Source organism: Porites lutea, chromosome 6, assembly GCF_958299795.1.
Source record: "Porites lutea chromosome 6, jaPorLute2.1, whole genome shotgun sequence".
In the NCBI taxonomy this organism is placed as follows: Eukaryota; Metazoa; Cnidaria; class Anthozoa; order Scleractinia; family Poritidae; genus Porites; species Porites lutea.
Window position 1 is genome coordinate 31,535,239 of NC_133206.1, and position 143,710 is coordinate 31,678,948.

General features: G+C 38.6%; 11 protein-coding genes and 1 pseudogene across 11 annotated transcripts in view; 9 read left to right on the forward strand and 3 right to left on the reverse strand.

Annotated features, from left to right (window-relative positions):
• LOC140942179 (katanin-interacting protein-like) overlaps positions 1-20,374 on the forward strand; it is a 55,567-nt gene extending 35,193 nt beyond the window's left edge. The window contains exons 38-53 of the mRNA XM_073391144.1: positions 997-1,091; positions 7,702-7,741; positions 8,114-8,260; positions 9,105-9,192; positions 9,684-9,725; positions 10,805-10,920; positions 11,901-11,962; positions 12,522-12,687; positions 13,602-13,671; positions 14,520-14,622; positions 15,889-15,956; positions 16,514-16,764; positions 17,179-17,280; positions 18,471-18,631; positions 19,046-19,143; positions 19,725-20,374. Coding sequence (XP_073247245.1) covers positions 997-1,091; positions 7,702-7,741; positions 8,114-8,260; positions 9,105-9,192; positions 9,684-9,725; positions 10,805-10,920; positions 11,901-11,962; positions 12,522-12,687; positions 13,602-13,671; positions 14,520-14,622; positions 15,889-15,956; positions 16,514-16,764; positions 17,179-17,280; positions 18,471-18,631; positions 19,046-19,143; positions 19,725-19,771 — 1,656 coding nt within the window. The 3' untranslated portion in view covers positions 19,772-20,374. The remainder of the gene's footprint in view (positions 1-996; positions 1,092-7,701; positions 7,742-8,113; positions 8,261-9,104; positions 9,193-9,683; positions 9,726-10,804; positions 10,921-11,900; positions 11,963-12,521; positions 12,688-13,601; positions 13,672-14,519; positions 14,623-15,888; positions 15,957-16,513; positions 16,765-17,178; positions 17,281-18,470; positions 18,632-19,045; positions 19,144-19,724) is intronic.
• Positions 20,375-58,191: 37,817 nt separating this feature from the next.
• Positions 58,192-68,783, reverse strand: LOC140940684 (glutamate receptor ionotropic, NMDA 1-like). Its single transcript, XM_073389663.1, has 7 exons — positions 68,348-68,783; positions 65,072-65,664; positions 63,888-64,528; positions 63,125-63,292; positions 61,765-61,967; positions 60,726-60,904; positions 58,192-59,438 (listed from the first exon to the last, which is right to left on the reverse strand). Exons 1-7 carry the CDS (start codon positions 68,756-68,758, stop codon positions 58,754-58,756), a joined length of 2,880 nt encoding a protein of 959 aa, XP_073245764.1. The 5' UTR covers positions 68,759-68,783; the 3' UTR covers positions 58,192-58,753.
• A 1,008-nt stretch (positions 68,784-69,791) lies between these two features.
• Positions 69,792-72,764, reverse strand: LOC140940685 (PR domain zinc finger protein 14-like). Its single transcript, XM_073389664.1, has 4 exons — positions 72,581-72,764; positions 71,962-72,161; positions 71,242-71,485; positions 69,792-70,344 (listed from the first exon to the last, which is right to left on the reverse strand). The coding sequence occupies exons 1-4, from the start codon at positions 72,681-72,683 to the stop codon at positions 69,902-69,904; spliced, it is 990 nt and encodes a 329-aa protein (XP_073245765.1). The 5' UTR covers positions 72,684-72,764; the 3' UTR covers positions 69,792-69,901.
• A 2,450-nt stretch (positions 72,765-75,214) lies between these two features.
• LOC140940620 (microfibril-associated glycoprotein 4-like) lies at positions 75,215-77,235 on the forward strand (annotated as a pseudogene).
• On the reverse strand, positions 77,211-78,916 carry LOC140940619 (kelch domain-containing protein 9-like). The gene has a single exon (XM_073389611.1). The coding sequence runs from the start codon at positions 78,809-78,811 to the stop codon at positions 77,789-77,791; it is 1,023 nt and encodes a 340-aa protein (XP_073245712.1). The 5' UTR covers positions 78,812-78,916; the 3' UTR covers positions 77,211-77,788.
• A 4-nt stretch (positions 78,917-78,920) lies between these two features.
• On the forward strand, positions 78,921-91,478 carry LOC140940617 (protein FAM227A-like). Its single transcript, XM_073389610.1, has 18 exons — positions 78,921-79,049; positions 79,859-80,095; positions 80,552-80,605; positions 80,731-80,816; positions 81,383-81,421; positions 81,791-81,904; positions 82,530-82,592; positions 82,954-82,989; positions 83,110-83,214; positions 84,092-84,218; positions 84,905-85,006; positions 86,014-86,165; positions 86,777-87,013; positions 88,007-88,163; positions 88,597-88,675; positions 89,194-89,268; positions 90,217-90,289; positions 91,160-91,478. Exons 1-18 carry the CDS (start codon positions 79,013-79,015, stop codon positions 91,244-91,246), a joined length of 1,860 nt encoding a protein of 619 aa, XP_073245711.1. The 5' UTR covers positions 78,921-79,012; the 3' UTR covers positions 91,247-91,478.
• Positions 91,479-96,098: 4,620 nt separating this feature from the next.
• LOC140940075 (melanocortin receptor 5-like) lies at positions 96,099-97,075 on the forward strand. The gene has a single exon (XM_073388958.1). It carries the CDS (start codon positions 96,134-96,136, stop codon positions 97,073-97,075), a length of 942 nt encoding a protein of 313 aa, XP_073245059.1. The 5' UTR covers positions 96,099-96,133.
• Positions 97,076-99,168: 2,093 nt separating this feature from the next.
• Positions 99,169-100,433, forward strand: LOC140941747 (melanocortin receptor 5-like). The gene has a single exon (XM_073390759.1). The coding sequence runs from the start codon at positions 99,185-99,187 to the stop codon at positions 100,121-100,123; it is 939 nt and encodes a 312-aa protein (XP_073246860.1). The 5' UTR covers positions 99,169-99,184; the 3' UTR covers positions 100,124-100,433.
• A 6,231-nt stretch (positions 100,434-106,664) lies between these two features.
• Positions 106,665-107,669, forward strand: LOC140942181 (melanocyte-stimulating hormone receptor-like). The gene has a single exon (XM_073391145.1). The coding sequence runs from the start codon at positions 106,665-106,667 to the stop codon at positions 107,667-107,669; it is 1,005 nt and encodes a 334-aa protein (XP_073247246.1).
• A 3,199-nt stretch (positions 107,670-110,868) lies between these two features.
• Positions 110,869-111,918, forward strand: LOC140942182 (beta-2 adrenergic receptor-like). The gene has a single exon (XM_073391146.1). It carries the CDS (start codon positions 110,869-110,871, stop codon positions 111,916-111,918), a length of 1,050 nt encoding a protein of 349 aa, XP_073247247.1.
• Positions 111,919-120,213: 8,295 nt separating this feature from the next.
• On the forward strand, positions 120,214-123,932 carry LOC140941678 (major facilitator superfamily domain-containing protein 6-like protein B). The gene has a single exon (XM_073390694.1). The coding sequence runs from the start codon at positions 120,416-120,418 to the stop codon at positions 122,237-122,239; it is 1,824 nt and encodes a 607-aa protein (XP_073246795.1). The 5' UTR covers positions 120,214-120,415; the 3' UTR covers positions 122,240-123,932.
• Positions 123,933-125,413: 1,481 nt separating this feature from the next.
• The window catches only part of LOC140942183 (polycystin-1-like), a 50,665-nt gene continuing 32,368 nt past the window's right edge, over positions 125,414-143,710 (forward strand). The window contains exons 1-9 of the mRNA XM_073391147.1: positions 125,414-125,480; positions 130,776-131,062; positions 133,677-133,848; positions 134,546-134,977; positions 136,034-136,708; positions 137,493-137,633; positions 138,270-138,374; positions 138,965-139,140; positions 139,655-139,796. Coding sequence (XP_073247248.1) covers positions 125,414-125,480; positions 130,776-131,062; positions 133,677-133,848; positions 134,546-134,977; positions 136,034-136,708; positions 137,493-137,633; positions 138,270-138,374; positions 138,965-139,140; positions 139,655-139,796 — 2,197 coding nt within the window. The remainder of the gene's footprint in view (positions 125,481-130,775; positions 131,063-133,676; positions 133,849-134,545; positions 134,978-136,033; positions 136,709-137,492; positions 137,634-138,269; positions 138,375-138,964; positions 139,141-139,654; positions 139,797-143,710) is intronic.

The following is a 143,710-nucleotide window of genomic DNA, read 5'->3' on the forward strand; positions in this document are numbered from 1 at the left end:
TTGAACAGTATCTACCATTTTGGAGAAATTGTACTATGAATCCCTTTATTGTAATTAATTTTTTATTTCAGTTAATTTTTGTTTTTCCTTTGTCTAAAATTCATCAGCATACATTGCCATATCCAAAAACAATAGAAAAATAAAAATTAACTGAATTAAAAAATTAACTGCAACACCCTTTCATAACGTGTAAGAGGCCTAAGGCCTATGATTATCATTTTCATAATCATAATCATTATCATAATCATTATCATTATCATAATCATAATGTACAAATATTGGATGAGGTTTTTGTGATATCCGGAATAATCAAGGTCGAGGTAAGTGTCAAGGCGAACGCCGAGGCTGATAACACTTACGAGACCTTGATTATTTAGGATATCACAAAAACCGAATCTAATCATTATTTTATTATACATTGTGTAAAGGAAAATAACGACAAACACACCGTCGCAAGGAACTTGAATTGATGTTGTTATTAAAAATCATGCATTGCGCACGCAACCTACAGATTAGTCAGTTATCTGCCAGCAGATAACTGACTAATCTGTGGGTTCCGCTGATTTCCAAAATTAGCTGTAGGCTCTTAGCCAGTGAGAAGACAGATAGTGAGAACAATCTATAATAATCATTATTATTTGCATTATCATTATCATAATCATAATCTTTATCCTTTTCATTATCATTATCAGTGTCATTTTTATTAATGATAGTAATCAGTAAATTATTTTCATTGTCATTATTATTATTACCATTATCATCGATAAATTATTTTTGTGTTTTTTTAGTATTACTTTAAAAATTTTGCTTTTGCCACAAACTTTAAACTCGTCACAGTTAATCCTCCTATGTCGGTATTACAACTTCTAACCAATTGGAGTCACCAAGGCAACAACTTTGCATAAGTGTTATAGTGTTATAAATCGTTCATCAGCCTCCTGAACAGAAGCATATGCTTCTGTCCTGACACAACGATCACCAAATTTCTCTTGTTAGAATTACAACAAATCGAGAATCCATTCTTTTCGAGGAGTGCGGTGCGTTGATATCACCCTGGACGAGAGCCTGATATTCCACGGGGAGATTGCAAGGTACTGTATCGCTTATTGTTAAAGCTGCAAATATCTTTATCACCAATTACAAATATTCACAATGTCTTAAAAAAAACTGTGATGAGGAATTCTGGGCGCCAGTTTGTCGGCTAATTTTCAGGTTTTTGGTCGCCATCGTGGGAAATTTAGGCGCCATTTCATATACCCTGCAGCGAAGGAGGGCATGAAATGATGACACTGCCTTAGAGACTCCACTCTCCGTCTCGTAATTCATAAGATTAAAAAGTATTGGGCTCAGTCATAAGGGAAACGGTTAGTCTTGGCGTCTCGTCCTACAAAGTCTGCAGTTACTAATTACCAATCTTTATTTATGACTTGAACGCGCTCGTCACATTCCAACCGAAACGTTTGATCCGTCTTTTTAACCCCTTGATCAATTACCCAGTACCGCTTGCGAGTCTAGCGTCTTTCATATATTTCTTAATTTTTTTGTTGAATTTAATTCCTTTCGAAGATGCATCCTCGGGTTTTTTTAGATGACAATGCTCAAGTTCTGTTGCATTTTCAATAACGAAAGACTTTTTTAGTAAGGGTTACTGCATTCTATATATTTACACAGTTTCTATCATTGCACACATTACACATGTCCTTAAAATTGTTGTAACATTTTGTAATTATTGGAAGCTACGCATTTTGTAATCAGGATTGCTTTTTTTGCAATGATAGTTTTTCTACGTGACTTGTAAAAAACGGCCTGATGCAAATTGTAAAAAATTTGTTCACGAGTTAAAACGAGGTTAGCCTTCTTGAAAGAAAACAATTCTTTGGTAATATCACCATCAAATCGGTTAAAAAAATGGAACAAAGGATCTTGATAAAATTAAAATATAACATGACATTTTCATAAATACATGATCACGTTCTGTCTTATCATCAGTGAGTAGTAAACGTTTGCGTATTTCAGGAGTTACCGAAAACAAAAGTCATCTCAAGCCAGTAAACTGCTCCATATGTCTTAAGAACCCTACGAATTTTTAATGGATATATCTCATTTTAATTTCAGTTTGTTGTAATCGATAATAATAAACTAGGGGCATGTTATGACAAGCTGTGCGCAGGTGTAAAAATTGGCGGGAGCAGGTTAAAGGATAAAACGTGACAGTTGTGTGCAGTCGATGTTGTAAGGTTCAGCAAAGTTTGCCATGTCTGCCCACTCTTGCTCTAGACTGTTGGACCAGTTCGTAAGACTTCTTCGAGCTGATAAGGAATTTGCGTTAGGTCTCTGTGTTTTGCACTCGCTGTTTTCTCCACTGGCAGCTCTTGGAAATCTGTTAGTTATCTACGCATTGTGGAAAGCCTCATCGATACCCGCCAATGCAAAGAAAATGTTTTTGAGCCTCGCTGTCTCCGATATTGCTGTGGGAATGTTGTCCCAACCAGCGACTGCTGCTGTCATTGCAGTGATGTTAAAAATGTCATCGACTGATGACTTTCTCGGTTTCGACTCATTCTGTCCAACCATTTTACTTTCCTTGTATTTCGCAATCGCCCTCCCCGGTTTTGCGACATTCCTGAATATAACCGCCATTGCTGTGGACAGACTTCTTTCTATTTTCCTCCATCTTCGATACCAAGAACTTGTCACTTCAAAACGTGTCACTATGGCCCTGGTATCCCTATGGTTAACAAGCGCCGTATCTGCCTCTATATACATTTCAATCCCGGGAGGCAATGATGTAGCAACTGCAATATTGTTATTTGTTGGTCTTGTGTTGACGACTGCGGCATACGTGTATATTTTTAAAGTCGTACGGTATCACCGAAATCAAATACTACGCGAACATCAGATACAAAATGGCCAAGCTGAGGAGTTATTACGACAAAACAAGGTCGCTTATAATGCCTTTTTTGTGTTCGTTGTTTTCCTGGTTTGTTATCTTCCATATTGTACGTCTGAAATTGTGTTTATAACTAACGATAGTTTGCAAAATATTAAAGCTAAAGCGTCCTCGCTTTTCCTTGTTATGCTAAATTGTACTTTAAATCCTTTTATTTACTGTTGGCGATATCGAGAAATACGTCGAATTATTAAAAGTACTTTGAGGAAATTATTGTGCATGAACGGGGACGACTCATGAAGTGTGAAAAAAAAAAAACATCTGCCAATATGACTTTTGTAAGCCAAGAGACATTTTCTCATTTTAATAGACTTGTATGTCAGCTTTGGAAGTTATATAATTTATCCATTTTTCTAAGTGGTATAACTGCTTCTAGCCCTGCAATGTGTCTTCGTCTTTCAGAAGTACTTACAATTTGACTTACTTGGCGCAAAGAGGAACCTAGGTCTTGTTTTCTTGAGAGTATAAGCGAACTTCAGCAAGTAGTAGCTGCGCAGTAATACTTAAGGGTTAGAGACTGAGATAGAGAGAGTTTATCAGCAAATAAACACGCTCGCTGGACATAGAATGTATCGAACTCGTTTGTTTCATTCAGGCAGTTTAATGGATAGAGGTTTTCCAGCCTGCTTCGTAATTCGTATATCACAAATCAAGATCTGGACCGATAAGTTCAGTTCGTACGACAGTTACCTACGGTTGTGTCTTGCCCGCATGGCCACGTCAAGAACTAATATTGATATCATACGTTACCTGTTAGTCATCAACTAATTTAAACTTCGACCGGCCGTTTAATACGCCGTGTTTGGCGCTCAAAGTAAGACGTTAGAAAGTTCGAGTGAAAATGCTGTAAATCCTTCTTGATTTACCGTAGAGTTCCTAAAGTAACAGTAACCCCGAAAATAAGGGCTACCCGAAAAAGCAATTTTAAAGAGTGTTTAACGTAACATATGTCGTACAGGAACGAGAAAAAATGTCTCGTTTTTGTTATTTTTTAGTGAAAGTCAATTATCAGCCCGTACTATTCATAATAATGGATCAATTTAACAAGAACGTGTGAAAATCTTTGAACTCTAGTACTGTATATGCCAAACTGTCTCAACTAAACATCGTGAAGAGTCATTTGTGATTCTATCCCGAACTTATATGAATCCTTCTTTAAATTATGCGTGATTTAAAAGCTGAATTTTTCAAGAGTCAAATACACATACTAATGATATTTAGAACTGTGCATTCCCTTTAAACTGCTGTAAATGCACACTGTATTTAAAGTATGAATAAATCACTAAACCAGGAAGTTTTCTTGACTGTTTGACAGCCATGAAATGCGTCTGTTAGCCCTTTTATGTCCTATGACAGACCCCAATGACAGATTTCCTTATCCTTTTTTCGTAAAATCTAACTAGTGGTCTATTATCAATGCTATGTTCTGATTAGTTGGCTATATTTGTAGCCCCCTAATAGCGAAAAGCGCGGGATTTTTGGCGGCAAAAAAAGGATTAAAGTCTAGCTTTAACTACAGTAGCTAAAGTTGTTTTGTCTCTATATTTTTGACCAACTAGTTGGATTTTACTAAAACAATTATTCCTCTCGCCCTCATGGCCTCTGAGTCATGGCCTCATGGCCTCTGAGTCAATAGCCCATTCGGCCTTCAGCCTCATGGGCTATTGACTCAGAGCCCATTCGGGCTCGTGGAATAATTGGTAAATATACCTACCCTTTCATAAATTTGAAGCCTAAAAAAAGGTATTTCTTTAGGGCGGAGCTCCAATGTATTAAACACGTACTACGCCAAAGCGATTTTCTACGGGTAGTAGTTTTTCGCGAAAAATGTTAGTTGATGTCTGCCCGCCACGAAAATAAACACAACATGCATTCGACGGAACACAGCATGTTATTAAAATTTAAACTAAAGGTAAAGTAAGTTTTTAGACTTGATTTGAATCTATCGTGTTTTTTCCATCGTGTTTTTAAGACATTTTTTTATGTGACATGCCAATAGTTGTAAAGAGATTCAGATAAGAACACACGAGTGTTGTTCATTTTATTGCGTGGCTAAATACGACGGATATTTTGTTCTGTGTTAAAACATGATAAATAGCCTTCCTGTCGCGGAAAAGAATTCTGTAGTAATCTTCAATAACATGCTAATCATTGTCAAGGGATTTAAGAAAGAAAACCCGAGTGGTGATGCCTTCATTGCGTTGCTAAATACGGAGGAAATTTTAAACGGAGTTAAAACAAGAGTAGTAGCTTTTCTGTCGAAAAAGAATTCTGTGGTAATCTTTAACATAAAAATGTTTCATGGGTAAAATTCTTGACAAAACAATATGAACGTCTTCTGTCTTATCACCAGAGTACCTCAAAAAGCCCATGTATGGCTGCCCCCCATGTATAGGAAATGTTTGTCTGTGCAAGGAGTGACCATAAACAAAAGTCATCTGTAAAGATTAAACCAGGCAGCCTCGGACGACATATTAAAAACCCAGATAAACTGTTGATGGCAGGTATATCTCATTTAAATTTCCGTTCGTTAGAATAGCCAGTAAACTAGAACATGTTATGACATACAGCATCACTGAGAATCGAATATGTTGCCTTAAGGCGAGTAGCCAATAGATATTGTATTCTTTGTTGAGAAAAGTATTGTACATGAGGTGAGTAGACGCATGAAGCGTGAAAAGAACATCTGCCAAGTTCATAAGTTCTCGAAACCAAGACATATTTAGTATTTTTTTCCTTTAAATGACTTGTCTATGAATGTCTGAAATTAATTCATCGTACAACTTTGGTTTATTTTTTCATGTTTGAAAAAATAGGCATGTATGATTTATTATTGGCGATATCAAGAAATACGCCAGACTGTGAAAAGCACCTTGAGAAAAGTATTATGTATAAGCGAGGGAGGCGCATGAAGCTTGAAAGGAACATCTGCCAATTAGTTGAATATTTTAACCGAGACATTTTTATATTTTAAATGACTTGTATATTAGTTTTTGAAATTTAGAATTCATCCATTTTACTAAGTGGTATAAGTGCTTAATTCTAGCCTTCCCAGGTGTATTCGTCTTCGAGGGATACGTAATATTTGAGAAAATAAGATGTGTAGATTTGGGATTTACTTGGCGCTCAGAGGAAAGTACTACATGTTGAGTGGTCAAATATTAAAACTTCGACCCTGTTTTTTTTACGACCTGTTTGACGCTCAAAGCAAGATGTTTGTTAACATTCGAGTGAAATTTTTAAACTGATAAACTTTTGTCGATTTCAATGTTTGAGCCTGGGGGTAGTTGAAAAAATGTTAAACAATTTGTCTTGTCTTTTCGACAGCTCTGAATATAAAAAGGCCTCCTAGCTAACAAATTCAGCGAATCAAAGTAGGTCATGTTTTTTTTCATGACGAGGCCATGGTTAGATTTAAATGGCGCCATCTTTGTGTTCTATTGGTATAGCGTCTTTTAAAATTTAGTTTCTCCCAAAACGTTCATCGTTTTTGAAGTGTTGAAAAGCGATGTTTCGCACGTTTTACCATGCACGAATGAAGGTTTTTCACATAAAGGTTTTCAAGAAAAGATTATTTAATTGTACATTTAATGAATTTATACCACTACATGAGAAATTTCTGCAATTTGATTGGCTTAGAGCAGTGGTATTTCAGCTTAATTTGAAATACCTATATGTGCAAATTACAAACCTTTAGTGTGAAGTAGTATAAACAAATAATAGCAAGATTTGTACGTTATGTTTGGCGTAAATACCACTCGTGATATTTCAAAATTGTCTCAAATTTCACTCGCCTAACGGCTCGTGAAATTACGTTTAACAATTTTGAAATATCACTCGTGGTATTTATGCCAAATATCACTACAAATCATGCTATTACCTATACAAATTGCATAAGATTTTAAGATTTTCTTCATTTTATCATTAATAATAATAATAATAATACTAATATGATAAAAAAAATAATCTTAATAGAGGAGGCCACGAGTAAAACCATGCAGTCGTGTTGTTTACAGTAACTTCCTGGTGTATTTACATGGTTCGGAGAAATAACATTCGCGTTGAAGTCGCCCATGAAGACCAAGTCCTTTTGTACTTCATCACTCAGCCTTTCAAGAACTTCTTGTTCTAATCCAGATATGAATTTGTCTGGATTCCTACTGGGAGGCTTATACATTACAGCGCATATCGTATTTTTAGCCTTGTTGGGACAAATCTCCACGCACATCATTTCCAAAGACTCAGTTTTCAAATCGGTTCTTCGTTTGCTAGGACATTTGTTCTTAACAAATAGTGCACATCCACCACCGTTACGGTTTTCTGTTTTCATCAGGATATAGTGCTATCTAAACGCGATTTGATCACTCTAAGCAGGACTTTTTAATATTATATAGCTGTAAAGCAATGCAAGTAGTTAATTGTGTCTGATAAGCCCTACAAATGGAGACTCAATGAAAAGCCAAGTTACGCGTTTTACCATGCACGAATCAAAATTGTCTTGCTTCAAATCAGGTAGTTGAATGTTGCAAAAAGTTGTTGCAGAAAGTAGAGAGTAGATCTACTTTTTGTAACAACTTTACGCAACCTTCAACCTGATTTGAAGCAAGACAGATTTGATTTGTTCAGACATTTTGTAGGGCGTGGTTCTTGTACTGTAGGCGATAAAAGGCTCTTATACACTGATGTCAGCATTTATTGCACTGTCGTTCTCCTTTTGGTAACGCAATATCGCTTTTACTGTTTGTTTGCAGGGCTAGTGGTATCCTAGGCGCAGATGATCCCTTTGGTGATGTAAGAAATCCATATTTTCTTTTCCCTTTACATAATACGGACACATGTAGGCACAGGCTTTTGCAAGAGGCTTATTTGTGTCTCACTTTGTAAGGTAATCCAGATTCCACGGGAATCCGGGAAATTTTTGCTTGTGGATTCCGGAACAGGCCTGGGCTTGAAAATCAGGAATTGAGCTCAAGGAATCTGGAATCCTGGAATCCAGGACATGGAATTCAGAATCCAAGACTACCTTTGGTTTACCTCACATGGGCGATTTGTCCCAAGCACGCTGAAGCTATTGTATATGGGAAAACAAGTGGAGTGGTTTTTAATTTCTAAGAGGTCACTGATTTGTAATTTGTGATTTTGGTACATTATGATATTTTGCAGACCATTTTGTTCACCATGGATGAGGAAATTTTGGAAGCCATGGCTCAGTATGATCAAACATATGACGGAAATGAAGAAGACGAGGATGAACTGCTGCGCAGTTGCTACTTTGAACGACCATCAACTGCAGATCAAGATGAAGAAGGCGTGAGTATACAACTCTCTCACGGCAATCTTCCTCGTACTTCTAGGCACTTCTCTAAACGGGAAGACACTGGTTGGCTAATTCCAGCCAAATTTTACCTGTTTTTCTCTAAGGTAGTTTCCTCTCAGTTAGAAATGTCTCTAACATGAGCAAGAAAGAGTTGGTCTGTAGGGTGTCCGAAGAGGGCGTCCCTGTTGATTTTCATAGTCTTCTTTTTCGTCCGCTCTGTCATTACCCAAAGATTAAGAGAAAACTAAATTTAGCTGTGAAAATAATGAAAAACTAATTCATACCATGAAACCATGTGAAGGTACTGCCAATAACTATGAGTCAGGAATCTAAAGACTAACAATGACCAGACGTTAGGGACGGACGGAATGCTTTTGCTCCAGCGCCGTCCTTTGCGTAAGTTTCATGTGACAGAGGGTGATAGAGGTGATAGAGGGTACGAATGCGCGTGATCAGATTGCGTTCTATGCATTTCAGTTAGTAGAAGAAGTCCAAGCAAATGCTGGCTACAGACGTGCTGGCAATGCGTTACAGTAACATGGAGATTAGGATTGCGGTCTCTTCTAATCGCCTGCAATTACAGCTATTTTTACATGATGTGTGTGGAATAGTCCAAAAATTGTGCAGTATTTTGTCAATAATGATTTGTATTCTGCGGATCTTATTATAAGCAATTTGTAGCTCTGTTTTCTATATAGTAATTACCCACCACTATTTCTAATAAGGTAAGACCCCATCTCGGGTTAGGTGCAATACCCCACAATTCTTTAAGTACACAAAATTCACTAATCACATGAAATGTCAAATGCACTAACGTTTCTTTCTAACATTTTTCAGGGAAGTGGAGATCGACCATTTACATCTGCCAAACACGCCAGAAAAACGAAACCTGGTCAAGAACTTCTGAAGGCTGATGAGACAGAAGGTTGGTTACAGGAAACCCATTAAACGCTCACAGGCAACCCAAAGTATAAGATTATGGAGAAGCCCATTACTCCGAAGTGGCCATCGGCTCCTCGTGTATTTTCTATTTTTAGATGCCTTTTCTTTGAAATTCATTTTTTTCCAAATATCTGCACAGTCCCGAGATATCTTCTTTGTTCGGTCCAGATTTCATGGCTTCTGTTTCTGTATCACAGTTACTGGTAGTCCTACTGTACTCTGATTGGTGGAGAGTATTTTGGGGCGAAAATTGAATCTATAAAAAGCCTAAAACTATGAAACTGTGACGGCTTTCTCTGGGCGATAGGCGCCGGTTTTGGTCGAATCATGACCTTGATTGTCCGAAAACTCCCACTTTATTCACCGTTTCATTATCAATAGCAGAATATCAAACAGTTGTCACTTATTTCTCAAGGCGGTGAGGTTGATAAGGAAATGATTGGCCTAACTTTGTGTGGTTCTTTTTATCTGTAGAAGATGGTGTACCAAGCTCAAGCGGTTATCTTGAAGGCAGAGGTAGGTACTGTTGTTAGTCAGTTAGCCACTAACACGATGTGGTGTGAACCAAAAGTGGCACACGAGCCACTTGCGAGTGTCTCAATGATGTTTTGGCCACATTTTGAAGTCTTCTGTGAAATGTAACTGCAAACACACACGGCAAAATGGAATCTATTTGTTTTATGTTATTCAAAGAGAAAACATTGCCTTTTGGCACTCGACTGTTCGAAGATTTGTTCCAGTTAAGGTAGTTCAATAATGCTGTTCCTATGCTAACCGCTTGAGAAGCCTTCAAGCTGGAATAACCTCATAAACATTTTTAAAACTGTGCGTCATAGCAGACAAAACAGAGAAAGCAATTTCCTTGTGCCGTCATCAGTTTCTTTACTCTCCTAGATCGTAAGCAATGGCCAATAGAGGAGTCGTTACGTCACGTTGCCATGGTAGCAATTTTTCTGGATGACAACAAACGGAAAATATCACTTAAAAAGTGAATTCGCACTGTTTCCAACTTCGTCGTTCTTATTCAATTTCATTTTTTGTCTAATATTGGCGAACTTTTCTGGGGTCGGATCCAAAAGGACCGTATCTGTGTTTAGAAAAAGAAAATTTTTGTTTTTTGTTCACCTACTCCACTGAAGCGGGCGCGTGAAATTAGAAAGTTTCATGTGATTGCCGCAGTCGTGCCACGACGGCTAAGAAATGTTCAGAAGCGTGACGCACGTGCAGCGTTATTGTTTTGCTTGTAATAACCTATTGCTTTTTTGCCGTTCTCGTTGCCGTCGCTGTCGTCGTTGGTTAAGCTCCCAATTGTTGTGATCCAGAAATTTTGCTACCATGGTAACGTGACGTCTTACTTCTCCTCTCTATTGCAGCAAGCATAGCATTCGGTATAAAGACCTTTAACGCTTTTAAGACAGATCATACAAGAGCTACTAAAGATTCATCTTTTCGCCCCCTTTTGCATAATCTTTAAGGAGTCGAGAATTTTAACTAAAGTAGAGTACTCCCTAAATTTGGTTTTCCATAATCCTGGTCGCACGAAAAAATACCCGATATTTCTTTATAAATATAAAGTTGTTTTTGTTGTTTTTCAGTTCTTCAGCTGAATTTCTTGTCCACATGGGGTGATCCGTTTTATATGGGACTTACAGGAATGGAGCTTTTGGGACCCAACCAGGAAGTCATTCCTCTGTCCTATAGCATGCTTGAGGTGATTCCATAGTAAAAGAACCTAACATAGATTTTAGCTAAAACTTGGTACACTGATGTAACAAGTCAAGAAGATGATAAAAAAGTAATAAAAAGTGGGGGTCACCGTGCTCGTTTTGACGTCGCAATGCTGACAAATACGGCTATTTAGGACCCTTTTACAAAAACCGCGGGCAGCTCAAAACTAGACAAAAAGGAGAGATTTTTTCGATGATGCATGCGACATCACACAGAATTTGACTTTAATGTATTGTTTATCCACTTACGTACCAGAAAAATGCCTTTTAATGCCCTTGTTTTTACTTTACGCTCCAAAGTAGAATTAAATTGGACGCGCCCTTTTCGACCCGTGATGGCTCAATCCGTACAATTTAGTAAAATTGCCAAAAAACTGAACATAGATTTGTGCCAATTTTTTTCTCATCAAAAGGAAGCACTGTCCTTATTAAAATCATGAAATAAAAAATGGGGGTCACCGTACTCGTTTTTGCGGTAAAGCTGCAGAAAGTGCGCACCAAACGCATTTCTCTGATTTTTGAGAGAGGACTGGGGCGAGTTTCAAAATAGAATGTATGTGAAAGGGGAAGAAAGTATTAAAAAATCCGTTTTTACAGAATTTACATGGAGATATCACATTTAGGACACAATGTGATAAAGAAAGTGTTTAAATGAAAATCAAAGTGAGTAAGCACAAGTCAAACATCCACTATCGAGGTTCTCCAAGAGGAGGTCGAACTCAGCAACACGCGTACTGCTTACGTTATGCACAGTCAGTCAACTCCATTTTAATAATATTACTTCACATGCTCTTTTTTACGGCGGCCATCTTGTTATGCGCAGTAAGAGATGCGCAGTGCAAAACTAGGGAATCACCTTAAGGTAGGAGAAGCAAACCTGATCATTGTAAGCCTTTCACTGCTTCATTCATTTTTATTTTATTAATGCGTGTTACATTTGTGGTGTTCTCTTTCTTTTAACAAGGCTTGTCCAAGGGATCTTAATGATCTCCCAGAATACGAAGATGACGATAGGACACTTGATAAGTAAGTACCTGCTTACATTCGTTCGCTTCTTGCTGCTTTGAGTTCTTGCGAACTTTACAGTATCGCAAATGTTCCCCGACCGCAAACGGGGATCATTTGAAGGAAGCTACCCACAATTCCTCCTAGCCGACCAAGTCCTCTGGTCCTTGCCGGCAAATAGCAGCGCATCATGAAAAAAGGCGTTGTTCCTGCGTTTTTTAAGGTCTCTGTTGATCACCTATTTGATAACCTTGAGTCTGAAAAAAAAATATTGTTGGAAAAAAGGCTGGCCAAAGTCTTTTAAAATTTTGGACCCAAAAATCTGTACGAACACTGTATTAACCCTTTTGGTCCCAAAAGTGACCAACATCAATTTTGTCCTAACAACATCAGCAGATCATCAAGAGCAAAGGTTATGAGAATTACTAAATTGATTACCAAAGGGAGAACGCTTTGATCTTAAACCAAATTCTCTCAACTATTCTTAACAGAAATGTATGGAAATCAGTCTGGAGAATTTGTATGTGGATCTTGGGGCTCAGAGGGTTAAGTCATCTCCCGGCTCTTTTTATTCCAACAGAATCATAGATGGATCAAATCTGACCATGAGTGATGAACACATGTGGTTGGTACCATTCACTGATGGACAAGACCACCTTCTAACTGTGGACCTAGGACAGCCCACCCCCCTGATTGGGCTACGAGTCTGGAACTATAACAAGTCAATAGACGATACGTTTAGGGGGGTAAGAAACGCACTAGAAATGCATGCATCGCCCAACCTCGCGAAGTTCGAGAGAGGGTGGACCGAACAATGTTAGGAATGGGGTGGGGTGGGAAGAAGAGAAGTGAATTGTGTAATTTTGAAAAGGGGAGGAGGTGAACACTTTAGAGTGGTAAGAAACGTATTACATTGATAGGAAGTAATGTTCAAAGTAGCAGACGGGCGTTTACTGTTATCCGCTTAAAGGAGCTACATCGTGTGATGCGCACGTGAGAATGTCCTCAGTTTGGCGTTTTTTACCTCAGCCTCACATGGTTATATATTCTTTACATTTGTGTAGCTCTTCTTGGAGGTTCTGTGTGTAAACTCAACAACGGCATATTTCTGGCCAACGATTAGGAAGCAACAGTAGGAAAATCTTCGCCAGCAAAGCATAGAAACTCTAGGTTTGGTAGAAAACCCACAAGAGGATTTGGCTGGATGGAACAATTCTCCCTTCTTGGGTTTCTGCCAGGATCAAGTGCTGATATGCCTCAGTTTCGCGCATTTCGAGCTCTGTAGCACTTGATGGGTTAATACTACAATCCGTAAGCAGACACCCTTTGGAAACAAGATCGAGTGTTTGGGGACGCCCCGAGACACTGTGGGATCAGCAAAAGGGGTAGGGGGGTTCAGGAAACGTTTCTACCATGCGCGTCCCGCGTTAAATCAGTAGGCCATTTCCGAGTTTCAAAACTCTCACTTTCAAAACGAGGCTAAGTGCAAAACCTTTGTTGTGAAAATGAGGTTCCAATTACTTTCATATCGATGGTTTCGCAATTAGCCTCGCTTTGAAACAGAGACTTGAGGCAACTCGGAAGTGGCCTATTAATGCTTTTCTACTGAAGCACAAATTCTTACTGTAACTTACGGGGTGTTATTTCTACTTGTTTCCAGGCCAAACAAGTTCATGTTAAGCTTGATGAGAGGACCATTTCACCAGCAGAAGGGTTCCTTTTAAGAAAAGGTCTGCCAACAAAACTAGAAAAACAATAACGTAACCATATGTAGGTGGAGCACGATCGTTCAGGTGATTGTAGTCCAGAATAGGACTGTTGTTGACGGTGACCGACGGGATCGATTTAGGTTTTTGAGAAACTGCCCACCTACCCCTCCCCTAAATCATCATTTTGCCCTAAGTAAGAAGTAAGTGGTAATGTTAGCGTAGGGGAGGGGTAGGTGGGCAGTTACCCAGAAACCTAAATTGACCCGACTGACGTTTCGACAACCTGTGCGGTAGTCATCTTCAGAGTCAAAGGGAGTTGTACCACGTCACGTGATGGTATTAAATTCTGGTTATATCACCTGGATGATCATATTTCACCTACTCATGAAATGAGTCCTGGGTTTAAAACGTATCCATTGACTACCCTACGAGACTATTGAAACATGGCTCCATACGTACTCTCTCCATACGTATTCGTATTTTATTCTGAATTGTAAAGAAAAGCAACAACATCAACAACCGCAACCGAGACAAGGAAGGCTTCTGAGGGATGATGTCTTTTTTCTCTTTTTGCTATAAATAATCTCATGCAGCGTGCAAAGAAAGTAGTGTCCGATAGCCCGGGGCTAGTGGATTTTGCTATCGGGCTAGTGAATTCTGTTATTAACTTGCCCGACGGGCAAGTGAAATTTTTTGAGGAATTCAAATTACAGAAGAACTGTGAAATCAATCTGCTCATCAAAACGTTTTTTGGGCTAGTTGAAATGATATTTGGGCTAGTAAATGTTAGCTTCAGGTTGCCCAAATGGCAAGCTGTAAAAGTGACTTTCTTTGCACCCTGTCATGCCCAACCTTTTTGTCTATTTTAGGCCCAGGAAATGTTCATTTTGATTACGGTCAGGATATCTACTTCATCAAACCGGAAAAAGAATTTCCAGTACAAGGCGATAAAGCCAAGAGTGCAGAACGCAGGTTTGTTATTTGACTGCAAACAACAGCTACTTGCTAGGGTTTATTTTAAGAAATCAGTAAGGAAAACGTTCTTTACAGTTTCGAATAAATTGAGTCAATCAAATCTCCTGAAAGTCCACACCAATTGGTGAAAAGAAAAAGCAAACGTATTAACGTTGTCAGTGACTACAATGGCTGTTTCAGGGCGTTTTATCAGGCTGAATGTTTTGCGTTTAACACATCGTATTTTTCCGTTTTTTGCATGGGTTTCATCGAAATCTTTTTAGCGCCTAAGTGTTGTTAAAGTATGAGATAATGGTTTGTTTCGTCTTTTTTTTCAGAGGAAAGTTGTCATTCAGAAATGTTCATACAAGGGTATAAAATAATCTTACCCTGACCCGCTTACAACCTCGTCCCGGGGATTTGTCTCCCATTTCCTAAGGAGAAGCCCTGGGGATAGACTGTTCACAGTCCTCTATTTTCCCGTAAGATCGTCGAGATTGAGCCGCTTTGCGTTACGGGCAGCCATCTTGGACGAGTGTCAAATCTACCCTAAGTAGTTTTTTTTTTTTTTCGTCCAAGATGGCTGCATGAAACGCAAAGCGCTCGATCTAGGCGATCTTACGAAAAAATAGGGACCTTAAGCAACTACTACTACGACGACAACAGCAATGTCAAAAAACAATTGGTTTATGAGGAAAACAACAGCTCTGCGCGTGCATCACGCTTTTTAGTACATTTCTTTGACGTCCACTGCACGAGAACGACGTGAAACCTCCCAACTCGACGTTTTATGGAGGACGTGGACGTACGAAGACAAATTTTCCTTTCTATATTTCAACATGGATAAAGCCCTTAAGAATTCATCTCCAGGAAAAGTCGCTTACATTTGACGAATTGAACGGTTCCAAATAGACGCGATAAAGTTTGAAGGGACGCAAATTCATTTTTTTACTGATGTTTTTACTGCCATCGTCATCGTTGTTGCTTAAGCTAGTCTTCAGCTCCCTAACAGGGGACTGTGAATAGTCTACCCTTGGGAAGGTTGAAGCGTTTGGTACTTCAATATTGATGTCGTAGAACCACACCTGTTTTCTCCGGTTTAGGCTGCACATCTTTTACGTCTGTGTTATTTATTACTTTGTTATCAACGTCTTTTACATGTTTTCTCTCTTTTCCTCTGCTTATTTCTTAACGTTTTTTTAATTGTGCTGAAACACATTCTCAGTTCTTCGTTTCGGATTTACAGGTTATTTTTTAACTTACGTTCTTGTTTTGGATGTACAGGTCGGAAAGTAAGGTAAATTTGAAGAAGCTCATGCCTGACTACGAACCAACTCTAATGCCTTGTGGCTGTATCCTTCAAATAATTCATCTTATTATATAATTTCAAAACTTTCTTCGGTTTAATTTTATGGCTTTCTTTCAAATCGTGGTCTCAATTATTTAAAATCATTATACGTCTCTGGGAAACTGCCCACCTACTCCTCTCCTAAGCCAACATTTTGCCCTAAGTGAGAAATAAGTGTTAATGTTGGCTTAAGAACACTGACACGGTCCACAAAGTCGATTTCACTTGTTGAAGTATATGAAAAGGTAGAAAGATCTCTCTTTTCGGTCGATAAAAAAAGCCTTAAAAGGGCCAACAGATTCATTTTGTGGCTGAGAAAAAGTCGTGAAAGCGTTCTGGTTTCCTGATTTATTAATTTTTTAAAGATTGTATTTACAGCAGTTGAAAGGGATGCAAAGTTCCAAACTAGGTATGTTTAGGGGTAAAAAGGGGTACCATTTGTCAATAGAAGGTATACGAAAGGGGTACCTTCTTGTCAAAAGTGTTATATATATGAGTAAAAGGTCGGATCCGCGGGATTGAGATAAGGTTCGAGTTCACTTTTTCTTAACAGGTTTCCAGTTGTTTTTCAGTTCCAGCTATTCTCAACCTGGGGTGATCCGTATTACATTGGTCTTAATGGTCTGGAATTCTATGACGAGAATGGTTACAGAATACGTCTGACTGGAAATAACATCACTGCATATCCACACAGTGTGAATGAGTTGGAAGGAGTCAGTGATGATATCAGGACTCCAGACAAGTTGATTGACGGTTTTAATGACACATACGACGGAAGGCATATGTGGCTTGCACCTATCTTACCTGGAATTGTAAGCATTTCTTTCTTTATTTCTTTATTTCACTTTATGTCATTTCATTTCATCTCATTTCATCTCATTTTATCTCATCTCATCTCATCTCTTTTCATCTCGTCTTAATTAATTTAATTTCATCTCATCTCGTTTTATTTCATTTCATCTCATGTCATCTCATTCATCTAATTTTATTTCATTTTATTTTATTTTATTGGGAACCTTGGAAAACTCGGCCTTGTTTTCAAGATAGCTAGAGTCTTACTAGCTTTTTTTCTTTTCAATGATAACTCTGTAAAGCATAGAACCTGATAGGGACACTGTTCTGTGGATTTGATTCGAGTGGCGCACGCAAAATTTTACAAGATATTCTCACAATGCTCATGTAAACCTGACTGTGTTTCAAAATGCCATTTCATTTGTCCTTTCTAGATTAATTTAATATATGTGGTGTTTGACGAACCCGTGACTGTTTCCATGGTAAAAGTCTGGAATTACAGCAAGACACCCATAAGAGGAGTTCAGCAGTTTGGGGTAAGGCAAAGGCAAAAACGTGTACGTTCACTTACGTAATAAATATGCCCATAACAAGCAAATTTATCCTTGTTCTCCTCATTCTATGTTTTACAATTTCTGAGCAAATCCTCGCGCGCTGATTGGTTGAGAGCTATGGTCTATTAGAGATTAGACCATGAAAATGACGTAACATGTCACGCAATGCCGGTTGTTTTGTTTTTGGTTTTTCTTAAAAATATAAATGTTATTGTAAAAACCAAATCGACCCCAAGCTTCTATGGTCTACACTCTTATAGACCATAGAAATGACGCCATAAAATGTTCAAAACTTTGCAGTGAAACCACTCGCCTGCGGCTTGTGGTTCCACTTGAGTTCTGAACATTTTATGACGTCATTTCTATGGTCTATAAGAGTGTAGACCATGGAAAATTGTGGTTGATTAGTCAAATGTACCTATCTGTGAAATCATGCATAAAGGCACTCCTTAAAAGGGAAGCATTCGGTTAGCGGAGTATAAAGTCCCATCGTTAAAACCCATGGGCTCCCGTTTATTTAGGTGTCAGTTGTATGTGTTCTTAGTGGACACCATCAGCTGAGGAGACAGTTTATGATCAGAAGTGTCCCTTCCAACGTTCCTGCGATTTAGTAGTTGCTAAAACATGTATGTAAAGCTGAGAGTCTTGGCAAGATTGGAAAACTTTAGGAGTTAACTCGAAACGTCATTCGAGAGAAATGTACTTTTCCCGTGTACCTACTTGAGCGAAGGTTATGAAGTAATCTAATAAAGGAGCTAAAACAAAGGCGGTTTTGAGCGACGCATGTCAACCGGAAGTGGGAACGTTTCCATTTTAATAAGGGCCTGTTTACATGGAGGTGGGGGGCCCCAGATAGGTGAGGTAACATGTGGCGGGTCACCCCACCTATCATGTAAACGTGATCAAATTAAAATGAGAGATTACATGGACAGGCGGGTTACTCCACCTAAGCGAGTTACCTCACCTACATGGGGTCCCCCACCTCCATATAAACAGGCCCTAAATCTTGATGCTGCCAAATTTGAATAGCTAATTTTCTTAACTCTCATAGAGACGATTTGCCCGAAAAAATGTGGTCAAAATCACAGCGCAAGAATGCAAAAACAAAACACTTCCAGTCAACGTGCGTCTTTAAAAAACGTCGTTTCTTAAGCTCCCTTTGTGTTTTCCAGCTACTAGTTGATGACTTGCTCGTGTATCATGGAATCCTGCCACAAGTTCCGTCCGTCACAAGAGGAATTCTTCCCAACTTGGAAATACCCACACCGCACCACACGATACTGTTCACAGACGAGGAGCAAATAGCTCTGGCGGAGAGGAAAAATGTACTCAGGTACGTAAGTAATATTTGTAGCAGGGTATTAATTCCTTAACGCTTGGAATAATCATATTAATGGGAATAAAAAAAGTCACCAGGAAATAACTGCAAAGCTCTTGTTACTACTATCCCCATTATCACTGCCTAAACCACCCCCCTCCCTTCTCCCCGCGCGGTCATCTATCTTTCGCCTGATTTTTAGTGTCAGCATAAGAATCTGGAAAAGTGCCCACCTACCCCACCCCCAACCCAACGTTAATACTTACTTCTTACCTAGGGCAAAATAGTAGGCTAGGGGAGGGGTGGTTGGGCAGCTTCCCGGAATCTTATACTGATTTCGTAACCCCAGTGGCCCTTTGTTGACCAGTTTTGTTTACGGGAGATACCGCGCGCTCTTAAACTAAGATGTCCTTTTTCCCTTGATTGTAGTAACAAAGGAGGTGAACAAGATATTCAGTTGACAAACGACAAAAGAATCGTGGCGCATTACAATGATCCTAAATCCGCAGGAAAAACAGCAGATCCTGGTAAGTTTACCCCGTGGGTTACGATGTACAACAACCAACCCTATAGACGCCATTTTGAAAGCCTAATATACCCTAGGGACGAGGGAGAAAAGTCCTGAGTAACCATGGTAACTGCCATTTGATAGTCTCTGACTTCTAAGTCTGTGGAAGAAATTGTAAGAAATGTTTGACCATTCAAGTTGAAGCTACTTAGAAGTATTTTCCTTTGGTACCGTTTATTTGGTTATAATATGTGGTTGTAATTTTGACCTTATAGACAAAATGTTGGTATGTGTCCTCTGAAATGATGATTTCTTCCCAGAGGAAGTACTTAAACCTTTATACAAATTCCCCAGACTGATTTCCATTCACTTGCTTAAATAATGAGATGAGGGAATTTATTTGAGGATGAAGCATTTCTTCTAGACGATAATTTTATCTTACAGCAACCCCGTATAGTCTATTACAGGAAGTTTCCCCAGGGGTTCTCTTCCTTTGTCGTATACCCCCGTCACCTGCACAATTAGAGAAGAACGCGATGTGAAATGATAAAAGTTAGTTGTGGAATAACCGCTAATAGTAGTCTTAATCTTTTTTTGCAGCTCTAAGACCAAAAACCAGCGTACCCGCTTTTCAAAAGAAACGATGATGGACCAACCGCTGGCTGTTTAGCCAGGTATCAGAATCTAACAGACAATTTGAGGGGAACTCACGCCAGACTCTCGCCCAGTATTCTCCTGTCAGCCAAATAGTGGGAGTTGGTCGTTCCAACACACCATATAAGTTAGCTGCGTCAGTTTGCTTCCAAGACGTAATTTAACCTCGATAAGTAACGTCAAGCAAATTCCTAAGTAAAGGGGTTACGGTTGGAAGACAAAAGCAATAGAATGACCTACATGCTAAATTATTAAAGCAGTTTTCTTACTTATTTATAAGAGAAGGTAGGCGGACAAGAAAATAGTCGATTAACTTGCGTGCTAAGTTATTAAAGCAGTTTTCTTGCTAATTTGAAAGATTTGAAATGTAAAGAGATATACCGCGGAAAAAAGTAGAGGGCGAATCCTCTTGGGGAACGTTGAATAGATAATATAAATACAACATACGTCCATTGTTTACGTTTAAGTTATACCCTGTTATGCATACCTCGAGGCAAATACTATGTGAAAATAAATTGACAGATGTTCTGTAATATATAGTAAGTGGCTCATAAATACAAAATTAAAGGTGTCTTTCATTCTGCGCACATTTCCAATTTGTATTATTGGTTTTCTTTTTCTTGGCTCAGTTTCAGGCCTGTCGTTTTACCAGGATCTCCACTGGTGAAGGACGTCAAAAACCTCTGTCTCACCCCATTGCTTTCTTGTTGGATCAAAAAATGGACGCGTTGTTTGATGGGAAAGAGGAATGTCTATCTGTCCTCTCCCCTGCGTCGCTTAGATCGTTCCCCTCGTACTCTCGTCACCCCAATGCGCTCTTCGTGATTGGGGACCGTGTCAAAGAAAATTCATCCAATTTTACACAGTAATAGTCTTTATTTGCCTCTTTCTTTGATTTTCCTATCTTACATCATCAACTAAAGGCATTACCCTCCTTATAACCTGGTCATATTCATGCTCGCAGGCACTCAGCTTCAAGAATGCAAATAAGCAGTTAGTATGTGGAAAGATGATTGTAAGGGCTGAGCTTTGTTCATTATTACAAAATTTATCGCCGATGTACTTTTTATGTTTTTCTGATAACTTTACAAGGAGTTTGCTAATCGCAAGCTACAAATTGAATGCAACAGTGACTAAGAGATTGTAATCACGACGTGATCCCCGTACTCTGTTCTCCGAAGCATCTTAATAACCTGGAATTAGGCGGTCCTTCCTCCTTTCACCCCCCCCCCCCCCCCACACACACACAACACACACACACACATCCCCCTCCTTACTCCCTTAAAAAAGTAGGCGCGGTCACATATAAGCCTCTCATGTCCCAGTCCAGGAGAAATGTCCAGGACTGCAAACGAATGCACAACTTTACTCCGGTAACTAATAAATCAAATTAACGGTAGACCAGGGCTCTTTTGCTCCAGGATAAAAACGCAAATACGAGGCTTCGCTAGTTACTATTTCAACTCAAAATGTTCTATCTGGCAGTTAGACCAGCCTGATTAAAGCTTATACTGGGGTTCAAACGTCTCGGCCCAGATGGCTTGATGAGTGAGCTTATCATTCTGAACGCGTGAATTCTGGGGTCGAGAATGGTGAACTTGTAAAATGTGTAAAATGCGATTGCAAATAACGCATGCGCATCATTGACTTACCCCCTCCCCCCCCGCGCTTTTCCTTCCCTTTCCTCGCTATTTTTTCCCCAAACAGAGAGCCTGTTCACAGGCAAGTAGTTTCACGCCTCTTTTATTCATAAGAATTGTTATGGACTGTTCTTATCTGCTCTTTTTCTATATTGAGAAATTCTCAACGTGAATCTGACCTTTGCCGTTTTTTTTCTTTTTTTTTTGTCCAAAGTCGGGACGCTAAATCTCGCTATTAACCTGTTTTCATAAACTCACTCACTCAGTCACCTTTTAATCATTCATAAGTTCAACCATTCTAAAGCGACACCATTACCTAAGCGCTTTTATTTCTGATGGAAAAGAACCTTCCTCAATCAACACGAAAAACGCGGCTCCACGCGCGAAACTGACAAGCGTGTCCACTGTGCGCGGAAGTAGCGCGAACCCCTTGCGCGCATTTTGCAAGGGAATTGGGAACTAGCAAAAAATTCAAAGATGGCGGGCGACAAGCATGTTTTAGCTTTCTTCTGGTTTCAAAGGTTTGTAGCGTTTATTTGTATGTTAGAGCAAATTACTTCTTCTAACGGAAAGTAATCAACTGTATCTATTTTATTTTTACTCGATATGAAATACGTAGGAATGCTGTCAGTTGCTCTCTGTCTTGATCGAGGCTTGAGTCTCGTCATGTCTGCAGGAATATGACACTGCCAAGGCTTATGATTTCTAGTGTCTTACAACTATTTCCATCGATTTTTACATATATGGTTTATTTCGACTTCTTTCTACTTGAACCGATTGTTAGGTTCATCTACAGTTGTCTTTTTTGTTTTCTGTGACTTGGATTGGGGATGGGGGGGAGGGGGGTTACTGTCATATATATGGGCTCTATGGTTATGTGTTGCTATGGGGAATATAGATGGGGAAATGGATTCGGTGGGTAATGCATGTGTGCAAACTCTCCCAGATACCAATTCAGTGTCAGTGTTGCTTAATTATGGGATTATTTTTCCCTCTGTCCCTTATATTACTACCAGAGTGTGGAAGGGGTGGGGGGTCCCTGATCCTGCCTTCCTGCATCCCATACTTTTTTTCATCACTTTCTCTCTCCTTCGCACCCCCCTCCCCCACGGGTTTGGGGGCTGGGTAGACATATGACGTTTCAGACTAGGGTGATGTCTTTCATTTCCAAAGTACGGTACAGTCATTAAAACAAGACTAAAAATTGCGGCAAAAGTTAATAAATTTAAGATGTAGATTAATCCTTATCACTGATATTTTGTATTAACGAATTTCAGTTTAAGAAAATTGCAAAACTTAAGCAGCCTTTTTGATACCTCAGTATGTTGAAGCATCGGGGGGAAAGTGGAAGAAAGGAAGAGGGAGAGTGGAGAGGGTTTCTTCTCCCCCTCTCTCTGTATTTTTCTGCTCACTTTCTTAGCTCCCGAATTCCTGATAGACTGGCAAAAAACTCCCACATCCCATGCCCAAATAATATTTTTTGTAAATCCCACTTCTTGCTTAGCAGTCAAATTCTGTTTCTCTTCAAGATATTTTGCATTTTCCCATTCTCACCGTATTTTGGTCAAATCCCTGATTCCAAAAATACATGTACCCTTCCAGACCCTGTACCACATTATTTCTAGTGTTAATATTATTATTCATGGCATTATTTAAATAATTATTATTTCTTGAGTTATTGGTTAGGGACTATGTCAGAATCAAGTACAGGGTGATAATTTTTTTCTGTATTTTCTTTCCAGATCAGATGCCTAAAAACAGATCAAGACTTTTGCAAATGGGATTTAGAAGTTATCTTCAGTACTGTAAGTACTATACATTTTACTTTGTAATCCAGCTCTTTAGTGATCCAGATAGACTAGAGTTCAAGCTGAACCTGCTTGAACAAAGTATGATTGCTAAGTTTATCCTGGCAGGGTATGTGACAAATGTGTCAGGGTTTCACCTTGATTTTCCAGATGATTTTTTGGATCATTATACATTTCTGGAAAAATCCCCACCTACCCCACCCCTAAGCCAACATTTTGCCCTAAGTGAGAAGCAAGTGTTAATGTTGGTGTAGGGGAAGGGTACAGCTGTAGGTGGGGGGCAATATCCAGAAACGTATAAGGATCCAATTTTTCAGACATGGACAGGTTTAGTCCTTCAATCTTTTTGAAAATCAGAGTTAAATTCTTCAAGTTAACAATTCTTCATGATCTTGGATGAGCAGTGATTTGCTTTGTTCATGTGTGCTACAGTTTATTATCTATTCTGTGACTGTATAATTTAAGCCAAGTTCTGCTGAGTTTTCATGGGTTAACTCAGACATGTTATCTTGTAAGTAACAGTGGCTTCCTGAGAAATTATTCCAATCCAAAACTCTTTCATCACATTTATTTCAAAACTCAGATATGAGACAAACTCACTGTTTAACTACTGGTAGTTAAATGACTTACTTCGTGACTGAGTGGTGGAATATTGATCAGCTGAGATAGCCTGATCTCACCATAAACTGGCTAACAAGAAACAATTTTTTTATTTATAAAAAAACTGAGAGTGTGTAAAGAAACTATAGTGTAATTTATTGCTAAGAAAGGGCTTTAAATGTTCCACTCAAGAAAAAAGGACATAAGTTTTTCCAATCTGTCTCAAGCTGAAAAGAGATTAATGCGCTTTTCAAAAACAGGCGAACTCTGAAGTTCAAAAGCTGCCTTCACTATTGCATTTTTCGCTGTCATTAATCATAATTACAATCACAAGCAACAAACCTTGACACACAGAAACACACAAAACAGAAAAACAGATCAAAAATCACGAACCATGACCTTTTGAACTTGTTAAAGTAAACTACTGATTCCTAAGAGATCAGTTATGATGATTGAGGGCAGCGAAAAATGCAAATGTCAGTTTTGGCTTTTGAACTTCAGAATTTGTGTGATTTTGAAAAGCGTGGTAATGCATCGTCAATCCTTTGATATTGTTTTTTAAAATCAAATTATTAAAAAAAATGAAATGCAGTATTCCTTTTAAAGACATGCACAGTGACTTGACAACAGATTTACTAAGTGACTAAACAACTGATAGGGCTTACTCGTTCTTGACTGACTACATGTGTTAGTGAGACTGACTGAGTCAATGACTTAAGTAAACAACAACTGAACAACAACAGTCTTTATTAATTTTTTTCTTCACTCTTGCTCAACAATAAATTGAGATAATGAACAAAAACAGAGTGACCTACAGCTTACAGTTGGCTGACCAACCAACTGACTGACCTATTAATGGAGTGGCTGACTGTCAGCTGACTTGCTGACTGACTGGCTGGCTGGCTTTCTGAGTGACTGACTTGCTAACTGGCTGACTGGCTGACTTTCCAACTGACTGACCCGGTGACTGGCTAAATGGCTGACTTTTGACTGACTGTATGACTGACCTGCTAAATGCCTGCCTTAGTGACTAATTAAATATAACTGACTGGCTGACATACTGAGTGAGTGACTGATTGACTAACTAACTGAGTCTTTGGCTGGCTGAATGACCTATTGACTGACAGACTGGCAGACTTACATGTACTGACTGGCTCAATTACTTGATGACAGACTGTTATCAATTGATTGACTGATTGACAGGCTCATTCACTGACAGGCTGACATTCTGACTTGCTGATTGAGTGACTAATCGGCTGACTGACTTATTGACTGGCGGATGAATTGCTGACTGACTTACTGACTTCTCTACTTACCAACTTACTGACCAATATTATTGACTGACTGACTGGTTCAATTACTGACTGATTGTGTGACTGATAGACTTCTTGACTGACTGGCTAGCTCATTGATTAATTGACTTGAGTGGCTAACTGACGTACTGAGATTCATGCTAAGAAAAGGCATTCATTTTAATGCCTTCATGATGTGAATCAAGATTACTGCAATTGCTGATCCTAATGAAAGCAACTGATGTTTCATTTCAGATCAGATTTGTCTAGCAGATTTGTCAAGACTTCAACAGCCAGGAGTTTGAGCTTATCTTCAGTACTGTACATGTAAGTGCTGTATACATTGCTTTGCAATCTAGCTATTGAGTGAACCAGATTTAAATTGAACTCGTGCAGCTTTTTTAAAGTAAAATTGGCGTACAGTTTCATCAGCTTTTAGTGGTCATACCTGGCGTAATTTAACACAAATTCAAAACTGTAAGATAGTACATATCTAAATTTCGTATACCAAAAGAAAACACGACTTGAGTAACTTGACTTCTTCTTGATGTTAATATTTGGCAAGCTGTTTCTTGTTTACTACTGAGAAGATAGAGATTCAACAAAATTTTCAAACTCAAAGGAAGAATATTATAAAACAGTTATGTTAAAAATATTGCTCATTTTTTTTAAATGCATTTATTGAAATCAATTTGTTTTAATCAGTTTTCATGAGAGACAGCTAAAAGCTCTAGAACAGTTTGAGGCCAAAGTGTACAGTTCTTTCCAAAAAGTAGCCCATGTATAAGTCTAAGAGACTTAAATATATGTTCATTTTCATATTCATTTAGAAATTATTTTTTTATTGACTGATAGCATTTAAATGCTTAACCCGTAGTGCTTAAAACCACTTTGGTTTTTTCTCTTTCTAGCGCAATAGGTTTAAATAATTACATGAGCACAGTTAAAATCAAATCTTAAAATTACATTTTTTTTTGTGACAAATGGCAAGTCATACGTGATCTGCTTTGAACGATCTGTGCCACAATGTTGGTATATAATACCAAGCTCTTCTTTCAGTCATTTTGAAATAAATTTTGTATCATATTTGCCTGATAGCATTAAGCACTTTGAGTTTCTTCATTTGTCTTTCATGGTTTTAGGTTCAAATAATTACATACAATTAAAAACAAATCTTAAAACTGACAAAATTAATGGTGATTTGTCCTAATGTACGGTAGTAGACATCATCTGCCTTGAACAAGCTGTGCGACAATGGTAGTTAAATGCGAAGTTCTGCTTTTAATCATAAGTATTGTTTTGCAATCTTCATGATACCATTTGAGTGGGCTGATCAATTTATTGACTAATTGACTGTTTCTGTAAGCAGCGATCCTTAGTTGATTGACCAAAATGTCTGAAATTATTGTGTGACTAACTGACTAATTGGCTGACTGTCTGACTGATTCCCTGGCTGATTTCCTTTCTCTTTGAATGACTGTCTAACTGTCTGACCAACGGACTGTCTCATTATATTACTGACTATTACTGACTGATTAACTTCAGGACTGATTGACTAATGAACTGACTGACTTACTTGCTGACTGACTAACTTATTGACTGACTAAATAGCTGACTGACATTTTACTGTCTGGCTGACCAACTGACTTATTAGCTGACTTGCTGACTGAGTGGCTGACCATCTGACTGCCACAATGGATGACCTGCTTACTGACTTCCCTATTGGCTAAAATAGAGATAACAGTGACAACAGAGGGAACAGTGACAACACAGAACAGTGACCAGCGACACTAGGGATTATGTGTGTCCCGGGTAGGGGGCACATATCATTAGAAATAAGTGTTCCTGGGTAAGGGATGAGTGTTCCCCCCCCCCCCGAACACATAATTCTAGTGATATCTGTTCCCCTACTTGGGAAAGACATATCCCTATTGAAATGTGTTCCCCCTACCCAGGGGCTCGAAATTAACGCTCGCAAAATACGAGTGATTTTGATCATCTGTGAGTGAAAACTGGTATACTAGAATTTGGTCTGTTCTGAAAATTGTTGTTATTTTACATGTAGTAAATTAATGATGAGTAAATTAATGAGCTGAAGTACATTTTCATTTTTTTTCCAGATCAGATGCTCCAGATTGGATCAAGACTTTAGCAGCCTGGATTTAGTTAGAGATTGTCTTCAGTACTGTAAGTGTGGTACATTTTAAGTTTCTGATATTCATTACAGTTATATTGATCATCTTTGAAGGACAAACCTCCCTAATAAGCAAGCTTGAGATATGCCTTGAGCAAGGAAGGGGACACTTATTTTCCAGTAATTAGGGAGCTTTAGCAATGAAGATGATCACCACATTGAAAACATCAAAAAAGCAATAGGTTTTGATAAGTACACTGTTTTGATAAGTCATTGCATGACTGCGACGTGAAAATGCCTAATTTCATGTGTTATGGAGGAAATAAATAAGCAACAACAATTTTTTTCTTTCTGAGTACCATCTCCAAGAAATCAACTCCAGGGAAATTTACCCACATTCGACATTCTCATCAAAAGAAATAAATGCACCAAAGTTTGAAAAAATGCAAATTCATTTTCAGGGTTTGTACAGAGTCTTGAATTCTTGAAAACGTCTTGAAATTTGCCCAGCAATTTTCCAGACCTGGTAAAAGTCTGGTAAATGGAGATAAAATGAAATTTGTTTTTGTTTTTGTGCCCAAGTTTGAATCATGAGAAAAGCTTATTTGTTCCTGCTCTTTTTAAGGTCTCTATTGGTCACCTATTTTGATAACCTTGAGTCTGGAAAAAAAAACTGTTGTTTTGGGAAAAAAGTCTTGATTTTTGGATCCAAAAACCAGTTTACGAACCCTGATTTTAAAAGTGATGTTTTGGCTGCTGTTGCCATTGTCGATGTTAAAGCTCCCTCTTATGGCTGAACGGGAGTGTGCTCCATTAATCAGGTCAAGATTTCATATTCAAATGTGCCTGCCTATAAATTATTATACTGGAATGAGGTCTGTTCTGGAAATTAATAATCAGTACTGGTAAATTACTGAGCATAACATAATAATAATTATTATTATTTTCAACTTTTCTTTCCAGATCAGATGCCCCAGAATGTGTCAAGACTTCATGAGCAGCCCAAATTTAGTTACAGCTTATCTTCAGTACTGTAAGTGCTGTACAATTTACTTTGTAATCCAGCTCTTGAGTGAACCAGATAAGCTGAACTGTAACCTGTGTTTGGTCAAAGTATCATTAAGCTAATCCAGGGAAAGCTGTACCTAGTTTTTTCTTTTTACAATTTTATTATTTTACCTTCAAGTGTACCACCGCAACTGGAATTACATGTAGAAGTTCATCAATCTTTCTGTTTCCAATAAACCAGTCAAATTAATTCACTTTTTGCAAGCAAATCAAAATACAAAAAAGAGAATTCCATGCTAAACAATAGATCAAAAATAATAATTATTACAACTTGATTGCTCAACATTAATTTTGTACCACATTAATTTTTGATTTGACTTATTGTAATTCAAATTATTGAACCCAGGATTGGAGATCAATATACAAAAGTTCCCAAAGCAAAAAGTTTAAATTAAGATTATGATCATCATGTGTAATGTTTTCCGTAACAGTCAGGATACTATACTGTTAGCAATTCAACCAGCAATTCAGCAGGCAACTAGCATTTCAACAAAAGTCATTGATGATGATTAAAAATGATTTCTGATTAAATTTGGCACTTTCATCAAAATAAGTTTATTCTATCCTTCTTTCTGTTTCAACTAAATTTATAGACATAAACACAAAATTGCACTATCAGTGCACAAACACCCCTTTTTCTGCAGGGGAATAACGGTTATGACAGCAGCAGCAGAAACTCAAATTCTTTTATACCATCAACACCTTTATTTTACATTTATATTATGATTGCTAAATTCCAGGCGATGTACAATTGTTGGTGAAGTGACAGCTAATGCAAAAATCTTTGTTTTTGCCAGTAGTTTTCTCCTGGGATAGCATTAATCTACTTTGTTCAACTTTGTCACAGTTTTTTTATTTAATCAAAGCCAAGTTCTGCTGAAAATAATCATTAGGACCAAACTGGTACTAGTATTGATATGCAATCTACACTACATGCTACACTTTAAATTTGTCCTTGCCTAGTAAAACTGATTGGTTTTGAAATCAAGAAATTAATTATTGACTTTCTGACGGAATAAGTGATTTCACAGCAACCTTAAAAGTGGCCCCAGTTGATGGACCAATTAATAACTGAGTGTGCTCACTGATGGAAATGATATTGACCATTGTAAATGCAAATTATTATTATTATTTTTATTGGACTGATTCAGTGTTTCTCAATGGCTGGCTAACTGTCTCAGAAGCTGCTAATTGTCTGACTGACTTGGTGGAATGTTTTAGTGACTCAGTGATTGATTGACAACTTACATAGCAGCTGTCTGAATGACTTAAGTAGAAACTATCAAACTGATTGACGTTATTGGTAGATTGATAATTTGGTGTGCTCACTGATTGAAATTAAATTGACCATTTCAAAGAAAGAATTTTGTTGCTGGATTGACTGTGTTTCTCAATGGCTGGCTACATGTAACTGCCTCAGAAGTTGTTAGATGTCTGACTGACTTGGTGAAATGTAAAATTTGTTTTATTGACTCAGTTGTTGACTGACATCAACTGACCTAGCGACTGTGTGAATGACTCAGGAACTTTGGAACTGATGGCTATTATTGCTATACTCACTGCATGATTATTTGGCTCAGTGGTTATAATTATTTATTTTTGACGGACCTGCTGTGGGTTTTGATGGCTGGCTGAATGCTTCAGAAGCTGTTAATTGTCTGACTGACTTGGTGGAATCATTAATGACTCATTGATTGACTGACAACTGACTTGGTGACTATCTGAGTGATTCAGGAACTTTCAGAGTGATTGACCTTATGTGGCTCCGCGGTTAAAAGACAAAATCAGTAGCTGCTTCTGTCTTCGTCAGTAACACTGTGGTTGACTGACCATCTGACTAAGTGGCTACAGTTTATCTATTTAATACTGACTCAGTAAAACTCTGATAAAAATCTCACTGACATTTTGTTAGACGGACCCATTGGCTCAGTGGCACACTAAACTAATGGACTTGGTGAATTTTTGGCTGTATCTGACTGACATATTGCTAAAGACACTCTACAAATTACATGCAGTGACTGACTAACTTACTCAGTTGCTCTGTGCCTGACTGGTGTAATAGTTGACAAACTGACAGTGACTTATGAATGTATTGATTGACTGATTACCTCAGTAGTGGCTGTATGTCTGACTGATATAATACGGGCCTAACTGACAGTGGCTGAGGCCACACTTGGGGACTTAACCGAGTTATTTCCAATTAACTAATTACTATAAAGTTAACTCTTAAAATAACTGCCAGTGCAGCCAGTTTTTCTACAGTCTTAACCGAGTTCTAACCAGGTTATGTAGATCAAGCAAGAACAATAGATTTTCTTAACCAGGTTAGGATTTTTAAACCACGTCACAAGATAGTTTAACGTAGGTTAACCTTATCAATCAGTCAATCATCTCCGCCTACACATGAGAATGACTAGAATGGTCCAAATTTTGGGTTTACCTTGCACCCAAGCACAACAGTTTCGAAATAACTTGTTTCGCTCCAAGTTCAGCTTTTTTTTTTCTTTCTTAACACAACTGAGTTAAACTTTTAAGAAGTCAACCTCTTTTTATCAGTAATATGGGGTCACACCGTCAATCTTCCGCTTTGAAGGGTAGGCATTTCTGGTAAATAAATAAATAATAAATTTTGTCAGTCCCTCTTTGGCAAAGGTTATGAGCAACACAAGCAAGCAAAAAAAAAGACAACAACAGAAGACCGCATGACATTGAATGACTTTGTAAAAGTCTAAATTGAGTCCAGGCACTGATAAAAATTAACCTGGTCAAACTCTTTTAACCAGGTTATGTTCTGAAGAAATTTTTACAGAGTTTTTAAAACACTAACCCGGTTAACTTGCCAAGTGCGTCCGCAGGTAGTGACTTACATGTATTGATTGACTGATTACCTCTGTCGGCAGTACATGTGTTTGACTGATGTAATACTGGACTAACTGACAGTGACTTACATGTATTGATTGACTGATGTCTGACTGAAGTAATACTGGACTAACTGACAGTGACTTACATGTATTGATTGAATGGTTACCTCAGCAGTAGCTGTCAGTGTCTGACTGAAGTAATACTGGACTTACTGACAGTGACTTACATGTATTGATTGAATGGTTACCTCAGCAGTAGCTGTCAGTGTCTGACTGAAGTAATACTGGACTAACTGACAGTGACTTACATGTATTGATTGAATAGTTACCTCAGCAGTAGCTGTCAGTGTCTGACTGAAGTAATACTGGACTTACTGACAGTGACTTACATGTATTGATTGACTGATGTCTGACTGAAGTAATACTGGACTAATTGACAGTGACTTACATGTATTGATTGACTGATGTCTGACTGAAGTAATACTGGACTAACCGACAGTGACTTACATGTATTGATTGACTGATGTCTGACTGAAGTAATACTGGACTAACTGACAGTGACTTACATGTATTGATTGACTGATGTCTGACTGAAGTAATACTGGACTAACTGACAATGACTTTGATTGACTGATTACCTCCGCAGTAGCTGAGTGTCTGACTGATGTAATACTGGACTAATTGACTGTGACTTACATGTATTGATTGAATGATTACCTCAGCAGTAGCTGAGTGTCTGACTGAAGTAATACTTGACTTACTGACAGTGACTTTCATGTATTGATTGACTGATGTCTGACTGAAGTAATACTGGACTAACCGACAGTGACTTACATGTATTGATTGATTGATTCCCCCAGCAGTAGCTGAGTGTCTGACTGATGTAATACTGGACTAATTGACACTGACTTACATGTATTGATTGATTGATTACCTCAGCAGTAGCTGAGTGTTGGACTGATGTAATACTGGACTAACTGATAGTGACTTACGTCCATTGATTGTTCAGTTGGTTCACTAGCAGCTGACTATCTGGCAGTGAGTAAAGTAATACCAGACTGACAGTGACTTATATGTATTGATTGACTGATTGCCTCAGCAGTAGCTTTGTGTCTGATTGATGTAATACAGGACCAACTGACAGTGACTTACGTCCATTGATTGTTCAATTGGTTCAGTAGCTGTGTATCTGACTGATATAATACTTGTCTTGCTCGTAGATTTTGAGATTTTGTCTTGTGTTTACATTGGCTACGTGAAACGCTGTTTACATTTCTCTCTAAGTACATTCATGCTCATCACTTGTGCGCTTGCTGAGATCATGCAAAACCGATCGACGAAAAACAGCTTTTGAACATTTTTCTCAACTTTTTTTTGCTCTTTTTACTTAAAAGGCTTATCGGCTGCATGTTTTCTCATGATCAGTAAATGGATAAAGCAGTTCTAAAGAAACTGTGTTAAGCTACATAACTGACTCATTCAACAGCTGACATGAGTACAAATCCTTCTAATTTTGAGATACACAAATTAAAATATACAAGTTGGATAATTTTTACATGTTCTTTAATTGGGGGCCAATACAAAATCATTCTTTTAAAATGAATTTTTTTGTTTGGAGAAAGTTGATTACGTGACCTATTAATGCCAAAGCCCTATTTCTCCCATATTAAAACCAATTACAGAAATCAAGTTGTTGCCAACTTACTTGTTTAATGGTAGAGTGAGAATTTGTCTTACTGAATAGCGGACTGCCTCTAGGTTTTTATTCTGACTTAATATGCTGACTGAATATTTTCTGGCCAATTCACAGTTGCATTATTTTTGTTTGGTTTTTTAAACGGTGTAGTTAGTAGATTGCATATCTTTGCTGACTCATAGATTTGTCTTCTGTGAGCTTGTCGAGTGCATTTTTTCAATCTCTTTTGCTCATCCTCAACTCCCCTGAAAGGCGATTTCCCAGCATGCAATAATGTCTGAGGAATGACTGATTACATTTCATAATGATGATGCAGTGCTTCTTGCTGGCTGATAATTATTTCAAACATTATAATAATTATACAACGGATCAAATCATCAGCCTGATCTCTGCAGTACAGCATCTTCACTATGAAATTAAACAGTCCTTCCTTAGACTTTGTTTTATTGGGGGGTAGGGTGGTGGTGGGGAAGAGGAGCGTTTGTTCTTAGGTAAAACTGCAGTCGTGGCAAATTAATCTGTTGTTTTGTTTTAGAGCTTGTATATCTGACATTCATCACTGCAGCAAATTACCTTCCTATTCTTGATGGTGATTTTTCAGTTAACGTAAGGAAGAAAACAAAATTCTAAAATTCAATTTCAGTTTTCAGGTTTACTTTTAGCTGTGGTGTTGGTGTTCGTCAGGCTATTTTTTGTCTTTTAACTGAAAAGCTTCAGGTTAAACAGTTTCCGTGAATAAAAAGTTGCATTTGGCTTGGTTGAAGTGGATTTTTTTTTTGTACATTTGATTAACTGTGAATTTGAACCCTGGTCTTCTAAAACCTTAGAACAAAACAGTTAGTGCTTTGACCATGAATCGATGAAAGTGGTGTGTCATCGAAATGAAAAATAAATTAATAAATTTCATTTTGAAAAAGAATGCAAAATGGAAACCTTATTACACAAAAACAACCACAATTAAAACGAGCGTTGCCAAAATTTCTGCTTGCAGTGTTACTACCGTTTGACAGTGTTACAAGTTCTCAACAAGAATGTGCATGGAAAGTTGAGTAATCTGAGGATGCAACTTAGAGTGGGAGGGGTTCTGAAAACTTGCACTCGTCTTTTTCAGTTCCAGAGTGATCAACATGTTATTTCTCCTTACTTCTTTGAGTAAATTAGCAAGCAGGGAGGGTGTTGAAAATAAGCATAATTATGATGAGTGGGGAAGCTTTGTCTTGATCAACTGTCAAATTCTCAAAACTGGTGGTGAAGAAAATCCGCAGCAGTTAGTAAAGAAAATAACATGTTAAAACTTTGGACTGAAAGTTCACAGTAACCTAAAGGCCTTCAGATAAGCAGTTTGTTTTGCATTAACAATGCAATCCATAAATACATGTGCAAATTGAAATTCTGATTAACAGTAACTCGTATAAAACTCGGAGTCTTTTTTTCGGCCGTTATTTTGGCTCGTCACGCAAAGTCGTGAAGCCAAAAAACGACCGCGAAGAAGATCAAACGCCCGTTTGACATCCGATTAGAGAATAGTGAAACTTTTTTAGTAGGTTTTTTTCTCGGTGCATGTATTTGATGGGATGTCGTTTAATGAAAACCAAACCGCTTACTGAAAAGTCTGAACTTAATTCCCCAATGTTTTTCCAACTTTTGGAGCTCAAGCAATCACAATGAGGACGGCAGCAACAATGGCACCTAACAGAAGGCTTTCCCAGCAAGCTCGCTTTCATTTTTTTACACATTTATTCGCTTTTGTATACAAAACAACAAGAAGAGTAATAATCAGAAATTCAACGTTTTGAGACAGAACACAAACAATTAGCCATGAAATATCAAATTCAAAACGCGCGGGTACAAAGTTAAATTAATAGGGAAATTTAAAATGCTGAGAAAATTTAAACAACAAGAGAAGGCTATCCCAGCGCGCTGGCTTTCATTTTTTTGCACATTTATTCGCTTTTGTTTGCAAAATAACAAGAAAGGTAAGATTAAAAAATTCAAGGTTTTGAAAAACACAAACATTTTTAGCCATGAAATATCAAATTCAAAACGCGCGCGTACAAAGTTCAAATTAACAGGTAAATCTAAAATTCTGAGGAAATTTAAACAACAAATGATGTTCGCGTAACTGCTAATTATTTTCTCAAGTGCCGATCTTGCTGCCGTCGCTTTGTTGATTGCTTAAAGCTTTATAGTATGTAAAGCAGAACTTGGCTTATTATAAGGCTCGGACAAACAGTGAAACATTACGCGCAGTAACTTTGCACTGTCTTTCTACTCCTATAAAGAGTTATAATGTAAAATCACAACACAGTATTAATTTTTGCCTTTGAAAATTTCGGACAAGGTTTTTAGGGGTGGAAACACAGTGCAATTAAAAGGCTAGATTTTACTAGCGGCGTACCACAGGCTTAAGTTTAGTGAGGTCATCAACAACTGAAGTTTATTAAAATACAAAACTAAAGGTATGAGCACAAAGAATTGGTGAACATACGAACTTATTCTTGTTTTCTCGTCGTAAAGGATTAACACAACACGAGCTGAGCACATTAAAACAAACTTTGTTTTGGTTTATGTTGTGTTTATGTTGTGTTAATTCTTAGCGCGGAAGAATATAATAAACGCGTCGGGTTTCTTATGTATACATTTGTGCTTATGCTTTTGTTGTTGATGTTTTTACCAAACTGTCGCTTGTGTTCATGTCGTTAGAAAAAACCAGCCTTTACTGCGAGTAATGTTTCACAGTGACTGAGCCTTAAGGGGGTTTATCTGGTTCACTCAAGTGGTTGGATTACAAAGTAAACAGCACAGGTACTGAAGATAACAGTATTTTATTGAACAAATAAAGCTTGTCTCTCTTGTCCATTTATTTACAATAAAAAAATACAAAAAAAAAGTAATCTAGCCTCCCCCGTCCCTGCCGGGCTGCTTCCACTCTGCTCCAAGTCAGTGTTCATTCTTCTGTCCTCATTTGATATTCCAACTTTAAAATCCTGGTCTGTTTTATCTGATCCCTTCATTCAAGCTGGGGGCGGTTGGACACTTAGAAAATTTGGCCGTTTGTTCCCAAGTGGGAAGGGCAGGGTGAAGGAAAGTGAGAGTTTGCTCCTCGTGCCCTCAGGGTCTCATTCAACTTTGTCACAATACCACACCAAATTAATTTGGAATTAAAATCAGCCAAAATAGTTTGTAGTGAAAACTATAATTTTGTTTAGAGAGTGCGTGTCTGCAAAGTCAATATATCGTGAAAAATATCCAAAGTCGTGGACACGAAAAAAGAGGGCGCAAGACAGTGAAACTCAGTCTTCAGTGGGTCTCCGTCATCGATGCCCAGAAAACTGGACAAAGAATCGCGCTGGTCTGACCGACCTTCATCCCACAAACTTCACCAAAGAGCACAAGTCAATAATAATCTCTCCTCTGCGAAGCTACTGATATTGGATTTCTCTCGTCCTAGTTATTGTTTAGTGTTTAGTGTTCAGACCTACATTAAAGGAAATTTGGAAGTGAAAGTTGTTTTCGCATCGTTTATTGTTGTTGTTATTCCAAAAAAGACAAAATTATCCGAAGGTAATAAAGCGAAACATCAAGAGGCACAATTTACGTAGTACTCATATAGTACCGCGTAAATTGTGCTTTAGATATTTCGTTTTATATTTTAGAATTGGCTGTCCTTATACTATAATGTCCAATTCGTTTAAATCGGTGCCGCGTAGTTTTCCTTTCAAATTTCGCTAAAATGATTAAGGGATCTTGCAGATGATTTAAATTTTGGCTTGTTTTGCTTTCCGTATAAATAATTCGATTAATTCTCAAAAGGTTTATTTTTACCCTAAGAAATTAGTGCGAAAGAAATGAGAAGCTAGTAAACTTTAATGTTTCAGTTCCTAAAAAATTGGATTCGATAGCAAGTCCTTAAACCCTGTTCGTTTTTGCATAATAATTATTTAAATTGTCCTATCTTTTAAGTTCCCACGAGATTTGAAGCTTTAGTCACGATGATCACGCCAGCCGACTGTACCAGCATTGCGTGACGATCGTGACAATAGTCCAAATAGCATGGAAATACGGTCGTGACTGAAACGGATACTTCAAATCCGGATTTCAGATAAATGACTGGAACTAGCCAAATATATAATTTTTAATATAAAAAAATGAAAATGATCTTTAGTATATGGCTCCAGACCAATATCCAAAACCCTAATTTGAAGCATCAATTGAAGTCACCACCGAGAAATTGTCTTACAGCGTGAAAAGTTAAGACTTAGCAAAAATGTTTATTCTAGCTGTTTACATTTAAAGGCTATCCGAAATTTAGGTCAATTTAACCTGATTTTTCACACAGCCCAAGGAAATCTATTCTATGTCCTACTTAAAAATAAGGATATAGAGCAGATTACCACAGCTGTCTGATTAATCAAGTCTTTCCTTATTTCGAAAATGGTTTAGTATCTAAAGCTGATATTATTAGTCTAACATCAACAGCCATGTTTGTTTGCCTATTGTTTTTAGTTGACCAAAAAACAACAGGTAAAAAAAGCAGATGTTGGTGTCACCTAAACTTAGTTCTGATTAATTTGTTATAATCTGAAGTAGGAAAAAGATGAAAATGAAATAAATTTGGACCTATTTGTGATCGTTGTTTTGTTTTTATGGTTTTAGTTAAATTTTCAGCTAATCAGGTAGGAAAAAGATGGAAGTGAAATAAATTTTGACCTATTTATGAGCGTTGTTTTGTGTTTACGGTTTTCGTTAAATTTTAAGGCAGTGAAAAAATATCAGTACAAAATTTGGCAATTATGGAAATGATTTATATCCTATTTTTGTTTTTGTGCAATACTTTGGAAAGCTATTTATTGTTAGGAAATGAAAAGCTTTAGGTTTAGAAGAGAAATCCTTAACCAGTTGCCCCCCATTAGAGAGATTCTTAAAGACTATTAGCTCAATTTGATGTCATCTGCGAAAATCCACCCAAGCCAGACCAATGCGATTCAGTGCTCAGTTCTCTGCCCTCGAATCATCCGTCGACACACCTACTGCGTGAGCCGGGGAGCACGTTCTTGCACCCCCGTTTTTCACCCTCAACAGTGAAACATTCCCAGACATATTATTTTCAGACAAGCAACTTTCTTGATCGAAATGGTTATCTATTTATTTTTTGGGAAAAAGGTGTGGTATCATAACAAAATGAATGAAGCCCTAAGAACATGAGAAGCAAACTCTCACCTTCCTTCACGCTGTCCTCCCCACTTGGGAACAAACGGCCAAATCTTCCAAGTGTCCAACTGCCCCCAGCATGAATTACAGGATCACATAAAGTTTCCCAGGATTTCTCAGTAGGAATATCTCAGAGGACATCAGAATTCACACCTTCTCAGATGCAGAGCTTCCACAGCCCAGCAGGGACGAGGTTGGCTAGATTTAAATATGACCTTTCCCAAGTGATGGGCTCCTAATCTTGTGCATGTGCCACCTAAGGTCTGAAATTAAATAAGAACTTAGAAAAAGTATTTCAAAACTAATGCAAGCTCACTAGCACTTAAAAATAATATACCAGTACTTTTTGGTGTTACATACAAGTCTCAGAAGACAAAAAAAATACAGCTTTAGTAGAAAACTTATTTACTAGTTGTAGCCATATTGGCTAAGAAAAAAGCCAATATTTTGCAATACCCCCTCCGGTTCCCCTGTGAAATCACATCTCAGAAACGAGCACAAATCTCCCATATTGATGATGTGTCACTACCCGGATCTGGGTAGTGATTCTGATTGGTCGTGCTGCAAGGGAAACTTGCTTCAACCAATCAGAAGCACTACCCAGATCCGGGTGGTGACACATTATCAGTATGAATCTCTGCACTCATTCCTCAGATGCCATTTCACAGGGTCACCAACAGTGGCATCGCACATATTCTTAGGCTACCTAGCAAGGCGCAATCAAAAAGACCTAAAGTTCACCAAAAAAGGTTTTTGAAACTTTGTAACACCAAGAAATAAAGGCATACATAATTATATCTCAGGAGAATTAAACAGAATGTGATGGTAATCAATGGTCAAAAAAAAAAACTTGAATTATAATGTTGAAAGCCATTGCAAAATTTCCTATTGTATGATGGTAATCAATTGTCTGTAAAAACCTTGAGTTATTATGTTGAAACTATTCCAAAACTTTTTTGTGTCTCCCTTCAAAAAAAAATCAGCACTAGAATTTTTTCTAGATTTAAACTAAAATGAAAGTATTTGATAACAAGCAGACCAATGATCACCTTCAACAGTAATAATATTAATAATATTAATAATTATTTCTGTGATAAATCTAACCGAACAATAATAGTGAGATGAAATAAAATAATTTCTAGCTTGACCTAACAGAAAAATTTCCTATATTTTTGTTGGATTCCCTCTTGATGGTGAAATTTTAGCTAGCAGAAAGAGCACTGACAAAATTAACCAAAACCTGGAAGCATTCCTTTGTCTGTAGCCGGAAAAAGTTGGAATCAAATTGATTCAAAAAATGGCCAAATCAACGACAAGCAAATACTATCTAGTTTCCAGCAATAAATAGATTATGCTAATTGGGCTTAATTTATGCTAGTTGAGGCTTAATCAATTGCATTACTGCTGCTAATGAGCTTGCCATAATTATGTTACCTACATAGTACATGTAAACATAATAAGCTTTTTTCACTATGATGGCTTCACTTGACTACAATACTAGTACTATTTTACCTTCCTTATCTAAGCAGTAACCCCAGAGAGGGTTTTTTTTTTTCCTAAAAAAAAAAGTGGAAAACCAAGGAAGTCTGGTACATGCAGTTGTAGTCAAAAGACACACATTGTGAAAATGGCTAAGTCTGATAAATATAAGCAAAGAAAGCATTCAAATTTAAACATTGTTGTTTGCTAGTTTTTCCCATCCATTTTACTCCCACGTTCAATAATACTGCATAAAAATATAGTTTTAAATTTTGAGCTAAACTGTATGAAATCCTATGGTGCGTGCCTTAAAATGAAACCTCTCCACTTATTTTGTCTTTTTTACCTTTGGCCATAAAAAGGTCAAAACATTTTTGCTACACTCCAGTTTTTGACCACTTTCTTTGCTTATAAATTAGGAATAACACCACACTACCAAGATCGAGATGCTTTCTGAAAAAACCTCTCTGAATTAATTTGTGACCTGCATAAGAAGAACAAATTTCTCTACGACACGTCATACATATGTTATTGCCCCTTGTTCTCCAAAATCTTGGCAGCAAAGTGTTGATTTTCATGTACCAGAATAAACTCTAATAAATAAACAAATAAAATTAATACTGAACCTATCAGCTCCCAGCTTGTTATGCTAAGTAATGTTAAAGAAGATTCCACTGAGCAGTTTAACACACTAGGTTACCCCATCTTCAGCAGTAATTGAATTTATTTAATATGTCTCCAATTCAAATGAATGATGACTGAAGTGCTAAAATCCCTTAAACTTGCTTATAAACCAAGGCAAATCAAAAACCCATCTTTGAAAATAACTCATAAGCTGAAAAATATGGTAACCTTTGTGTATGAAAGTAAGGTAGTTATTAGAGATTATGAATAGATCTGACATCCTAAATTATGTTGAATGCCCTTGAAAATTTTTGGAAAATTTGTAACTTTTTAAGGTATGTCTTTCTGCAAAGTGTTGCTCAATAAAATTTAAGAGAGATTTCTTTGGGGGTTTCAGCTGCAGTGGCCATCATGTTGGCTATAGCTACACCCTCCCCTAGATATTTCCAGAATGAGGAAAAATATCTCAGAAAACATAATAACTAGTTAAGGTGGACTATGCTTGGGCACCTGTTGCATTTATAAAACTTAACAGTAAAAAATGAGCTTAGGAACTGTGCAGAAAAAAACTGGCCCTTTAGCTTTCAGATAAGCAGTGAGGTTGCCATGGCAACCAGTGAGCAAAAAAACCCAAGTGGTAGCCTAGGTAGCTGGCGGAATTGTAAATCCTTATGAGGGAGATTTTGTGGCAAAGCCACAAGAACTACACAAATTCGCAACCCTGCGTCGATATGCACTGATATGATGATAAAAGCTGATGTGACGATCCTGCTGCCAGCTATAAAGGCTAGCCAAGTGAGTGACTCCTTAAACAAATCACACTTATATAATTTATTTGGGCCAGCTACTGATGAGATTACCGGAAAAAAATTCATTGATGGCCGAAATGTCTAAAAGCATTGCCAAAGAAATCTTAACTGACAAAACTTTTGCAACAGCCACAAAAATTTGAACCTAATTTTAAAGGTAAAAAGAGGAGCAAAAAAAAGAAGCCTGATTTTTTGTGTTTGTGGTCCCCACAACCAGTTGGCTGGGAATTATTAGTTGCCAGGCCATAATACTGCATGAACTGTTCCTTATTTCATATTATAGTAATATAACACTTATCCAGGTGTAACCCACTCGCCTAAGCAGTTTTTAGTATGGCTGGGGATGCCTAAAAGATGCCAAAATGAAAAATAAGGGGGACTTGAGATGACACTAATCTAAAATTTCCCTAACTATTATAAGGTTGTTTGACTCGTACTATACTGTAACCAGGTTGTAAAGTAGCAAAACTAGCAGATGCAAAGTCTTTCTTTGTGTCTGTAGTTTTTGGGTATGGTAATGTATGATAATGATTTTGAAACAAAAGAAAAAATTTAAACCAATATAAATTTGAACCACAACATATGGGCTAAACCAAACATGTGTAAAACCTTAAGACGAAGTCCATTCAAACTTTCAGTATCAAAATTTAAAGAGCTTTAGATGAACACCAGGCTAATTCTGTATGGACAGGCAAAAATTACGATAAAAAATTAAGATTGGTTAAATAATAGATTCCTTATGTCTTAAGTAATATGCAGTGCAGTTGGCTGATTACTGATGATGATGTTGATAATGATGATGATGATGATGGTGATGATGATGTTAATGATACTGGTGATGATGATACTGATGATTATAATGATGTTGATGATGATGATGATGATGATGATGATGATGATGATGATGAAACCAATGATTACGATGATGATGGCAATAATGATGATGATGATGTTGATAAATCTGTGCCTGTACAGAAAAACCTTTCAAGACAAACTGAAACTAATTGCTGGACATTAACATTATTAAATATGCTTGTACTGAAGTTAAACAAATCCCCTGCTCAATGGAATCTTGTGATAAAAATTTTAAACCTTAAGTAGAGGTTGTACAAACAAATGTGGTCAAGGAATGATTCAGCAATCAAAAGCTAAAAATTCTTCTGGACTTGCATTTCCTGGTGCTTAAATAAAAAGGCTGCTAATTCACATTCCTCAATGACCTCTTGTTTGTACAATGGTGGCACACACACTGGAATATTTTAATTCTATTAATTCTAGGCAATCAATTAATAAAGCTGTACCTCCAATTGTCAAAGGTTGAAAATTTTTGACTGCACCTTAGGCTGGAGACCGCTAAAATGTTTTCCAACACCCAATTGTCTTGTGTAAAGAAGTATTAAGCAAAATGCCAAAACACTTAATGAATGGGGGTTGTGGAACAACAGCTGGGTGAAAAACCTCCCCGTACGTCCACTTGCTCCTAGGAGGAAAACCCCGGGCCAGCTGTACCCCGCATTCAGACCTCCCGGGCTGGGTCAAAGATTGAAAATCATTATTAAAGTGCTTCATGAAAAGAAAAATCTTTGGACAACTAATAACAATAATAGTAATAGACAGTAGATAAAATCTATCTTAATTATTATTAACGGCTGAATAATAACTTCATAACCTAATCTGATAATGATATTAATTATTTCTTAAAGGAAAAAGCCATCCCCCATATGTTTTACATGTGTTTTCGGAAAACAAGAGATAAAACACAAAAAATAGCGATTGTACAAATAAAGAGTAGATGAAAATGGAAATCTATTTTATTTTAGACTCCTGGAAACTCCTTTTTTTGCTGAAGCGAGGATAAGAAAACTTTTTATTATGGGATAAAAAAACTAAGTTTCCTTACTTAGTTGTCTGGAACACATGTTAAACAGCAGCATGACCATTTTCCAGGTTACTAAACTATCATTGTATTAATTTTACCTGCCATAAAGTAATATTATCAGTATCTCAATGCCATACGTACCATACCAAGGGTCTGATAGATGCCTGCATCCATTACCTTTTTAACTATTACCACAGTGCTCTGCTATCAGGTCCCATCAATCCACATTCAGTCTACCATAGTGGGAGCATGATGTTGCATCCATCACTTTGATGCTTATACTGAAGTCCTTTAGTCCAGCCTCTCCATGCTTGGTTTACCTCACCAAGTGCCATGCCATACCAAACCACAAAAGGAGAATCATTCCATTACCTTGTTTCTAATGATGATGTCTTCTACTGCTGCAGCCTGCCTGTGGTCATCTTTCTTTTCCAGGAGCCATACCATACCATGCCAAGAGCTTCAGTTGCTGTCCATCATCTTCTCATCAATGGCATTGCCCTCTAGTCTAGCTTCTCTACTTGAAACAATGCTCGTTTACTGTCCCGTTTATCCACTGCATAAAACAAAATTAATATTATAATTCATAAGTTTTCAAAACATTTTAATGACATCATCCAGGTTAAAAATAGTTTCAGAGTCAACAGACAAGAGATTTAGAACCAGAGTGGAAACCAGCTGTCAAAAATGCTTCAACATAACCGTTAACCAATCTCTCCTTCATTTATAATACATGACAGATGACTTTTCCAGGAACCATTTAATATTGAACAATTATTGGATGAGGTTTAGCAAAATATCGTGATTTGTTAGTGGCAAGCAGATCAATTTATTATTTGCCAAAAGTCAAAGGCTACGGCAAATAATTGATCTGTGAGACACTGAAAAATCACAATAGTTTATGATAACCAAGATCAATAATTTATCATTTGATCACCACATTTGTTCTTTAATTATCTGCAAAGCGATCTTCCAAATTCATGCAAGAGCGATCCACAGGAAGGAGGAAAGTGTGGTTTCATTCACGCATGAGCAGAATATTATTTGCAGCCAGACACAGGTAGAGGACATTGTGCATGAGCAGATCGTTATTATTAGGCGGTTATTGCAGGTCACATGGTTAGCTCTCGACCAATGAAAAGGAAGAAAAATTTGCATTGAATGATAATGTTTTTCTATCAGCAGTGTGAATGACTAAGATTGAATAGTATACTGTAAACTGTAGTTTATAAAGCTACCACCGGTTGCAGGCCCATCTACTTATAAACAAAAAATACATTTGATTATAAGCCTCCGGATATAAGACCCCCTCCAAATGTATTGAAATGAATCTGATTTATCATGACGTTTTGAGGTTTAATTAACCCTTTAAGCCCTAAGAGTGATCAGTATCAAATTTCTCCTTGTAATATCAATGCTTTGTAAAATAGAGTGGTCATCAGAATTACAGACATGATCACACAACATGAATTTGCTTGATATTTTATAAACTTCTCCCCACTCCTTCTGTAGGAAATGAATAGGGGTAACAAATGAGAATACAAATTTTGATCTTAAGGTTTAAAGGGTTAAATTCAGTAAATGCAAAACATATTTTCATCAACACTGCTATAGCTCCTTCAAAGGCACCTTTTCTTTTCCTGTTTTAAGCTCATTGGCTAAGCCCAGTGTTTTTATAAGAACATCCTAAAACCTCTTAAGAAGATGTTTTAGCCCAGGGATTACAAGCAGCAGTTTATAGTATACAGTACCATTCAAAAGTAAGTTGACACTCGATTCATGATCATTGCGAGAATTGAGAATCGAGACTCGATTCTCGCTTGTTGCGTCTCGATTCTCGATTCCTGCAAGACTCATCAAACCGGAACAGCCTTTGTTTACAAACGATTGTAAAGGGTTTTTGTTTCAAGTAATTTGCTCTCTACTTTCGGTACTCAATTGCTGCGAGAATCTACAATCTTTGTTCAAGTTTTGAGCAATCTTCTAACTTCTCTCACGTCAAAAAAAAAAATCTCTCTACTCTATAAAATAGCAAACTCTCCTCGGCGTTTGATTCTTGCGAGAAATTCCTGAACTATGCAAATTATACAGTAGCAGTTTACATTTGCATTCGCTCGCACAGCTAGGGTGACACTGCGTCGAAATCCTAAAAATGTTCGAACGGCATTTTGCATCATCTAAATGGCAGAAGTTGTCAGTAATGGTTGAACTTGAAAAGCGATCCATGATTTTCTCCGTGGGATGCCTGTGACACACAATGTAAAAATCCGGTTTTGTTTGTTTTTGATTGTGCGAACAATTGCAAAGCCCGCCAATAGGATTGCGGAAAATCTTTATCGATTATTTCTTCTTCCACGCTGACCATATGGGATTGTACAAAATCTTTATTGATTTTCAATCGATTTGCTTCCTCTGAACAGCGTTTCAGAACGTGCCAAATTTGTCGCTTGTCAGTTTCCCACTCGAAGGTAACCAGCGAAATCCTTCGGGATAATGGCAAATCACGGGAAGCGACCTAGCAGACCTGGGCCAAATTATTTCTTTTTATTTTGGGTTTTTCCCATTATGATTCTTTTTAGGTTAGGTCTAGCTTTTTCTTAAGGTTTTAGTAGTGTCTGGTTGTAGGGACGGCATTTCGCATAGATTTTTCTGGTCGGAGTTCGCCAGTTTTTTGCCGAGCATAGCTAGAGTTCAGTTTTTTTCTTTTCTTATCGAAAACACCTTGACGATGGGAGGTTAAATCGCGTAAATTTCAACTCGTGTCCTTGACGATTGGGATCATGTTTACTGTAGGTAGTGTCGACCGATCTGTCAGTCAATATAGCGGTCGATAGTCGGTCGAGACTCGGACGATAGTCGGTCGAGACTCGGAGATAGTCGGTAACACTTCCTACAGTGATTGGCTGTGAAATCGCGAAAAATGTTGCCCTCGTCGATCGACGACTCGCTTTCGACATGAATTCGAGTTTTGGATGGGACATGCATGGATCCGGACCTTAGTGAACTTATTATACCACGGAATCATGGATAAACGTTGGAACCTTTTTAACTTTGAGATCTTGGAAAGCCATTGCAATTTAATTTTTAACCGGATCAAGAGCTTCTTGGAATATTAAACTTTCATCTCGGATTAAAACATTGGAACTTTATCTTTCCCATTTCCTTTATTTGCCAAATTCAGATAGAACGCAATGATGCTTCCATAGACCAATGCATCCCGCGGGAACGACTTTACGCGTCTTGTTATCCGTAAAATCCAAAATACATGCAAAAGGATGCTTGTGTAAATAAATGTTAAATACGCGACGATGTGTAAACAAAGTCTCAAGGCCCTTCTCGTTGCTTTCGAATTTTACTCACCGATATTTTTTCGATTACCTGTTTGTGAATGTCTATCCGTATTATCGCAGTTGAATGTCTGATTATCGGTGTCTACAGTCTGAGGGTGTTTTTTTCACTGGCAACTTTACTTTGTAATTTGACCTCTTGACTAGAATTGCCTTTTTCGCGATATGCGATAGCATCTCCCTTACACATGTCGCCCTTTGTTTTTTATGAGACGTGATTGCGTACATAAAAGTTTCGAAAAGGTCAGAAACGTCCAGGAGCTTTGAGAACAATATTTTGTCTCGTGCAATACAATCCGCTTTTGATTTCATCACGGTAGTTGCAGTCACGTGCTAGGCAACAGAAAAAGTTCACGTGTGTCATGTTCCATCGCGGAAGAAACAAGAGAGACTTACGAAAGATTATCTCAAAGGCCTCAAACTTTCAAGAACGCGCTAAATTTCCTAGTAGAATTAAAACCATTGTTTCATGAAAGTTTTCAAGGATCACGAAAGCAATTTCAAGGCAAAACATTAGTCATGTTACGGAAGGACGTGTATGTTACAGCTGATCTCTATCAAGCCAAACGACAGGGTAAGCCCAGAATCGTTTGACGTTACAAAATAAACATGCCGTTGCTTGTACCCGAGGGGGGGGGGGAGAGCTCCCATATGAATGGAGCGGGAATGCTCGTCGTTTCGCTTAGGGGTGTAAATATCGGATTTTGGTCTCACTTAGGGTGTTCTGAGCAAAACGTCATTATGTTAAGCCGTAAAGGTCTCTTTTAGGGTTGCAAGCGAAGATGTATAGTTAATAGTCAGTTCGTTTTATTTACTCAATTCATGTAATCAAAGTTTTCTATAACATCAATAACTAACTTCAACTTTCAACAAAAGACCATTGTAACAAAATGGTCTCTTGTAGCAAAATGGTCTCTTTCAAGGGTCAAAAAAAGGTGGGCCCACGCCCAGGTTGGTCTCCTTTAGGGGTTTTTCAAAATTTCCGACGAGCATCCCCGCCCCTTTCACATGTGACACCCCCCGGGTAAAAAAAAATTACATATTGCGTGACATTGCGCTACATCTCTTGCAGCGTGACACGTCACAAAAAATAGCAAAAACCCTAACAGGGAGGCAGCTCTGGTGGCCATTTTTCCCATTTAACCTCTGGGACAGAGTTAACCGTTTAACCTCCGGCGCGAGGGTTCCCATTTAACCTCTGGGACCGAGTTAATAGTTCGAGCACCTCCCTGCACTTGCTGGGCCGGAGTTTGGTGACCGTCAGCCGGAGTTTGGTGACTCGACAGCCTCCCCCCGGTAAGTCGCATCCGCACGGATTAGTCAAGCAGGCTTCAGAGAGTTGGCCATCTCTCACCGCCCTATAACCCCACCGGAAATAATCAACCTAACTTTGCCTTAGAAAATTGACCTATATATTTAGATCGAAAACTCATTTCGCTCACTCATGGTACGGTCCTTCACAGACGCATGCGTTTTTGGCCCCCCAAAAATTGTTTGGAGTTTTCGTTGATTCATACACAACATCCCGATTCGAGTTATCGGGAGCTCGAAGAAAATAGCGGAGAGTAAGGTAAAAAACAATTTTTACTGCACAGTGAACATTTTAATCACATTTAATTGTAGAAATGTCAAGTGAAAATTAAAAGATACTTCTAGATTATAAATCAGAACGTAACGTAACAAAACATAGCCTAAATAGAGCATGCGTTTTAATGTTTTGAGAAGTAAAGCTGCTTCACGTTAGCCTGTGACCATCAACATTAGCCCCCACTAGTAAACTATACTCCTACAACACGTCAATAGGAAATCCAAAATTCTATGTTTCGGACGCCAGTAGACGGCTTTTTTCCCGACTTTTTAAGGGCTCAAAACATGGTTCGAGTGATCGAGGGTAAAATCATATAGAAAATCACCTGAAGGGAAACGAAAATTGGTTCGAGTTAAAGGGAGTTCGAGTTATCGTGGGGTTCGAGTTGCCGAGGGTAAAATTACAGTGAATGTATGACGGAAATCCAGGGGAAATCGATTTTGGTTCGAGTTAGCGCGAGGTTCGAGTTAGTGAGGGTTCGAATTATCGGCAGTGGTCTGTATAACCATGCCGCGTTGTGTTACAGCCGTACAAAATTATCGAGAAATCAGTCATGGGTGAATCTTGTTTTCTGTCCTCGATCCTCGACTCGATTCTCGATAGTTTGTTACCGATTCTCGATTCTCTATTCGCGCAGGAATCGAGTACTGTAGATTTGGTCAAGCCAAACTCCGATCAAACAACACAATACCTCTACCAACATTCGCAAATCAGGGCAAAATCAAAAACGCTACACCCTCTGCTGAAAATTAGACTTGTATAATATCAGATAGCATTTGCCTAATTTTATGCAAACTGAAAAATATGCCCATTTTAAAGCAGTCAGGGCTGTCCGGCATTAAGGTTCTAATAGGGAAAGTAGCTGGCATGGTCATTTATCTAACAAATCCTCCTATATTTGTTTTGTTTGACTCATTTTCAAAGTCTGAGTAAGCCGCTGATTTTACTGGACTAATGACAACCCTGAGCAGTGATAGAATAATTTGTCCCTCACTATGCCAATAACTGATATGGACATTTTATGGCCCCTATATAACCCACAGTTACCTTAAGATCCCATCTCGTAATAATATCATAAATTGTTGAAGGCAAGCAAGAAACTCAAAGAAGACTTTGAATTAAGATATTGTTACTATAAAAAACATGTATTAGCCTGGAAAGGTCAGACGATCAATTCCGTAGGTATTAATAAAGGTTTGGTCAATGTAAAAGGGTTTTATGCTTTGAGAAAAAAATGTGCGACAGGTGCAACATGGTTTTGAAAGGCAGAAAATTCAAATGTTGGTTTTAGATTCTGACAGTTATATTTGTGGTGGAGAAACAGGTGCAAAATAAAATGTTAAAGATAAGAGTTAAAGTTCAAGTTATAAGAAATCAGGGAAACATGTCAACTGGAAGTGAACTTTTTGCACTCTTGGGCAGCGGTTTTGCCCAAATTTTAGGGCAAATCATCTTTAAAAGGGTAAAGGCACTTAGAAATACGTGCAGGGGGTACGCACCCCCCCCCCCCCCCCCCAAGATGATCTGCGGTTTTCTAATACAACTGGTATTCTGCAAAAAAAAAACTATGTGGTTTATTGGTGTTGAAGTAGAGCAAGAGACGAGTGCACCCCCTCCTAAAAAAAAATCCTGGATCCGCCCCTGCAATAGTCACACCTGCACACCAGCAAATTAAGTCCACCACGTTTCAGGTCTTATTGAACTGCATAACAGAAAAATCAAGAGGTCCAAAATTGTCCACCAGCAGCAGGTACAAAACACAGGTCACAGGTCACAAGTCAGGTAAGAGTACATAACACCATGCTAAAGAAAATAAACAACACTTTAAGTGTCTCTTAGCCTAAATTTCAATCCAAAATAGAGTCAGTGGATATTTATCAATAGAGGAGTGACCTGGTGACCTGTGTTTTGTACCTGTCAGGCTTTTAGTCCTAATCACTACACAGAATTGCTATTTTAGACCAAGAGGAAGCTGTTTCACCAAGTAACTGTCCATAAAACAAAGACCTGTGCCTTGTGATGAGGGTCAGCAGAGGGAGCACAGGCAGACCACCCTCTGTTTGTGTGGCCATTGTTGATTGACATCTGAGCATTGATTTTTTGTTCTTTACAGAAGAAACAAAGATGAATATTACACTGGCTATAATTTGACCCAAAATACAGATGTCATTACAGAAATGCACCCATTGAAAAACGATCAAGAAAATGCAAGTAAGAGAAAAATGATGTAGAAAGGGTGTCAATCAAGAAATCCCCTGTGTATATCCCTTTCCTGGTTTACATTCCTGCTCAGACATCCACAACATTTGGGTATTCTTAGAAGAAGAATAGAACTTCACGAGACTAACAATAGCTCAGTCTATTTAAAAATTGTCTAAATTTAATCCAAATTAGAATGTGTCTATTTGCTTTCACACTATAAAACTGAAAAATCCTCTATCTTTGATGTTAATTTTGCCATAAATGTTTCAACGCACTGATTTCAAATGAATTTTTAATGTTCATAAACTTTATGGTATTCAAATCAATCGATGAAATTTGAATGCAACCAATGCATTGGTTTGTTTACATTTTTGTAGCCAGTTCAGATAATATTATAAACCTTAAAGTTTACGGCCAATTTCCCCAAAAAAGCAATCTCTCTTATGTTCTTTGTTTAAGATACTGATTTTAACAAAGTATAAGGCAAAATTAAGAGAGATATTAGTTTCCTTTAACAATGCTATAACAACGTATTTAATCACCAAACCAGAACAGAGGTCTAATCTGTCTGATGAAAATAACTACTGCTACCGCTTCTGGTGATGATAAACACTGCTAAATGTTTTTAGTATATACTAAAACAGTGGACAGTGTTTTCAACGCACTCCGATTGGCTATTCAAAGTCAGGATATCGAGTGCTATTCACTGATTCACCTCCTGCTTCTCCGAGCAAGCGATACCAAACTTGCATAAGTTAGGAGCAAAATCTTTTTTTTTTTTGTTAAGAAAGTGTTAACTCAGTCACGCATCATTTTTTGGCTGTCCCAAGCTATTTTAACTCCTATTTTGCGAGATGATTATTTGACCTTGGAGGTTGGAACTAAACATCTAGAAAAAATAGCCCAAAATAGTGCTTAAAACAGCTCAGAACGGCCAAAAAAAACATGACACATGACTCAGTTAACATTTCCTTCAAACTGTTATATTTAAAGATTTACAGTGTAACAGTAAATCACAGTTAATGGAGCGCAACACGCCAGAGCTCCCGGGGATTGTTATTATTATAAGCAGAGCAACTCATGCCATGCAACAAGCCATGAATGTACAATAGTATTATATCTTTGTTTCATTGTAGTACAATGGTACAGACAGGTACCGAGGTCAAAATGTTGTAACACTGTCTGGTACGTTTGTAACATTCATTCTGTTTGGTTAGATTCAATGCATACCTCTATTCATATCTTGTTGTACACACCATGTGTTTCCGCAACACTATTGTATGCCATTGTCTATAAGCTTAGCTTTAGATGCATGTCTAGCTATAAAAAGGTTATTTTAGGCAAAATCCTTCATTCACCTTGCTTACTGAACAGTTTACTTATAAATATTGTACTTTCTTTCCTTTCTTGTTCCATTAGGTTACATGATGCTTAACCATAGGTTTTCAGCTTAGGATGCTGTGGAGAGTAAGGCTTTTAGATTGTGTGAGGTTTTGGTCCTACTAGTCCAATCCAGCAAGGTACACTCCACTAGGGAGATAGGATGGGCTGTAGTCATGCTTTTGTGACATGGGGAAGTCGAATATCACACCGATAGTGAGCGGTGTTCCCCTTTTAACGTTAACATGGAGTGTTGGCTTTCTTTGCGTTTCAATTTAATATAGCATAGGAGCAGGACAGCGACATTAATGAAACATTTATCTCATGCCTCAGTCAATTCCAAGCATGCCAATTCCCCCCTACCCCTCCCCCCCCCGCTCCAACGGGCGTTTGTCAGGCATTTGTCATCTTGTCAGACCTAGCTGCAGGGAATTTGTCACAAAACCTCTGCCCAGGGTGGGGCATTTTTCAGTTCTTGTAGAAGTGCTTAATATAGTTCCTATAGCTACTTCAATATTTTACTAAAAAATATGCCTGACTGTTTAGATAAACAAGACAACACATTGCTAGTTTACTCTACTCTGGCCTCAGGATGATGTTTAACTCTGGCTGGATCACGTCCTCCAAGTCACACACAAGAACAGGAAAAGAGGACATGATCAACATCACAAAACATCATAGAGATGCGGTATAACGATTGTATAAACTGAGAGTCATCTTGTAATTATTATTGTACGTTAAAATTAGCAGAGAAGAATGCTAAGGTTTTAAGTAAAGGAGTAAATACCCACTCTCATAACTGATTCAACTGATGAACAACTAACGAAGAGATTGCTCAGTGATCATTCTCCAAAGACATCTCATATATAGCCAGTTTAATTTTTATCAAGAGTTTCCAAAGATAGATACATAAATAGATGACTTTATTTAGAAAAAAAAGTACTATTACTCAGGGTAATCCATTCAGGAGCTTACAAAGCATCCCTCCTATTAATAGCAGCCATGAGTTCACTAACTAGACAATAAAAAACATACAGGGGTCAGTGTAATAAAATATATATACAATGGTAATTTAACTGATGAACTAATAGAAAGATCTCCCAAAATTATGTACACTTACAACAATATTATTAAAAACCATACTTTCATGGTAATACATGTAAAAGAATCTCCAGGCCACTTCTGTTCTTATAGACAAAATAGTAGGCAATGCAAAAGATTGCTCTGGCAGGTTGAACAAGGACAAATGTCCTTGTTAAAAAAAATAGTTCTTAAAATACTGAGGGCACCAACAATCTATACATTTCCTCACAAGTTTATGGATATGTTCATCGCCCCTGGACCTTAGACTTGGCCACTTCAAAGCTTCCATCACAGTGTTACTCACTTCTGCAAAGCTTCTAGAATTTTACTGTTAACTTCCCCACAACAAGCCCAGACACCAGCACAATACTCTAATGTTGGTCTAATCATTGATATGAAAATGGCATTAGCACTATGTGAAGTGATATAATGGCACACGTCCTAACAGACTGACCTGCCTACCAGCTTTAGAAACAGTAGCTTTAACATGTTCATTCCAGCTGAGGTGTTCATAAAAAATGACATCCAAGTGATTAAACTCAGTAACACGCTTTACAGCAGACCCATTTACACTGATTGAAAACTGATCTACCTTAGAAAGCTTCTGCAATGTCCCAAAAAGCATTGCCTGAGTCTTAGTTACGTTAATAAAATTAATCAACTATTTGAGAGAATTGTTTAAAATTGATTCATTGTATATCTTAACGATTTACACTCAACTGTCACTGCTCTTTTGAAGGCCACTGACAATTGGGCTCTAAACATTGACCAAGGTGAGGTCAATGCTGTTGTTTTTCTTGATCTAAAAAAGGCATTTGACACAGTCAATCATGAAATACTTTTAAGAAAGCTTTGGCACTATGGGGTTAGGGATCTGATGCATGATTGGTTACTACAGTGGACGTTCAGAAAGATGGTTTGTGAATGTGGCATACCCCAGAGGACTATAGTCGGTCCATTACTGTTCTTGATATTTATCAGTGATCTTCCAAATTATCAATCATATTCAATCCCTAAAATGTATGCTGATGATACCAGTCTTACATTCACAAATGGTGACATGAATGAATTGAATAAATAAATACAATAAAAACTGACCTTAAATGTGTCAATACCTGGCTTAAACAAATTAACTCTTAACGTTAGTAAAACTGAGTACATGCTGATTACGTAAAAACACAAACGGAATCATTTACCCTATATCCCATCACCATCAATAAACGGAGCTCCTATTAAGAAAGTCCCTGATGAAAATCTCTCCCGGGATAACCATATTAACAAAGTTTCAAAAAAGATTGCTGCTCATATTGGTGCGATAAAAAGAATAAAGCCTTTTGTTCCACATTCAACCCTTTTAACAATCTTTAATTCATGAGTGAATTTTAGGAAGGATTTATGTGATAAACTGCAAAAACTTCAGCATCATGCAGCCCATTTTATCTTATCTACCTATCGGTAGTGGAATGCTACAAGACAGTGTTTGGTCTAAAATAACCTAGACTTTAATGATTATTTCGAGTTTTGTAGAAGTAAAAACACTACAGCCAACAAAATACAAAATAAATTAGCTAAAGTTAACCCCTTTAAGTACTCCTTCTTTGTGACAATCGTCAAAGACTGGAACAGTTTACCGAATCATCTCTTCACTGACAAATTAATGTTAATAAATTTTAAAAAGGCTTAAAAGGATGGATGAAGATTTATTGACACGGTAGTTCATATTTTAATTGCATATATATTTTCACTTTAAATATCATTCTTACTGTACCATTATTTTTGTACCTGCTCTAATGATTTTTATAAGCGCTTTTTATAATTTTTAAATATTTTTTTAAGTTCAGTTAGGGGACCCTTTATAGGGATAACCTTGCAGTCCACCTTTTCAAATTATATGTATCATGTTTCATGTTTGTAAATATGGATATATGTATTTGAATAAAGTATTATTATTATTATTATTATTATTATTATTATTACTCTAGTTCTGACAGTTTACGTGAAATACCCCAATGGAAGAATGTAAAACACCAGGCCCCGGTTGTTCAAACATAAGATAGTGGTATCCACCGGATAAATCAATATCCAGTGGATAAGTATTAGGAAAACTAATTGCGCTATCCAGTGAATAACGATTTATCTGCTGGATAGCGCTATCCTCCATTTGAACAACCATAGCCTGATTCTTCAACGTCCGAGGTCGTTCATGGTCCCTTTTGCTTCTCTCCCTCTGAGAATCAGGCTAGAACAACCAGGGCCGGCTGTTATTCGAACATGCAGAAACAGTTTTTAAGTCACTGTATAATCTGGCTCCAGAATATTTAAGTTCCAAGTTAATTTCCAGAAATGAGCTTGTGAACTATCCTTTATGAGATCTTGAGAATAACCTAACTGTTCCTCACCATGTACTCATTACTTTAAAGGAAGTTTTAGTAACAGCGATGCTCGATTATGGATCAGTCTTCCTCTTGATCTTCACAAAGCAGAAACCCTCAACTCATTTAAAGCAAAACTACACTGTTATGATTTCTCTAACTGTCTCACACACGGCATCCATGTAAAGCAGAGTTTTTATTTATTATTGTAATCAAGTAGTTTTCATTTAGCTTATAGAGCTTAGTTTTTATACTTTTTAGTATTCATAGTATTTATCAATAATTATTATCTACCAGTCATTTGTTTCTTTTTAAAACCTGATGAAATTACCGTGACAAAATAAAGTTTGATTGATTGATTGACCCTGGGGCATTTGCAGTTGTTCCAAAAACATGACAAATGCCTGGGGGGAAGTGGGGATGGGCATGCTTGTAATTGACTGGGCCATTAAAAATATTTTGGGTCAAATTATAGCCACCATAAGTTTCATCTGTATAATTCCTTCCACAAAGAACAAAAGATCAATGCTCAGAATTCGATCAACAACGGCCACACGAACACAGGGTGATCTGCCTGTGGAGGGACCTTCCTCAAGGTCCCATGAGTACTATATCCATGTTACAAAATATTTCTTACAATATTTTTTGCTGCTTATTAACAGGAGTTTTCCTTCGAAATTCGAAAGAGTTTCGTTTTGCATTACCCTTTAAATTATCCCATAACAACACATGATTCAAGCTTCATTAGACTGATTGATTCAAGACTGATATGTGAGCTAAAAAGTTAAATAAATTTATAATAATACTCACCAAAATCTCCACTTCTCAAATAACTTATTGATCCAGATGTTAAGAAATGTGTTGTGGGACTCTACTGGTCATCAACAAAAATACAAAACAATCCCATCTTAGCTCTGCTGACTATGTTTTCGTTCACATATTTTAACAAGAGAATATAGCCGCCATCTTGGCATCTTCTAGGCCCAGACTTCTCTCTGAGAGGAAGTATTGGCGGGAGAGTGGGGGTGTGGGGTGGTGGTGGGGGGGGGGGGTGGGTAGCTAGAGGATGATTGGGGAAAAAATACGGGGACGGAAAGAATTGCCAAACTCGCCGGTCACGAAACTGACGAAAGTCCAGGCAAGTGCAGATCATCGATCAATTCAACAGTTTCCCAGCTTTCGTAAGTCAGTGCTCTACATTTTTTCGCTTCTTTTTGCGTCACGTTGTGCGAGTTCAAAGACTTTATCGTAAATTGTAAGTCATAAGTATCACATTACTCTTTACCCCTGGGGGCTGTTCACCGGGGACTTAATCCCTCTCTCTTTACAAAAAGTGTGTGGGTTATTTAACGTCCCACATAACATTACATGAACAAGGGCTGTGAGACGGGGTCTGCAGTTTTACATCCTTATTCGAGAAGACTAGACACTCTTAGTATTTGCAGATGACAGTTCTAAGGGCAGCACTTCCTCCTCAGTTATTTAAAAACCCTGGCGTAAGTCCGGCCGGGATTTGAACGCGCGACCTCCCGCTCAGTATACCAGGGCTAATCCAACTAAGCAAACCGGGCGGCCGACAAGTGAAGCTTTCAAGGACAACTATTCTAAAAGCCGTTACTGTTTCAGCAATGTATTGAATTGCTTTAGGAGCCCATAACTCGGAGCAATTCCTATGCTTAACCCATGCAACAGTGCTTTCGAGCATTAGTTTATTAATTTATTAGTTTATTAGTTTATTTATCTCCTGAGGCGCGAGAAATTATTCTTCTAAACGCGACTTGCGCATGCGTTCTGAATTGCTTATAATAAAACCTTCTTGAGGAACTAAATTCAGAAATTTGAAATTCCCCATTCAAAAATTCTGATTATTGTTCATCATGGCTAGGTTAGGTGTATAAAGAGTTTAGTTTATCGTTTGTCTCACGATTATCACTTTGATATTGATTGCCTCCCAAGAGAGACGAGTTTGCGATTGGAAGAGACGGCTGAAACCAGGCTCCTTACTGAACACATTGATTTTCTCTGACTGATTGAAAAAGACGCATAAATGAGCTAGTCCAATTTGCCCTTTGCCCTAAGCCTGTATTCTAACGCATCATAGGTAATGAACAATCAATTAATAGAAGGAGCTGTGTCACGAAATTCAGCCGAAATAGGAAATTAGAAAATGCCCGTTAAATTAAGAGAAACATAAAAATAACCCCTTAAAACTTTAAGGGAAGGTTAAAATGACATAACAGAATCAACAGATGCCTCGGATGGGCAAAACTGAAGAAGATTGAAATGGATTGAAATAAGGGTTTTTGAAAACTGTTCAGCCTAACAGTTTTTCAAAGTTGACCCCTGCTGCTTGCAACTTCAAAAATAATGCTCAGGAGACATATTTGTTTGTCTCGGATCTCTGATTCTGTCATTTACCTGTAATTTCTTTGCTTACTTTAAGTTCCATAGCAATTGAGGGCGAGTAATTGGCAAAATTAAACAAAATGAATTGGACTGCCGTGACAACAAATATGGCGCAGTAATTAAAACGTTTATTAGATGATGTTCTAAAGGCACTAAATATAATTGTTTTCTTAGATTGTTAATTAACACTATTGAGATAGTACTAATAAGCATAAACGTTACAAAAAATGTATGATTTTAAAATGCGTCAATCTAGAACGTATATAAAAATATTTTTGTAATAGTGTCGTAACAAGGTGAGCTAATACTTTTGAGTAAGTTAAGAAGATGCAAGTTTCTAAGCACTAAATCTATGTGCCTTTGATCTGAAACTCGGTGTTTAGAGGTCCAGATGAAGCACTCATAAAACTCGACAATTTATAAAGCAAGAGAGAATAATCTAGATTATTCTCTCTTGATTTCAGCAATACAAAGTGTGGCTGTAATTTCTGTAATATATACATAATTGTGGGATATCTACTGTGAGAACAGTGGTATAATTTTTAATGAACATTGCTAAGCGATCTCGACGCGTAGGTTTTTCGGCAGCGTAATGTTTGGCAGTTGGACGACTGGGAACAAATCAGTCAGTAATTTATATTCTCCACTCAAGAGATTATAAGTAGAATGGGTACTATGTTTCGGCACGACATTTTCTGTGATCGCTTTGGTGGACAAGCGTTACTTATGATTGGTTAATTGTTGCCTAGACTACCATCGACCAATCATAACTAGCACTTATTTACCCAAACGACCCCAGAAATCACTGCATCCAAAGCTTGTCACCATTCTCTCTTGGAGTTTCTCAAGTGGGGAATTATAACACCAAGGTGGAGATGTGCGTCATTCTACGTTGGGCAGCCTAATTCCTGTCGGCATCCTTTTTCTGTTTTTCTTTTTACGTTTTTTCAGTACATGATGTAGCTTCTCAATACGTTCCCACATTATTTCCGTCACATCTAAAGGGTAGCTTTTAAGTGGTTTTCTGTATAAGACGGACAAAGGTTCTAAAGTGGAACATATAACAGCATTTGGAAGAATGCACAGTATACGTTTGATGTCAGCACAGTGAGATACGTCTGCATCAAATAACTGAATGACTTGTCCTCAATGAACTGCTCACATTGGATTCCTCAAGTTGACAACGTCAGAATCATTCCGGTGTAACAGTGACATGGGCATCCGCACGTTTTGGGCATCCCCATTCCCAAAACCTAAGTGATATGGGTATTCCCTTCTCATGTTACCTTAGCGATTTGGGTTTGGGTTAGGCTTAGGGTTACAGGGGATGCGCAGAACAATAGGGTTTTGTGAAAGGGGATGCCCAAAACGCGGGGGTGCCCATATCACTGTGACACCGGTATTACCTGACCTTTTGAAGGTCTGGCTACGACTCCTTAATTAACTTTACATGCCTATTAGCTATAAGGTTAAAATATCAACTTGGAAACAGCTTGTTAACACCATGTTTTTAAAATTGGAGAATTCAAGCTTCTTTCATGGTTTGAAATAACATCCTCCTTGTCACAAGGAGGCTGGCAGTCTAGCCTCGGCTGAAGATTATCCAAATCATTTGCTGCATTTACCGAATTGCATCGTGACTCAACTACAGACGTTGAATTCGACGAACAATTGTCTACTCTTACTATATCCATCTTAACACAGTTCCATTTTTTCATGGTCATTGAGGATTGCTTCAAAGCTATAAGGTGCTCTTCGCCTCTTTTGAGATTGAATAATAATCGCATGGAGAATTTTCCAACAACTCCAAGATGTTTTCTAAACCGTACCAAGACGACAATGGCGATTACTTCGGCTAGGAGTGCTAAAAAGCAAACCGCTATCGCTATAGCCACCGTCAGGAAAAGTCCACTAAAGTTGAGGATACTCAGGTCTTTAGCAGAAGTTCTACTGCACATCTTGTCAAAATACCTCTTTTCAATCATGCTAACACTTCCGTTTGTTTTCATCGCTATGACAACTCTATTGATATCATCGAGCCAAGGCGAGCCTTTAGGGACAGCAAACGCTACACCATGTGTGTAAAAGTTAGGACCAGCTAAGCAGTAGTTGTTGCAGCCTGGAATCTTGTTGGCGGCTCCACGCAGAGAAAGGTAATCACCCACCAGGCCTTGGATCTCACTGTAAAACAAGGGTAAAATCGAAATACTCTCGTACATAGTACATATCAAGTTAGCAACAAGTGTTTCGCGAGAAAACAGGGGGAAGGGGGGCAGACCAAAATGCCAAAGAAGAAACGTTACATTCGCTGATAGTGTAGCCCGAAAAAACCAAGTAAAGTAAAGTCGCCCAAGTAGTTTTTATTGGGGCAGCGCAATCATTTTACTGTGCTGTATTTCCTCTGTTCATTCCCCTAGTTGGGTGGGGGGGGGGGGGGGGGGTGTAATTTTCAGTGCTTATGGAATTGAGGCTTATTAGACCAAGCCGGGATTATTGGATATTTGGGTTTTAAGTTAGTTGTCAATTTTTGTCATTTTGTTGTTATCGTTGCTTATTTTTTTCTGAAATTTTTTCGTACCTTCGTTCATAGAGACATATTTTTTAATGGTTAATAATTGCAAAGTCAGATAGTTCAATCAAACGTATTTAAAACATGTAAAGATTGAATTGTGTAATCTCAAATATCTTGTCACCCCTATGGGCAAACGTTATTTAGGGTGGGAGCGTATTGAATTTTAGGCGACCCGGACAGGGCACCAACTAGAGGAAAGACGATGTACATAGAGGAGAACCGTTGTGATCTCTCATCCTTTTTGATACAACAGTCAAACCCGGTTAATACGGAAACCGAGGCGTCATAGAAAGTGTCCGTATTGACGGGGTGTCTGAATAGACCTTTTTACGGATACGGCGGCCATATTGAATTTATTAGATTTAAGGAGTATTATGGGATGCCCAGGGGGCACTTGCTCAGCATTTACGCGCGCTTTTCGGGCAAAAAGAGAACTTCAATGTATATTTCTCGGGAAATAGGCGATCGTTATTACATCCAAACACGGAACAACGATCTGTTTTTCTCATTGCAATCTTTTTGTAGGAAAACTTAAAGGAAATTATCCCGAAAAGCGCGCGTAAATATTGATGCGAGTATATGAGATCGTGCTCATGCCCCCTGGGCATCCCATAATATTCATTAAATCCAATTAATTCAATATGGTCGCCGTATCGGTAAAAAGGTCTATTAAGCGGGTTGAATTTAGAGAAAATTTAAGGGCTTTTTTCCCCCAGGGACAAAGCACACTGTCCGTAACTAATGAGGTGTCCGTATCAACTGGGTGTCCGTAAAGCGAGGATTGACTGTACTTAGTTTCTTTTAAAAAGTAACAAACAAAAAAATCACCAAAAGAGTGGTAAAGACTTTGGTGTATTTTTCTGGGAGTGCTTCATATATCTAGTAATAAAACTTACCCTTCCTCGAGTTTGTTTATCCCTTCACTCGATTGAGTCATCAGATTTACTTTTAAGTTGTCGTCGTATAGTTGACGCAGTTCATGGTCAATATTATTCTTGAAGTAACTTTCAGCAAAAGTGCCCTGTAGGACACCAAGTTTGAATCCATTTGGGGGGTGAAGAGAAGGATCTCTCAACTGTAAAGAAATTAAGACGACACATTGGTTTTTTTTTCCTCTTATTGTAATGTCGAAAAGCAAAAATTTTCAGCTTTATGAAATTAGGAAATAGTAAGCCTTTTTCCTCCCCAAAATCTCAGTTCACAGGGTTTGGAGGAAACCCAGCCGCCAAATTTTTTTGGTGAATAACGAAACCTCCTCTGAACCGCAAAGCAATTGAATCAAATACTCTACAGGGTTTTAGAGAAATTTCATCAGTGAGCAAGTGCATTCGCAAACGACAAGAAGAATGCAAAGCAGATTTAACAAAATCAGCGAAAAAAAACTTCCTCGATTGAAAAACTTCCTCGTGATTACTGATCCTTTTACTGTTTTAGCCCTTTAGAGAATGTTAAACCCGATGGACATCTGCCATTATCGTCAAATATGATGCATGGCCTGAGTTGTTCCGAGATTTAGTTAGTTTAACTCGCGAGGCGTGGACGACTTAGCTCGACTTAAAGCAACATTTTTGCTGCCGCAAAAGGTTAACATATAGGAAATTTTTGAAGCCAAATCACCTTATCGTGAGACTTTGGAAACGTAAAATGAAATAAAAACTAGATGTCTGAATCATTCATTTCTGTATAATGTTACCCGTTTAATCATACTAGTCACTTGACTTTTTTTTATGCGCGGAAGTCACATAAATAGTACCCTGCGAGCAGAGGATTCCTTCTTGCATGGCTTTTAGCGTTAACGAAGTAGTTCGCGTAGCTTGTCAGTCGCGCTGGTTTTCCATGAAAAAAAAAACACGCAAAAAATAGCCATGCAAGAGAGAAACTGCTCGGCGCAGGGTGCATAAATATGGGTATCAGTAAAACAAACCGACTAAATACCTTTGGGTCTTTAATCCCCTTGATAGGTAACACATAGTCTTCTTGCAATAGGTTGGCCATCAGGTTCGCAGAATACGTGTTTACAAGAATAAGGGCCATGAATGCGTACACGGTGGACACCCATCTCGCACTTAAACTGCGTGGCGTCTTTTCCGCTCCTATGTCTTTACCAAAGGCCACTCCCCATACATAGCTCATGGCATCTACCACACAAGGGAAACAAAGAACACAGCAATCATACAGAAGACGCATTAACATGAAAACGTTTTATAAATGCATATAAGGTGGACAACCATCTCGCACTCAAACTGCAAGGCGTTATTTTCGCCCCTATGTCTTTACCACAAATAGCTCATGGCGTCTACCACGCAAGAGAAATACGATATACAGCAATCTTGCAGAAAAAGTACTGACACGAAAACGTGCCATTAATACACTGTACTCTAACGGTAGCTCTAAGACAATAGAATCGGGCTTGCCTCGTACAGTAATAATATGATTCGTTTTGTTTTGTATTTGAGGCCCGTCCCTAAAAGTAAGCACCCAGGGTATTGTATACAGAGCGACTATATACGGAACCTTCCGCTATTCTCTCTGACGTTGCTCGATTTTATCCGTTTTTGAAACTGATATGAGCGGAATGATAATTCATTCCCGGCGTACTTTGGGATGTTGCGTTGAATTGCATATGGGACTGTTTTGGGAACAATTTTGACCCAGCTAATAAAAAAGGCTGGCGTCCCCATCCCATGGTGCAATTCAACACTGGCGCTATTCTCTTTAATGTCATTCGATTCTATCCGTCTTTAAAAACTGAGATCTAGCAGCAACATAGTCCATGTGTCGCAGACATATTCAAACTTCAGTTAGTAACGTATGCGAAGCAAAGCCGAGATCCTTGTTCTGGGCCCCTGCCGGACAAATTTCCCTTCAACCTGATTAGTAAACTGACTATGGCTTTTTGAACAGGCCAATTATGGCACGTACTCAAATCCTGGTATATAGACGCCTTTCTCGCGAGGGGTGATTTTTCACGCGCCCTCGCGTTACGCTCGCTCTACTATCCGGGAGGAAAAATGGGGACTACTCGTAGTCTAATCCTGGTAGACAGGTGGAGGCTAAAAACAAAGATTTCGGCGCTGGCTCGCAGACGGATTACCCAGAAATTTAGTTCCGTCTGGCACAGGCTTTGCCTAGTCCCTATTTTGGGCTGCCAATGCGTCTCGGGTCACGTGGTCCGAGCGAAGAAGTGAGTTCGCCTTGGATACTTCACCGAAGTGAATTCATGTGACCGAGAAGGCCTGGGAAAATGTCGTACGGAGACTAGGCAAGGGAAGGCTATAGTCCATAAGGCACTTACCTAACAGGGTAACTCCATCTTCGTCTCTCTCCCTGAGAATATAGTGATGTCCGGTTGGACTCTTTCTATCAAACCACCACACCACAACCAGGATAACGTTGCACGTCCCAAGAATAGCTAACCACAACCAAACATCAAACGGTTTCAACCACGAATACCACTGAACACCTAAATATTAGAGATAAATCAACAGAAAAAAAAACTTGCTTACAGCTAGGCTCGAGAAAGCCAACTACCCCTTACCTTGTGGCATTACAAATTAGAGACTTAGCGCTTTTGGAATAGTAGTCTTCGAATTTTGGCATCAGCGTTAGATTTAAGTAAACGTCTTATTTACGGATACCTCGAGTTTCCGAATTACTATCGCGATTAGTGGTACAGCCCAACCGTGAGCGGGGAAGATTAAGCGAATCCTGTGTTCTGATTGGCCACCCGAGCAGGCAAGATGGACCCATCTTGTACACTCAGGATTTCGCGCGTTGGTCCCGCAAGAAAAAGTTCTCCTTTTGGCCATATAATAAATTCTTTATTGACCAAGATTGATCGATTAAGATGGCTGGATAATGTCCTTGTTCTTTTTTGCGATTTTTGTCGACTTTGACTTCTTCTTGGTCCATATTAAACAAAGCAAAAAAGAACTTCGCCAATTTCCAGCCATCCTGACGTTACGCTTGCTCGGTGGCGCATTTGCATAACTGACGTATTTTGAAGGAAGCTCCTTTCACTAAAAACATCTTGTAAATTCAAGATTGTGTCGTCTCACCATTTTCGTAGCGGTCTTCCTTCTCCACTAAGACGTTAAAAGCAAGGGGAAGATGAGGAAAAGAAAAGTCGATGTACTTGGCTCGTTTTTGGCTCAAACTTATATCAACGCTTAGATCTCCCTCTCCTGATAACAGTTCCCTGATAATTCCGTTCCACTTTCCTGTCTTTTCATCAAAGATCCCATACTGTCCGTCAGCGACAAAGTAAATTTCGGGAGAAAATTGCAGTTCACGTTCAATAATTCCTAGTAAATCTATGGAGAACCCAAAACAGCACAATGTTTTGACCCTTGTCCCGGTTTTGTTGTAACAGAGGTACCCTCTTTTCAAACATATTAGTTCCTCCTCATATGTTTCTTGAGGTTCTTCGGCCTCTACCCAGGGAGGGTACAAAACCACAGGCACTCGCAGAATGGGCCTAGAGGGTCCCAGCCGTGGAAGCAGGATTTGTCCGTTTGGAGCCTTAAAGGACTCTATGGCGATACCCGAATACGTGCTCAGGCCAATAGTGGTCCAGTGTTTGATACCAGTGAGGTCTTGTTCTAGACTTGAAATGTCCATTACGGAGAAAGGTCCTTTATGCACTGACGGATTCTCGAAAATGGACGTTTTTCCTTCCAAGAAAGTGTTCCTTGTTATCCTAGAGGAGTTAACCTTTGTTTAAAACTCAGCATTCCTTCAATTAGAAAATTAAACTAAAGCTTTGGTCCCGGATGTTCAAACGCTAGATAGCGCTATCCACCGGATGAATCGCTATCCAGTGGATAAATCGGCTAGCAAAACTGAACGTGTTATCCACTGATAGTGTTATCCACCTTTAATTTGAACAACTGGGCGCAGTTGTACTGAGGCTTCCCTGTTAAGGTCTGTAAAGGAAACTATGTGCTGTTTAGCGTACAAATAAAAACTTCGAATTATGCTCTTAATCAAGCCAAAACATTATTTGCCAAAATCTTTCACCCACAAGGAACGAAACGTCTTAGAATCACAAATTTCTACCAAAAATCATTTTACAGAGAAGCGCATGTCCGCGCGAGTGGTCTTCGGACATGCGCTTCTCTGTACATACATGGCAACACACACATTATAGAGTGACTACTCTTCTCGTGAGTGCGAACAAAAGATAAAAATATAACACTCTTGAAGCAATGAAGAAAGTGTTTTGTTAAGAGAGATAACTTACCGCTTAAATGAACTCTGCAAGGCGTTAGAATAATTACTAATGGACTGATACGTTGTCTTGTTGTTAGCAGACGTCTCTACCGCTCTTGCTGCTGACAAAGCAATCAGGCTAACGGCGTCGTACAGCGCATGCACCATATAATCATGGTTAGGAGAAGCCCCAGGAGATATTCTCACAAATCCAGCAGGAAGATTCATTATTGAGACCCCAAAGGTAGAAATGTTCGTCAGCAGCCAAGAGGATCGGGTTTTTTTGACGCCCAGGTTTCCAAGCAACTGGAATATCTCAACATTGTGGGAGTCGTATAGCTGGACAATAACTACGTCACTTTCACTTGTCATAATTTCATTAAACGCGGATTCGAGTTCGGTACCATTTTCCCAGCTTCTTAGTACCCAAACTGTGTGTAAAATATCCCATTTTACCTTCTTCGAGTACTCAATTATTTCGCCTGCAAGTACCGTGCCTTCGTAGTCAGCGGATAATACTAGGCTAAGTGTGCGCCATCCCATTTTGTTCATTAAGTCCTTTATAACGCTTGCGTAGTGCTTCATTGACGGTGAAGCTGTTCTTGTGAAGCCAACGGGACTTTCCTGTAGTTTTCAAAAGAAAAAGAGTATAATCAAATTTCTCTTAAACGGATAAGTCCAAAGGACGGAAATTTCTGAATAATGGCGGCCAAGTGTCGTTCCCTGCAGCTCTCTTCTCAGCAGACGACTCTTTGTATCATAGGGAGGACGAGGAGAGGAAAAAAGGAAAGCGCACGATGGGATGATGGGACGATGGGAAGGAGAAAGAGAAGAAGCGCTTTCTATTTTTCGATTATTGCTATTTTTATTGGGATGCCAGCGGGAACCTCTGCGGAGGAGAGAGTCCCTGCAGTCTTTTCCCTGTCTCTCTACAAGGCGAGAACACCTCTCCGTGGTGCTGCGATTCCCAAAAGTGTCCGTCTTAGAGAGTTTACTGTACCATAACTACTCGCCATGCCTTATCTTTGCGCAAACGCAGCGAACCCCATACTCCATCAGTTTAAATGTTAACTGTAGATACGCCGCTTTCGTCCATCGTTGCGCAGTTGTTTTGCAATTTTGTCTCCTTTTCGTGACCAAGTTTTCAATATTTATAATGTGATAGTTCTCAAAACTTTCACCATAACCGCTGATTGAAGTCATTGCATTAAGTTTCCAATATTTATAAGGTGTCATTAATCAAAACTCTCACTATAAAAGCTAATTGATGTCACTGTATTACGTTTCCAATATTAATTCACTGCATTATGCTTCCAATAATTAAGGTGGAAGTGTTCGAAACTCTCACTACAACGGCTAATTGACGTCAGTACATTACGCCATGGCTAAAAAACCCCGGTGCACCTGTTTTCAGTCGTTACTAAGCTTTATTAAAATAGACATTACAGGCCGGGGCATTACGAATGCAGCTTTTTCCAGTATTCGGTTAATAAGAAACCATTGTAGTTGGATAAAATACGTCAACAAAGGACTTAAACTTCCTGCTTACTGTTTTGATTGTTCAATAGAATTCAACACGACATTTGCATTTAAATATTAACTCTAAAATCATGAAATCAAAATAAAGAAGGAAAACCTTTTAAAGTGCAGCCGATCTAAATGTCCAAAATGACACAGTCACGATTTTCTCTTTTCTGTAGACTAAACTCGTAGCGCAATGTCAAGAGGTGAATAGAAAAAAAAAAGCGAGCGTCAATTGTTAAAAATTAGCGAATATCTTTGATCTAGTACTGTTTTTGTTATTGTCTCGTTGGGCTTAAATTAGTTGCTGTTTTGCTCTTTTTTGCTGAAAACAATAAAAAAGAGACGTTTTATCGAGTTTGATAACAAGGGGAGATTTTTCATAATCTTTTTACTTTTTTCGAATGTTCTGCGGCATTGTTTTTTACCAAGCGGATGAAAATATATTATACACTGTCACAACGTCATAATTTACCATTTGCGAAAAGCAAGCATTAATACAGGCAAACAGCACTTCACTTCAGAATTGAAGTTTATTCGTAATTGAATATTATGTAGGCTTATCTGGAACAAAATACTGCGCTCATCACAAATGGAGAAGCCAGTGACAGATGTTACATAGCCTGAGGATTGCCGCTGTTTTTTCGAGGAAAGCCCTTGATGCACGCACTCAACAAATTTGCTTCAAATCATGTTCAACTCAATCATAACCCATAAGTAATCTCAAAGTATTTAGCGTTTCCTTTGGCAATGAGTTTTTAATTATTCTCTCATGAGCAAGAATTTTCGAAGACTGTTGGAAGATTTGAGTTGATTTCTAAGTAACCATCGTACTCGAGAAAGAATGTGGAGAAAGTGCAGAAATTTATTAATTCATAACAAAAATAGTGTTTTGAGCTTTTTGACAGGTTTTTTTTTTATAACAATAAAAATAGACACGCCTCTATTCCATTTGATAAAGGTAAACAGTACTCTTATAATTTTTGCAGTGCGTAAACTCTAGACAATTCACTCCCAGAAGTGACCAAAGTCAACACTGGAAAAAAAAAATGCAAATTTTATTTGGTAAAATGCTGAAAAACAAACAATTCTTCGTTTAAGTAAATGTACTGCCGAGTTTTCAGTTGAACGGTCACACCATAGTATTTGATCCATAGACTCAGGGCTATATACTAAATATAGTACCATGTGAAAGTACTGCTGAAGAGGTTTCATTTGAATGGTCATTCAAAAGGTAGAACCATCCTTCACTCTGGGAGGGAACTAAATTACAGCCGACCTTTACTAAAGGCCTTTTCCGTACAACGGAATCAGTCCCTAAAATTTGTCGCAAATTACACGGAAATCTTCTCCGAAAGGGCCGTTTGAAAGAGGACGATGTATAAATTAGTGCACTCACTGTACCTTAGTTTGTAGAGTCGTTTTGTCAACATTTTTGTTCTGACACTTTTGGTTTCTGTTCTACATCCATTTATTTGCCATGATAAGCATTTGCAAAATCTTAAAATGGTGTACCCTTTCCACAAATTGGTATCACCTTACACCCTTCTTACCCACTGAAAAGCCACCTCTTCCGGGCGGTCCTACTGGCATAGTGGCCGCCTTAGGGAGGTGCGACTACATTGGACTGGGGAGAACTGAAAAAATGTATTGAAATTCTCTTACAGCGGTACCGCGCATTTTAGGTGAGATACTCGTAATGTAGAGGCAAAAACAACTCAATGAGGTCTTTGCTTCATTTCTGTGCAGCCTGAAAAACATGAATACATAAGGCTGGTGACCTTACCTGACTCAAAGGATTTCCGCTCGTCTGAAACAATCCCACAGAAATAATATTTAACCTTTCCATTAACGAGGACAAAAAAATCTCGTGGCTTGAAAACTGAACAAAGATAGCCGCACACAACGTTGTCCTGATGTTGCAATTGAAGAACCGATCATCATCCAGGTTCGTGATTCTGCTTATAACTTTGTCGTAAGTTACAAGACTCAAATTTAAGCGAATTTTGTTTTCCGGTGAAATATTCCCGTGATCAAGCTGATAAAATTCTATAGCCTTTTTCGCGATGTTTTTTATCTCAGCGTTGGATCTTTCAACGAAGATATTCACATGGACGTGATAGATTCTAAGCGGATTGCTGACACACAACACGGTTACACCAAGAAGAAGCTGAAGTATGTTTAAGTGATATGCCATAGTAAAACACTTGCGAATCAAAATTGCAAACCTCACTAAATTGATACAAAAATTGGAAACGACTTTAAATTTATTATGACACCCAAGGGAAAATTAATTAACGTAAAGAATCTGATGACGCGTGTGGCAAGTGAAGAGATTTCATTGGCTTCTGCAGCTGTAATAGAAATATCCCGCGCAGGTGGTGTCAATAACACAGACGGAATTGAATGTATAAAGTACATTTTGGCCGAGTTTATACGTCTGACATAGATAATGTAGCTTTTAATACGCCTTGAAGTGATCATATGTTCATATGAGCAAAAAATGTATATAACTTCAAGTAAAGCACAAAAGGGAATATTTAAAATGAGTCTTGTTTGGATAAAACCAGTTTGCAAGTGGTTTGTACTCTTTTTGCGCAAGGTATAGAGGCCAACATAATTGTTTCACTCCAAGAAACGGAACATCGATACGTCGCAAACCTGGACCGACATAAGGGTCAGTCGGGAGAAACGTAAGATAATAAAGAATCTGAATGAACAAAGATCGACGATATTTTAAAAGACCCAAATAGTAGTGGGCATAGACTTAAATTTTCGGTGCAACTCTTTCTCAAATATCAAGAAGGCTGTCAGCTTACCTTCCAAAGTAGTTTTGCTTTCTACTACACAATTAACAGCACGCAAAACAGAACAGGTTGCTTAGGGGAAAGGGTTTTAGACAGGCTCATTCACGTTAAAAAAAAGTTTAACGCCAGGTACATTGAACACGAAGTCCTGCCGTGTGTTCGTAAACGGAAAAAGTGCAATACAACATCAAATGCAATTCATTGTATATTTTTAGCCTTTGCGTTTCTTTGTCTCTAGAAACAGGTTTCAGTGAATGTTTTTTATTATCCATGTGACAATGGCTATTGATCGACCCTGATAATTTAGTGAGCTACTTAATAGGGCATTGCGGTTGAATTTGGCTGAAAGTGGAATGAATTAAGAATAAAAGGGAGAGGGTAAAAAGGTATCGACATGAAAAGGAAAAAAAGGAAAACATTAATTACAATTTCTATTCTTCCCAATCTTCCTCTGTGCCTTCGAGATCAAAGATACTGAGTGCTTACTCGCCCGAACTACACAATTGTACAACAGGTTAGCAAATGACGTTTGACTAACGGTGATTGCGTCGCACGTGACTATCATGTGCCGCGTGTGAGGCGAAAGCGCGCCCGCAATGTCTACATTTAAACGGCTTTTCTCCGCTATGCTGACGAATGTGAGTGCGCAAAATAGAGGAGGCCGTGAAGCCTTTGACGCAGTAAGGACACTTGTACGGTCTGTCACCGCTGTGCACTCGTAGGTGTTTGTTGAGGCTAGATGACTGGGAAAAAGTTTTCTCGCACACCGTGCATTGGTGAGGTCGGTAGTTATCGTGCACATGAAGGATGTGAATACGTAAGCGGTCTCCCTTATCAAATGAGCGGTTACAAACTTTGCAGGGGAACTTCCGGTCTCCGTAGTCAACGCAGCGCGTGTATTTCTGGTGGCGAACAAGGTAGTACTTGTAGGCGAACACTTTTCCACAGGACTGACAAGGATAGCTAGAATCGTCATCTACAAAAAGAGAAAAGAATTCTTGAAGACAAAGCAAAGGAAACATCAGTTATACGAGGTGAAAATCTGCGACTCCAATGTAAGCAATCTTGGGCGCAAGTTGGTACAAACATTACGAAGGCATTTTACAGTACTTGAACTGCACTGGTAGACGTTGATCCCTACCATTTGGCGTACTCAGGTACAAATACGATATATTCTTGTCGAAAACAATTCATTGGGTTGAGTTTAAATCCTTAAATATTACTTAGTCAACTAAAGCTACAATGGACACCTTTTTATGCGTTGTATTGATGTCCCTCCAGCTATTAGGAAGGGTGTGTTATGGCACTAGTCATAGGTCATTGACCTATTTAAGTATTGGTAAAGAAGAGCAATTTCAAAGCCCGTTATTGTCTTTTCCCTGGGCTTAATTATCTCGCGCTTCCCATACTTTTTGGATCACGTGATCTTTTATGAGTTCGTCTTGACGACCCCAAAATGCAATGACCGAGAATGCCTGGGAAGACACCGTACAACGACTAAGCGGTTATGAAACAAATCCCGGAAAAATACCAGTGATCTGCGTGTTACTTTGATATGTACTCATCAAGGAACTGTTCATTTAGCTTACAACAAGAACAAAAAGTGCCAAGTTACGCGACTTCATCAGTCCAAGGTTTATATGCGCCTTGGATTAAAAATGGACCAAGCAATGTCTGTAAGAGAACTGTGTCCCTTAGGTGAGAGGTGACGGCATCTACGACAGCTTATAAACAGCTTATAACTCACCATCCTCGGAGACCCAGGGGCAGTTAGGTTTTCTGTAAGATCGTCTCGATCTTACAGAAAACTTTCACCACGAACATTTTATCGACCCGACTAACTGCCCCTGGGTCTCCGAGGATGATAACTCACCTGACGACCCGTTCTTTATGCCGAGTGGTATCCCCATAAAAAGCCTATACTGGTCACCATACCACACCTTTAATTCTTGTCCTTCTGTTATCGCACGCGTCGCTTGGTAGTACAATAAAGAATCCTGTTGTACTAGGGCCAGGTTTTGCTCGGCCGAATGGCGCGCGCAGTTAATAAACTTCATCCAGTTTGTCCGGTTTGTCGCTCCATCGATGCAGTATTCAAAACGACCATCACTGTATATCTACCAAGAAAAGTTAATGCAAGGTAAAACGGCAACAAAGACATGCAATATGCTTTGTAACATTGTTGCAAAATGAGTTGAGCAGCGATGCTGCGCGTTTTACCACCCACAAATTAAACCTGTCCTGCAGCAAATCAGGATGTTGTAGATTGCCAAAAGATTTGCAGAAAGAAGAGAGTAGTTCTACTTTTTGAAACAAAATCTATTCATGTTGTGCGATTTTCCGGCTCAAAGTAAACTTGTTTTGCAGCAAGTGACGTCACTCCCGTGTATGGCGTAACTCCCCTGTAATTTCATCCAATCAGAAGTCAGTATTGACGCAACTTGGAACAACCTGATTTGTTGCAAGACAGTCGGGGGTAAAATGCGCAAAAAAAATTACACGTTTTTGCTACTAGTTTTACCATATCTTTATCTGAAAGACTTTGTCATTTGAAAGTAATTGAAAACCATGAAGAACTATTAAGATTACAAACCTCCCATAAGAATTCATTTTCAAAAGCCTTTCGTCTGTTTACTTCTTCCACGCTTACAATACGTCCGGTATAGGGACCAAAGCGCAGGCCCTTTTTAATGGTAAGCTGGCCACAAAAAACGCCGTAGCCGTAGTTTCCTGGAGTCTTTACTGTTAATATTCTGAGGTCATGTGGTAAAGTCTGGGCGCAGAAAGAAAAACCTAAAGGATAAAAGAAAACGAAATAATCAGTAACGAAGTACTCAAGTTAATGAAACTTAGCATCTTAAGAATTTTGTGTGACTCACTGACAACATTAGCATAGTGGTTTAAGGTTACAACTTAATAAGGCTGTGTCGCCAGATTTTCAGTTAATGCTTAAAATCTACCGAAACCCTCTTTCTATCATCTTCCTATAATAAGCTGAATAGTGACCTGGCCTTACTTAAAGTTACTATACTAGTACACGAAAACTGGCCAAACTTCCTTATGACTACTTGGAAACGTCTGGCGGGTAACTGTTTTTTCCAGTTTGCTTTAATCTTGTTTGTGGTTTTCACCACAGATGATAAATCAGTAACTGACTCGTCTTTCACTTGTCGTTCAATCAGCTTTCAATTACCAGGGATTATTATATTTACCTTCGTTCCTGTGTGTGACCGATTTTTGCTTATCGTACAGCAGAGCATACAAATCTTTTCGGGAGATAGTCAGTTCTTCTTTGGACTTAATGCTACACATCATAAACCCTGTTTGCTGGAATAGAATAGACTCATGAAAATCATAACATACCAATCATAAATGCCCGTCTATACGCAGGCTCAGAGCCAATATAAAGTCTCCAGAGGCAGCTAAAAAATTTTGAGTTTCTTGCATGAGCCTTAACGTCTTGCGAAAAAATATCTGGCTTTCACTGGGATATACATGAAAAATAGTTTTTCTGGTATTACCTTGGTAAGAATTTTCTTCTGATTTTTCCTCAGGGATTTTTTCCCCAGTGGAGTTGTAATTTACGCGAGGTTTGTTTTTCTTAGCGTTCAGTGTCATTGCAACTGTCTTACTTATCCCCTATCGCTTCGGCCGAGTGAAAAAAAAGGTTTTTGCCTGCGCCGGCTTCATTTTTTGAGGCAAGCGAAATAAAATGTAAGAGTGATAATATGGGCGTCCATTTAACTTTAAGTAATCCGCCACCCGCTCTATGTTCGATTAAGCGATTCAACTACACAGGTATATAATAATGTGATAGTCTATACTGTAATACATTTTGCTAATGAGTCAAACTGTGCGAGCTACAGCTAACCATGAAACAATTCTTTAGGGTCCTTTAGTTGAATAAACGTTTTAAAAAAAAATTTAAAAAGGAGGAATTTTACCCATTTAAACTGAACACCTTACCCCAAAGCACGAACAGAGCTCCTAACTTGCACTTAGAATACCAATTTTAGATATGCTATGGAGCTTAAGGTAAGCTATATCATAAATGTAACTCGTCCGCCGGACTATATTTTTCTTTTGTAAAAATCCTTCGAAGATGCGCTTTTTAAAAGACGCTCATGAGTCTCTTGTTAATAAAGCCAGTAGCACAAACAAATTACACAGACAGGAAACTGCTGATCACGTTTTATTTTCCTACCTCATAACTTTAATCCCTGAGTGGGTCTTTAGCGATACTAGATCAAAAGCGATAATCCACATAATTCACATCTGCTCATTAAAAAGATTTTGAACAATGCACTGGTTTGCTAAGGGGATACATCATCGAGGAAGACGGAAGAAGCAAGTCTCATTGTGCTCCATTTAACTTCAAAAAAGGATCTACCTTTTAATAAAGATATAACCTAAAAGGTCGGAAATGTAGTTAGTTATTTGTGTATAAATTTAATGGGTATTTTTATCCTTCAAATAATTTTAAAGTGATCGGGCGTATTAAATAATGTTTACAAGCGTAACAACTTTGTCACAGTATTTTTGCCAGTTTTCGAGAACCTTAGTTCTAGAACAAGTACTTCAATGAAGGAGGACTATCTTTAAAATGCTTAAACCGCTCTTTTGTTGGTACCAGAACCAACGAGCTTTAGTTTTAATAACAGTGGGCAGAAACCAAAAAAGGAAAAAAAAAAACGAATTGTTGAAAACAATGAACAGGTTTTCTTTTGAGCACGCTTTTGGTTAAGATATGCATTTTAATTCATTAGGCAGGAACTAAAGTTTTTCCGATCAATAGCCGCACATGATGATCGACCGATCTTTAACGGATTTGTTCTCCGGCTATCTGCCTCAATATTCATTCACGGCACTTTTTTTCCCATGAAATTAGCGCATACTACTACATTAACACTTTCAAAATCAGAATTTGTCAGACATTCCCAGCTCAGTTTTTTTCTCAAAACCTATGCGTATTGGAATGAAGAAGGCGAAATGCTTAAGGGTGGATAAAAAAAATCAAAGCGGGCAAATGCGACGGCTTTATGCTACACTGCAAATGAATCTACCCTAACACTGAATAAAATGAATACATACGAAAAAGTTTTATTCAGCGCCTTTCAATGTCGGTTATACATTGGTTGTGGCCCGCAAGTAGAGTAGGCGACCTATTTCTGGTCGTCACTTGCATTTTATTGTTCCAAGAGCTTTTCTCTTTCTAAGAAATGGAAGGGCACCTCCCATTTTCTCACTGAGGGGGCTCTGGAGACGAGGATGGCAAACGACGAGGAAATCGATATGAGTCCTGTAGTGCCCAATCCCTCGCCGTTAGCATCACTAATACAACATAATGATCCATAATGTTCCTTGATCGCTCCGAACTCCTCCAAGAGAGTGTTTTGAAAGCCAACTTGGCATTTATTTTTCTTTTTTTAATCTGGGTTGGTTTTGGAATTTAAGACGTTTTTAGATACGCAAAAAAGTATGGTTTGAGAAAAGGAGAGGGAGCATTGGAAGTACTGAATAGAAGGACGTGATTTATTCCCCTTTGACCAAAAGGTAAAAGACACTGAATTGAGCTCGACCTTTTTTCAAGTGACTATGAAGAAGAAAAAAATAATTAGACACTGAGAAGAGAATTGGGGTCCAGAAAATAAATATGAAAATATGTCAATTACGCGATGAGCTATTTTGAATGATTCTAAAATCCCAAGTAAACTATACTGTGGTCCTCAGTATAAACACTTCCCCAGTTGTCAGCTTACTGAAAATAAACCATGAATAAATAATTCAATCTAACACGAAAAACCTCTTGCAGCCTCATTGATAAACATTACATAAATAACACATTTTCGTTAATGCAAAATGAGTTGTTGTGGGGTCCCTGGTTGATAACACAGACGCATTGTACGATCCATTGAGTTATCTCATCTCAGTCAAGAATGATTTTTGTAGCTCTTATATTTTCCGCGTTTGGATTGTTGTTTAAGGCTGCAGATGTTTCGAGCGCGACAAAACATCAGATGAATCATGTCACCCAAAGAGACAACAAAACGCCGGTCGATAATATCACTGCATCTACCAACTGCCGGCGCCATGTGCATTTCAACAATTTCTACCAATACTGCTTACAACCAACCAGCGTCATTAAAGTTAAGCTTGGCAAAGTAGAAAACCAACTGGACGACATACAGAAAAAGATCGAGTCTCTGGTAGCGCTGGTCAACTCTTCTCTATGCAAGCTGACGATAAGTAAGCCCAATGAGACAGAAGAGAAACCTACGCTAGTGACACCACTGGGAACAAGTGGGTACTAAAGAGTGGACATTAATTTGTATCCTAAAAAAACAACGCGGCGGAGAACGGGGGCGGCTTCAGGCAATTTCTAGAAATTCGATTATTAAATTTTTATGCAGAGACTGGATTCTGTTTCGTCGGCACTCGGCAATTCAAGTACTATCTTGACAGAAAAGTTCAGTGGTAACTTTATTAGGTTTCAGTTTCTCAGTTTCTTGTTAACCAATGTTGCATTCCTTTTTTAGGTAAAAAGAGCTGTGCTGACTTTTACAAATCTGGTCAAAGGAAGAGTGGTGTCTACAAAATAAAACCCGACGGTCTCGGCCCCTTTGATGTGTTCTGTGACCAAAAAACAGCCGGTGGAGGTTGGACTGTCATCCAGAAGAGACTGGATGGTTCAGTTAATTTCAAACGCGGATGGAAGGACTACAAAAATGGCTTTGGAAACCTGAATGGTGAGTTTTGGCTCGGACTCGAGACAAAATGCACCGCCTGACGAAAACGAAAAACAAACTTCGAGTGGATTTGCAAGACTGGAAAGGAAATTCCGCTTATGCTGAATACAGCTTGTTCGCTGTGTCAAGAGAACAAACTAAGTACAACCTGAGTCTCGGATCCTATTCTGGTAAGTTCGTAGGCGATTGCCTTGTGTTGTAAACCATAATTCATACCTTTGAAGTTTTTAGAGGGTAATATTTCTGCTCGACTCGTTTCTACAAGAAGTCGATATGACGTTACTGTGGTCCATTTGATTTGATCCAGGTTTAATACGAGATGTTATGCAACAACAACCAGCAACAAGAATTAACCCTAAGAACTATTAATTTGTTTCTTTGTTTCCGCTTTTTTCTCCGAGAAAAACTAGTGATTCTCCTTCGCAACTCACACAAGCCCAAATACCCCTCCCATCCAAACGAAGCGACTACACACGGCCCTAAACGTCAGAGGAACAAATGCGTTTGCCTTAGCTTTGAAAGAAGGCATTTTAGAATTTAGTCTACCGTATGTATCTATTGTAGTTTTGGACCAGCCTTTTTACATGCTTCTAATGGAACAACCGTAGTGGATTTCTTCATAGAGTTTCTGAAATCGGACACGATGACTATTTTGTTTCCTTTGGCGTATTTTCGAACCCTAACTAACAGTATTTACCGTTTCAAATGTAAATCGTATTCTTCGAGAGGTTAATCTGTATTATTACAGGAAAGTTTAGTTAATGATAGGTGTTTGTGTGTGCTTCTATTTTCAGGAAACGCAGGTGACTCTTTAGGATATCACCGTGGTTCTACTTTTACAACCAAAGACCGCGACAATGATAAAAGCGGAGCCGGCAACTGTGCTCACTACTACCAAGGGGGGTGGTGGTTTAACAGCTGTGTGACCGCCAGTCTGAATGGCTTCTACTATCACGGACCGCACTTATCTGACCAAGATGGTATTACCTGGCGCGCGTGGAAAGGCCTCAGATACTCGGCTAAAAGAGCTGAGATGAAGATTAGACCAGTGGATTTCTAAAACACATCGGTACCAGAAGGAAAGGGACTGTAATAAACTAGGAGTCCTCGATGTGTTTAAATAAAACGTAACAACTCTCTTACAATGCTTGATTGTTAGTTTGCTTTCACTTGGCCGGGAAACTATTCACTTTTCAAGCCATTAAAAAGAAAACAACAACAACAACCACATCAAAAAAGGGGCAATCCAACCCAGGAAAAGGATCCTAAGCGTCTGCAACGTTACAACCCCAAATTTTTTGCGTTAATATATTTTCTTTAGTCGTTCCATTCACGCCAACATGACCTCAACTTACTGGCATTAAAACCTCAATTGCTCGACTTTATTTCAAAAAACTGAAGTTATCAGAGGATTTTCAGTTACGCTAGTTTTTGGAAGAATTCTTGACTTCTATTGAATTGTCCAACACTTAAAACTCATTGAAACTCTAAAAAAATCCCAAGCCAAGAGCAGTTTTCACTGGTAGTCCTTGTGTCTCCCTCTATGTTTCCCTCTGTATTTCCAACTAATACAACTTTTATAACTTTCCGCAAGTCATACAGCTTTGTTTCGTAGCAAAGCGGTTAAAGTTATTATGACTCGCGGCCACGCTAAGATCTAAAAATAAGTTGTATTTAAAACTTTACTTCCCAGAAAGTATTGCAAAATCTGTTTGCCACACCACCACCAAAAATGAAAATCTTGTCACCAATCCCAACCATAGAATGTCCAACAAGTTTAGGAGCATCTCCACAACAAGTCACCTTGTGCCACTTCATCTTATCAGTGTCCAAAATGAACGCATCATTTGTAACATTTTCCCGAACTCCACTCCATGTCTCTCCACCGAAAATCAGCAAATGTTTTCCGTCAATTTCAACTGCCCTAGTGTGCTGTCTACCACTGGGTTCGTCACAAACAGTTGATTTTTCAATCAAAGTAATAATCCTTTGCTTGGGGAGAGAAGATTCGATGTGTTCGATTTTGTCCCAAGAACCGATTAATTCATAACCTCCACTATTTCGGCCTCCGAAGACAAAAAGGTGAGTCTCTTTACTGGCTCTGATAGGAATCAAATTAGCAGTGTGTCCCGAACGAGAGGAAGCATGGAAAGGTGCCTCTGTATATTTTCCTGTTTCATAGTTTAAATAAAATGCACCAGCAAAGCGTCTTTGTGTGCGCACACCACCTTCCCGTCCGATGATAAGGATGTCTTTATGTGAGATTAACGTTGTAGTGTGAGAGCTCAAACCGACTGGAACGTCTCCTGATAGAGGAATTTGTCGCCAAAATTGTTCAACAGTGTCAAAACAATACACATCAGCACATCTTTTACGCCCATTCCAACCGCCGATTATTAAAATAAAACGATCTCTTACTACAGTCGCCGTGTGGTGGCTGACACTGGGAGCAGTGCAAAGCCTGCCTCTAGGAAATCCTGAGGAAACAAGAGCTCTACTTTGCGAGCCACTTGGCACCCGATTTTCAACCTGAGTCCAGGAATTAGAGGATATATCATATCTGAACATGTCGCTAAAAACCGTTCTGTCTTCTGCGATTCCTCCAAAAATATACAAAACATCTCCTACAACAGAACAAGAATGAAATGCACGTTTGCCTGGGGCCGTTCCATTGGCTGAAATTGCAGAAAACTCCATTATTTGTTCATCCTATTTGACGAAGATCGAAGCATAGTCTATCCGCCATTGAAGTCCCAGAGAACATTGCGTGATAAACACTCGCACCAGTCCTTTCTCACCTGTTGCTCTCTGCAGGCGATCACAAAGTTTTCTAAACACTTTAGTGGGAGATTTTTCTCCTGCAGAGATTTATAATGCTTTGTTTAAAGAAATAACAGCATGTTTGTGGCTGAAGGAGAAAAGGTGCCAGATGATTGTATCCTTTACGTATGTAGGACCTTTCCTAACTTTGTTGTCGCATTCAGCGTTGTCTTCATTCGTTACCAATGACTACCGTCAAGACTTTCTGCCAGGTGATCTCTCTTTGGGAAAGCAGAGTGTGAAAATAATTAATCATTGATGGCGTTTTAATGATTTGTATAAATCTAACCGTCGATCTTTTTATCATGTGTTTATATACGCTGGTTATTTGGTAGTTTAGTCGGCCGATCACTCAGTGATCACCCGATCACTGTCATTACTGCTCGAACTCTCGACGGCTGACATTCGATCGCCTTACTCTAAAGCGATTTATGATGTTATACAATGAGATCGGATCGTATATGTTAGTTGTATCGAGTTAGGCGGAGAGCGCAGTTTGTTGGTGTGAACTACTCACATGAACGAGTGGAATGCATGAAGGATTGCGTTTTTGTTCCTAGCTGATCTGTAAACAGGTACAATGTGTGGGTATGTGTTCCTTGTTAACTACTCAATGATTTTCAAGGAAACTAAATGTTGTCTGGTACACTGTTCCTTAAAGGGGACACCGGTATACAGTGCCAAGAAACACAATTTTGAATAAGGAGCATGTGGGGGAAGGCTTTGTAGCTGATTTCATGCCTGTGATAGGTACATTCAAGCCTGAGCTGTCACCCAGTGTGCACCTTCAAAGATGCACACAGGGTGACGACTGAGGCTTGAATGAGTGTCTGTAGCATGAGGTACCTAGCTAGGAATATTGTAAAGAAAGAGATATGTAACTTACTTCAGATGCCCCTATGTTTTCTTTGATTAATGGATCAGTATTGGAACTTCAAGAATCGTTTCATCGTGGCGGTACCATAAAAGACATCACAGATCAAATCAGCAGTCTAAATTCCAACTTGAGTAGCTATGACTCGCCAACACAGCTGGTTGTTGACAAATACATGAAAGAACATGGCCTAGAAGTGGAGCCAGAAGAGGAGGAGTTTGGATATGGAAGACTCATGATTGATTACAAGCCTCCCAGGAAGTCGTCAACAAAGATCAGCAACAAAGGCAAGGAGGTTTTCTTCAGGGTGTGCATGTGTTGTTAGGTTAGGTGGGGTTAAAACTGTTATAAAAACATGGTAAAGGGGTAGCTAGGGTAGGAAGGGGCTATGCCCCTCAGTTTCGGATAATTTGTGATGAGGTCCTGTTATCTAAAGGTAAAATTCTGACAAGTGTCATGGCCTTAAGCCACCAAAATTAGACGGGTATAATGGTGGCAAAGGACATAAAGATGGGTTGATATATTTACGACAGCAGTGACAACAAGGGTAAATACAACAGTAAAATAATCAGGGCAGACATGGCCTCCTCCTCCTCACTATGTGATACCATGGGCTTTGAAATTATTTTGAAAAACTAGAGATAAATGTGTGCTTTGTTTCAGTTGCTTTTAAGTTTCATAATTATTTGATACAATATTTTTGAAAAGAAGTAAAATTTTGTTCTGTTGTAACTTATTGTCAGAGGTGGAAGCCAAAGAGGTGTCCAAGTTTGCTGGAGTTTACTCAGTACGATCAGGTGAGTGTAGAAAGAGTGAAGTACATTACTGTTGAAATTATTTTTGTCACAAATCAATTCCATGTAATTTCGTTAAACAGGTATAATGATGGAATGATTATTAATTATTAATATATTATATTCAGCATTACAACCCAGTTCTGAGAATCCACTCATGAATACTTCCCCACAACAGTCTCAATCAATGGGCTGGAAAAAGGCTTCAAAAAAGGTATGAATATAGTCAGTATTGTTCTATGCAACTCAAGTACAGTGAGACTGTACAGTGTTGTACATGTATAATACAGTGCTGTGACTAAGATTTCAAGTTGCCTGGTAAATATAACAAGTAGGCAGGGAATCAAACTAACTAGGGATTTCTTTTGGTTCTATTTCTCTTCTATTTCGCTATGAAAGAAACGTTCTTAGTAGCCGGGGGAAATCCCCGGCCCCTGCCTCTTAATGACAGCCCTGATAAAACACAGCATGAATTGTCAGATGTTGTTTATGATAAGTAAAAGAATAAAATATTCTTTGTAGAATACTATTTAATAATCATTGGACCTGCCACAGTGGATCTTAAGGTCCAGGATTCCAGCTAGGGCTGTATGTACCTGTAGTGTATTATGTAAAGGTGCACAGGAGTCAAGGAGGCCCACATGTCTCCAGCTGTACCCACCTTCTGTGGCATTAAGCATTAAGTCACCTATTGACAGCAGCAAAATACAGCATAACCCATGACTCTTAAACATGTACATGATCTTATTTATTATCTACCCCATGCACAAATCATTTCAGAAAGGAAAGAGCTCAAGTATGAAGCCAATGCTAGTGGAGGTACTGTTACTTTTAATTCTTTGACTTTTTATACCTGTGATTTTATCTGTCTGATTGTGGCATATTTGTAGTGGCCAGCAGATTTACAGAATAGTGAGGGGGCAGGGAAGGGGGATGGAGGAGGCAAGGAAAGTGTCCCACCCTTTTCCTCTCCCAAAAGGATTCAAAGTCATACACCTGTATGATCACAGTATACCCAGGTTAAAATGGGTGCGTATTATATTGGGACTCATTTTTTTTTTCCACAAAATTCTCTTTCTCTTTCCAGCACCTGTGATATATAGACAATGTTCCCATTCCTGATATTACTCTAATGAGAATAGCTTTTTTTTTGTTGATGATCATTATTTTTTTTATTGTCCTGTTTAGTTGCATGTTTATCCAGGGTATGAACCAGATGAAGTCACTCCTCTTCCTGAACCTTTTCAAGCAAAAGAAATTCTGTCAACAGTATTAAGTGCTCAGCTGGATCTCAGAAAGAAGGTAAGATCGTGATAATATCAAACTGTTGTACACAAGTAGCATATGAATGTACAGTGTATTCAAGTTCATTAGAAAATAAATCAAAATGATTCTTTGGTATGTATCATTATAGTAGTATGTGAAAAAAATAATATCATCATACAGTTTATAATGGTAATAGGACTGAGTGGAGTCCACCTCAGTCTGTTATCACATGAGTGATAAACACCCGCCCAAATTATTTGTTTAATCAGGAGTAGGATTACAGACTGAAGTTCTGTTACCAACTAGTCATAACTGTAACAAAATTTGTGATATTTTAGGCTTTTTAAATCAAAACACAGGAAATTTTGCAAGCAGTGAAAAAAAATGCCATTTAAGCGATGCGTGCAATGGCGTATACTGTCCTATAAGTGCTGCAATCAGGACAACTGATAGCCAATCAGATTTGAGAATTTTGTTATACAGGTAGTTATGGATAGACATTTGCCATTAGTTATCCCAGTGTGATCAATACTGTTGGTGCAACAAATGTTGAACAGATATTGAAGCCAAACTCAAAGAACTTGTTTAGATTATAATATTGCTGAATAGTGCATGTATACATTTGAAGAAAATAATGCTTGACGGTCTTATTCTGTTTTAGCCATCTTTTAAGCGTGAGTTTCAGTCATTTATGTTTGCCAAAACTTCTGAGGACATTCTACAGGTATGGAATACCTGTAAACAGTAATGTAGGTGTAAAAACGAAGAAAACCATGAGAATCAAGGACGTATATTCTTACCATATACCATGGTTCATTCAATCCATTTACTGTTAGTCTTAAAACTGTGTAAAGTGAAAGTTAAAATACATGTATTATATAGATTATTTTAAAATACCAAACACATGTGACAAATGCCAAGGTATAGTCACTTACACCACAGATTCAAAAGTAAAATTAATTTAGAACTACCCTGCATGACCCTCTGATATTGAATCTGGGATTGAAAAAGGTAAACATGAAGAATCTCTGGGCATAAAATAAATGTATTGTCATGATGTTTAAAATCTACTTATTTACTTTCAGGACTTGTTTTGGTGGTACTTCTTGGAAAAGTATCAGGTGGGTGTAACCATAGTTACTGCAGTGATTGGTAACTAACTCTTCGCCACTACTTTTGAGTGATTTGCTCTATACAATGTACACTGTATGGTTAATGCTGTCACCTGAATTTTTGTCCAGCCCAACAGGAATATCCAAGAAATGTTGTTTAACCGCATTGCCCACAATTATGTGAAGATGCTGTTTACAGCACCTGTTACACAGTACAGGGATAAGTTTCTGAAGGTAGGCACTTTTAACCTGCCCATTCATAGCCAGCATGCCAGGCATTTGAAGGGAAATGAAGTTGAGGGTATGGCTGCAAGAGCATATTCTTGGGAGCCTTGATTCCTCCTTTCCCTACCCTTCACAGGCTACCCAGTGCATGCACTTCTGCACAAATAAACGTTTGGCAAAAGTAGCCAAAAACCTTTCTGTGTGATCTAAAACACAAAAAACAGAGGCCAGCCAGGCTCTGTCTCTGTGAGAGGATTGAATCGTACTTTCATCTCTAGCATCAGACATTATCTGATAGACTTCAACCTTGGGGTCGAGTGGACCACTCACCAGGTTGTATAGACTTGTAACATATCTGTAGGCGTAACCCTCCCCTGTCGCATTTTTCTGGCACTCCACACCCACTTCATGCGTGCCTTTCACTTGCCTGAAAAACGCGCAAAAATGACGCTTGTTCTTCCGGCTACTGTTGGCAGAAAGCTCAGACTGGTGCTTTAGTAAAGTTATGGTGGGTACATTGTACTGCATAATGGTTCTGGGCCCTACTAAAGGGGCATAAAAAGTTAAAATCAAAAATTGATACCCTCTTGAAGGCCCTTAACTGAAAGATGACTCGTGCACATGGAGGACAAAACTTTTTTTTCAGGTTTCAAATCGTTTTGTTGAACTATAGATCAGTTTTTCTGGGATTTTAAGAGCAAAAACAATTTAAAAAATCCTTTGGAAGGGTCAAAATACCAAAACAGATACCCTACATGAACATTAAGACTGAGCACCTAAAAACTACTCTATTCCACGGCCTAAAGCTTACCCACCCCCATCTCCCGGATTTTGTCATCCTGACGTCAGATCTTTTACTTAAGATTGTATTGTTCTGTTATTTCAGCGTTTCCCTAACGTCGTGGCTCAAGCTGTGTACTGCACATTTTGCACAGCATTTCCAACATCGTACAAGCAGTTTGGAGATGAATTCAAGGAAGAACTGGTTCAGTTAATCCATGAATGGATCGCTGGTGGGTGTTTGTTATCTGTGTTCAGGCACGTGTAACAGATAACGCAAATTTTATCAGCGCTGCAAATAACAGTGGGTCATCGGACATTGTCGGACTAAAATGTGCGCACGTCCAACGAAATCGTACCCGCGGTCGGACATGGGGTTTGTCCGAGTAAAACGGTTACCCCGTCGGAGATACGTCCTTTCTAAAAAGGAAAAAATTACGATCTTCAAAGGTTGTTTCTTTAATAAAGAAACCGGTTTTTACACGGGAAATGTAAGAAGACTTAGACTTTGCTCTGCTGTGAACTCTTTTGTAGACTATAGACGCCAAAAACCTCCACTGCACCCTAATCTAGATGTTCGCCTCCAGACTAAACCCAACCAAACTGTTTGATTACATACCCCATCCCTGACTAAACTACTTGTAAGCCACACCCATAGCGGTTTATACCTAGAGCTTATAGACAAGGGCTACCCCCTCTCGCATTCGTAAGCAAACGCGTCAGCAATTATATCGCCCAGAACAATGCCTCCTCACTTAGCTACAGTAATCGAAAAAGTTAAGGAAGTTTGATGTATGCTATGATGACCTGTTCTGGTACACTTTTGTAATCCCTCAAAACTGGGTAAGCCAATATTCCCTGATGTGCTACAAAATGTAGGAACAGAAAGCCATATAGGACTTTACAACTTTTTCATTAGGAACCAAGCCTGTTCCAAGAATCTGGGACAAGTGGAATTTTAAGGGACTGGAACCTAAAGATATGCGGAAAGATGAGCAAATCAAGCAGGATGCTTCGAAAGGTGTTTTACAAGCTTCTCTTCTTAAGCACTCAACTGCAGTAGACTTAGAGACAGGCTTACACGTACGTTCCATCCACCAATACTAGTCACTGGCGGATCCAGGGGAGGGGAGTGGGGGGCCCGCCCTTTCCCCCCCCCCCCCCCCCGCCTCGTACAACTGTATTTTGAGACCACACTGAGGCCCGAAGGGCCAAAAAAATTTTGGGAGACCGGCCCCCCCCCCCCCCCTTATCTCAGGGTCTGGATGACCGCCCCCCTCCCTTATCTGAAGGTCTGGATCCGCCAATGCTAGTTGCTACTCTTGAACTTACTAGTTTTCTGCACTGTACTTTACGAAAAATAATTACAAATAGTTTATATGAGTTTAAAATTAATTGAGAAAGTCGTACAATGCAACTCAGGCTTGATTTAAATCAGAACAGTCCATTCCAGCTGTTATAGACTGCGAGCAGTCTCTCTTTTTCGGATCAATTGCCACCTACCCCTCCCCTAAGCCATCATTTTGCCCTAAGTGAGAAGTGTTAATGTTATCTTACGGGAGGGGTAGTTGCACAGTTTCCCCAGAAACCTAAATTGATCCTATTTTTCTTCAGATTTAGTGAGAGGAGCGCGGCACCCGTCTCAGTTGTTCAGTCACACGCGTGGTCATTTTCGTGTCTCGCGCGTTTCGCTCGACAGACTAAGAAAAAAAAGAGAGACTGCTCGTAGTCTAAGCTCCTATGTTACTTTGATTGTTTACACTCCTCATTTGAGGCAACTTCAACTTAACCTCAGCCTTTCGAACGTAGAACAAGTCAATCTAAACAAAGCTCAACTGAATACAGTATCATATGGTACTAGTATATCGTAACAAGAAAACCAAAAGTGCCACTGCGTTCATCGTAATGTCAAACTGAACAGAATTTTTAACCACAGAAACTGCATCTGAAGCGACTTCGGACATATGCATTTGATTACGGCTGTAATTGTAGCTAGGGCGAATTGATAGTTACTTTCTTGCCTTGTAGGTTCTTTGGTTTCACTTCCAGTTGAACTCTCTGAAGAGAACTTATCAAACCAAACCAGCCTGTCTTCAGTCGGTTACAAACTGAGCCAGAAGTCCTTACCTTTGATAGTAGAAGAGAAAGCTAAAGCCACAAGTCTTTCCTCCCTTGCTCAGGTATGGAACCGTTTTACCTTGCCTACAAATACAGCCGTTTCTCCTGGCTCCTCGCCGATAGGAACGTTTCGCGGGAGTGAGTATACGCCCAAAAACTGTTACCGTAAGTTTCTTCAAGGAGAGTTGTGGGTTATAGGCGACTATTGTAGATCAAAACGTCGAGATTGTAAAACATCTGCAAGATAGCTGCGTTGTCTGGTGCGAAAGTCCCGATAAAATACTCTTTCCTCGTGTTTATGCAAGATTCGAAGATAAGTTAACTGCTGTGTCAAAACTTCAGCAACAATCACTTTGAAAAACCAATAATAGTGAAACTCGCAAATTCGTCACTTAAGACAGGAGAAGGGAACTGGGCCGAGTATTCTTTCGCAAAGACTTCTGGGAATGTTACTAGGGACATTGAAAATAATTGGAACAGCTTATCGACTAGCCTCCCACGCGGGCGACGAAATACGAGCTCCCCTAAAAACGCCTGCGTGGGAGGCTACTTATCGACGAGTCCCAAGTGACGATCCCAGAGACAATTGGGCGACGCGTTTCGGCTCAGTTTCCTCAGTTCTCGTTTGAAAAGTACTTGTAAATGATGTAATGAAGTCATACTTCACCTACAGGGGCGAGACATCAGGAGAAAGTCAATCGCGGTCAAAAAAGGGTCACACATTGGTAACGTAACGAACAATGAACAGAGTTGTGATACTGTTAATCGTCTCACTGTGTGTCACGCAAACGAGGAAAAGGAGAGTTCTGCGTCACGGTCACCTTCCTTGAACCGTCTCCAGGCAAAGGTGTCGTCATTCACCGCATTTACTGGTGTCCACAAGGCGAATCAAGCGGAGAAACGTAGGGAGGTAAATAAAGTATTTGTAAAAGCAGTTAATGTTGTCTTCAGCATTGAATGTAGTCACAACAAATAAAGTGTTCTTGTAGTCACTACGGCCATTCTGATAGCAGGCCTAACCTCTGATTTCGGAAAAGCCAACGAATACTGTAGATGAGGTGAGCCGAGTATTAACGACCAGCCGAGCACAGACGGTTATTTCCTAACTTATATATAATTATACGTTGTAGGTAAAAACCTTTCTGAGGTTAAAGGACAACTTTCTTTGTCTTCTATGTATAACAAGGGCAGGGAAACAAAGCCAATTGTGATTCGAACTAGGGTGTATACTGGTTTAACCTGAAAACACACTGTTTGAGTGGTTACGTGAGTGATAAGCTCCAAAAATTACAGAATCGTGCAGCCAGAGTTATTACTAAATCACCCTTTGATACGAGCTCAAACCACCTTCTCTCCACCTTCGACTGGGAGAGGCTATCTCTTTGATGAAAGAAACAGAAAGCCTTAATGATGTATAAAACCTTGATTGACCTTGCTCCGGAATATCTACAAAGTATTTTCTCTCAGTCTCACTCTGCTCACAACTTGAGAAACTCTGAGGGAAAGCTGAGCCTGTCGAAACCAAGCACCAATTATTTGAAACGAAGCTTCTCTTACACCGGGGCCATGTTATGGAATAACTTGCCCAAAAGCGTGAAAAATACTGCATCTGTTGAGCATGTAAGCGAAATATCAAGAAGGTAGCTGTGATATCGGACTCCCACAAGGCAATCATGGAAAGCAGTTGTAATTAATTTTAGTTTTTAACTTAAGCTTAACTGATGATTTTCCGTATATAAGTAAAGGTTTACATACATATATACCACAACATAATACAACTTACGTTTGCGTTATCTGAGGAAACACATCTGGCTTCTTGACCAGTTTGCTGATACCATTTTCATATATAGAGGTATTCAGGACGGTTTTACCATGCCTCTTTGACTCCTTTTTCCCTCTTCAGTCATGTCCTGTTGGGAGAGGTCCAGAGTTTTCTCGCTGTGTGTTTGACGTTTATGGCCACAGTCCGCTTGTGGAACAGTTTCTCAAGATGCAGAAATTATCCAAAGATTCAGGGACGTCTGTTTTAATGCAGAGAACAGAAATCAAGTCCCTTCCACCATATCCTTTTTTGCTAACAAAGATAGCCCTACCCCCCCCCCCCCTTCCCAACCCAATGGCCTAAAAAACGCTTTAGAGCCACTTTGAATAGATAAACTGGTAATCCTTGCTTGTGGCAATCTTGGGGTCACATATCCTTGAATCCTAAAAAGGACGGAGTTATAGCTGTCGAGAAAAGAAGGGAGACTGCATGTGTCATAGGAATGCAACAAAGCAGAGAGATGCCGGTTAGAGTCAGAAGATAGGCCATATCCCAGTTACCTCAAGCCTCTTCTTGAAAACGAGTCTAAGTGCGAAGTTTTTGATATGAAAAGACCTTTTTATTTCAGTTGTCATGCAAATGAAACCCATTTATCTAGTTCTGCACTTAGCCTCACTGAAGGTGATGTTTTGGAAAATTTGTTACACATCAACTTCCTTGACTCATTCTCACATTATCCGCTCCGACTTATCGAGAGGTGATTCGAAAGTCACTAAAGGCCTCACAAGCCATAACAAGTGATTTTAAAAAGTGAGTAATTTTGCCATTCTTTGTTTGATTTCCAGTTGCAGGTATCGCAATAGAAGTACTAGTGTTCTTGACAAACGTTAAGCCTCTTAGAAAACGCTTCGTTTAACTTTTGAGGCATTAACAAGGAAGGAAGCTGAAAGGAAGGAAAGAAAGCACGGGGCATTGGTAGGGGCGAAATCGGTCTAAGGGGTATCCCTGGGGTATGTCTTGTTGTAGTCAACACAACAAAAAACAAACGCAATTTCCGTTCCAGTGTCCAGATCAAAATAGATGATAAGACAGTAAAATTAAGTCGTTGATCTTGTCTTTTTCTCTCTTCCTGAACTGACACTGCCCCACACTGCCGTTTTAAAAGAGAAAAGGACTTAAGCCTGACTCCTGTGGTCTTTCGTCAATATCACTTCACTTTACGTCGCTTTACGACGCATTTCAAAGGTTGTGTGGGTATCATATGACCATTCTCAACTTCAACCCGGGCAATATCTTCATGATGGAATACATTTTGTTCTTGTTAACAGACTTCATGAAGAGAATACTCACCAACGAACTTTGTTTGTGCGTAAACAGAAGCAAGCCAATTTAGACTTCACCAGGTACAGTGTACTTGTACAAAGTGTGACGGGAATCAATTCAATCTTCCGTGGCCTCTCGTTACCCTTTCACCTTCTAAGAATGACCCAAGCCAAAATCCATGAAATATTCCATTCTCTGTTGTAAACTACTGTAACTCAAATGGTTTCACACGGAAGCTCTACCAGAGAGGTTTCTTGTGAATGGCTCCACGGTGGGATTTTGTCAAAAGATTCAAAAGTTGGAAAACGTAAGAAGCCTTTAGTATTCATTGTCTTGGCAATTGCACATGTCAAAAGGCAAATTTTCTTACCAAAGTATTCCCCTTGTTTGTTTAAAAACCTAACCAGTCCAAACCTTAAATTCCAGAAAGTGAGTTGCCAATTAGACTTTCAAAAAAGTCCTTCGTCGGATTTCATTCGTCGGACTTCGTCTTCGTCTTCGACTTCGCCGTACCTCTCGCGACTTCGTCGCTCCCGGTGGGCTGCTTCGCTCCCTAAAAAGGCTCGCTTCGCTCGCCGAGAGGTCGACTTGTAGCAAGTCTAGTTGCCAATAGTCATTGTACCATTCACGTGGTACAAGTCGCTTGAAGTGCCAGCGACGCAGTGGGACAAGGCACACAAAGAGCTCACATCATTTAACCCTTTAAGCGCTAAGAGTGATCAGCATCAAATTTCTCCTTGTAATATCAATGCTTTATAAAACAGAGTGGTCATGAGAATTACGGACATGATCACACAAGATGAATTTGCTTGATATTTGATCAACTTCTTCCCACTACTTCTGTAGGAAGTGAATAGGGGAAACAAATGAGAATTCAAATTTTGATCTTAGTGTTTAAAGGGTTAAAAAGATAATTTCCTTCGTTTGTCATCTCCTGCTCTCCAGCGTGGCGGTAAAATTTGTACCAGGTGTATGACTAGCTGCAATGGGCCTATTAATTTGTTTATTTTATACTTTGTGTGTTTTAGACGGGAAGGAGAGTTATTGTCGCGGCAAAAAGACGTAAAGAAGATCAGTGAACTGATATATCTTGAGCTAACGGTGAGGATGTTACCTGTTTTTGAAATTGTACAGTTCGAGAATTCCCCACTTCAGAAAATTTATAGGGACAATGAGTACAAGTTTTGGACGCAGTGATGTCTGAGATCGTTTCGAATCGTTTGAGTGGACACCCGAATTGGTCGATGGTATTTAAGGCAACTATGAACCAATCATAAGTAACGCTTGTCCACCCAAACGATAGTCTGCTACACAGCCGTTTTTAGTGTCTTCACGCAACGCTCCTCCCCACAGCTGTTAGTGGGGAGGAGCGTAGCGTGACGACACTAAAAACGGCTGTGTAGCAGACTACCCAAACGATCCCAGAAATCATTTAGCGGAAAGCTTGTACCCATTCCCTTTTTAGTTTCTGAAATGAGGACTGGCGTAGCCTGCGTCGTAGACAGTTTAAATCTTGGTCTCGAGTGACAAGTCCGGCTTTTACGCAAGCTCAGAATGGCGTTGAGAATTATCAAGGACCTACTTGACAAAGTGAGATTTAATTCGAGTATGATTTTCTGTGGCTAAGTGGAGATTCCTCGTCGAGTTTATCGATACTATAAACCACTTTCATCGTTGCCGGCGTTGCCTTCTAAGAGAAAGTGAATGGTTCACGCGCGTGCATTACCGTGAATACTGAGAAATCTCGTAATCGTTGTCGTACTCGTCGTAGAATCTAGAGGATAGCAACAATTGAAACTACTGTTAAAGAAATCTGACTTGAATGGGCACACTCTGGGGTTACATCCACAAACCCCGCCCAAAGTTTGAACTACGTTTGTCTTTCCAGTTGACACTGTAAGTGTAAGTGAAAGGGCTAATTGCAGTGTCCTTTCCGTGCTAACGGGGCTCTTTTATTTGACTAATATTCAGAAAGATGGAGATGAACAGAGTAGCGGCAAGGTTGCGGCTGCCGTTGCCTCGGCGATGGGCTATGGAACAGAGAATGAAACCAAATGAGCGGTTTATCAACGATTCCTTGATGAAACCGGTTTTGCTCGGACTCGAACGAATCCCAAGAGGCCTATTATGACCGTTTTGAAATATTCTGACAGTGGGACATCAACAACAACTGTACTGCTCTGAATTATTTGCTATTTGTTGTAAATACATGTATATATCTGGAGTGTTTATTTTTCTAAGTTATTTAACGATGGCTTCGTGCTTCATTAAAAGTATATCTACAATAATATTCTGACTTGTTTTCCTTGACCTTGCTTTCGCTTTTTTTGTCCAGCTTTTAAGAGAACTTACACTGGGTGCCAGAGACTTTTCATGCGCGGTTTCTTGTTTCGGTCAAGTCTATAGTGAGCCCGATCCCCAAAACCCTTTAGACCTGAGCGATATTCCTTTCATAGCGCTGGGGCAATTCGACCCTTCTTATACGAAAACATCCGAAATCTGGTTGATTTACGACTCATAGGAGCCATCACAAACTTTCCTTGGAATTGTAATTTTATCTGATTTGAGGACAATTTTCTGTATGTACTCATGAAACTGCCTTACCGTGCAGCCATCATCAATCTAGGTGTCTGTTAACTTGTTCCAGTACAAACAGACTGAAGTGTAAACAGCAAACAGGTACTCCACAGACCTGTAAATAATATATGCAATGCTAAATATTCTGTCCCGTTGAGATGTTTTAGTGGATCTCCAACTCAAGGCCTTCTTGTATTAAGGCCATTGCGTTAGTATTTGATTGACTAATCCACAGATAATAAATTTACAATTTCTCTAAGAATCCGCATTGGGTACGAGGTGGTATGGAGAGTGTTAACCGCCCTTGATTTCATAATTCTTCAGATCAGACTCGGCATCATCCAACAATGGCTAATTAATATTCACTCTTGCCTAATCCCTGTACGGCGTCTACCCAGGCCATCTCGGTCAATGCATTTAGGTGACGAATCCGAGACGAACTCGGACCACGTGACCCAAAACGCATGGGCCGCGCGGAATAATGAGGCCTAGGGACTAGATAAAGTGCACCCTACAGATTTTTTACCATCTACTAACAGACAGTAAATAATCTGTAGGGTGTGCGCGCATTGTGTAATTTCCAAGAGCACAGTACTTCATTTCTATTGGTTTTAATTTCAAGGAATTGATCAATGTAGGGAAAAAGGAGAAAACAACAATAAGCACGTAATTAATCGTCAAATCATATGACCTGAAGTTGGTGGCAACGCTACAGACCTCTGTTCTGTAGGAACTTCAGCTCCTGACACTGTTCCATTGTACTCAATGATCACAAAATATTCCCCAGCGGTGGACCCATTAAACTCCTTGTCGCTAAAGAATAACACTTTAGGATCCCCAGTTCCCTCCTGTTGAAAGCGATGAGCAAAAGAGACCAAAATCTTTGTTATACTATACACGCAGGATTACAATCGGCAACAACATGAGTTTAGACCCTAAACTGGGCTTTTTTACGTTTTACTGACTTCAAAAGGAGGAAATATAGCTTTTCATTCCCCATCCCCTCCATGCAATGTTGTGCCGATGTTCGAGCTACCTACAGAAAACAACAAACACCCCAACTTTGAATGGAGGGGGCAGGGGAGGGGTGTGGATTCTTTTGTTTTCTGAAGTTACCCAATTTGAATACAAATGTCTCAACAACTTTGTTGCCGATTGTAGCTATTTCAGTCAAACCTCCTTGATACTGACTCCAAAGGCAAAAGCCAGGTATCCCTATTTCAGGTGTCCTCTAGAACCACGAGAACTGTAAGTCATAGAGAGGTATCCGTATGGAGAAGCTTGACTGTATTTCTAATTTAATACATGCTCTGTGATTGGTTAGTTCAGTGCGCCTTACTGCACCGAACGGTTACTCGATTCAGACCCCCAAGACATACGATAAATATCTTTTTAAAACTTTAAACGTTACCAATCTTTTTATTTTTCAAAACCATTGATTTATGAAGATTGAATGTAAAAACTGTAGTCATACAAAAGGTCATCTTTCCGAATTCAAAATTCATCGGTATTATTGAAATTGACGGTATCATTTATTGTTAAGACCACAGTCTAAAGTCAGCAACTTAAAAAAAATTTAAATTCAACAAGTAAAAATGGTACCTCAATGCCATTAGTTTATAATGTGGGGGAGTGTTCGAGCAACTCGCACGCTACAAGATGAGGTACCAGGAATCTGATTTACATCTTGGCCTTTAATCTTCTTAGTCTTCTTACAACTTCTGCTTACTCTACTTCTACTCTACTTTTCCTACTCTTCTCTACTAACTTCCACTAGTTCAAGTATAGTAGCGGTTTTAATAGCCAAAGCTGGATATGTTTGGGTTAGCTGACCGGAAGAGTTTCTATTGTATACCTTATCGCTAACATTGTAACAGGTTTGCTGTTGTCAGGGAATAGATTAGCCTACGCACAGCCGCAGCTGATAGTTACCAAAGAACGAAGGTCAGCTCTAACACCACAAACACGACCACCTGTAACATTCCTAATACGGCAATAAGTAAATTCGCGAGCTAAGCATAACTTCAAGTACAAGTAAAAACAAAAGATCAAAACAGGAAAACAGTACGTGGACAAACACAAGACTCAGAATGAAACAAAAACTAAACTCAAAAGTTAAGATAGATCCGTCTTAAAAATAACTTTCAAAATACTTCAAAACAATAATTACAAAGTAGTAAGCTGCATTGAAATATACACTCAATTTAAATGCTATCTCACCTCATTGGTGTAATAACTGACGTTTTTCCTTTCGTTGAGAAGGAACTGGGGAATGACTCGCACCTTATCGTTTTCGTCTCCATCCATAGTTGGCCGTCGCCCTTTTCTTAGATACACCACTCGTGATAGTTTCTCAGTAAAGTTCCCAAGCACATCTACTTCTATGTTGATTGTGCTCTGATTATGCGTCACAATAAAGCTATGCTTCAGTGTTTTGGAGTATTCTATTTTTCCTTTGGACGTTTTTAGAGGGTCGCTCCCTTTCCTTATCCTCAAGTCCACCGGTTCAGAAAGATTGACGATTTCTGCTCTGTTTGCGTGCTGTAATTGCGTTTGTCCAACGAGATCATGGGACTATTGATAATGTTGACTGAGTTAGTCCACATAAATGGGAGAATAGGTGTTGACATGGCCTGTTATGAAATAACACATGAAAATTACACGGTAAATTCCTTTCTATGGAGAGAAGCGTGACATCACATTACCATAGTAGCTAAGTTTCTAGATCTCAACAATCTTTCTTGACAGAGACATTTGCATTGTCGAATGATGATTTCGTTTCTTAGTGCTAACATGCACAAGAAAGTCATATACGTCAATTTGTTTTTGTTTTTGTTTTTTATTCTAACTTAAAACAAACAAAACATTCAACCTAGAACATGGGATCCCTGCGAGTTAACCACTGCTTCGTCAAAGCATGTTTTAAAGAAATAAACAACTTTGAAGTTCGTTTTTTACTTATGTTGTCGTTTAATTATATCCTCGCCGGGAATGTTTTTTTCTAGGCAAGGTTACGTAAGAAAAACAACAGGAAACAAGGGGAAATAAGTTTTGAATTTGCATTGCGGACCGACGCAGTTGATGGGTATTAAGACGGAATTCATCAGGAAATTAAGTAATTTCAATTTCAATGAACAAAAACCTTGCGCCAGAATAACTAAAACAATATCGCACTCTTTTTTACATTTTTCAAGGGCTATAGATATAATTAGTTATCGGTAATTACACCAAGTTTTTTTGTCCACTGAAAATTAAAATTACTCAATTTCCTGATGGATTCCGTCTTAACTCTTCAAGTCCCACGAATGACCAACATCAATTTTCTCTATAACGAAATAAATGCATCATCAAGAGAGAAGGTAGTGAGACTTAAATGATCACCTAGAAGAAAATGCTTTGATCTTTTACAAACTCTAACACCAAGTTCTTTACAGAAACTATATGGAGATCATTTTGGAGCCGGCATAGTGGCATGTGCACCGTATTGCACAGAGTATTGCGATAAGACAATAAACAGCAGACTACCTATACAGGGAACTAGCCTAGGGGCTTAAAAAGGTTCTCAATAGCCAAAAAGACAAAAGAATACCCCCTTTCAGTCAGTGAACGAGGACTGATATAAAAAAAGTAATTCCATTTAATTTTCTAATGAAGCTAATCCTCATCGATCTTCTGATAAAGAAAAGGGTTGTTTATATTAATCATCAAAAATTGCAGGTTATTAAAACACAGTACAGTTAGTTGTGAATTCAAATACAGTGGTCAGTAAATGCTTTTAAAACTAAGAAGCACGCTCAGTTTTGTAAGCCGTTTTATTGATTTGACGCTGAAATTCAGCAACTTCATCGTAGAATCATGTGATTTGCAAATTAGGTTTGTCTTTTGTAGTATTTATTACTGCAGAGACTGAATGACGGTTACAAGGAGCAAGGTAATGAACTTGAAAGATATAATCTTAGAATCATTTCCGTCAGCTCATCGTTGAACACGCCACAATAAGGCAAAATATCAAATCAACGCCCGCCATCAGTCGGCGGAAAGGAAAATAGTAGTAATATTCGCAAAAGTTAGTAGTATTTAGGCGAATTTTATTTTTCTTTTTATCTTTGTACATTATATAAAGGAGAATTGAAAAACAGTGACAACAAGAATAATTAGGCTATTACACGATGTTTTTCATCATCCTCGTCTTATATAGGAGTAATGATCCACTTTAAATTTCAAATACGCCGGACTGCTGGGTGTAACAACGCTCAAAGCGAAAATCTCGGCGCACGCATTGCAAACCTTATATTCGAAAAAATACCGGAATGGAAATAAATTTAGATCATTTAAATACATGTTTTCCAGAACGCGCACGGCAATAAAATGATGGTGGAGAATATTACTGGTTACGAGAAAACGAAAAGCATCAAAGAAAGTCTTTTCTTTGTAGTATCAGTAGCTGGACAGGTAAACGACCATCTTATATTTCTTTCAGTGCTGCATTCTTTTTTGTCTGTTACTGCAGTTGTGGGCAACACTCTGATCCTAATCGCTCTCTACAAGGAATCTTCACTTCATCCGCCGTCCAAACTACTCTATAGTAACCTCGCAGTGACTGATATATGCGTTGGCATTATTCTTGAACCGCTTGCTGTTACGTATTGGATAGCTCATTTGACTGAACGATGGACTGTTTGGCGCTATGCACTCGACTCAAACTTAATCATCAGCTATATTTTATGTAGCGTGTCTTTGCTGACAATGACTGCTATAAGCGTGGACCGACTTCTCGCCTTGATGCTAGGTCTCAGGTACAGACACGTTGTGACTTTGAAAAGAACATATGCATCGATAACCATGTTTTGGGTTGTGTCCATTGTAGGCGCAACGATGCACTTTCTGAATCCCGTAATTACTTCATGGTATGAAAAAATTGGCATATCATTATGTCTGATCACTTCAGCCTTCTCTTACACAGCCATTTTTCTCACTTTGCGTCACAACAAAATTCAACTCGATGGTCATGTTTCTCAAAAAAGATCGAGTCAAGCAATTCCACTGAACATAGCACGATACAGAAAGGCAGTGTACAGCGCACTGTGGGTGCAAGTAACATTGGTTGTTTGTTATCTACCGTATGGTATAGCGGTAGCTTTGAAGCCTCGAGAGGGTTATCCCTTACCTTTTTACCTTGTTATGAAGTATACTGTTTCATTAGTGTACTTAAACTCATCTTTAAACCCTTTGTTGTACTGCTGGAAGATCAAAGCAGTCAGACAAGCGGTAAAAGAAACACTCAGACACATTTGCTGTATTAAGAGTTAGATATCGGGCAGTATGTTCAGTTTCGATTTAGAATCAAAGCTTCCAGATTCGGAATTCCGGTTTAAAATTTTAAACTACAAAAACTCCGTTTCGTCCAAACTGTGGTTGATTCCATCGAGCATTTACAAGTGTGATGTTACTTAACCCGTGAAAAAGATAGTAGACAACTACGCACTATTATACACTAATAGACCTTTTTACCGATACGGCAGCCATATTAAATTTATTAGATTTAAGGAGAATTATGGGATGCCCAGGGGGGCACTCGCTCAGTATTTACGCGCGCGCTTCGGGCAAAAGAGAACTTCACTGTTTATTTCACAGGAAAAGGGCGATCATTATTACATCCAAACACAGCACAACGATCTTTTTTTTCCCATTACAATCTTTTTCTAGGAAAACTTAAAGAAAAATTGGCCCGAAAAGCGCGCATAAATGCTGAGCGAGTATATCGGATTGTGCTCATGCCCCCTGGGCATCCCATAATACCCCTTAAATCTAATTAATTCATTATGGCCACCGTATCGGTAAAAAGGTGTATTGCATTGTATTCTTTTGTGTACATGTAGCTATTTGGAAAATTGTTAGTCTCAGTTTCATAGGTTAAGTTAAATCACTCTATTTTCCCTGTCAATTGAGTTAAATCACTCTATTTTCCCTGTCTTTTGAGCTTCGCTCCTTCAAGTTTTATTCATCGCAAATTTGTCCGAGTTGGTACCGCGCGTGGATTGCTTTATTTCAGTTATTTTTTGTTTTCCTTTTCTTTTTTAGGTATGGTAATGTATCCTACTAAATTTAAAACAAAGGAAAAACAAAAATTCACTGAATACAAAATTACCTACAACATATATTGTATACATATGACTACATCGGGTTGGTCTCCGCCGTCGCTTCGCAACAAAGCCGCTACAAAACGAACTACGACAAACTTAATCGGTTGTTATTTGCCATCTTTTCAGGGGTTCTTTACCAGGCCAACTATAAGGCGTATTTACATCATTGAACTCCATTTTACAAGGAAAAGGGACAAAGCAAACAATCATCTTAATTAGTTAGAAACGTTAATCAGTGGAGTTTCCAATAGTTGGTATTGTAAGCTTTAATAAAGCCGCCAGGGATATTCTTTGCCATGTAGATATTGTACTGATGTATGACATAGACTTTTAGTATGTAAAGTTATAGGTTTAGGGGTGTGTATGTGTGACTTGGTTTGCTCTACTTGATCATCTTGTTCTTTAGAATTTACACAGTCCAGCCATAGGATTAAACTTAAGTAGCATGAATTACAACGCCTTCAAAGATATCCGACAATAGGCAAATCTACACAGTCCAGCTGGATGAACTGTTTTGAATATTATTTGTTTTATTTGCGAGCAAATGAATAGCTCAGGGGCCTGGGAGATTTTATCTTAGAATTTCGAGGTCATTATAGTAATAACTGAACACATTGTAATACGGAAAAATGACAAATAACGGCACGAAACGCAGCTAAACGCGGGCAAGAAAAACGTCAAACCATAAGCCACTTTCACGTGATACCGTAGAATTACACTGCTTTAAGTAGGGAAGGATTTAAAGTTTCCAAACGAAAAGAAGAACAGAGAAATTAAGCATTGTATCATTTTAGGAACCTAAAAAAGAAGGACCACTGTTTCGTTTTACAAACCCTTTTAAAATGCCCAGTATACTACTTTAAAACACGGAACTATGTAGCCTAGAGGCTTGCAAGCCGTTTTTAAAAATGACGTGTTACGATACTTAAAATGACAAAAGACCACCCGTCTTCAGTAACCTGTAGTGCAGATAAGAGTAGAATGTATATTTTTTGCCGTCAGATTAATTATCTGGACTTTTAAACCGAGCTTTGAAAATATATAAAATAAAACATGACGCAAATCCTCCTCAGCCTTCTGACAAAGGACTGATTTTTTTATTTAATCGTGAAAAAACCGCTGGGTATTAAAAAAGACAGAGAAAGAATAAATTTGCAAACCTGTCAATTAACAATATTGTAATCATAACAGACCTTTTTAAAATCCTCATTTGTCATAAAATTCGTTAAATTATTGCAATGCACAAACACACGTAAGTGAATGGGGAAGAAGACACATGGCGGCTGAGAATTTGACTGAAGAGGAGGAAAAGACGTCACTTGAAAAATACTTTTGCTCTACAGAATTAATTGAACAAGTCAACGGCCATTTAATAAGTCTTTCAGTTTTTCACATCTTGCTGTCCATTACTGCAGTTCTGGGAAACGCCTTAATTCTAACTGCTCTTTACAGAGAATCTTCACTTCATCCGCCGTCCAAACTGCTATATTGTAACTTGGCGATAACTGATCTCTGTGTTGGTTTCAGTGCGGATCCTCTAGCCGTTATACGCTGCACGGCTCAGATGAACAGGCAATGGAATATTTGTCGCAAAGTGTTTCACTACAATATCATTATTAGCTATACTTTGTGTTCCGTATCTTTGCTGACAGTGACCGCAGTAAGCGTGGACAGACTTCTCGCTCTGTTGCTAGGGCTCAGATACAGACAACTTGTTACTTCGAAGAGAATGTATGCAGTAATTGCCATAGTGTGGGCTATATCCATTATCACCGCCACTATGTACTATTTAAATCCCCAAATTACTTTTTGGTATGGCAATATCGGTATATCACTGTGTTTAGTCACCTCAATCATCGCTTACACCAAAATTTTTCTCACTCTGCGACACAGCCGATTCAAAGTACAAGGTCACCTTTCTCAAGGACAATCAAGTCAAGCAATTCCGCTTAACATAGCACGATACAGAAAGGCAGTGTACAGTGCACTGTGGGTGCAACTAACATTGGTTCTCTGTTATCTGCCGTATGGTATCGCGGTAGCTCTGACGCCAGAAAAAGGTTTACCTTTATCCGTTTACCTTGCTAGAGAGTATACCCCTACTTTTGTTTACTTAAACTCGTCATTAAACCCGTTGTTGTACTGCTGGAAGATCAGAGAAGTCAGACAAGCGGTGAAAGAAACACTCCGGCAAAACTGCTGTTCAACAAGTTAATTTGAATGCAGAGAAGAGCGTAGCCTCCTAAGAAGACGTTCTTAAGGCTTCATCACGCGTCATGACAGTATAGTTAAAGAACCTTTATCAATAGTATACAGTCACTAAAACTGATATTTACCACCTCAAATTCAACGGGGCCCAGTTGTTCGAAAGCCGATTAGCGCTTAACCCGGGTTTCTTTTTCTTGTGTTTAAAAGCATTTTCTCGGATAATTTTCTCTGCTATTTTTAGAGCTTCAAATCATCAACTTGTAGACAAAAAGAATTAAAACTGAAATGCTTTTTAAGCTTTCAAATCTGAATTCAAATCTCGCACTAACTGTGGGTTATCTTAACCCAGCTTTGAACAATTCGGCCCTGAACTGGTACTTGTACCTGTTCTAAATTTGTCGGTGGAAAGATTCTCAAAAATCGATCAAAGTCGATGCAGATGTTTTAAAAGTAGTTGATGCTAATTTATTTCGCAATTCCACTGAACATAGCTCGATACAAAAACTAAAGGTAGTGTACAGTGGACAGTGGAAGCCTGTGACATTGGTTATTTGTTATCTGCCGTTTAGTATAGCGTTAGCTTTGAATCCTCAAGAATATGTACCTTTATCTGTTCACCTTGCTAAGTAGTATACCACTAGATTTGTCATAAACCCATTGCTTTGCTAATGACCAATTTTGGTATATCACTGACTTCCTACACCGTTTTCTTCTAGCTGTTCAGGCACCTGTTTTTCCTCCTATATAAAAGTAACGGGATGCTTGTTGTCTCGCTTAGGGGTGTAAATCGCAGATTTTAATCACAGTTAAGGTGTTTGGGACGGAAAGTCACTATATTTGCCCATTCACGTATCGCATAGGGCTGTGCATAAAGATGTTTTACAAAAAATGCCATGATGTCTGTTGTAGTATGGTCTCCTTAGGGGTCATTTAAGCTTGACCCACATTAATTTTAATTTTCCGACGAGTTTCCTCTTCACTTTTATATGGGAGTCTCCACTACCCCGGAGCAGCATTTACCTTTTTAGCTTAAAAAACTATTATCACTCATTTTTATTTGACCAAGTTTTAACATAAAACTGATTACATAAAACTGATTACAATTTTTTTTTGCAAAATGACATGATACAGTGATATATATACTTTTTATCTTCCAATAAAGAAATGAGGTTTAATTTTTAATTTTTATTAAGACACGTTGTTGGGTTAAAACCGGCCGAAACAGAAAGGAAATAGTTGGTAACCAAATACTTGAGAATTTCACAGTCAACATTATGAAATCCAGTAAATTATTAAAATACATTTTTCAGGGTATTTTCACGGCAGTAACACGGCGGTAGAGAATTTTAGTGGAGAGTCCGCAGAAAATGTATACTTTTCCGCATTCAGAAAAATTTTTCTTGATTTGCGTCACAACGAAATTTAAGAACAAAGTTACATTTCACTGCAGGGACAACTGAGTCAAGCATTCCCTCTGAGTAAAGAACGAACGAAGGTTTGAGCGCATTAGATCATATTTAAATGCTATTTTGCGCCTTATAAATAATAAATTATTATTATTATTATTATTATTATTATTATTATTATTATTATTATTGAAACAAAAAGAAGTGTCTAGTGCACTGTGGGTGCAGGTAACATTGGTCGTTTAGTCTGCCGTATGGTATAGCGGTAGCCTTGACGCCTGAAGATTCACCTTTGTCTGCTTACTTTGCTAAAGAGTATACCATTACTTTTGTATACTTAAACTCGTCAATAAACCCGTTGTTGTACCGCTGGAAGATCAGAGATGTTAGACAAGCAGTGAAAGAAACAATCAAACAAATCTGCTCTTTAAGGAGTTAAATATTTCCTATAACAAGTTAATTTGGGTAGTTTGTGGTATTTTTTTAACGGTTTATCAGTTTGGACTTCTCAATAAATCATGCTTATTATGAATCTAAAATTCAAAGTTTTGCTTAACTCCCACTTTCAGTTATCAAATTAAAGAGAATGGGAAAAGAAGCCCTGCTAAGCCTTATGCTAATACTGTGCCTTGATAGTGTTGACTGAATAGTCAAGAACTTATTTTCTAAGTATGCAGTGACCAAGAAAAAAACTTCCAGGCAACATGGAAGCTTAAAAGACTCCAAATTAAATTGAATTTTTCTAATAAGTGAAGATATGTTTGGAAAATATAATAACATGCACAATAATATTAGATTTTAAAAAATTGGATATTGACATTTTACCTTTAAGCATGGAAACACAGAATGTGTACTTTACAACATTTCAATCAAGAAACACATTAACAGCAAAGCGAACTAAATACTCCACTGTAAAACACAAGACACCTGATTTTGGGTCCGCCGACGAATCAAAGTAACCTCTCCTTCCCAGAGAGGTAAATGTCTGGAGAATACTGCAAAAAATATGGCCATTAATTTTAGCACTTACAGAGTGGATAAGAGATCATGCGTAATTAAAAAAGTCGGGGCATAGGCCATATTCAGGTAATTCTGAACAAAATAATAATAATAATAATAATAATAATAATAATAATAATAATAAATTAAAATGGATTAATAATAATAATAATAAATTTTAAAAAAGACGTTTGCCAAAAAGAGTAATGAAAAGAGCGTTGCGTTTTAAAAAGTATTACGAAAATTGCGGCTTAATGCCCAGTGGGCTACCTGTAGAGCGTTTTCACTCACGTGACCGGCGTCTATGCAAATTTATTGGAACAAAAGAAAGTGTTTATATAAGAAAAGAGTTCAACTCCCAGAGGATTGGTCTGGAACACCAACATGGCCGCCGTGACGTCATCTGACAACGGTCTATACACGGAACTAAGTGGAACGGAACTAAAGGCCTTAAAAGTGACACAATAATACAAATTATACGCCAAAATGACGAAGGACCACCTGCCTTCAAGCGTGAATGGAAATAAGAGTAGCATGAATGTTTTTGCCAGCTCAATTATCTAAGGTTATTTAATAAAGTTTTAACATCGATAGTACAATTTGAAGAGACAAATAAACTAAAACATGAAGCATTTTTTCTCTCACTGACAAAAGAATGAAGACTTTTCATTTTAATCATGAAAACTGCCGGGTATAATCAAAGTGGCTGTAAACCACAAAACTCCGAAAAATTATGTTGTTAGTAAAATTTATATCAGATTTTTAATAAAGTTTTCGTTATTTTTTTTTCCTAAATTATCTTAATATTTATTTTATTGCCTACGTCTATGTTACCCCTTTGACGAATTAATTATATTTTTGAAAAATCTCTGTTTATATTTTCCTGTAACTCCTGAAAATTCTCACGATCTTTTGAGATCATGACACTAGTCGCTCTGTTGTTTTTTGTACGAAATGATTTTTTGACGTCATAGATCACGTTTCATCTTTTACATGTTACAGATCATGCCCTTTGAATAAAAGGAGAAAACGCAAAAAGACAGAAACAACTGAAATCTCTCAGAATACATTTATAGTTGTATTATCTGTCTTTAAATTTGTGCTTGGTAACCTACAAAAGGAATGTTTAATTACGCACTATTAGAATTACTGAGAATTTAGTATTGCTTTTGAACAATATTGTAGTGAAATTGCGTTTGTGCATATTTTGAAATTGGTCATGATGTCTTGACGATATGTCGTCATTAACAAATGCATTGTTTCTTGGCCTCCATATATGGAAAATGGTTACTTTGGGAGTTAACAGATGGCAGATGAACACAAGAGCTCAAGCGGGGGGAAGGGGGGACTTCCATGTTTAGCTCGCTCCGATATGTGCCGCACTGTATGGTATAGGTTTATGGGATCTTCAATCTTAACAAAGGTATTCAACTTCACCATTTAGCGTCTTAAATAGGGTTACAATTTTAATGCGTTTTGCCTTAAACAGGGTCAGAATCGAAGGGTTTCAGCAGCAAAACCCCAAGCAAACTTCCTTTAAATCTCCCACCCAGAGACGTTTCTTCCCTTATGCATAACGATATCTCGGCAAAACCGGTTAAAAACACACAAGAAAATTAAATATTTGCTTACACCTGACACTAAAAAATACTGGAATCATAACATCCATCAAATTATTTAAATTCACACTTGCACGTAGTGTAGTTCAATTCTATTCTAGCATTTAAACATCATTTTCCCTTGAGGAACATAAAATTTAAACTGAGGACACAATTGAACCACAAGACACGTAATTGCACGACGCAAATAGAGCGGTTGAGAATTCAGCTGAAGAGGAGGAAATGAAATTACTGGAAAAATATTTTTGCTCGACAGAATTAATTGGACAAGTAGGCGACCATTTAATACTTCTTTTGGTTTCTCACATTTTTCTGTCGATTACAGCAGTTGTGGGAAACGCTCTAATTCTAGTTGCTCTCTATAGAGAATCTTCACTTCATCCGCCATCCAAACTGCTCTATCGCAACCTAGCGATAACTGATATATGTGTTGGTTTCACGGTGGATCCTCTTGGCATTATACGCTTCACGCCTATGGCGAACAAGCAAGAGCATATTTGCTACCAAGTATATAAGTGCAGTGTCATCATTAGCTATACTTTGTGTTCCGTGTCTTTACTGACAATGACTGTATTAAGCTTGGACAGGCTTCTCGCCTTGTTGCTAGGACTCAGATACAGACAAGTTGTAACTTTGAAGAGAACGTACGCAACAATAACCCTGCTTTGGTTGGTATCCACAATCAACGCAACTATGTACCTTTTGAATCCCCAAATCACTTATTTGTCTGCCAATATAGGTATAGCACTGTGTTTAGTCACCTGGATCCTCGCTTACTCAAGAATTTTTCTCACTCTGCGTCACAACCAAATCCAAGTACAGGGTCACGTTTCTGAGGGACAACAAAGACAAAGCCCAGCAATTCCACTGAACATAGCTCGGTATAGAAAAGCAGTTTCCAGTGTACTGTGGGTGCAAGTAACAGTGGTTGTTTGTTATCTGCCTTATGGAATAATGGAAGCCGTGACACTTCAAGAAGATGTATCTTTACCGGTTTACATTGCGAGCGAGTATACCTCTGCTCTAGTTTACTTAAATTCGTCGTTAAACCCGTTGCTGTACTGCTGGAAGATCAAAGAAGTTAGGCAAGCGGTGAAGAACACACTCAGGTTAAACTGCTGTTCATCAAGTTAACTTGACTGCGTATTTTAAATTGAACGGCTTTGACATAAGGTTCAAACGCGATAGAATGGGGCAAGAGAAATTCCATTATGAGATCGTCATTAGGTAGATTAAAATCCAACTTCAGCTTTTGTACATAATTTGGGAGACAAGCCTTCTTTTTGATCAAAAAAGGATAATAATCTTTTGATTTTTTATTTGCTATATCGAAAACGCTGCCATTGATTTTAAAGGAAGGTATTGCATTAAAGGTACTCGAATCCGAGCGATTAAGAAATTTTAAGTTGGTTGGTATTGAATGTCTCATACTAGTCCATTTAAGGAAGTTTGTCTTTTTAACATTTTTTGCGATCTGTTCGTAAGATTCCGTACTGCTGAGAACAAAATGTAAGTCTCCTATTTCCCAGAAACCAATGTCGTAATATTTCTTGTAGAAAAAGGGCTTGTCGTCTATTCTAAAGTCTCGATTATTCCAAATTACATAATACCAATCTGACTGCAGAGAAGTGCGTAGCCTCTGAACCAGACTTTCTTAGGCTTCAACCCACGTCATGGCAGTATAGTCAAAGAACCTTTATAAAAAGTATACAGTCACTTCTACCTGTTTCAAACTTGTTGGTGGAAAGATTCTCAAAAATCGATCAACGACGATCAAGATGTTTTAAAACTAGTTGGTGCTAGTTTATTTCGAATTTCCACTGAACATAGCTCGATACAAACACTGAAGGCAGTGTAAAGTGCACTGTGGAAGCGGGCCACATTGGTTGTTTGTTATTTGCCGTTTAGTATAGCGACAGCTTTGACTCCTCAAGAATATGTATCTGTTCACCTTCTTAGAAGTATTCCACTAAATTCGTTATAAACCCGTTCCTTTACTACTGACGAGTTTTGGTATATCACTGCTTTCATAACGTAAATTGACTTTCTAAACCATTTTCTTCTAGTTGTTCAGTTTTTTCACACGGAAAATTGGTCTAAATTTGCCGCTTGAACGGGACACTTTGCCAACGCTCCGTTGGCTTTTTTTTTTACTTAGCGCATGCGCATCTGATGGCGACTCAAACTTTGACTGAGTCGCAAAAAAAAAAACAGTCTTACCAAGATAAATGAATGTTGTATAATGCTCAAGCTTAGGACACTGCCTCAGCAATGGGAGATACAAGGAAGTATGTCGGGTATATTTTACTGATAAACATGTCGCAATACGTCAAAGCGACAAAAGACCACCCGCTTTCAGTAACACAGTAACATGATATATTTTTCTCTTCAAATAAATGAATGACGTTTCATCTTAATTTTCATAAAGCCATGTGGTTGGGTAACCAAATACTTGAGAACTTCTACATTATAAATCCAGTAAATTATTAAAATACACATTTGCGGGTATTTTCCCGGCAATAATATGGCGGTAGAGAATTTCACTGGAGAGGAAGAAACAACAACCATTGCGGAATTTCTTTGCTCTGACGAATTAAGACGACAAGTGTACAACCATCTAATAATTCTTCCAGTGCTGCACATTTTTGTTTTCATTACTGCGGTTTTGGGGAACATTCTGATCTTAATTGCTCTCTACAAAGAAAATTCACTCCATCGGCCGTCCAAAGTGCTGTATTGTAACCTAGCAATAGCCGATCTCTGTGTTGGTATCACTTCAGTTCCTCTCGCTGTTCTACGCTTCATGGTTATGATGAAGAGGAAATGGAATGTTTGTCGCCTAGTATTTCACTCAAATTTTATTATTAACTATAGTTTGGGTGGAGTGTCGTTACTGACGACAACTACAATAAGCCTGGACCGGCTTCTCGCCCTTTTGCTGAGGCTCAGATACAGACAAGTTGTGACTTTGAAGAAAACCTATGCAACTATAACCACGCTTTGGTTTGTAGCCATTGTCATCGCAGCGACTCACCTCTTTAATACCCTCATAACTTCATGGTGTGGGAACATAGCTATATTGCTCTGTGTGGTCACCTCAATCGTTTCTTACACAAAAATTTTTCTTACTTTGCGTCACAATAAGATTCGAGTACAGAGTCACATTTCACTGGGGCAACCGAGTCAAGCATTTTCTCTGAACAAAGCTCGATACAGAAGGGCAGTGTCCAGTGCACTGTGGGTGCAAATAACACTGGTTGTTTGTTATTTGCCTTATTTTATAGCGGTGGCTTTGGAGCCAGGAGAAAGTTTCCCTTTACCTCTTTACCTTGCTAGGGAGTATACCACTACTCTCGTTTTCGTACATTCGTCATTGAACCCAATGCTGTATTGCTGGAAGATCAGAGAAGTCAGAGAAGCAATGAAAGATATAATCAGACCAATTTGCTGTCTATGGAGTAAAGAACTTGATACACTCTCGTTCTCGCGGAGGGAGCGGCCAAAGGCCACGAGCGAAGCAAGTTCATAATCTCGTCGCGCGCGAAGCGCGTGGTCTTAGCCAGCTGCAAACTCGAACACCCCATTTTTCTCTATATGAATCTATATATCGCAAGGACTTCGCCCTGACGTCATCTAGTGTTTGACGTCACCGAGCAGTTTGTGTTTCCAGGCAACATGTCGTGACTCAATTACGAGCCACGGAGTGAAAGACGACAACAAGAAACCCGCGGAACAGAGAGAAAATCGCTTAGCACAGCAAAGGCAACGCCGTCAATAAGAGACAGAAAAGAGGCTACAGCGACCACAAACACGTACAGAGGCATCTACAAAATACCACAATTACCCTGCCAACGAAACCGATGAAGAGAGGGAGCACCGACTGCCGACGCTTCAAGAAAATGCTGCCAATAGAATTCGCAACGAAAGCGAAACTCCATTTCTCTTTCGCCTTACCAGCCCTGATATTTTATGGGCCTCCCCATTCTGCGATCCAAGTATTACTAGTTAAAGAACTTCACACACTCTTGAAACTGGGCAGCAAGGCTGGCGCAGTGATGAGAGCACTCACCTCCCACCAATGTGGCCCGGGTTCAAATCCCAGCGTCGACGCTATATTTGGGTTGAGTTCGTTGTTGGTTCTCTCCTTTGCTCCGAGAGGTTTGTCTCCGGGTAATCCGGTTTTCCCCTCTCCCGAAAAATAAACAATTCCTGCAAATTTCAATTCGACAAGGAATCAGGGAGACGAAGAGCCACTATGTGAACATGCTACCTCTAAAATTGTCATTATGATGATTATAAACTGTAAATACCCTTAACTTTACAATCTCATTGCAAGATTTTGACCTTTTGTGTTTTTGTTTTATTTGTTTGTGTTTTCTTTTTAAAGTAGGATAAATATGAGTTATGACGAACCAAGTGCGGTCTACTTTTTTCTCCCTTTCTCTCTTTTCTTTCAGTCTTTCTCTTTTCTTTTTTTTTTTTTTTTTTTTTCAGTTTTGCGAGTTTTAGCACCTGTTATTATACTTGATGCTCTCAGGTCCCTACGCAAAGAAGACTCTAATAAAAATCGGGGAAATACTTCACACAAGAGTTTCAACCAGTAACAGCTTTTATAAATGATGGAGGGGAATTTAAGGATATACTGGAAATCTTTCGTCCCGTCTCCAAAACCATATTGGATAGGCCTTCTGTTCCGTCATAAAATCCGTTTTCGGCACATTGGAAGCGCTCCTACAATGCAACGCTCGTAGAAGTGATATATACCTAGTGCTGTATCGGTTTTTGGTATACTAGATCGAATTTGTGCAAAGGATGATTCACCCTCACTCCGCGGCTCTTAGTATTAACAGGGGACATGGAAGCTGGAGGCATCGAGGTGTCCTTTTAACATTGAATTTTAGCATAACTTGGAAATTTTGTCATTATTATTATTATTATTATTATCATTATTATTATTATTATTATTATTAGCTTTTTAGGAATTTTTTTAATTGTAACTTAATGTAAAGCGCTTTTGAATATCTTATAGTTCTAGAGCTATACAAATTCATTATCATTATCATTAAATTCGAGGACAAATGTTTCACAAAGTTGAAGTGGGTGGAAACGCGAAAACAAGAAGGAATATGCTCTCGTTTTACTGCTGTTTTGTGTTTACTAGAGGTGATATGCATAATTGAAAGAAAAAAACCGTTAACTTTGAAAGTATATGAACATGCTAGCCCACTTTGATTTACCGTTAGTTTTAGCTCGTCACCTTACTTCAGTCACGTCGCTTGTTACAAAAACTCATAAGATCTGTACACAAATGTTTTTTTTTCTCATTTGACAGAGTTAATAATAGCGAACAGAGCGCTAATAGGGTAATTTAGGCAAGAAGCTTATTAAAGGTTCGAAAACAGACAAGAGAGAATTTCCTCTCTTTGATATTGTTTTACCTCTGCTTCGTATTTATTAGAGGTTTTATACAAATATAAGACAGAAAAAAAAATATAAACTTAAAAAGCCTTTCATGCAAGTTCAAAATCACCTGTCTTCACCATTATTTTATAGCGCCTCCTTCTACTTCAGTCATGCCGCTTGTTAAAAATTTATAACATCGGGACGCAATTGGCCTGTTATTTTAACTGGCAGTCAACAAGATGAGAAACCGAAAGCTTGATGAGCGTCGCTGAGGCTAGGTTTTGACAATTTGAGTGTGGTCTTATTCCGTGGCTGAATTATTTATTTCGTAAGCTAAAGACACCGCGTGAATTAGATTTATCAGTGAACTCTTGTTAACGAAGAATACCGCGCATTAAGTCAGTGAGAAATCCATTCAAAAGTTGAAATTATACAAGTGAAAACGATTTTTTATGGACTAGCCCCAGAGAGGGTTTGTCCTCTCTTACTACACTTCAGCTGTCTTTCCGAAGGATCTTGATTGCGCTTTTGACGACATTGGTGAGGTTTGGGTTTAATTATTGGTATTCAAACAATCAAGGCTCGAGAATCCTTAAATATGTCTTATGGTTTCAATTTTTTGTCTTTAATTTAAACAGATTAATGGTTGTTTTCTTTATACTTCTATTTCCTTTTATCTTGCATATGGCTCTTACTCAAAAGACTACCAAAAAAAGAAGAAGAACCAGGATAATTATAATAAGGTGCTAAAAAGCTTGATGCGCGTCCACGAGGATTTGTTTTGACGATCGATATTATCACACTCATTATTCATTTTAGAAAAAAGGCCAATTTGAAAACCCCAGCTTATGAAAATCTCGAGGGATATATCAGCTAATATATCCCTTCAGTGTGTAGTGGAGATTATCAAGGATGAGCCAGGGATGGGTATTTAGTTGAAAATAGAGAAAAACATGAGGAATTACACCTAACAAGAACGCCGGATAGATTAATATTAGAGTATTTTTCACCTCATCAAGAAAGCAATAAAACACTGCAGCTGTCAACAATTGGAATTAGATCATTTAACGTTTAATCATTTTTGCTCACATTTGCTGTTACCTTCATGAAAAAATTACTTCAACACCAATCGATTTATACTTGCAACTGATTATTAATCGATTCTTGGACAGACCAACATCCTGTGCTAATAGTGATAATTAATGTTTGTAAACATAGTTTTTGTTATTCAAATATATCAACCACCGTAACAAAGTAACCCCAATAGTTTCTGGTTGGCATATTTATATCAATAGCAGACATACACTTAAGAAGCGCAATTTCACATGTCAAAGACTTCATCGATAAAGGTTGTAATGAATATCTCAACAGTTACTATCCGTGTATTTGAAAATGAGACTTGGGCGTCGATGGGCAGCGCTATTTCCAAAGCAGAAGGAATCGGGTTCTGTGTTTGCTTTGCCCTAATACTCATCTCAATCGTCCTTGGAAATCTCCTTACCATTATCCTTTTTGTAGCCAAGAAGAGACTTAGGAAGAAAAGTCTGTTTCTGGTCGTCAATATGGCGTTTGCCGACTTTATGTTAGGAGCGGTGTCCTTACCAATCTACATCTACTTACTAGGAAAAGAGCATCATTTATGGAAAGCGCAGTGGAGCACTTCGTCGGAGAGGTTTTACCGATTTTTTGACGACCTCTTCATGCAGTTATCTCTAATTTCGGCGGCCATGATATCAGGTGAGAGATTTTACGCCACATATCACCCATTCAAGCATCGAACACTATCACAGCGAGCATATCGTGCGTTAATTTGCCTAACTTGGATTCTTGCCTCGATAGTTTCTGCGATACTTTTTGCACTGTTCGTAACTACTTCGCAAAGAGGATTCGTGTATTTTTGGTTACCCTACACTGTAATTATGACCTGCTCAATATGTGGATGGAACATCGCCATTTGGAGAAAGGTTCAAAGAGGATATACTGCTTCAAAACAGCCAAACAGAGTCAATCAAAGCAAACGCCTGACAAAAACTTTGCTTCTTGTGTCATTTATTGCTCTGTTATCTTGGCTCCCGCTAATTGCTATGAACGCGGTCATCTTCGTCCGTCCCTCGCTAGTAAGTGGACGGTTTTACTACTTAGCGAATATGTTAAACTTTTCCAACTCTTTTGTGAATCCACTTTTATACGCTTTACGAATCCCTGACTTTAAAGACGCTCTATTCTTGTACTGTTACAGAAAAAAACAAACACTTAACTCGTCTACAAGTGAGCTAGAAAAATATAAAAGACCCAACATTGTGAGTGCAACGGAGAGTAGAGCAAGACCTGCGATCCTAACGTTGGACAATGATACAATGGAAACCAGATTGTAATTAATCAATGCGCGAGAACGATACCGATTCTCGAGATGTCACTCCCGGCGGAAGCAATACTGGGCCAGAGGATAACAATTTAACTTTACTGCCACCATCACAGCTACGAGTAGTCTGCGAGCCGCCGCAAAGCTATCCGGCGAAAGAGAGTGTGCGTAAGCCAGACTCACTTTCATCCTCGGAACCATTCTCTCACGTGGAAGAGTGGATACAGATTTTAGCGTAACTTAACGCTTCACGTTTCCCTCGAACTGTTTGCGCGCGTGCACAAGCACTCTTTAGTGTGGGCACCCTTAATAGAGGCCTTCAGTGATGAAGAGGAAAAAGCCTAAAACCTAAATCGCGCAAGAAATGTTTCCTGGACATTCACAATTGCAGGCTAAACTATGACGTTTATGTAATGGACTTATCAAGTTATCACAATTAGCCAGTGAAAAATAGAGCTTGTTGCTGTTTGACAAAATAATTCAAGAGTAAAGGTCGCATTGTCTGAGGAGTCAAATGATCATGTTGACAGTTAACAACACTTACAGCGTGTTTACATTGAGGTGGGGGACCCCAGATAGGTGAGGTAACATGCGGCGGGTCACCCCACCTATCATGTAAACGTAATCAAATTAAAATGAGAGATTATGTGGACAGGCGGGTTACCTCACTTAAGCTGGTTACCTCACCTACCTGAGGTCCCCCACCTTCATGTAAGCAGGTCCTTAATTAAGCCGAGGCTACCGAGATACATTATTCGCATCGGATGACTCTTGTTGATATGAAAGCTTGCGTTGATTAATTGCGTGCCCAGATCTCTTGACCATGAAGGTGACGGCTTCGTCGACGAGGACCCCTTACTTGTTAGACTCTGCGCGCGAAGCCAAGTGATCGACGTAAGTGTTGACGCAGATGGTCAAAATTGACCAATCATAGGGTATATACACCAGGAGCTGGTTTAGCGGAATGAGGAATTGAAAACAATGCATGCCTACATGCTCTACTTCACCGTATCTCCCCAGCCCCTACGCGTTTTTCGTTTACCTTTCTCTATCCACTTTCCCCCCTATCTGGAACAGGCTACAAAAAGCCATAACGTATAAAGGGTTACTAAACAAGAGGGTACTCACTGTTTCACTGTAGTTTCCAGAGAGAGCCAGTGAATTGTTAATCGTGGTTTTTCCGAGGATTTTACCAGCCAGGAAATGCGATACAACAGCCATTGAGTTACCAAGGCCTTCGGCTATAGAGTCAAGCGTCCCCCTAAGATCAGTAGAGTCCACCAAAGAAGTCTGCTCCATAACCAATGCCACCCTATTGTAAAGAGTCTCATTCAGTCGCAACTGCGTAAAGTAAATAAACGCTACTTGCTATGTGACCCCAATTAGCGCTAAGAAGCGCAAGAACGCTTAGACACCCTAATAAAATTGATGATGATGATGATGATGATGATGATGATGATGATGATGATGATGATGATGATGATGATGATGATGATGATGATGATGTTTCGTCCTTTACTCATTTTTTTCTATACTATTTATGAGAAAATAGAAATGTGATCACAACAGGGTAGGCAGTGTTCACTCGCTAATAATCCTACAGTAGAGTGATGTGGTCTGTATTTGAATCATAGTTCAATTTAGAATACCATATTGTGACCATTTAGCACCAGGTAAAATAATATAAAACAATTCTTGAAAATATAAAGACGCTTTTTGAAGTAACTAATTTTCTCAATTAAAAAGCCTGGCGTTTATTTCAGATTTAACCTAGAAGGCGGTGTTTATCTGAAACTACAGTTTATTCCTGCCCGGAGTTTAGTAGGCAACATATATTTATTATTCTTATCAGCGGTGTATCTTCTCCTTACCTACAGTTAATTAAACCACAAAAGAAAGCTAAAGGGGCTTACTTACAATTCGTCTAGTTAGAACTCGCTTATATTTGGTAAAATGTTGAATTGGTTAAATCAATAGACACCTGGGTCTCAGTATCACATTCATCAGGAACAGCGGAGAGCATAGACAGAGCATGCGCAGTTTCTCTGACGGTTCCAATCTTGTCCACTGTAATTTCAGAGAGAGTCCGGATCATGCGCTTACGGATCTGAGGGGAAAGCACAGCGAAAATGGAAGGTTTAGTATCAAAAGGAACTGAAGTACTCCGTAAAAAAGAAATATGAAAATTTGGTTTTACAGTAGAATGATCAATACGGACACCAAGAAGACATGGCATGGTGACTGTAACATCCGAGTGTCCGTATTAAAAGGGCCCTCAGAAGAAACGCCACGGACTCATGTTTTGTGGATATAAAGACTAAAGCAGACACTTTTACGAGTAAACGTTTAATTACTTAACTATTACTGTAATTTGGTCAAGTTTCATATAAAGAAACATCACGATCACTTATCATAAAGGGAGTAATTGCTGCAATTGTATTTTTACGCATTTCCTCATCCATCCCGCATCTTTAACCCTTTCACTGCCAGAGTGAATGTTGGAGTCCCTTAAGGTAGTTCTAAGCAGAGAAGCCGGCCGATACTAACCAAGTAGGCGGCGATTTTCGCCGGCAGCTGGCTACTTTTGACAACCCTGGAAAATTGTTGAATTTTCCCCTTTGGCATTGAAAGGGTTAAGCAAGTCACCTTTTGAAGACGGAACGTGATATGACGTTTACTTAGCTAAAAACAAGTTTGAGACCCCAGAACTGGAGGTTGTCATTGTTCTCCTGGAAATTAAAATCCAGTGCGAAAGAGAAATTGCAATAACAAACGGAAATCTTAACAAATACAGAAATAAGTGGACCACCTCGTGCATTTCTGATTAGTGTATATTTATAGCAATTTAGCAAACGCGCGCTCTATTATTTTTCTATTTGTTCTTCCAGTTGTTGTTGTTAAACTGTTGAACTTTCGTATTTAGCTTTTTTTTTTACTGTTTTGCCCTCCTTTCTTCGCCCTGTTATTGTAAAGTTTAATCTAATGTTATTTTGAATTATGTTAAGGACATAAATACAAAAAAGTCAACTTTTGTACACTAAAAAATCAAAATTACGTCTGGACCAAGGGTTCTTCTTATCTTGCAGTCCTATTGCGAGTGAGTGTTCTCTGTGCACAGATTAACTGAGATGATTGCAAATAAATGAAACCAAAGAAATTAAATATTAATCGCTCTCTTGGTTGCGAAAAGACTGAGATTGTAAGGGTTTCACCCCGAACTGCATTTTTCACTGCATAGTTGAAGTTTTTTTTTTTTTCTTCGATTTTCCTTGGAACAAATGGTAGCACATTTTACCGTACACTGCGAAAATTAAACAAAAGTACTGCAGAAACAAGTAATTCCCAACCAAAATGCCAATTAATAGCACTGGTCAGCGGTTACCCCTTTGACAGCTGTCAACTGACAAATCAGAGCAGCAGCCTATCAGAGCGTGCGTACTATTGTAGCCATAAAGTAAAAGACATTAATTAAGGGTTCGGTAATGCAAAGGTCTAAAAAATGACTCAACCAAGCAAGATGTAGGTACTAAATCTTCTCAGTCGTTAACCTTTTTTACTCAAAAGAAAAATTCTCAAAGAACAAAATCCTGAACTGGTAATTTCATATCTTTTCCGCCTTAGTCACTTACGCTCCGTCTTGTCATCTAAGGTAAATAAATTCATTTGGAAAAACATGAAGAAAAAAACGTGTTGTTACATGTAAAAACAGAACAGTGAGGTTGCTATTTCATCAAATTTATTTTTTCACAAAGAGCAAACCCTGTGCCCTTCTTTGGGCAAATGTACATTTAACAAAAAAATGAAACGTGGTTTACAAAATTTACTTGATAGATGGAGTTCTTTTTCTGCTTCATGTCTCTTCCTCGTTTATGCACATTACTTTCTTCAAGGTACTTTTCACGATTTTGCGTAATTCTCGATATCGCCAACAGTAAATGAGCGGATTTAATGAAGAATTTAGAAGAACAAGGAAAATTGAAACCGCTTTAGCTTTTAAACTTGGCAAACTTTTGTTAGTTATAAGCACAATTTCAGACGAACAATACGGAAGGTAACAGGCTAGGAAAACAAGGAAGAGAAATATGACATTATAAGCGATCTTCTTTTGTCGTAGTACCTCCACTGCTTGGCTATAGTGGCTATTTTGTATCTGATGTTGGCCTACTATTTGATTTTGGTGATGTCGAACAACTTTGCAAATATAAACGTAAGTTGCAGTCGTCAAGACAAGGCCTACAAATGAGAGTCCAGTTACCATGTCATTGCCTTCGGGGAGTGAAATATATACTAAGGCAGAGACGGCACTTGTTAACCATAGAGATACCAGGGCTATAATGACACGTTTCGAAGTGACAAGTTCTTGGTATCGAAGATGGAGCAAAATAGCGAGAAGTGTATCGGCAGCAATTGCGATCATATTCAGAAAGGATGCACATCCAAGTAGAACGACGGGGAAATAGAACGCAGGCAAAATCGCTGGACAGAGTAAGTCGGTGCGGTCCTGGTCGTCCGTCGATGCCATTTGCAACCCCACGGCTATAATAGCCCCCATCAACGGTTGCGACAACATTCCCACAGCAATGTCCGAACAAGCGAGGCTTGAAAACATTTTCTTGGCATTAGCGGGTATCGATGAGGATTTCGACAAGGCGTGAAGAACTAACACGTTTCCAAGAGCTGCCATCGGAGAAAACAACAAATGTAAAACACTAAAAGTCACCATAAAATCTCTCTCATTGCGAACGAGTGTTACTAATTCCTCTAATAGTCTGGAACAGGACTGGGCAGACATAACAAAGTTTGCTGAACCCGGCTACATAAACACCGAATCTACATAACAGCAACTTCGAACCGCTTTCCTTCCGGTACTACAGCCGTGCGCTGTTGTAGTTTCAATGTTAACTATTATGAAAAAAAACTGAAATAAAAAAAGAAATCGTTCTGTCATACTTTGTAATAATCGTCGCACTTTGTGATAAAATAGCTGTCGAACCTTGTAAGAAAGTTTTCTCTTTCTGAAATACCTGTCCAAATATGTACCAACACTTATCGCACAAGATTTCAAAATGTTTAAGCTTAAGTAAACTTTACATTTGCTACATCTTCTAAATTTTCATTAAATCTACTTCTTTCTTGATGGCCTCATCCAAAACCAACAATGAAGAGAGTACTTTCCATTAACGAGGGACACAAATCAAGACATTTCTTACTAACTGGTGAAAACTTTTACAAATTGAATTGAGTGGAAGATGTAACCAAGGACTATATTCATACCTGTCATACGTTTATCCATGGGACGTTGGGTTGAGCGAGGTGATGTTTATGCTGAAAAGCCAAACTTTGGCAGGTGTTTTCCAGACAAATAACTAATCGAAAAGAGGGACTAACCTTGTTACACGTGGCAACGCAACCAGCAATCCATTAACTTCTCAAATCAAGTTCTTTCCGGCCATCAACATGCGTTGTAATATTATAACAGCTGCCGGCAATGGATTGCTGAACACGTGTACATAGAACTGTAACTGAAGGCGGACTCAACATGGCATTTAGTGAAACAGAAAGTGTGACAAGCCATTTCCGAGTTTAAAAAAACTATACAAAACCTTTCTTCTGAAAATGAGCTTTATTTACATGAGAACAAAAATCATTTTTATATCATTAGTTCGCACTTAGCCTGCCTCGCTTTGAAACAAAGGCTAGAGGCAACTCGGAAATGGCCTACTAGAATCATAACAAGATCTGTCAAGCATTTTTCTCGAAACTTGTTTCTTAAAAGAGTTCCTTAAATTTAAAAATGTACAGTTGATGCTCTTGCAAACGTCAGTCAAGAATTTTGAATAATAAATATAAGTCCAGCTGGATTTTTGAAAACGAGAGCGCTGCATAGACCTCTTCCGCCTCTTTTCGAAAAAAACTAAGAGTGCAATAATTACTGTTTTCCTTTTCTCCTCCTTCCTTTCCCCTTGGTCTTTCTATTTTTCCTTTCCTTTACCTTTGCTCGTGTGATTTTTGGGCATATAGGACGCAAAAAAACCTGCCTTTTGGCCCTTTTCCAATCATATGGCAGCAAATTTTGCTAGGTACGTTTTCAAAACTCCGGCTAGAAGTATATGCAATCGAGAACACAACTCACAAAATTTGAAGTTCTTCAATCAACACTAATTTCGACATGAACATTCGCTGCGCTGTACTAAATCTGGACAGTTGTATTCAAACAAATGAAGGGAATTTGTGTCATATTCAACATTTTTTGGTTTTGGTATTAGTGATATTTGCACTACAGCTTTAGAGATAAGCGATAAATTGAGTACTTTGAAATTTCTCCGTGGAATATTAGGCTTTCGTCCAAGGTGATAACAACACACCGCACTCCTCGAAAGGAATCGATTCTTGATTTATTGTGATTCCAATAAGAGAGAAGTGGTGATCACTGTGTCAGGAAGCTGACTGACAATGGATAACACTATAACAATGATGAAAGTTGTTCTCTTGGTGCCTCCAAGGCGGAAATAGATGCAAAAGATAAATATCCCATCAGACTAAGGAATAAAGAGAAACAACACTCAGTCTGATCATGGAGACGTCATCAGTTTCGAAGGTCAAGGACAACTTAGTCAGTTAAATTGTGCAGGGTGAAGAGATGTTTCAAACCACATTAGAACAAGACCTCCAAAAAATGGGGTTCATTTTAACCATCAAAATTAGAGTAATTTTTTTTGTATAATAACCTATTTTTCTTTTCCAAGCTGAACAGGTTATTTTTGGGTATTTAAATGACAAATTTCAGCCTGTAGCTTCTTAATTCAACAGGTTCTTATATGTAAGCTTTTACTGTATTTTGAGAATTATAGATTATAATCACACTTTTTCCAGCTTTAGTGCAGAGCTACTCCTATCCCGTCATGGGAAAGAGATAAATTATATCAGTATATTATCATTTGAAGTTGTATGATCGTCTAAGTTAAATTAGTCCTGAATTGTCATGAGTCGTGACTAAACATGTTAACTCCATGCAAGAATGGTGTTTTCGATTCAATTCCGTTTGCAAGATATCAGTTTACGAAATACGGTTTGCGCATACCGGGACCATTTGTCCTACGCTTATAAAACGTGACAGGGTCAAATTTTGGTGAAAGACTGTTAGCAGTAAATTAAGTTTAAGTTTCGTTTCTGTCGGATGTTGCATTTTAAGCCCTTTTGACTATCCACGTGAAAATGTTTCCATTTGATGGCGCGATTTTCAAATAGCATATTCCTTTCCCGTAAGAAATGACTTGCTACACGCAGGAAGAGAAGAGCAATATAGACATCAGAGAGAACTTTGCTGTCACATGTTAGAAGAGAAAGCACTTTTTAAAAGGTTTGAACTTTCTCGTAAAATGAAGTGAAACCTCGATAGCGGCTCATCCTACCATCTTTTTGAAGAAGACAATGAATAAAGCGCCACATGATAGCTTCAGAGACATTCTCATTCAAAGGATGCGCACGCAGACCGACTCGCAGAGGGAGATTTGCAATCACCTTCGGTTTAAGTTTCACAATAAAGTGAAGAAAAACCTTAAAAGAAACTGATCGTAGTATCGGATTTTTTCCCATTTTTTAGGTTTAAATATAGGACTAATACCGTCACACAAGAATGTTAGTTTTCCTTACAAGTCTGTTTACAAGATTTTGTTTTGAGTTAACGATCCACTCTCCCCACCCCTCGCTAATAAAAAAGGTGCCGCCCCATCGTAGGGGGACAGGAAACCTTACCTGATCCGTTTTCTATTGTCTTCTTGCTGCACAAGAAAGCGCCCACATTTTTCTGTTGGGCTTTGCCCTTACGGGCAGCCCAATAATGGGCACGATTCGGTCAATGAGGCCGGAGAAAAACTAAGGCAAAAAACGATGTAACCTTGACCCGAAAATTCCTATGAAAATCTTGTTCAACTATCCACCTACCTTTCCTTTCATTTAATCCTTAGATCCAGTTTCCCTAAAAACTTTTCCCACCGAAATGTAGCCTATTAAAAACCCAGCAAAAAAATGTGAGGATAGAAAGCGAAAAGCGCTTGCCCGAACTTCGGAAGCTGTACTACCGGTAAACTGCTTTGTGGCAAGTTTTAGTTCTTTGTAGCAAGACAAGCTCAGAGAGTTACCAGAAAACTGCTTGACTAGCTTCAAAGCGCGTTTTTCGGTGAAATTCCTAGGAGCGAATTGGGTAAACCTGTCGGTAAACTGGCCGCATTATCAACAACAAACAGCCACAACAAATAGCCAAACTTAAGGTAATTGACGACTGTACAGAACGCATTGCAGGCCTACGCTCGTCCTAAAATGAGAAACTGGGAACTAGCCACGTTTCACGAAATTCAAATGAACATTCACGAGCCGGCACGCGCCACGTTTTAAGTGAATTTGATCAGCTGATGCATGTCCGTTAGTTGAAAAAGAACATTTTAAATATATTGCAGTCGTTCTTGAGTAAAGAGAGAGCTTATTTTTTTAAGCAAACAACCAAATGGATCATGGAGGTTCAAGGATTTCACCGAACCAATCAATCTTTACGCAACCGGTCGCTTCTGCCATCGAGGATTTTCACCCTCTTCTGGTCGGCAGGCGAAGCCAGCCTCCTTCCCTTTCTGCCCATGTATTTCCGTTTCATCGGACTTACAGCTTTTCAGACCGGAATTCTTGGATGTACAAGGCCGTTGGTAAACTTTTGGGCTTCCCCTTTGTTGAGGATTCTGGCCGAAAGGACAAACAAGCGAAAGTTTTTTCTTCTCTCGCTTCTATTGGCTGCCGTGATTTCTAATATTTCTTTGGGATTTACAAACACAGATGATTACGCAGCGAATTTTCGCAAATATGTATGCAAGAGAGCAGGGGATTCTGATTTAGATTTTAATCGAACTATATCAAGAGTCAATGGATCAAACTTTAGTCCCTTGAATGCATCGACGAAAAATTCAGGAATAAACAACCCAACAGGTGTAATCGACAAATCGATCGTTACATCATTATCGAACCTTTCATCGCTCGGAGGTGCTTCAACACAATTACATGACACTGGTGTAATGAACCACAACATGGATGGTCCTTTAGAAAATGACATTAAAAACTTTGAAGTCATTAACTCCAATTCAAGTGGAGACCAAGTAATTCATTCAAAGTTACTATTGGCACACCATGTTAATAATTCACTAACTATCAAAGAATCCCTGCATAATAACATCACCCAACTGGAAGTACAAAGTGAATGGTACCTCGCGTACGGTTTGAAAATAGACCACACCTTTAAAGTTCTTCTCACCCTGGTGTTCTTTTGTGAACTTTTCTCATCTCCTATCAGTTCTATTGGCAGAAGTATATCGTCTGATATTATGCGACAGAGTCAGGGGTCCCGATTGTGCACCAGTGTCTGGACGTCCCTTGGGACAATGCTTGGCGGTGGGGTTCTAGTAATTACCATTGGATATCACCATTGTGATTTTGGTTTAAAAAACAGTTTCTACTTACATTTTTACATTTTTGCCTCCTTCAGTGTGTTGTCCTTTTTTCTCGGCGTATTACTAAAAGAGCATGAGAAGAAATCACATTTGACGTTGAGGTTTGGAAAAACCTTTGCATATCTGTGCTGTGACATAAACATGATCTGTTTTCTTGCTGTGCTTCTGGTGCTTGGCATGGCAGAGTCTCTCATGTACAACTTTATGATGTGGTATCTACAGGACATTGGAGCATCAATTGTTGTCATGGCAACTATCATAGTGACATCAGCTTTCTCAGAAATTCCAACAGTGTGTATCTCAAAGCGCTTAATTCACTGCTTTGGTCATCACTGGGTGATATTTGTTTCGCTTTTCTGTTATGGAGGTCGCTTCCTTTATTTTTCTTACTTCAGAAATCCTTGGGTCATACTCCCCATAGAACTTCTCCGTGGTTTTTCTTACACAACAGTTCACACAGCATGTGGATCGTATGCAGCCACTGTATCACTTCAAGGCACTGAGAAGACTATGAAGGTTATCTTTTCAACAGTTTACTACGGTTTGGGTATGGGCACAGGTGGCATTGCCGTAGCTCTTTTGTACCAGCTTCATGGGCCGACAGTTGTGTTTCGCTGTGCTGCTGGGGTATGCGGCATTTATGCCCTTGTGTTTGCCATGCTTCAGTGTATTCTTATCCTACCTGATGGAGACAGAAGTGGTGGTAAACTAATGGAATATCAACAAATTAATTTGGATGGCGAGACAGGAGACATTCCCCTGCAGGCGGACTGGTTAATGGAAGCTCTTAGAGCAGAAGAAGATGGAGAAGATGAGACTCATTTTGTGAAAGGAATAAGATGAAAATTACATTACTATCATATTATTTGAAACTCAAAGTGCAAGATGCTTAAATTACAGTAAATACATCCAGTTGCTAGGATTGTAGTGTTGAATAATATCTAATGGTGAAAATAATACAGTGTTTTTCATATGACCTTGAAAAATGGTTTTTAAAATCAAATTAAACAGGATTGCTTCAGAATTTTTTATCACAGAAAAAATTGAATCATAGCAGGCACACTGACATTAGGGGCTTTTAATGGTGGAAGGAGTTATTGAAAGCGTAAATTTTTAATGAGCTTTCAGCAACTTTCAACGCAACAGAATTACAATTATGAATTTAAATGAAGGTAAAAATAAGCAAATGAATTAAAAATCTACTTCTCCACATAAAAATAGTTTCACTTCTCATGCTAGTTGAGAGTAAGGAATACAAAATACAATAACATTGATAACAAAGAAGCACCCACTAAATTGTTTATCCAAAACAATAATAAAACTGCAAAAATTATTATTACAGAATTTACAAATTATGTTGTTGCTGACTTCAGATTTGTTAGACTTGCCCTTTAAGACTTACTGGTTATAGAAGTATTTGTCTTATGAACAGGGCTCAAAAAAAGTCCCATCTAGTAGTCTGGCCAGGACAAGTAGATGTTAGAAGTACATGTAGATGTTTTTTTTTCAAGCCCTAATAAATATTATTGCTTGTAATCAAGTAGACTTTGTCACCAGACCCCAGTTATTTAAAATTAATGTTGGATAGCGCTATTCACCAGGGCCCGGTTCCTCGAAAGCTGAAGATTGTTAAGTTTAACCCAGGATTAAGCCAAATTTTAAGCAAGGTTTTCTTGTCTAAGAACATGTAACTGGAACTTACAAATACTGTTGTGCCTTTTCTCTGAGATACTTTCATGGTAACACAAAATGTTACTCTAAGAAATACATAGGAAGGTAAAATACAAAATCAGAACATAATTTTAATCCTGGATTAGCACTAGTCAGCCTCTCAGGAACCAGGCCCAGATAAATCACCATCCAGCAGAAAAGTATTATGAAAACCAATAATTACATGTATGCTATCTCCTGGATAACAATTTATCCATTGGATAGCGCTATCCAACGTTTGAACAACTGGGTCCAGGTGTTTTATGTACCTGCATTCCTAATTTAGGAGGAAGATGCGAACCAGTGTGGAAATTATAGCCTGCGTAGCATGGCGGTTTTGACATGCTACGCAGGCTATGGAAATTAAAGGTTAGCAATCCTAGAGCAGTATACATTTTGTGTATGGTCTAAATTATTTAAAATGTAAATTATTCATTTAGAATTAATTTATTTGTTACGTATTTACTACATTTAAGCTGCTCTTAGACTATACACATTTATTAATAAGTTTGATGAATATTCCTGCAGTTTTAGAAGAGGAGTCAATATTTAAATGCTCAGTTTATTGAAATATTAGCTCTGATGAAATTTCTCTACATTGTCCAGCTAACTTTGGATTAGTCATGTTCATGGGCAAAAACACTGCATCCTTACATGTAGCTTTTCCATCAGTGAAAGAGTCCCAATTTTGTGGGCTTTGTGTAAGTGCAGTTTCCGTACAGCCAATAGTGAAGGATTGCATGGACATACAGGTACCTACTAAATGTAATATAATGCCTATGTGGGTGGCTGAAGTCAAAATAAAAATGATTAGAATTTAATAAAACAGTGGCATTTACCAGTTTTTGGGCCTTGGTTCTGTATAATATTTGAGCAATTTTCACCTTTTTATACTTATTAGACAGAAGAGAAAATAAACCTCCTTAGACCAATTTCAGGAAAAATGCCAGATTGTCTAGTTTCCTTTGATTCTATGTGTTTTCAAGTTAACTTTAAAATGCTAGTCTGTCGGGGACTGCACGTCCATTAAACATTAACTTGTAAGGGAAAAAGACTATATGCTTAATTTGATGATTTCTTTGCTAAGAAATTTTACACGTGCCAGGTACTTTGACACTACAATGAATAAAGTTGGTTTAATGTAGCAACACCTGATGGAACCTTCAATCTGCCACATATGATTCACAGACAATTACTAGCTGGGAATTTTATTTCCTGAAAGTCTTCCTTGCTGGCAATGAACAGGAGCTTTTTTCCAGGAAAGTTGAATATCAACAAACTTTTAAGTAAAAAAAATCTATTAGTGTTTACAACATTATTATTATATGCTAGAGGTACAATCATTGATTACAGTTCCACATTCATCACTTAGAGAAACAAAATTGAGTCGTAAGGAGTCCAGTTTCCTGGCCAAGATGATTAATAGCAGCAGCTAATCGCAGTCACACGTGATAGCTCGAAAATTTCTGCCTTTGTGCCACAGGAACACCAGAATAGGATGCCTCCTGACAAATGCAATCATTAGCTTTGTCAAAAATGACAGCAAGAGATGTTCCTCCTGGTGGTACCGAAACTGATATTATAATTGGGGAAATTATGCGTGGAAGGGTAGGACCATTGGAATGGAATTTCCAGAGGGTTGGGGGGGGGCTCCTAAAAGAAAAGTACTTTCTGTGGGAGGGGTATAACAATTTCCTGGAACCTCACATTGAGCCTGAAGTAAGGTTTTGAATAATTAGTAATTGGCTGGCCCTTCTTGGGGCAGTTGCATTTGTCTTAAGAAACAAGGGGAAAATAATATGCAAATATATCTGGGAGAAGGAAGGTGTACTTGAAATAGGGACTGAACAGCAAGTTTTATAGTAGAGGGGTGACAATCCCCCTTCCCATCCTACACTCCACACAAGATAGTGTTACCTTTGAATTTATCCAAATTAAAAATGTCATATCTCAGCTCATATTTGAGATTTGAGATTTCCTATTTTTAGCTTTCAACTCTCCTTCAATAGCTCCTTTAAAATTGATATTGAAAAATAGGAGGACTCTAAAGTTTAAAAATTTATGTATGAACAATGTCAGGAATTGTGACATCATAGTTTGATGTCAAATATATGCCAATTTGATTGGCTTGAATATTTTGTACCTTCAGGCCAAGTTTAATAAGGAAAGAGTTAGAGCCAACAAAGTTGTTGTAAATTAACCAAAATCTAGGACACTTTATGATCAATTTTGGGGGGTGAATTAGCCCCGGCTTGCAGTGGAAATCAATGTCATCTCCATTATGTGAATATTGAATATTGTATCTAAATGTCAAGAAATTGTATTTTCTTTCGATTTAGATATTGGGTTGCTGTTATAGCTATTGGTGTGTTTGGTAAGTAAGTTGTAGGTGTGACTGTTTGTTTTTTTGTTTTTTTGCTTAATTATTATAATTTATTAATAATTAATTTTTAGTGTGTCAGTGATTGGTGAGTGTGTTATGGCTTTGCCCATTTCTCAATAGTTATGTGTTTCAGATGTTAAGTAAATTCACAATAAAAGCAAATGAACACTCAAGAATAAAAATTAGTAAAAAGGTTTTAACACAACATGTAGGTGTCACAATGACATTTTTATAAGGTGACAAGACAAAAAACTAATGTATACAGTTTCAAGCAACAAAATAAACTAGAGAACAACAGAAACATGTAAATATAACATGGAAATGTAACAACAACATTTCCATGTAAATGTAACATGAAAATATTTTTTTTTATCAAAAAAAAATGTTTATCAAAAAATTAATAAACAAGCTAAAAGAGCCAAAAAGGAGCCTATCTTCACCCTGGTGGGGCTACCACCCTCTCCTCTCCCTGGCAAATTGACACGCTAGTCCTCACAGGGAATCATAAGGTAATTTAAGAACATTGCTGCTTTAAGTTGACTAAGTTGAATGCAAATGTCAATGAATACTAAGTTTATATTCACTTACTGTGAAAAGTTACGATCACTGTACCTTGTGCTATTCAAAAATACGATTTAACTGCAGCTGATGTTAGCTCTACAGCAGTATAACTAATGTTAAATCTTAAAGCAATGCGTCGCTAGATAGAATATTTTAGTATAATTTTTGCTATTACATAAGCTAAAACTTAAGCTTTCGATAACTTTTTACAGATAAACTCTGTTTACTATTAATAGAAGATTATACATACGTTAATTTATCCTTGTGATCGCTCGTTCAAGCCGCAGGTTCAACATAGCTAGACTGAAAATACAGCTTTTTAACTCGCTTACTTTGAGATTTTACCTTGCCTCGCGAGGTCCCTCCTTAACTCCGTCATCGTGGTTATTGCTGTTGTTTACGTTCAGTCATAACTGGAGTTTAAATGACGGAATTTAAACGTGTTACGAAGCAACTGTGTTTTCCAAAATCAAGTCCATCTCGTGCTAATGTGGCGCGCGCTTCTCGAATTTCCCGCGCGTCGACTGTACCCATGATGCACTTGATGTTGTGCACAGGTTACCCAGGTGACGTGCTCCAGTTTTTAGCCAAGAGAGAACTTATATTAGTGAGCTACTCTTGATTTAGCTTAAATTTTAAAATGCTATTCGTTAATTTTGTCGATCTAGTTCACAGGTTTTTGTCTGCAGCGCGTACCCAACCGCCATGAAAAAAAAACTCGACAACGGCCAGTTTTTTCAGCGACCGAAGAAAAAGACGAAAAATCCAGGAATGGTCACGAAATTTGATCCGTATAGCCCGTTGTTGATTTTAAATCGCGGCAATCGTATATTGATCGTCTTCCATTTATTCTGCTGCAGTAAGCATAAACTGTCTACGATACTTACGGCGAATGTTGCGATCCTTGTTCGTTTTATCATGTTAACATTTTAGACTAAAAAAAATTATTTAAGTTTTTTTGGTCTATTTTACCTCTAAACTGTATACCATTATGGCATACAGTAACCATCAACTTGGCACAATAAACATGTTGTATTTCCCTAAAAAAATTTGTTATATTACACCCCTACCTCCCCATAACGGCCACCTCTGCACAACGGCCACTTTCTTCGTTCTGTCCCCTGGCCGCCCCACCCATTTTTTAAGGGAAAAGCCCTGGGGACGAGGTTGCACTGGCAAGGTGACCGTTGTGGAAAGCTTTGACTGTAAATGTTGAAACGAAGGTTCTCTCTTTTGAGAGGTACTAAGAAGAAAAATAGATCGTTCTGGAATACTACTTGGTGCGGTTCCGAGTCGGACATCAAAATCCCGTCTACAATTATTACACCTTGCTGCCCTTGTCGCTTGCCTCTGTTGGGGTTCTGTGAGAGAAGCGCCGACCCTCAGGGTGGGGCTTCAAGGACACCCACCCCCTTTTGTCTATGAAATCATGCCAAGAGTTTAAAGAGCTCTCTGTAAAATCCATTTCTGGACCCTCAGTTTTTGGACACAGATTCTCTCGGGGATTTGAACTAGTGAATAAATACTGATTAATGAATACCAACCATTTGAACATAAACGAAGTTTCGGACCCCAGAATGTAATAAATGGGAGATTACACTTGGATCCGGCAGGATACGTGTATTTTAATTTCTCTTCAATTTAATTTCTCTTGCGATATCCGCAAGTGGACCATACGGGTATTTTAAAAAGTTCAACGCAATATAAAATTCTGCACTTTGTGCAGATGTAAAGGAGGCCAAATTTGATGACTCTCCGTACAAAGCTTTGGTTAAACAGTCGGTTGCGTGTGCTAAGGATTTTCCATGATGTCATCCAATTTCTTTCTTTTCCCTTTCTTAAACAAGAATGTAACTTGGGTTTTTTCGGGCAAAAAAAATGTTGTATTTTTCCTCTCAGGTTGTGTTTTTAATACCGTTCGATTAATGGTCACGAGATTAATTAACTAGGTTTTTCTCTAGCCTTGGGTCATTTTTTGTAGAATAAAAAACATTTTTGATTTACAGAGAGTGTGAGGTACCAGACGGTCTAAGATAGAAGATGCATTGTCTTTGCAGCTACGGGGCGACGAAATAATAAAATGGCTCCCATAAACACAGAACAACGAAGGAGAGTTGCCATAACGTTGTCTAAATCACCTAAATTATCCCTTTCTGTGCTTCAATTGTTATGGTGAGAAAAAGAATTAACTACCATTACGAGATTAACATAATTAGATGCTAGCAAATTCCCTGGAATTAGATTGAGTTGGCAGGTGATTTAAGCGTTTTGAAAGACTCCCTACTAAGACGTTAAACTATCTTCACTTGAGCACAAATAATCAATTCCCCTTGCAGTGTAATTCACAGTGTTTGCCAGCAGAATATAGTCTCATCGAAACTGGTTCCTTTGTGAAGTGTTTGACAGAGATTATCATCTATCGATACATTTTGAAAACCTAGTGTGCGAAATAGATTGGTGGTGCAAATTGTGATTCCAACGGCAGCTGAATCGATTACTTCTAAAGTTAAGAGAAAAAATCAATCGCAGAGTATGAGATAGGGAGCGGAAAATTCCTGTATGATGAGAAACGGGGCTGTTTGTTTTGAGCGTGCAGTTCTTATATTCTTCTTTTTCTCGGTAAGTTTGACCTTTTTATCAGCGAAAAGTACATTTTATTCGGTACAACTTTGTTTGGTCTTAATAAATAGAAAGGAAACTGATAGATCTAATTTTTCCCTCAGGTTTCATATACGTCTGCTTCTAGCTGTATGGGCCAAGACTATGTTGTACCAGGTATTAGATGTATTACGAAATCTATCTAGAAGCTCCAGTAATTTTTTGTTATCTGAAACATAAGTCATTTCTTGTCTAGTTAATCTCTGTTACCGTGTCGCTGCGTCTGTCGACATCTTTGGAATGAAACTTAATTAACTCCATGCTAGTACCTTTTATGTTGTATAAACTTATGAGTTAAAATTACTTAATTGGCCAATTTGAACTATTTGAGAACTTGCGACCCATTTTTCCTGTTCGTTTCAAACGAAACATATTTAGTAGCTTTGTGATAAAACGCTTCTTTATGTAAACAGTATACAGCCATGTGTCAGCGACTTCTTCATGTCGCCTTCTAAAATTTTCAGTATTTCTTGGTGCTTGGCAGACAAGACTAGGTATCTCGCTCTCCTCAGTTGTAAAGGATAATTTGAATCTTCCCATTGCCATATACTAAATATATTAGCAATAACCAAATTGCTTTTTTCCACGGTTTTTTAACCAAAAATCTGAAAATTAAGTTTAGTTTTTTATTCATAAGTTTATTTTCGCCTACCGGTACTATTTTGAGATTAATTGTTACAACTCGGCTATTGAACTTTAAGCAAATCGTAAAGTTATTAATTATGAAAAATGTCTAGAGTAGCAGCGAACGATATGCTGCTGCTACCAAAATGAATTCCATTCACTTCGCAATTCGCTTACTAAAAGAAGATTCCTCTCACGATAAACGGTTTCAGAGCCCAGAAAATATGTGCTATAACTTTCTTAGTTCCTCTTGAATATCCAATTATTAAGCAAGATATATATCAAACCTTTTTTTTTTTAATGAAGACTCTTTGTTTATCATAAGCACCATGCAAACCTTTTGTGATTCCTTTAACGTAATTCAGAGATGATTTATTGATTTATAGAGGGCTGATTATACTTACCACAGAAAATTATCTTCACTCTCACCCATTCGAGGACGTTTTCCTAATTTTTTTTTCTTTCTTTTATTCTGTAGATATTTTGAGTACCGTGACATTTTTTTAATAATCGACCGTTGAAAATAGTTTTATTAGCCAATTCAGAGCCTTGTATGTCTTGAACAATGCTTTGCAGGAAACTAAAGAAAGGTCGTTATGACCGTTTTTGTTTGTCTTCATGCATGTTTTTTTTTAATATGCGCTGCTTTTTTCAAGAAGTTCACACTGATATTTTATCCAGCGATCCAAGTTGTTCGATACATCTTGCTAAAATCAGAAGTAAACAGTGCCATTACATGGAGAAAAAAACTGCTTCATGTACCTTTTGTTTCATGTTCAATTGAGCGCTTTCAGAATCATAAGCCGGTTATAATCTTAGCAGGCCTTTAACGGATTTGCACATTTTTTAGCTTAAGAACTCGGACTTCAATTCTTTTCTTTCCTTTTAGGTTCGTTTGTTTTTGTTTTGTTTGTTTTTTCGCCCCATGTAAGGGAATCCGGGAAATTTTTGCTTGTGGAATCTGGAATCCGGGAAATTTTTGCTTGTGGAATCCGGAATCCGGGAAATTCTTGCTTGTGGAATCTGGAATCCGGGAAATTTTTGCTTGTGGAATCCGGAATCCGGGAAATTTTTGCTGGTGGAATCTGGGATCCGGGAAATTCTTGCTTAAGGAATCCGGAATCTTGTGGAATCTGGAATCCGGAAGATTCTTGCTTGTGGAATCTGGAACCAGGGAAATTCTTGCTTGTGGAATCTGGAACCCGAGAAATTCTTGCTTGTGGAATCTGGAATCCGAGAAATTCTTGCATGTGGAATCCGGAATATTGGGCTTTGGACTCCGGAATACATTTCAAGGAATCCGGAATCCCACTAACGATTTGAATCCAGAATCCAAGTTCCACTGAAAAAGAATTTCGAATCCAGCACCTGGAATCCAGAATCCAACACTGTCCTGGATTCCCGTACTTCCGGATTAAACTATCTTCTAAAATTTCTTTCTAGACCACCTCCGTTGTGCTTATATTAATGTTGCATTGGCTTCCTTTGGCGGACAATGTGTCGGTGCATCATTGAACGATAACTTCTGCAGCCGCGTAATAGATGGTAATGCAGAAGCCGGTACAGACAGTTACGAATGGTGGCATGGGAATGGCGGAGTCGGCTCGTGGGTTCAGATTAACTTCACTCGAAAGTTCGTTATCAACACCATACGTGTAAAGCAGAGACCCTACGCAGCTCAACAAAGCAAAGGACTTAAACTTACCTTTATGGATGGGTCTGAAGAATACGTAAGTAACACAGAATATTTTCTGATAGTTGTAGTGATGTTATAAACCCCGATTACAACATAAAACAGGAAAGATGACAGTAAAGCCAGGATGGAAATAGACAAGCAAAGTCTGCCTTTTTATAAAGCAGAAAAAATATTTTACACTCACAGGAGCCCAAAACACAAGGGTTTCTGACACACACTGGTTCCAAGTATAGTGTATAATGTTTTAGGAGTATCTCACTGAAGCAAAGTCGACTCTCTCCTTACAGACACCTCTGTAAAAGGGACACCTGGAGTTGGCCCCTGCCTTTGCTTACTCCATTTATTTGGCTCACTATAAGACCGGGATCTCCCTAAGTTGTTCACTTAGTGCTGTTACCAGAGGTGTTATGTTCATCTTAGAGAGAGCTGACTGTACATAATTAAAACATCGGTGTGTATGCATACATTTAATTTAACTTCCCTGTTAAAGTTTAAAGAAAAGATATTTTGGAAAAACCAAGGCTTTTCATTAGGCAGTGACAAGTGCGCCAAAAATTAAGTTGCTGCTTCCACGGCCATAAATCGAAATAAGGCGAAAATATAGTACACATAAAAAATCTGAACAGTTTCCGTTTTTCCCAAAGATTTTTGTTGATCTGCCTTGTCTTTATGTTTTTAAGAATAACTGAGTGATTTCTTGGCGTTCATTGGTCGAGGCTTCTTTGCGTTCATTGGCTGAACCTATAGATACGGAAATGACGTAACGATGGTGTAATTAGAGAGCTTTAAGGGAACCTAAGCAACCTCGACGGCGACGTCAACGAAAACGGCAAAAAACCAATAGGTTTAAATTGGCAAAACAACAACTTTGCACGTGCATCACGCTTTTTTGTAAATTTCTCTGCCGTCACTGCACGACTACGACGAGAAAATACCATATTTCGCGTTTTGTGGAGGACGTGAACAAAAAAGACGACTTTACTCTTTTTTCCCTGAACTTTGATACAGTAATAATAATAATAATAATAGTAATAATGATAATAACTTTACTACTTTCCACGGATGGCTTTTCAAAGTAATAACATCAACATTATGAATAAAAATATTAGAAAAGTATAAAACATTAAAAAACAAAACTGTAAAACAATATATTCGCAAGATTTTAACAAGAAAATTCTCTCCGTTACAAAGAACAAAAGCCATATAAGAAACCCTGTCTTAAAAATAGACTGCTTAATGAGACGATTTTAAATAACGCATAAGTTCCTTTTTGAATGCCGCAATGTTTGTTATCTCAGTGAGCCTTTCGGGTAGGGCGTTCCACAGTGAAACGGACTAATAATGAAAGGACCTTTGGCCTGCTGCAGTTCTGTCTCCTGGAATGTCAATCTCATTCTTGTTACGCGTGTCACTGTTGTGAATTTCGGGCCTTGTTTTAAATTTTTTAGCCAGATGGTCTGGAGCCAATCCCCTTAAATACTTGAAAGCCAGTATGCCATCTCTGTAGACAAACATGGATGCAACAGGTAGTCATTTAATTGGTTCTCTAAGAACAGCTAAGAACAGGAGTGATGTGATCACGTTTAGACAAAACGGGTGATGATCCTAGCTGCGAAGTTTTGAACATGCTTTAATTTATTGATATTCCTATTCGTCGTACTAGACCAAACGACGTGAGGTCTTTTAGAATTCAAATCCAGAAAAAATTGCCAACATTAAACAAACTGAACGAGGTGGAATAAGCGCGATAAAGTTTGAAGCCTTAAGGGGCCAACCATTTAACTTTTGAGGGGGGGGGGGGGGGGGTGATTTTGAAAAAAGATTTCCTGCAAGCGTTTGTCGGAAGAAAAAAATTGCACGCAGCACAAATGTAATAGAAAACTTATGGGAAAAAAAGGGAAAAAAATATCCTGCCCACCAGATTGCTAGAAAAAAATTCTTGATGACCAGAAATCACCGCCCCCCCCGCCGCCGCCCCCCCCCCTCAAGAGTTAAATGGTCGGCCCCTAAGCTCCCTTTAGATTCGAGGACGAGAACGATTACGAGAATGACATTTGATTTAAAGTTTCTCGCCCATTCTCTAAAATAAAAAACTTCATAGTACTTTTTTTCACCACCAAAGTTTGCTCGCTTGTTTCCATTGAAGGAGGTTAAGCCCTCCCCCGATCGCTAAATGATGATATTTCTAACATTTGATAACTTGTTTTCGCCACTACGACATTCTCGCTAAAACTCGTAGTAGAGTGACGACGGCTACCACATTTCAAGCCAAAATGAAGCTGTTTTGCGCGCGTGCACTACTTATTTAAGTATTGAGAAGATCTCGTTCTCGTTGTCGTCCTCGTCTTAAATTCTAAAGCTCTCTATTCACTGATAGTTTCTTGGCGTCACGGTCGGGTGCAATCACCAAATGACGTGGTCTGCTCTGCTACACAGCCGTTTTCAGAGTCGTTGTGAAGACACTAAAAACGGCTGTGTAGCAGACTACAAATGACGTGGTCATACAAAAGATTGAAAAGACACTTAACAATACCCACACCATAAAACAAAAGCGAACTAACAATGGTTTCTGCAACACCAAGAGACAACTCTTCAGCCTTAGCGTTTAAAAGGGAAGAAGTCATCAAATCGATCTGATTTCCCCCTAGGTGGAACTGACTCAAAATCAAGGTGTTGATCATTTGGCCGATGCGGTCTGGGACGAAAGGAGCTTTGCTGACATTTTGACCGATTCAGTAAAAGTTGAAGTGGAGAGCGTTTACACCACCCTTAACAACGGCTTCAAAGAAATCCAATTTTATCACAACAACTGTATTACAGGTTTGTTTGTTGTTTGAACGATAAATGTGTATCTTTTAGCCTGTTCCAGGCTTTTAGTAAGTACGAACAGGCGGGAAAAAAACCGCGAACTGAAATCGAGGAGCCTGGGAAAGGGTGGTATGTATTTTAATTGTGACTTAGGAAGAGTATCAAACCTGTCTAGGGGGAATGTGGACGCCGGAGACCCCGGTGTTGTGGCCTATCTTTCATGCGTGTGTCTATATGTATTTAGTAAAATCCAGCTAGTGGTCTATTATCAATGCTGCGTTCTGATTGGTTGAGTTACTAATAGGCTATATGTTATAGCCTCCTAGTAGCGAAAAGCGCGCCCTTTTTGACGGCAAAAAAGGATTAAAGTCTAGCTTTAACTAGCTAAAAATTTTTTATTCTCGATATTTTTGACCAACTAGTTGGATTTTACTAAAACAATTATTCCTCTCGCCCTCATGGCCTCTGAGTCAATAGCCCATGAGGCCGAAGGGCTCAGCGAGGAATAATTGTTAAGTATTGCTTTAGCAGGCCAAAATAAGCTCTCAAGCTGCCCTTCAGTTTATGACCTGCTTTATCAAATAAAACTCTAGCAGAGATAAAAGTTTTTGTTACAGTATAGACAATGGAAGAGTGTGGTGTATTGTTCAATAGACGTTCTTTTTGGCATTTTGATCCCCGTTAACTCCTTTTATCTTATTCTATCCAGATCAGCTGAGTGGCTTTGTCGTTCTACCAGCGGCAAAAACAACAGAACCACACCCTCTGTCCGGAAAATCCATCTCGGTACTAATACAGGCAGCCCAAAGTGTTTCTGTAATTCTTCATGAAAAGCCACAGGCCACCTCAGCGAGATATCGATTTAAAATCTTCTACAATAGTGGCGTTTCAGGAATATATCGTTCTACGGGAGGCGGAAGCGAAACTTTGCAACATTCACAAAGTACTCCAAATGCTTTAGTAGCAGGCCAATCTCGCCCTTTTTGGATAGACTTCCGGTCGAGCAACCTGGTGCTGGGATCTGGGGGCGACGTTCTGTTGCAGTGGAATGACCAGTCACCTTTTTCCTTTAGTTACGTGTCCTTTACTGCAGATGATACACAATCTACAACGATCACAATGTTCAACAGACAAAAAGAGAGTGAGTTGGATTTTTTAAGTTTGCCTTTGCTGGGATGCCTAGTGTAGATTTAAATTGACGGGTTAATTATTAAGTTTTAAGTATTTTCATTGGCGGCATGTAAGTGAAATTCTTGTTCACGAATTTCATCCTCCCAGCGACATGACTTGCTTCCTGCACACACCACAGGGCGCCACTGGTAACCCGGGGTGGGGGTGTGAATGGGAGGTTGGTGGGAATGTGCCGCAAGGTCTTTAGACCTTGATTCTGTTTGATACAAAGTTATTATTATTATTATTATTATTATTATTATTATTATTATTATTATTATTATTAAAGTTCTTAAAAAAAACGCATTCTACATATAAATATCTCGATGCTTTTTACAACTGAAAGAAAGAGCTCTCACGAAACAGATACGTATTCAAAGCCCTTTTAAAACTAACAACAAATGAAGTTGCTTTGTCTAATGGCAAGTGCTGGCTAATTCCATAACTTCGGAGCTATTGCCGCAAAAGATCTATCACCGTAAGTAACTGTAATAGTCTTGGGGATAACTAGGAGGTTGGAATCACTAGAACGAAGAGAACGACAGGGAGTGTAATGATCTAACAGCTCGTTAGTATACACCGCAGCAAGGCCATTAAGAGATTTGTACGTGATCAACAGTAACTTGAAAATTATTCTGTCCTTAAAAGGAGGCCAGTGCAACTTTTTGAAAGCAAAAGTTTTAGACGAGTCTTTTTTTCGTGACCCAATATTACATCACTTAACAAGATCGCGCAGGAACTTGTTTTGTAAAAGCCATTGAAGGGTACTGAAATTAAATCTGGGGTTTAAGTTGCGAGGGGAAGGAACACCTTTAAATCTTAAAATTAAGCGTTTGGAAAATCACTTCTGGTATCTTGGAATAAATAAAAAAATTACACCTACGAAAACGTCTGCCAGTTGGAGTAGCATAAGATAATGCCCTGGGTGGAAACGTGTCTCTACTTTTTTAATAGGAGCGCGCGTGCAAAATTGTTGGCTTCAAGGCCTACAGTTGTTCATTCAATTTTTTGTTGGTATTTTTCACAGCCCAATGCTACAAAGATGCTGATCATTTAATGCCGCTGGACCGATACGTGGGTGGAACATTTTATGATTTGATTGGTTCAAAGCACGGAAAGGGTGAGAAAGGGGCGATATATGGTGGCATAGGATACAAAGGCCTTACTACCGGGGTCGCAGAGATAAAAACTGCCAGTGATCAGACAATTGACTTTGGATACTTTGGAAATTGCATCAGCGACTTCGCGCTGTGCCCTTATGGCATCACTATTGGGTTCTGGTTCTGGGCAAAGAGCGGAGCAGACAGCGACATTCTATACTCAGCTGAAAACAATGCTGATCGAGGACTGGCAATTTTCTACGCAACATCCACCTCAAAACTGACTGCTAATATCTATTCGACCACCAAATATGGCAGCATATCTCTTGTAATAACTCCTGAGAAGTGGTACCATATCTTTATTGCCTGGAGAGAAAATCCTAGTACCAGTCCTTGGATGGTTGTCAATGGAGCAGACGCGTTTTGGGGAACAGTTCTAGCAACAGACAGAACAGTTGAAACGCACCACAATCTTCTGATCGGACGGCGACCAACAGGAGGATCGTCCGACTTTAAAATGAGCGTACTTGTTATTTACAGCAAAATAGCCTTAGGTTATACAGCGATGCGAAAAAGGTTCCACTGCGTTGGGATGTTACCTTGTGAGTTCATTATTGCTTATGATATAAAGATTTAGCAAAGCCTAAAAGCGGAGCCCTTTTTAAATTCAAACATTTTACTGGAAACAATGAATTTTCGACCGTTTCTATCGAATTTAGCACTGACAAAAAAAGAACTAAGTAAAAGGAACGTCAGCCTTTGAATGTTGTTTTGAGTCCGCGATTAAATGGAACTTCTCAACTTAAAGACAAAACAAAACATACCTGAGCCCGCGATACTTATAACATACTTGTCAGCGTAAGCTTCATTTTGACAATTAATGGAAACTAAATTTGATATACGGGCTGACGACAGTGAATTCTGTTCTTTGTGTCTGGGTTAATTTGACATTTCGTTGTCTCTAGCAAAGCTTCAAACATCCGGTTCTTATAAACCTAAGCAGGAGTATTGAGAGTTAATTTGAGGGGTTCAATTAGCCACGGTTCTTAGTGGTTACAAGCGTGCATTTGATATTGAGTTGGATATTTCCTTAAGTTTCGTTTACAATTAGCGCCCGAATAGGATTCGCAGGACAATTCTTGCTTGGCCCTAATATGTGCGCAACCTTCTGTTAAGTACCTGCGCAGAAGCGCTCCGCATGAGACCACTACGTCAAAAATTCTTTGCTTGTAAGACCAACTGATAACCGGGCAGCATGTCTTTCAGTTGTGTCTACACCACACCCGTATTTAATCACTCGTAGGATTGGAAACCGACTAGGAGTTACTAGAGCCCATTATCACTGTTAATGCTTACACTGCTGAGTTTTTTAACATCTATCGACAGCTTATTCAGACTGCCCCTTTATTGAAGTTAACGATCGTATAAGCACCGGTTGGGCGGGCATAACGGAGGGGGACTGTGTGGCTACTGGTTTCTGTTACTTGGACAGCACTTGCTTCCATAGGGACGGACAAAGCGATTATTGTAAGTATTACAGATGTCTAGTTTGTAGTGCTAACGTGACAAAGTTACTTCCCAAAGAAGTCACACTGGAGAGTCACGACAGTTGCATAAGAGACTGAAACGGATAGTGACACTTTAATTCTCAAAACGCTCGGTGTAAACTAATCAAGAGTTGGAAAAGGACACTTGGCGATTTAAAAAATGTCCCCTGATCAACAAAATGAATCACTAATGTAGAAAATCTCAATTTATGGTTTTGGAGCGTTTTTTTTTAATCCAAGTCCAGCTTGAAACTGCCGGTTTAAGACGATCTCAATTTTCAGTCCACTCCCTTCATACCCGTCGTATGTCAAAGACAGTTTTCATGTACAGGTACATCGAGTAACGGTTAAAAAGAGATAGGACCACCATAAACGGGGTTTCCAGTAATATGAACCCTAAAGGCCTTGAAGTGACGTCCAAAATCATTTAAATTTGGGTAATTGACTGCATCGAGAGAAACAGCTGTTGTTACTTACGGACTATAAAAAGCAGCTTCACGAAACAGGGAAAATATGCCTTCTTTCAACGTCCTAACAGAGTATTTCATAAAACAGTAATTACTCTCTCCTACGACCTACTCTTACTGATTTTCCTTTGATGCTTAAAAATTTGCAGCTAAACTTGGCGTTGGATGGGGCTCGTCAGCATTAATGACAGCATCCTCGTATACACCTGGTTTTATAGGTGATAAAGGAAGGCTCACTTGGAGGCTCGCATCAGGTTTGTACAGCGGTAGTTCATATCGAGGACGAGAGATTTGCCAGAGGACCTACGGGCGGCGAATTCAGCCTTACTTATCCATGCATTGTTTAGGACTAATAAGATAGAATCATTGCTGCTAAATAGCCCGGGAGGGGTACTTCCTTAAAAGAGGCTAAAGGGGATGTGTCGCTGTATGGGGTCTCACTTTCACTACTGGATTGACTATAATGGGGTCGCATTTTCAATAGAGTTACTAGAATTGAAAAAATTTGGGGGTAAGACAGTTCTTCATATTTACTGTTAGCAAACGCACCAGAATGTTTGTACCGCAGATGAAAAGTGAAGTGTTGTTCGTTCCATGTAAAATAATGAGTCAATTCATAAAAATAGAAAGTGACTAAGTTAGGTTCGCGAAATTACATATTTGCGCAAAGGGTGACTACGATGGGGTCAATAATTGGCCACAGAATAGACTATAATGAGGTAGGGGCTCTGAGGGCCAGCGGCACATGCCCAGTAAAAATTAACCTAAGTACCCCCCTCCCCCCCCCCCCCCCCCGGGCTAAATAAAACCCTTTTTTCTTTAGATACATCTTGGTCTATTGAAGCTTGGAAACCGCAATCCACAACTGGTGATCAGTGGCTGGAGGTGGACGTGAACCAAGTTAAGACAATCACTAAAGTGGCTACCCAAGGTCGCAGCAGTTCTTACGTCATGACATACACCTTGTCTCATAGTAAGAGTGCTTTATGGGAGGCGTATTTAGAAAACAACGCAGTTAAGGTAAGGCAACACGAATGCGACAACAGTGGAACCTTTCATGAGCGACCGCCTCAAGGTACGGTAACACGAGCAGCAGAAACGTTCAACTTATTTTTCACCATTGCTGCAAAACGAGTTGAATAGCGATGTTGGGCGTTTTACCAGCCGCGAAGAAAACCTGTCTTGCAACCTGACAAACGAGGATGTTGCAGGTTGCGAAATGTTGTTACAACCAAAAGCTGTTCGTGTTATGCGTTTTACCGGCTTAAAGGCAAACTTGTTTTGCAATTAGTGACGTAATTCACGTGTATAGCGTCACTTCCGAGTAATTTTATCCAATCAGAAGTCAGTATTCACGCATCTTGTAACAACCGCTACCCAATGATCCCCATGTTCTCAGAAGAGAGAGTACCTCAATTAAAGATGAATTGAGAAAAGTCTTTGAATAGCGTCAGAATCACTTCCGAAATGAATGAATTTTTTTCTGTAGCAGAAGAGAGCTTCCTTTTTACATTTTAACGTCAATTTTTCACAGCTTTTTACGGGAAATACTGATGCAAGCTCTGTGGTTCAAAAGACCTTTGCCAATCCATTTGTGGCGCGGAAAGTCCGACTTCACATAAAGTCATGGAATCACGAACCTGTTCTCAGAATGGAACTGTATGGCATTACAACGCGTGAGTCTATTAACCCTTTAAGCCTCAAGATCCAGATACAAATTCTCCAGACTGATCTCTAACATATCTTTTAAGAGCAGTTGAGAGAATTTGGTTCAAGATCAAAGCTTTCTCCCTTTGGTAATCAATTTAGTAATTCTCACAACCGTTACCCTTTGTGATCTGCTGATGTTGTTAGGAGAAAATCGATGTTGGTCACTCTAGGGACCTAAAGGGTCAACCAAGCTTTCGCTTAGCTTAAAATCCCATTTTCTAGCAGTAAACGAAATGGTCAAAGACTTCTTAATATGATTTAACGTTCGATTAAACGACTTCAGGCTTTGAATCTCAGCGGACTCAAATTCAGCTGCTTTGTGCTGCTGAATCGATTTTGTCAGTTGAGAAGCTGCTACCAGACGTAACTATAACATATTTCACGTTCGGTTCACGTTCTTGGTGCTTAACTCGTCCTCCGCTGCACGCTTGGTCAACCAAGTAATGGTAACAGGACTGAGTGGAGTCCAATTAAAACACAAGATATTCTGAAAGTTTTTTTTTTTTGCTAAAAGTAAAAAAAAAAACCTTCAAGTGTGCGCGGGCGCGATGGCATTCACTGTTCTGATGGCGCGCACTGTCCTATGGGAGTGACGCGTACTGTCCTATTATAGTGTCCTATAAATTCTGGAATCAGGACAGCAGATAGATTGGAGAATTTTGTCATGTGATTACGCGTATTCCACGGTACATCAATGTTTTCGAACCAAGGTAAATCCAGAAGTGGTTTCGGGGTTTTGAAATGTTTGTGGTCTATTTTGCAAATATTTTTACAATTTAAGTGGTCATTTTGAGGTTTAGCGCAGGACTAGGTCGATGTCGCCTCTAACTGCATTGTGGGACTATTCCGAGGACGCTATCAGCTCTTTCATTGGTTACAAGGAAGTCGCACAGGAAAATGGGTCCACATTCGCTCCCCAAAATAGCCCCATAGTGCAATAGACCTTTCTACCGATACGAACGGCTTGGAAACTAAAATTTAATAGCATTTTGTTTTGAATGAGGGTATGGGCATGATTTTCAGTTGAACATGCCTAGCGAGCGTAAAAATTGCATTCAGTCTGAGGATTAATGAGAGAGGGAAAATTTTATATATTTAGGCATGACAAAATTCAAGGGAACATTGGTACTTAGAAATTACATGTCATAGGCATGGAAAAAATGGGTTCATGCCCTCGCAGCCCAAAATTGACTTAGCTAAACTTAGGTCCCAGATCTCTCGCCGGGTTGATAATTCATTCCCAGTTTTTGCTCGTCTGGTTTGGCATGCCGGGCATGCAGATCGTGCAGCCAGTTGGGTTTGCCATGCTCGGCATGCCGGGTATGAAATTGGCATGCCCAGCGTGACTGATTTTGATGTTCGCTCCAGCATCATATCCTGAGAATCACATAATCGCCAAATATATCTTAGGGAGCTTGAAGCTACAGGTTTCATGCCTGGCAATAAACGCAGATTATAACAAAAAAAGTTATGTTTGTCACCATGTATGTCACGGGATCGACTGGCAAAACTGAAGACAAAAGCCTGGATTTATAAATAAAAAGCACAACAAAACAACATTATTCATGCATAAAATAGAATACTTCACTTGCAATTACAGATCAATTAATCCTTTTATTTCAAAGCGATACTGATATTTCTGGGTCCAGATTTAAATTTGATCGCGGAAAAGCGTTTTAAACAATAAGATAACAAATCTTCTCCGTCAATATATGTTTCTCGGTCAACAGCATTAAAAGACTCGTGAAAATTAAGCTTACCAGGACGTTCAAGTCAGTACGAGAGTACGACGTTAATACTGCAAAGACGTTCTGATTTGGTGAGTTTGGACTGCCTTCTCAGAGAGATTTTGCTTAGGTTTTCAGTGCGCTTCTTGTCGGCTATGCGAATTTTGCAAACTGTTTTACTCCTTGCTGACGATAGTCCTTTCAGCAACGTCATCTACTCCATCCGAAGATACCCCGAGCTCGCACGAAATCGGCCGAATTTCCGCAGAAGTGTTTTCGGATGACGATGAATTTAGTTTGTTGTAGCGTGGCAGTTGTGGCGTCACGATGTCGTCATGTCTCTCCACACTTGTTTGTCTTTTTTTTTTCCGGCGGTGCATGGTTGAGATGTTGGTGAATGCTGGACAAGAAATGGATTCTACGAGAGACTGTAAGTACAAATTTAGTATTAATTTGGTAAAGAAAAAGCCTGAATATCGAAAAAATCCCGTGAATTATCCTTTTGGCATTCAGTTTATCTTGCTGTTCAGCATGCCTAAGAACTCTCAGGCATAAGTGGTTTTCAACTCGTTCACTTCGGATTGTTTCTGTTTCTACGTCTTGTAATCTTCTTCTGCTGTTAAGAAGACTAGAGGAAACTTCAAAAATATAGAAACCAATCACTTTTGGAGACAAAATAAAATATCCGTAAATCAAATGCCAAAATCAGATTTGGATTTCGCTTTAAAAAATGAACATGCTGCAGGTGTCAATGCAAAGTTGTAAACAACTCAATAAGGAGTCTGCGAATGTGCGTTTAGGTCCACAAAACTAATTTTTCTTTTGGATGTCTTATCCAAGCAACCACTTATGCCTTACATTGCTTGTCTACGAGTGTACTACAAAATGCTTTACTACAGTAAGCCTTTGAGAGGCGATTCTGGTAAATTTATAGGACGCTAAAATGCAAAAAATTCTAAGCTTAAATAACCTGGCTGGGTCCGATTTCTGAATTACAAAATGTTCACGTTTGCCGGCTCTTCTTTAAATAAACATAGTTTTTGAAATTACTTTGTACTATTTTAACCCGAAAATTATGATTGGGTTATAAAGCTTTTAAAACGGACGAAAACTAAGCTAATAAACATGTTCAACGTAAAAAACTAAGATTTAGTCGCTTTTTCAACTTGGCTACCTTTACGCAAAAACAAAAGCAAGCAATGAGGCTTTTATTCGACATATTTTCTGAGAATTTTATCTGATCAATTTAATGTCTCTAGCATTATTTTCGTATAGGAATTTTCCTAATTATTTGAGCTTTTAATTTAATAATTTTGATACTTTATAAACTTCTCATTTGATAGCTTCACTTTTTTTATACACCGATTAAGAAACAAATTCGCTCTCGTTAAATCCTATTTTATGACCTATTTATTAGAACTCTAGGTAACATGCAAAATGATGTAACAGGACAGGCTTTAACCTTTGGTCCTAATGTATTTTTTCTTCACAACCCCCAGTAATCAGTTGAGAGAATATCGCCACAAAGATGCGAAAAAGTTTTCGATGAGTTTCCTTTACATATTCCTGCTTTACATGGGTCTACACCTTCCCTGCTTAAAAATGAAACTGTTGTTCGAGTGTCAGTCAAACTCGGGATAATCTTGACTTGCAAACCCAAATGCAAAGGTTTATTTCGCAGTAGAAGAGCGTGTAAACATCATCGAACAACGCAGTGTAAATTGGCAAATGTGAAACCACGTTTCTTTCACTTTATTTACCATGCATTTAGCTCAATTGCACACCTTGTGAAATTAGCCTCAGACAATTAGTTGCGACCTTTAACAGATCAGACTCAACAAGCCAGTATGAAAATATCTTAAGAGAAGCTGAGCTCTACACGTTCTATTTCATTTTTTCATATTGCCCTTGCATGTGTTAACATTCCATTTCTTTTTTGTTACAGGTGACTTTCAGACATGACGAGGAGATAATTACTTTTCTAGAGAGCAATTCTTTGATACTGTCAGTTATTACTGACTTATTTTGAGTTAAAAACAAAGAACACAGACTCTGGTAATGACACATAAACAATAATCCCTGGCAAGCCTACAAAACAAGAAAGAGGAACTCAGACTCCTTATCAAAATATGAAACAAGACAAAAACAGCTTT

Bases quoted from the DNA above. Each gene is read 5' to 3' on its own strand.
- LOC140940684 (XM_073389663.1), bottom strand. From the start codon at position 68,758: ATGGCATATCACTTAAACATACTTCAGCTTCTTCTTGGTGTAACCGTG. The intron at 64,529-65,071 runs GTAAGTTATCTC...TAACTCCTCTAG, and splicing joins TTGCAGAGTTCATTTAAGCG to GATAACAAGGAACACTTTCT. The intron at 59,439-60,725 runs GTAAGTTTTATT...CTTGTTTTACAG, and splicing joins ATAAACAAACTCGAGGAAGG to TGAGATCCAAGGCCTGGTGG.
- LOC140940685 (XM_073389664.1), bottom strand. From the start codon at position 72,683: ATGATGTGTAGCATTAAGTCCAAAGAAGAACTGACTATCTCCCGAAAA. The intron at 71,486-71,961 runs GTTTGTAATCTT...TTTTCTTGGTAG, and splicing joins AAAATGAATTCTTATGGGAG to ATATACAGTGATGGTCGTTT. The intron at 70,345-71,241 runs GTGAGTTATCAT...CTCTTTTTGTAG, and splicing joins CATAAAGAACGGGTCGTCAG to ATGACGATTCTAGCTATCCT.
- LOC140940619 (XM_073389611.1), bottom strand. From the start codon at position 78,811: ATGGAGTTTTCTGCAATTTCAGCCAATGGAACGGCCCCAGGCAAACGT.
- LOC140940617 (XM_073389610.1), top strand. From the start codon at position 79,013: ATGTTTGTGGCTGAAGGAGAAAAGGTGCCAGATGATT. The intron at 80,817-81,382 runs GTATGAATATAG...AAATCATTTCAG, and splicing joins GGAAAAAGGCTTCAAAAAAG to AAAGGAAAGAGCTCAAGTAT. The intron at 86,166-86,776 runs GTATGGAACCGT...CTTCACCTACAG, and splicing joins GTCTTTCCTCCCTTGCTCAG to GGGCGAGACATCAGGAGAAA.
- LOC140940075 (XM_073388958.1), top strand. From the start codon at position 96,134: ATGATGGTGGAGAATATTACTGGTTACGAGAAAACGAAAAGCATCAAA.
- LOC140941747 (XM_073390759.1), top strand. From the start codon at position 99,185: ATGGCGGCTGAGAATTTGACTGAAGAGGAGGAAAAGACGTCACTTGAA.
- LOC140942181 (XM_073391145.1), top strand. From the start codon at position 106,665: ATGGCGGTAGAGAATTTCACTGGAGAGGAAGAAACAACAACCATTGCG.
- LOC140942182 (XM_073391146.1), top strand. From the start codon at position 110,869: ATGTCAAAGACTTCATCGATAAAGGTTGTAATGAATATCTCAACAGTT.
- LOC140941678 (XM_073390694.1), top strand. From the start codon at position 120,416: ATGGAGGTTCAAGGATTTCACCGAACCAATCAATCTTTACGCAACCGG.